The 143671-nt window shown below is 46.9% G+C and overlaps 1 protein-coding gene and 1 long non-coding RNA gene across 7 annotated transcripts; one reads left to right on the top strand and one right to left on the bottom strand.

Annotated features, from left to right (window-relative positions):
• Positions 1-30929: 30929 nt before the first annotated feature.
• Positions 30930-39598, bottom strand: LOC113881355. Its single transcript, XR_003508006.1, has 3 exons — positions 39306-39598; positions 32461-32547; positions 30930-32356 (listed from the first exon to the last, which is right to left on the bottom strand). It is a non-coding gene; the product is annotated as an uncharacterized LOC113881355 (long non-coding RNA).
• A 141-nt stretch (positions 39599-39739) lies between these two features.
• Positions 39740-120191, top strand: ZBTB40 (zinc finger and BTB domain containing 40). 6 transcript variants are annotated; one of them, XM_027520998.1, is made up of 20 exons: positions 39740-39900; positions 66319-66410; positions 69378-69428; positions 80624-81384; positions 81834-81967; positions 90857-91046; positions 91643-91800; positions 95804-95996; positions 98303-98439; positions 98846-99047; positions 99404-99537; positions 101125-101293; positions 101602-102060; positions 103129-103335; positions 106842-107006; positions 110388-110602; positions 111905-112067; positions 112776-112862; positions 113931-114148; positions 115900-116122. In XM_027520998.1, exons 4-20 carry the CDS (start codon positions 80697-80699, stop codon positions 116092-116094), a joined length of 3714 nt encoding a protein of 1237 aa, XP_027376799.1. In that variant the 5' UTR covers positions 39740-39900; positions 66319-66410; positions 69378-69428; positions 80624-80696; the 3' UTR covers positions 116095-116122. The 6 variants fall into 6 exon arrangements, with proteins under 6 accessions (XP_027376799.1, XP_027376842.1, XP_027376836.1 ...); XM_027521017.1 differs by lacking the exon at positions 39740-39900 and adding an exon at positions 44922-44944; XM_027521007.1 differs by lacking the exon at positions 39740-39900 and adding an exon at positions 60362-60469.
• Positions 120192-143671: the final 23480 nt, after the last annotated feature.

The raw sequence follows: 143671 nt of genomic DNA, 5'->3' as shown, positions 1-143671 counted from the left end.
CCCCCCATTGTATGTATCTAGAGAGTGACACTCATAAACTAGTAAAGTGACACCTAAGGTCATCCAGCAGACCAGGGGCAGAGAGTGGTGTGGAATCCAGGCCAACTAGAAGCCCAGCATTCTTTCCCCCGTACCTGGCATGCCCTAGTCCCTGATCTCAGCGGGGACATCTCATACAAACCAGACAAGACGTTCCATGCCTTGGAGTTTGTGTTCTCGTACTTGTGACAAGGAGGTCACTGAAGTGACCACATGTCTATTTGGTGTTTGTTTAAGAGCGGTAGTGTGCGCAGACTCAAGAATGCAAAGGCAAATACCTCTTGTCAGGAGCTTCCATCTTCCCGTTGTCCAGCTGCAGCACGTCAGGTGTATGGGGCTCTCGAGATAAGCTGGCTTTGACACATCACAGATGCCTTCCCACCTCACAGGGAGGTTGTGACGGCCCCTTGTGACAGGGACACTGACATTCAGCATCTGGGTAGCATCTTATGTGAGCCAGTGACTCCGCCGGGCACAGAGTAAGTGCTTAACGAATGGTGGCTGCCTTCATTAAATAATAACACTCCCTGGGGCCCAGCCTTCCTTATCAGGCTTCACAGTTTTCAGCAGCATTGGACTGGGAGTCAGGAGGTCTGGTTCTAACCCCAGCCCTGCTACACACTCTCAGTGTGACCATGGCTGTCTAACCTCCCTGGGTCTCAGTTTTTCCGTCTGCAGCATGGAGATAATCATACCCTCCTCTCAGGGCTGCTAGGGAAACAGCAGGAGAGACAGCCTATGAGGGTCCTTTGCATGTGGTATACTAAGCTGCTGCTGCTGCTGCTAAGTCGCTTCAGTCGTGTCCGACTCTGTGCGACGCCATAGACGGCAGCCCACCAGGCTCCCCCATCCTTGGGATTCTCCAGGCAAGAACACTGGAGTGGGTAGCAAAACACCAAGAGTCAAATCTGGCCCACCACCTGCTTTGGTAAATAAAGTTTTACAGGAACACAGTCACACTCCTTCACATGTGTATTGTCTGTGGCTTCTTTTATGCTACAACAGCAGAGTTGAGTAGTTACAACAGAGACTGTAAGGCCTGCAAGGTCTAAGACATTTATCATCTATCCATTTACCAAAAAAAGGTGGCCAGCTCCTGCCACTGAGCAGGGATTCCCAGGTCTCAGCTGCACAGATTTCTCCCCCATTCTTGGGAACTTGTTAGAAGCATACTCTCAGGCCCGCCTCAAGGCTGCCATTCAGTAGCTCTCGGGCTCGGCCTGCGTAACTCCTTTTTGACAAGTGTTTCTAGTGATTCTGATAAAGGGAGGTTCCCAGTCCAGATTTTGAAACAGACTGGGGTAGACAGAGCTGAGATCAAAACCCTACTTCTCTGCGTCCTGTCTGTATGACGGGGCACAAGTTATTTAAGTTCTCTGAGTCGGCATTCTCATCTACAAAATGGGGATGACAATGCCTGTCCCTTAGGGCCCCTGGGAAAGTTAAACACAAATCTCTATGAAGTGCTCAGTTGGGTCCGGGTCCTCAGTAATTGACAGTGTTCTTTTTCTTTGATGGGGACAACTTTTAAAGTGTTTGTTGAATTTGTTACAACCTTGCTTCGGTTTTATGTTTTGCTCTTTTGGCCCCAAGGCTTGTGGGATCTTAGCTCTCCCAACAGGGATCGAACCTGTAGCCTCTGCATTGGAAGCGGAAGTCTTAACCCCTGGACTGCCGGGGAGGTCCCGACAGTTTTCTTTCCTTCCTGCATCCCGATACCTTCTCTTTTAACCCCTGGGCAAGCTTCTTCTCAGTTCTCCCAGAACTCTCCTAGGGCCCGCCCCCCAGCCCTGCTGCAGCTTCGCTGAGGGATCCTACTCCCCCAGCATTTTGTAAGAGGCAGCATCAGGGGGCTGGTCTGCTAGAGCCTGGAGCTCTCAGCCTGTTTCTGACACTGAAACTGCTGCCAGCTGTGTGTTTACACATTTACTCTCATAATATTTGCTTTCCGTGGCCATTATTTGCCTGACGTCAGATGAAAATGATCAACTCCCCACGAGGGCTTTCAAAAAGCAAGGTCAGCACCTCCCTATCCCCCCTTCACCGTCCCATCCCTTCTCTCCGTTTCCTAAACTAACCACCCTCCAGGCAACGAGTAACTTAGCAAAATGTGTTGACACGAGACCAAGAGAACAGGTACATTCTGATCCCTGCCTATCACTGACTTTGGCAATCTTGGGCAAGTCTGGTTCTTTCCCTTAGCTTCGGTGCGTCATCTCTGCCCTGAGAGGTCTGGCTTATCTGGTCTCTCAGGAGCCTCCCCGCACCACGGTTCTGTGACTCAGGGACCCTAAGATCCTTCTAGGTGGGAAGATTTCAGAGTTTACCTGGCTCTTCCCTCCCAAGCTGATGGAAGGATAGGAAGAAAAGAGAACAGCGATTGTGAAAACAAAGCCACACTTCTCTTTATCTTCAACCTTGCAAACAGCACAATCTTTCTCTCATCAAGATAGAAAAGAAAAACAGAAAAACTACAAGCTCTCCTATTAGATCATCTCCTGGAGGCATGTTCCTCCATTACAGCAAATACTCCGCACCCCCAAATATCTTGGGGAGACTGGGGAGGGACCATAAGTTGAGCTTCTCCCACCCATCTGCCACTTACTCATGCTTGCTTAAGTCACAGGTGAAGCCAACTACTCCCCAGGGCCAGCTCTGTTTCCCAGGGAGGAGGAAGGGTTACACACAGGTTCAAGAGAAGAGAAAATTGCCGAAGTCAAGTCAGGGAGTCCCTGATCCCAATGACACGTCCGTCTGTATCAAGTACGCAGTGAGAGTGCAGTGAGGAGGGGACCCACACCTCCAGAGGACTAAACAAATCTTCACCTGAAACCTCAGCCTGAAACACTGTAGAAAGACGCGGGGAACCCCACGTGGCCGGGCACAAGGCAGGCAGGATCGGGCAGTGGTCAAAGGAGCTCCGTGAAGTCAGACAGACCCCGTGCAAGCTGCGTCATCCTGCCGGCATGGGCTCTGCCAACTGTGAAATGGAAATTGCTTAGGAGTTATCCCTCGTGGGGCCATTGGAATTTCAGGAAGGTAGTCAGGGGAAAGGCCCAAGCCAGTTCTAAGTTCACCTAGGGCTTTATCAAACGTTCTTCTCCTGCCTTAAGAAGTGTTGCTGAATGATGTTCTGAGGGTATTGTGTGTGTGTGTGTGTGTGTTAGTCGCTCAGTAGTGTCTGACGCTCTGTGACCCCATGGACTGCAGCCCGCCAGGCTCCTCTGTCCATGGAATTCTCCAGGCAAGAAGACTGGAGTGGGTTGCCATTTCTTTCTCCAATGTGAGTTTTAGTAGTAGTAGTTTAGTTGCTAAGTTGTGTCCAGCTCTTGCAACCCCACAGACTAGCCTGCCATGTTTCTCTGCCCATGGGATTCTCCAGGCAAGAATACTGGAGTGGGTTGCCATTTCCTTCTCCACTGAGGGTAATGATACCTTATTCAGGCATACAGAACGTCCGAGTTCAGAGAAGCACTCACAAAGCGCTCTCATTACAGCGTCGCTTACCACCGGCCCACAAAGCAGACACCATTGTTCCCATTTTACAGCTGCTGAAGCGGAGGTTCAAAGAGGCGGAGGCTCAAAGAGGCGAAGCCGTGTCAGAGCTCACCGTGATTTAGCAGCAGGCTGAGGGCCGCGGCCTGGCCTCCGGTCAGGGCTCTGGCACGTCCTCTCACAGGGCAGGGCCTGTGTGGCCTGAGCGGGTCTAGCTGTGCTCAGGGGCCCACCCCCAGGCACTAGCCCCCGGCCTCCCAGATCCTCTCCGGCCTCAAGTGGACGTTCTGGGCCGTCGGCGGGAGGCTCATGGAGAACTGTGAGGACACAGCGCCCTCAAGTGGCTGCTGTGCAGCAGTGCGAGAAGCTGAGGTCGCAAGTGCGTGCCTGCGCACTCAGGAGTCTGACGCTTTCAGAAAAACCTCAGTTTCAAAGGGCTGCAGCCCAGATCAGGCGCACAGCCCCATGACTGCCTGCACCTGTCCCAGCTGAGTCCCTGGGTCACTGGCTCCTTGACACCCAGTAGTCCCTCTATCCCAAGGCTCTTAGAATTTCATTATTTTAACCTGGGAAGAAACTTAATCACCACCTAAACTAACGATTTCTTTGCACAAAGGAAATTCTTTTTTTTTTTTTTTTTATGTATTTCATTTTTAAAATTTTATTTTGTTTTTTGGGCCTTGCCAGGAGGCACGCGGGATCTTGGTTTCCTGTTGTTGTTGTTCAGTCGCCTAATCGTGTCTGACTCTTTGCGACCCCATGGACTGCAGCATGCCAGGCCTCCCTGTCCCTCACCATCTCCCAGAGTTTGCCCAAGTTCATGTTCACTGCATCAGCGATGCCGTCCAGCTGTCTCATCCTCTGACGCCCTCTTCTCCTTCTGCCCTCACTCTTTCCCAGCACCATGGTCTTTTCCAATGAGTAGGCGGTTCGCATCAAATGACCAGAATACTAGAATACTTGAGCGTCAGCTTCCGCATCAGTCCTTCCAGTGAATATTCAGGGTTGTCCTCCCTTAAGATTGACTGGTTTGATCTCTTTGCTGTCCAAGGGACTTTCAGGAGTCTCCTCCAGCACCACAGTTCGAAGGCATCAATTCTTTGGTGTTCTGCTTTCTTTATGGTCCAGCTCTCACAACCGTGCGTGACCACTGGGAAGACCATAGCCTTGACTTAGTTCCCTGGCCAGGGGTCAAACCAGCGCCCCCTGGGTTAGGAGCATGGAGTTTTAACCCCTGGACCTTCAGGGAAGATGCCAACACAGAGGAAATTATTGAATGCAGAGTGGAGATGGCACATCCAAGGTCACATAGGAAGTGAGTGGAGACCAGAGCCCAGATTGCCCGTCTTTTCATTCAGACCCAGCCGGAAGTTCAGAGAAGCTGGGCTCACCAACCCTGCACCTGCCTCCCACCTGCTTCCTTTCTCCCCTCTGCCCCCAGGGTTGCCAGACACACCAGGCAGAGTGGGGCAGGTCGAAGAGGCAAAGCGCCAGCAACAGGCACTCACACTCTTGATGACTGTGTGACCTTGTGCAGGTTACTTGACCTCTCTGCGCCCCAGTTTCCTCCTTGGTGAAATGAATAATAAAATAATAGCGCCCACGTCAGGGTCGCTGTGAAGACCAAAAAGATGCCAAGCAGAAAAGACCAGCGGCACATTCCTGGTGGGTAGTGGCCAGCCCCCAAACATGTAACCCCTGCCACAATTTTTATTTTATATCGTTGGTGCCCTTAATTCACTGGCTTACTTCTAGGGGGCTAAAAGGTCTCCCAAGTACATCTCTCCTCCTCCCTTCTCTTGCTCATTTCTTCTCCTCAAACCTTAAAGTGGCAAAGGAGTCCCCAGCCCCTGAATTTCACATCTCTCCCATGTGGGGTGCTGCAGACGAGGTGGCCTGGGTGGGAACTGAAGCGTGCACACTGCTCCCTTGTGGGTCATCAGGCCACGGTGAGCTGGGCTGAATTTCAGAGATGGGCTGAAACCCCTCAGGGTTCCTCTGGGGCCAAGAAGACACGAGCACGAGCAATACCTTCCAGGGCTTCTGGAATGATTCGAAAGGGCCCAGCTCTATCAGTCAGATGTCACCAGGCTCCTCTTTCATGATGGAGCCTTGAAAATCCCTCCTTGTTTGTTTGTTTGTTTGTTTGTTTTTGCTTCCCAACAGGCTTGGAGGCAGGCAGATGTAGGGTCAAATCCTGGCCCTACTGGTCACAGAGCTGTGTGATGTTGGGAAAGACTTGACACCTCTAAGCCTCAGTTTCCTCATCTGTAAAGTGGGGTGATGACAGGATTGCACAGAGCTGTTGGATCTGGAAGAAGGTGGACAGTGCAGTACACAAAGTGTGGCCCTTCGACTCGCTTTTGAACAGCAACTCAGGATAAAGTCAGCATTTTGCCCCCAAAGTCTCATCTTTCTCTTGGAGTCCCTGTCCTGGTAGGTGGCAGCATCTACCCAGTGACCCAAGGACACGAGACTCATGTCCTCCTACCTCGCGTCAGCTCGGTGAGTGAGGAGGTCAGTTCATCACGCCTTCCTTGCCGGCCGACCCTGTTCAGCCTCTTCAGCCACTGCTCTTGATCCAGAATTAGATTCTGACGGTTCCTCCTTCCACATAGCATGAACAGTAGCTACTCAACAGATGGAAGTGATTCTTTTTATTCCCATGCCCCGCCCCCTGCACAAGATGCAAATTCTCCGAAGGCAAGATAGATCTTATTTGGGCTTCTCAGGTGGCGCTGGTGGTACAGAGCCTGCGTGCCCATGCAGGAGACATAACAGACATGGGTTCGACCCCTGGGTCGGGAAGATCCCCTGGAGGAGGGCATGGCAACCCACCCCAGTTTTCTTGCCCAGAGAATCCCATGGACAGAGCAGCCTGAAAGGCTATGATCCATAGGGTCTCAAAGAGTCAGACACGACTGAAGCAACTTAATACGTACATATCTTATTTATCTTTGTATCCCCAGAAAATATCATGGGCCCTGGCCATAGCAGAAGTTAGTAGACTTTTTTAACAGAAGGATGAATGGATGTGACTGAAAGAAGAGAAAAAATATGTAAGAACTGCCATTTATCTGATAATGAGGCAGTGACAGAAACATGCAGGGCACTTTACAGAGTGATGTCTTTGAATTCTCACCCCAACCATGGAAACAATTTCTTTCTCCCTAGTTTACAGGAGAGGAACCTGGCTCAGAGAGGTGAAGACACCTGCCAGAAACCATGGTGATGATGTTGGTGACACAGCCCAGATCCAGGGTCACTCCTCTCTGGCTGTAAACCCCATGTGATATCCACTTCTCCACACTTCTTCCTAAGAGGGGGGCAAGTCAGAATAGCAGCCAGCACCTGAAGGAAATAATAACTGCATTTATTTAGAGCTTGTTAAAGTTGTCAGGGGACTTCCCTGGCCATCAGGTATACTCCACCCTTCCAATGTAGGGAGCACGGGTTTTATCCCTGGTCAGGGAAGTTCCATGGGGTGTGGCCAAAATATGAATTAATTTTTAAAAGATTAATGAAAAAGAAAGCTTGTAGGTGCTTCACTTACTATCTCATTTAATCCTCACAAGAAGGGAGGCTGCTATTTATCACCCCCATTATACAGATGAGAAAACTGAGGCAGAGAGAGCTTGGGTAACTGCCAGCAGATGCCTGACTCTTTACTGCTACATAAGCCATTCTGTCCCCCAGATGCTCGGGGTACCTGTTGCAGCACAGAAGGACAGACCTGGAAGGGGAGTCTTGGGTCTGAAAGTCAGAAGCAGTATAGACAAGGACGCACAAATGTCTCCAGGCGTTCAGGACCAGGGTATTAGGACGCCCAGGAGATGCTGCTGTTATTACTGGTATTAGTAACATACTCTGTTATTACAGATGCTATGTAGGAATATACTATCAAATTACTTACACTGTCCTGGCAGGTTACAGTCTTCACAGCCCTTTCGCATGCACAAGCAATTTTTCCTCACCAAAGTCCTTCAAGATATACAAGGCAGGGGATAGTATCACAATCTTACAAAGCAAATAGCTTCTGGTAAAGAGTCCGCCCGCAATGTGGGAGACCTGGGTTCAATCCCTGGGTTGGGAAGATCCCCTGGAGAAGGGAAAAGCTACTCACTCCAGTATTTCGGCCTGGAGAATTCCATGGACTGTATAGTCCATGGGGTCACAAAGACTCAGACACGACTGAGTGACTTTCACTTTCAGAGGAGTAAGGCGAACACCTTAAGGTCATGCAGCGAGGAGGTAGTCATATGGATCCGGACCTACGGTGTTCTAACTCATCTGTGTGGTTTCTCACGTACCTGCAGCCTCTCTGAGACCCTACATGGTATGGCACAGGTCTTGTTTAGAAAGTTGATGGCATGTCAGCAGAGGAGGATGGGAGGAGAAAAAGCAGGACCGTTAGGGATCTCAGGAGGGCAGCTCTGCCCTGCACTGCGGCAACTGGACAAGACAGAACAGGAAAAGACAATCCGGGCCTCCCGGGGCCCCCTCCCGGGGTCTTAACCTCTGCTCTGCGCTGCACGCCATCCTGGCAACCCAGAGGCTGACGCAAGGTGGCGCCCTTGGCCAGGGAGCTGACTGGAGTGAGCCGAGGCCCGCAGACAAGGCAGCCGGTGTTTCCGCCCAGCGTCTGATGAGCCAGCTTTCCATTCGAAAGGCTCTTCCAAGCCTCCTCTCCTGAAATCCTAGGTCAGTCCTCTCGAATCCACAGATAACCGAGCCACATGCTTAATCAGGGGTGGTGCACGGTTACGGCTAGCCCGGTGCATCCAAACAAGGGCGGATGCAGATTTTAAGGACCGTCCAGCGGGTTTCAGCAGATAAATCTTTCTAACGTTTATTGTGCACTTCCAATGGGACAGGCATGATGCTTCCTCTGCATGTAAGGTTGTCAGATAAAATTCAGGGCCCCCACTTAAATTTGAATTCCAGATAAACAAGGAATCATTTATTAGGATAAGTATTTCCCATTTACTGCACAGGGCATATTTGTACTAAAAAAAAAAAAAAAAATCCCTTCTTATCTGGAATTCAGATTTCACTGAGCATCCTGTATTTCTCTTTGCCAAATCTGACAACCCTATCTGTATTATTTCATCCTTACAGCCACTGAGGAGGAAGATTCTGGAACCATCTTCACCTCAACCTGCATCGTAACCAAGGTTCCAAGTCACTTCTAACTTGCCCAGATTGCTGTGCAGCAGGTGAAGTGTGGGGCTGTGGTTCCAGCTCTGCCTGATGTCCAAATCTGCACCAGTTTCCTCTCTGATCAACACAAGGGGCAGAGGGGGAAAAAAGACTGCATTCCTCTGTTCTGTCCAGGAAGTGACCAGTTAACATGGTCTTTGAAGGCGCCAAATGGAAATGTTCTCCATGTGATAATAATAGAGGTTCCATTGTAAAACGAGAAAGGGTCTTAGAAATCATCCAGCTGAGTAGGCAGTTGAGATTTGGGGCTAAAACGTGGGCTCTGGAAACAGACTGGTAAAAGCCAAGCTCTATTCGTCATCAGCTGGGAGACTTTGAGCAAATGACCTTGCTTTGCTTTGCTTTCACTGTTAAGAATATGAGGAAATGCTATCATGGTAGGGTTGTTTAAGGATTAAATGAGCTAATACATATACAGCACTTATTTTCTGTTTTCATTTTTTAAAATTGGAGAATAATTGCTTTACAATGGGGTGTTAGTTTCTGCTGCGAAACAAGGCAAATCAGGCATATGTGTACATATACCTGCTCCCTCCCGAGCCTCCCACCCTACTCCCATCCCCCCAGGTCATCACAGAGCACCGGGCTGTGCTCCCTGTGCTGCACAGCAGCCTCCCACCAGCTGGATATCTGCACTTAGAACAGTGCCTTGTGCTTGTGAAAGTCGCTCAGTCACGTCCAGCCTTTTGTGACCCCATGGACTATACAGTCCATGGGATTCTCCAGGTCAGGAGACTGGAATGGGTTAGCCTTTCCCTCCTCCAAGGGATCTTTTCAACCCAAGGATCGAACCCAGGTCTCCCGCATTGCAGGGGGATTCTTTACCAGCTGAGCCACCAGGGAAGCCCAGCCAGGCACTTGCAAACACCCTTATATATATATATATACACACTTACATAAATATAAGCTCTGTATATATGTAGCCCACCCACTTTACTTCACAAAGGGGATCACTGGAGCCCAGAGAGGGGGCAGTCTTGCTGGGGCCACACAGCAGGTAAGTGGCGAAGCCAACCCTCAGTCCCAGGTCTCCACACGGAAGGTGAGGATGTCCGTCTCAAAGGAAGGAGAGGAATCAACATCGTGCAGCAGGGAAGAGTCCATTTCTCGACCTTCCAACCCTGGTTTCTCCCATGACAGCTGGTACAATGGGATCATTGACACATCTGAGATCATTGACACAGCTGAAATCTTCTGGTTCTTTTTCTCCAATACAGTAGCGTAAATTCACTTTATTCCCTCCACGAACATTTACTGGAGAGGGGGCGTTGGGGTGGGGGGGGGGTGGGGCTGCCACATGCCAGACACTGGGTTAGGCACACAGGACAGAAAAGCGAGTATATACTAAGAGACCCTGGTGTGATTAGTAGCAGGAGTGGGGACCCCAAGGCCTGTGGAAGCCAGAGGAGGGCCATGTGGCCAGCAGATGAGAGTGATGGAGAGGCAAGTGAGAGCTGATCTGAGCCCCTCAGGACAAAGGTGGCTGGCCAGGTAAAGAAGGGGCAGGAAAGACCTTCTAGGTTGAAGGGACAGCACAGGTGAAAACCTAGTGAAGTGAAAGTGAAATTCGCCCAGTCGTGTCTGACTCTTGGCCATCCCATGCAGTATACAGTCCACGGAATTCTCCAGGCCGGAATACTGGAGTGGGTTGCCATTCCCTTCTCCAGGGGATCTTCTCAATCCAGCGATCGAACCCAGGTCTCTCATGTTGCAGGCAGATTCTTTACCAGCTGAGCCACAAGGGAAGCCCAAGACTACTGGAGTGGGTAGCTTATCCCTTCTTCAGCGGATTTTCCCGACCCAGGAATTGAACCGGGGTCTCCTGCATTGCAGGAGGATTCTTTACCAACTGAGCTATCAGGGAAGCCCTGGTGAAACCCTAGAGGCAAACCCCAAAACATGCCATCCTCTGCCGGGCCCATGACAAAGAGACTGGGGTTATATGCAAGTGAACCAAATGCTCCCCACAGTGCCCTGAGCGGGCAGGGTAGCAAGCTCCCTCCAGTGGGATGGCTGCCCCATGGTTAAGAAAAAAAAAAGGCCAAAAAAGCTTTCATGTCATAAGGAAACCACTGTTCGCCCAAACTGCCAAGCAGGACCCAAATCAATACACTTAAGGAGGGACTCTGCCTTGGAGACAGGCTTGGGTTTGCCCTTGGTGCTGTTTTGAATATAAATTCATCCACCATGGAATGGAGGCCAGGTATCACAGCACATCCTGAGAGTCACCAGAATCAAAGCTGGGTGAGGGCGGAAGGCAGAGCTTCGGCAAATCTCCATCTGTCTCATCCTGACTTGTTCGACTGACACAGAAGCACAGTTCTGATTGCTACCAGGTCGGAGAAGCAGGCAGCTTTGCCCTTTGCAGTTGGTGTGGCTACAGCCCCTGGGTTCCGGACTTTCCCCCCAGATGGCCTTGTGCTCACTTGGACCTTCCTCTGAATGTCATCGACACCAGGGTCATTGGCAGCACTGCATCTCTGAGGGGCCAGGGGTATTTGCTGGTTATTGGATGATATTTCTTCCTGGGTCCTAAGGGAGCCTCCATTGTGTGAATGCCAGGAAGTCTGAAATCCTGCATTGCTAAAACCATTGACATCATCTATGCCCAGCAGCTCCCTCTCCTGCAGGTGCTCGCCGTTCTGCTACTGGGCACGAGTCTTTAGTCAGCGTCTCCTGGCCTCACCAGGGCGACCCCAACATCATTCTCACAGGCTTGAGGTTTCGTCTCTGGCTGAAGGCAGGTTACAGCCACAAGCCGTAAATGGCCACAACCCACCAGCTGTCCGAGTCAAAATGATGGGGGACCATCTCTGACTCTTGCCTGTCCCTCAGCACCCCCTTGGCCATCAAGTCCTGCAGCTCCTTCCCTCCCAAGCCTCTCCCTGCCCACTTTCTCCACCACCCCTCATGACCACTCTGGTCAAAGCCACGATGATCGCAAGCCTGGGCACTCTTAGCCACCTAGTAGCCTGTCCAGCAGCCTATGGTCCTAGGTGATCTATTTGCTGTTCTGCTGCTAGAGTGACAATTCTAAAATTAGAATTGGATCTTCCTGCTTAAAACCCTTCCAGTCACTCATTCATTCAGTCAGCCAGTTATTCATCTCTTCAATAAATATTTTGGTCTACCGCATGCCAAACATTATTTATTATATGGTTAGGAATACGTCAAGACGGACGAAACCCCTGCCTTCATAGATTTACCATCTAGTGCCTGTGTATTGAGAAATATACATGGAAACGGGTGAAAGTTGTCAAGCAGTGGTAAGCGCTGGGAATAAAAATAAACCAGAAAAGGAGATTTATTGATGGAGGAAAACGCCACGCTCTCTAGGGTGGTCAGGAAGGCCCCTCTGAGGATTGTTTGAATAGAAACCTGAACGCAGTAGGGGCCCAGAGCTACATGAGATGTGTCCTGGGCAATAACAGGATACTTCATTCCATAAAAAACAATATCCCATAGCAAACAGTATAATATTTTCTGAGTGCATAAAACTTAGCCAAAGAGAACTGGTTGGTCATCTTTGCAAAAACCTAGGAGATGTTTAGAAAAGCTTTCATTAGCTATATAACCTTCAATAACTGACTTACCAGGCTTCTCTGGTGGCTCAGATGGTTAAAAAATCAGCCTGCAATGTGCAAGACCTGGGTTCAATTACTGGGTTGGGAAGATCCCCTGGAGAAGGAACAGCTCAGTATTCTGGCCTGAAGAATTCCATGGACAGAAGAGCCTGGCAGGCTACAGTCCATGGGGTCGCAAAGAGTCAGACATGACTGAACGACTTTCACACAACTGACTTTCCATGCCATTTCTGTTTTTCATCTATAAAATGGAGATTCTATCATTAATACCCACTCATCAGGTTGTTCTAAAGATGAAATGAGTTAATGCATATGATGTGCTTTAGCATGGCTCCTGGTACTTGTCAGCTATGATTCGGATCGTCATGTCATCACTTGTTAATGGGGATCAGGATCCCTTTGAGATTATGAAAATGCACACGTATACACACACAATTCAACCTACCATTTTGGATGTTTACAGATTCCCTGAGGTCCATCCACAACTCTTCCCAGTGGTGGGGGAGGACCACATGTCCAGAACTCCAACTCCAGATTCAACCAGAGAAGCTCCGTGTTAACACGTTTTACATATTTGCATATTGTGTTTCTACATGTGATTTCATTGGAAGGAAAATATGAAAAGGGCTCTTTTCCATCTCATTTTGCAGATGAGGAAACTGAAGGCCAGTGATGGGTAGAAACACAACCCAAAGTCACAGAGTAAATTAGAGGCAGAGTCAGAAGGGAATCTTGATCTCTTGTCTTCCAAGTTAGTGGGGAATATGAAAGGGAAATTGACAGAGGCGTCACTGGGTAAAAATGGTCCCGCTGGACTGGGCATAGCTTAGTGGACGAGAGCATGGGTTTGGAAGACAGGCCTGGGTAATGAATCCTGAACTGGCCACTTATTCACCTTGAGTAAGGTTCTTAACCTCTCTGACCATCAGTTTGTCCTAAAATGATATAAAAAAATACTCAAAAGTCTTTATATTGTGAAGGGGTAGTGCTGAATGTGGGATGGAAAAGCAGTTTATGTAAACATGTTTGACATCAGGTTCAGATATGTCTCAAAGTCCTTCTGACCACGCATGCCTGCATTTATTCTGGATGAAAGTGGTAAGATAGTCACTAAAAGAATCTGTGAGGTGGAAGGGAACGAGCCTTTGCCGTGCAGAGAGCATCAGGCCTGGGTGTGGGTCAGGGAACTGGAGAGGCTCTCCGCGGGGCTCGGCACCTGTTCCAAGTGCAGTCCTCAGTGGTGGCCAACTCTGTGACCCCGTGGACGGTAGCCCGCCAGGCTCCTCTGTCTATGAAAGTCTCCAGGCAAGGATACTGGAGTGGGTTACCGTTTCATTCTCCAGGCGATCTTCCCCACCCAGGGATCAAACCCAGGTCTCCGGCATTGCAGGCAGATTCTTTACTGTCTGAGCTACAACATGTAGCTGTGCCCTGTATGCTACTCTCTGGAAAATTCTACCTGGGACAAGATGGTTCTGTTGTTGCATTTACTGCTCCTCAACTGCATGCTTAGGGGAAAGAAATTTTGAGACACACTAATAATACCCACGTCATAGAACTGTTGTGACATTTGGAAAAGACAATGGATGTAACAAGTTTCACTCTGTGCTTGGCATGGAGTAAACTTCTGATGAGCGTGTGCTGATTTTAGAAACGTGAGGTCACTGTCACTGTTGAAAGCAAGAACAAAAAATGATGGGGTGTGGTCCGTGTCATTTATCACAGAATCCCTCAGACTTGGCACAGTGCCTGGAACACAGTAGGTGCTCAATAAATTTGGGAAGAATGACTATAGACTGGGTGGAAGGATGAACAGCAAAATGGAAAAATGCTTGTTGGATTCATTATAAAAAATATAGAAGCATAATGGAGAAGCCTTTACAAAACTCTTGAGAAAATTCCTTCCACGCAGTCAGTGCACATTTAGCGAGCACGTTCTCTGTTCCAGGCACTGTTGCCCGTGTGGGGACTGAACCATGAACAAAGCGGGCTGTTTTGTTCCTTTGGGGTCTCTGTTCTCATGGAGCTCACATTTAAGTGTGTGGAGATAGCTAATAAATGAATAAACGTGATTTAATAATTGGGGCCATGAAGAAAAATAAAGCGAAAGAAAGGATCTAGGGAGTAATGGAGATGCTGTTATAAATAGTGAAAATCTCTCCAAGAAATGACATTTGAGCAGACACATGAGTGAAGCCATGTGGATATCTGAGGGAAGAGCTTTCCACACTTGAAAACAGTTGAAAAGAGAACACATGCGTTTTATCCAGTACCTAGGCCTCATTCTCAATCGACTTAAACAAAATAAAGACTCTTTGTAGTGCACTGCCTAAAAGTTGAACAGAAATCTACTCCACATGAAAGGCAAACCTTTAGTTAATCTGTTTTTGTTGTTATTGAAATCTTAAGTACCTCCTTTATCGCAGATGGCTCAAAACCTGCAGGGAAAGAGATGCTTTAGAAACACAATTCCAAATGAAAAACAAAAGAACCCAGCAATGATAATGGCCTCACAAGAAATAACTTCAAATTGTGAGTGCGCTGCTTGATGAGATTAAACAGTTGGAGGCAAATGATGCAAGCCCCAAAAAGGAAAATATTCCTATGAATCACTTCACAAATCCCGTGCTGGAGCACATCAAACTCAGCAATTTTCTGTTTGGGGAATAGTCATCCACTTACTCAAGAAACATTATAGAACATCCAATTATTGTGCTTCATGACTTGAAAGATTACTTGAACCCAGATTTAGTTTATAGAGCTTTCATCTTGCCCCAGGTTGGCACATATTTATTATTTTTATTTTATTTACTATTATTTTATTTTTCAATTTAATTTTTGCTTTTATTTCCAGTCCATTCACCTTTCCCCCGTAGGCCCTGTTCTCAGGTTCTCGGTCCATTTTATTTATATGTATAAATTCATTCACATAAACAAGATGTGATGTTGCTATGTGTGCATATTAATGTACGTAAGTGATATGTTGCTACATATCTGACTCTGCTTCTTTGAGATCTATTCATGTTGATTAACGTAGAGCTAGTCTTCTTTTTGATGGTAGCCTTATATTCCATCATTGACACGTGTTTTATTTAGTTATCCCTTACCAGGGCTTCCCTGGTGGCTCAGAAGGCAAAGAGTCTGCCTGCAGTGCAGGAGACCTGCGTTCAGTCCCTGGGTCGAGAAGATCCCCTGGAGAAGGGAATGGCTACCCATTCCAGTATTCTTGCCTGGACAACTCCATGAACATAGGAGCCTGGCAGGCTACAGTCCATGAGGTTGCCAAGAGTTGGACACGACTGAGTGACGAACACATACTTGGGAGTTTAACACATACACACTGCCATATTTAAAATAGATAACCATCAAGGACCTACTGCATAGGCAGGTTTTAACAGAGATTTAACAGAGAACTCTGCTAAAATTCTGCAATAACCTAAATGGGAAAAGAATTTGAAAAAGAAGAGATACATGTATATGTATAACTGAATCACTTTGCCGTACACTTGAAACCACCACAACTTTGTTATTCAATGATACGCCAACATAATACAACATTTTTAAAAGACAAAAAAGAACATTTAAGTTATTTCTAATTCTGTTAGTATAAACTAGTGCTGCAATAAACATCCTTGAATATTTATATCTCGTAATGTACTTAATCAAGAATTTCTCTGGTGTTTACACTCAAGACAGGATTTTCAGTGTACAGTGATATGCATTGTGTCCATATCACTAAATATCCCCCAAATTTCTCTCCTAAAGACTGTACCAATGTTCACTCCCTGAACAGTGCCTAAAAGTTGCATTTTCCCCACATCTTTGGCACTTTGATATTATCCCATATTTTCCCTTTGGCTGTAAAGTGGCATCCATTTCTTTTTGGCTTTCTTTGATCATTAATAAGGTTAAACATCTGTATCTGTATATTAGCCATTCTAGTCTCTGGTTTCCTTTTCTATGAATTGCTTACCCATACTTTCTTCTTTTCACATTTTTATATAAAATTCTCCTCCTCCTTTTTTTTTTTCCTATGTTGTACATTTAGGATATTAAAGTCAGTCATATATGTTGAAAACATATTCTCCCAGTCTGTTAATTGCCAGTTAACTCTGTCTCTGGTGCTCAGTTTTTTCCGTTCTTAATTCAAAAAACAAACTCTGATTTTAATTGGACACCAGGCCTCCTGGCATAAAGACTACACTTTCCAGCATACCTCGATGTAAGAGAAGGTATTATGGGAAATATGCAGGAAATATTCTTAAAGAAGAAGAGCTCCATTCTGTCCTTTTCTCCTTCTCACCAGTTGGAGTACCGGGTCATGAGTTGGGAGCCACCTGCTAAGGATGGAAAAACTGTGATGGAAGGACCAGATTCATGATGCCAGGCCCTGGACTGCTTACACATCTCAGAGCTAAACCTAAATCTAACAGATACAAGCAAAGTCTCCTTCGTCAAATCCATCTGTTTCCTCCTTCAAGATATTCTTGCTGATTTCAAAGTCATGGTGATATTTGCCTACACTTTTCTTCTAATAGTTTTTGTAGCGTTCTTTTTCACACGGTTCTTAATCCATCTGGAAATATTCTGATTTGTTTCAGGAGGCTACCTTCATTTTCTTTACAATATGAGCCAATTCTCCCCCCACCACTTATTCAACAGTAATTGTTTCCTCACTGAGCTGTGATACCATCTCCACCATTTACCAAGACAGGATTTTCAGTGTACGGTGATACGCATTATCACTGGTTCTCAGCTCTACTTTGAACAATAGTGATATTGGGAAGTATATGTCGCATACATGTGGTATACAGAAGTAAATGTGTGGTTTCCATGTTAAGTGGATATCTATTTTTTTTTTTTTAATATAGTGTCTGCTGGCTCAGTGGTAAAGAATTTGCCTTCCAATGTAGGAGATGTGGATTCAATCCCTAGGTTGGGAAGATCCCCTTGAGAAGGAAATGGCAACCCAATTCAGTATTCTTGCCTGGGAAATCCCACAGACAGAGGAGCCTGGTTGGCTACAGTCCATGGGGTTGCAAAGACTCAGACAGAACTTAGTGACAGAACAACATCTTTAACATTAGATCTTAGTTTCTCTTGTCATGTCATCTTTATCCCATGGATTATTTAGAGAGATGATTTTTAATTTTCAGACACACGTTCATTTTGTTAGTGATTTCTGCTTCTATTGCATTTGATTTAGATAGTTGTTCAATATGATGTCACTTCTTAAAATTTATTAATCATTCCTTTGTAGCTTAATATATGATCCCTTTTTACACATTTCATGTGATTTTGAGAATAATTTGTATTCTGGCTGTGTGGGTATATATAAAAGCTTAAACTCATAATTGTTCAAAAATCCTTTGAACTTTTTAACAAACTCTGCCCTCCTTATCAGTTTCTGAAAAGTATATGTTAAAATCACCAGCTACTGTTGGAAATTCACCTACTTTGCCTTGTAAGTCTATCAGATAAAAATATTTCTAAGTTATATTATTAGGCGCATATATGGTTATACTTGTTATGTTTCCTCAGTGTAAAGTTCTTTTTACTGATATTTGTGGCCCCTTTTAGTCCGTATAGATGCCTTGTGGGTCTAGCTTTCTTCTAACTTGTATTTGCTTGGTATATACTTCTGATCATCTAGGTTTTAACTTGCTGAGTAAGGAGCATGTTTACATGAAATGATGTTTAAAGGCATACAGTGAATAGTTTTGCTCGTACCCAGTTTCCATCCACCGTATGCCAGTCATCAATCCATTGTCTCTCAGCTCTAAATGCATTCTTTTTTGTGTTGCTTTGTGATACTAGAAGTAGACCCTGTAAACATTTCTCCTTTGGCAGATGGTATCACGCTACACCTTGTCAAGCAGAGAGGGCTGAGGGAAACTGCAAGAGGAAAGGGCTTATCTTCTGATTCTGATGCTTTTCTTTCTGGCTTTTATAGCGTGGCTGCCAGCAGATGGCTTCCTTGCTAGCCAGTGGCTTCTCTGTCAGAGATGTGCAGGAAACAGTGGTGCACACGCTCCAGCATCCCATGGCCCTTAGAGGCAGCAGCTTACTCTCTACATCTGTGTCCTATATGGTAGCCAGTGTCCAAATGTGGGAACTTAGAGTCAAATATAATTAAACTAAAATCGATTTTAAAATTCAGTTCTGCAGCCTCCCTAGCTACATTTCAAGTCTTTCACAGCTGCACGTGGCTGGTTGACTACTGCACTGGACAGTGCAGATGTGGAACATGTCCATCGTCGCAGAATGTTCACCTGGTTGGTGATGCTTTAGCAGCTTCTCTATTTCTCTTAGGAGTTAGTTTCCTTTATTAGCTAGTAATTCTTTACATTGTTCAAATTAATTTTATCCTAGTTACATTGCTGTGCTGTGCTTAGTCACTCGGTCGTCTGAGTGACTCTTTGCAACCCCATGGACTGTAGCCGGCCAGGCTCCTCTGTCCATGGGGATTCTCCAGGCAAGAATACTGGAGTGGGTTGTCATGCCCTCCTCCAGGGGATCTTCCCAACCCAGGGATTGAACCCAGGTCTCCCGCATTGCAGGCCAACTTTTCACCATCTGAGCCACCAACAAAGCCCAAGAATACTGGAGTGGTAGCCTATCCCTTCTCCAGGGGATCTTCCTGACCTAGGAATTAAACTGGTATCTCCTGCATTGCAGGCAGATTCATACTAGCTGAGCCACCAGGGAAGTCCACTAGTTGCATTACCAACTAATAATACTTTTTATTATTTCCTGTTCTGATTTCCCTGGTTTCTGGCTGCTGGTTGGCCCATGAATGATACACATTCTATGTTTCATATGTAACTTACCAATATGTTTATGCAAATATGAGCAAATACAAATATATATTCCTTTTTTAAGCTTTTTATTTTGTATTGGGGTATAGCCAATTATGGGTTTCCCTGATGGCTCAGAGGGTAAAGAATCTGCCTGCAATGCAGGAGACCTGGTTTTGGTCCCTGTGGTGGGAAGATCCCCTGGAGAAGGGAATGGCTACCCACTCCAGTATTCTTGCCTGGAGAACTCCAGGGACAGAGGAGCCTGGTGGGTTACGGTCCATGGGGTCGCAAAGAGTCAGACACAACTGAGCAACTAATACATACACATAGCCGATTAACATTGTGATAGTTTCAAGTGAACAGCAAAGGGATTCAGCCATACAAATATATATATCCTTTCTTTCCCAAACTCCCCTGCCATCCAGGGCGTTACATAACATTGAGCAGAGTTCCATGTGCTATACCGTAGGTCCTTGTTGGTTATCCATTTTAAATATACTAGTGTGTACATGTCCACCCCAAAGTCCCTAAGTAATGCTTCCCCTCATCCTTCCCCCAACCCCGCAACCATAAGTCCATTCTCTAAGACTGTGAGTCTTTTTCTGTTTTGTAAGTTCATCTGTATTAACAAATATATGTTCCTATCTCTATCCACTCCAACACATACACTTATTTACACAAAGACAGCAAACTACGTATATAGAGCAGAAGTCTGACAAACGACTGCCAGCAGGCCAAATCTAGCTAAATCTGTCCACACCCATATGTATTATCTGATTGCTTCCAGGCTACAAATGGCAAGTTGAAAGTCAAGCAGCTGCAACAGAGATTGCATGGCTCGCAAAGTCAAAAATATTTACTGTCTGGTCTTTTACCAAAAAAAAAAAAAGTTTGTTGATCTCTGTTCTTCGTCTTGCTTTTTAAATTTAGTAATATATATAGGAGTTCTTTCTCTGTGAGAATGTTAGTGCTTCCTCACTCTTTCTCTGTGAGAATGTTAGTGCTTCCTCACTCTTTTTGAAGCTGTATACTATTCAACTGAGTGGACACATCACAACATACTTAAGTTTGTTCCTTTGGTTTAAATCCCATCTTTTTTTCCTATTTCAAGGGTTATTTCAGTGAATAACTTTGTATATGCATCATTTTGTACATCTGTAGGTACATAGACAAAATAAGCACCTGGAAGTGAAATTATTGATCAAAGGGAAAATGCATTTGTAAAGTTTGATAAAATTTGTTAGTCTTGGGACTTGTCTGTTGGCCCAGGGATTGAGTCCACCTGCCAATGCAGGGGATGTGGATTTGCCCCCTGAGCCGGGAAGATTCCACATTAGCTACATAGTGACTAAGCCCATGTGCTAGAGCCCACAAGCCTCAGCTACTGAAACTCGCACGCCCTCGAGGGCTGTGATCCACCGCAGGAGAAGCCCCGCAGTGAGAAGTCTGCACAGGGCAACTAGAGAGCAGCCCCCACCTGCCACAGCTGGAGAAAGCCCGTGAGCAGCGACAAGGGCCCGGGGCAGCCCAGATAAGTAAAGAAATGAAAGTCTTAAGTCCACACAGGAATGGTACTAATCTACATTCCAATCAGCGATGGAGTGCCTGTTTCCCATCTCATTGTCAAATTTCCAGAATTTTTTGAAATTTGATAGGTTTAAAAAAAAAGATATTTCAGAGTAGTTTTACTTTGCATTGTTCATATCATGAGTGGGTTGAGCACATTTGTGTGTGTTTATAGGCCATCTTCATGTCTTTTTGTCTGAACTATCTCTTGATGTCTTTTTTTTTTTCCTTTGATTTTTAGAAGACTTTCAGTCTTATTCTTATTAATTTCTAGAAGCTCCTTTAGGGAAATTAGATCTTCATCTATACTATCTGTGGCAAATAAATCCTCCCAGGTTGCCATTTTTGTTTAAATTTTATTTATGAGCCTTTTAAAAACTCTGGCTAAATTGATCAATCTTTTCTTTTTCAGTTTTTAGATTTTGAATCAATTAGAAAGTCCTGCAGTACCTCAAGGTTATAAGGAAATTTGCTCATTTTTTCCTCTAGTACTTTAATGTCTACAATTACATAGCCTTAGTTCTTTGATCTATTTTTAGTTTATCCCAGCATAACATGTGAGGTATAGATAAAACTCTTTTTTCAAATGATTATCCAGTTATCCTCAAACCATTAATTATAAAGTTTAACTTTACTCTTATACCTTTAGAATATATTAAACTTCTGTATGAATTTTGGTCTAATCTTGGACTTTCTATTTTATTCCATTGGTCTGTCTGTTTATGTGCTAATTATTCACTGTTTTAATTGTTGAGGCTTTACAATGCAATTTAATATGATAGGTCTGGTTCTTCATATTCTTTGTTGTTTATTTTTTCCATAAGTAATTTAAAATCACCTTGTCCACTTGCAGAAAAAAAAATATGTTGTTGTGTTTGCTGAGAATTAACATTTTTATATTTAGTCTTCTTGATATTTAAGAAATGATGTATCTTTCCTCTCAAGTTTTCTGTTGTATTCTGCATCAATATTTGAAGTTTATACTTAAAATTAATTGATAATTTATTTTTTGTTACTATTGTATGTATGGTCTTTTCTTCTATTATCTCCTCTAAGTAGTTTCTGTATAAAGTTTATTCATCGGTATATCAGTCAGAGTTCTTCAGAGAAACAGAATCAAAAGGATACATATAGACATGAAAGAGTTTTATTTTAGGAATTCAGTTCAGCTCAGCTCAGTCGCTCAGTCATGTCCGACTCTTTGCGACCCCATGGACTGCAGCATGCCAGGCTTCCTGTTCATCACCAACTGCTGGAGCTTGCTCAAACTCATGTCCATTGAGTCAGCGATGCCATCCAACCATCTTATCCTCTGTAGTCCCCTTCTCCTCCTGCCTTCAATCTTTCCTAGCATCAGGGTCTTTTCTAATCAGTCAGCTTTCACATAGCTCACCTGGAATTCCATCACCTCCACTAGCTTTGTTCCCATAGTGATGCTTCCTAAGGCCCATTTGACTTCCATTCCAGGATGTCTGGCTGTAGATGAATGATCACACCACCATGGTTATCTGGGGCATGAAGATCTTTCTTGTATAGTTCTTTTGTGTATTCTTGCCACCTCTTCTTAATATCTTTTGCTTCTGATAGGTCCATACCATTTCTGCCCTTTATTGTGCCCATCTTTGCAAGAAATATTCCCTTGGTATCTCGAATTTTCTTGAGGAGATCTCTAATCTTTCCCATTCTATTGTTTCCCTCTATTTCTTTGCATTGATCACTGAGGAAGGCTTTCTTATCTCTCCTTGCTATTCTTTGGAACTCTGCATTCAAATGGGTATATCTTTCCTTTTCTCCTCTGCTTTTTGCTTCTCTTCTTTCCTCAGCTATTTGTAAGGCCTCCTCAAACAACCATTTTGTCTTTTTGCATTTCTTTTCTTGGGGATGGTCTTGATCACTGCCTCCTGTACAATGTCACAAACCTCCATCCATAGTTCATCAGGCACTCTATCAGATCTAATCCCTTAAATCTATTTGTCACTTCCACCCTATAATTGTAAGGGATTTGATTTAGGTCATAACTGAGTGGTCTAGTGGTTTTCCCTACTTTCTTCAATTTAAGTCTGAATTTGGCAATAAGGAGTTCATGATCTGAGCCACAGTCAGCTCCTGGTCTTGTTTTTGCTGACTGTATAGAGCTTCTCCATCTTTGGCTGCATAGAATATAATCAATCTGATTTCGGTGCTGGCCATCTGGTGATGTCCATGTGTAGAGTCTTCCCTTGTGTTGTTGAAAGAGGGTGTTTGCTATGACCAGTGCATTCTCTTGGCAAAACTCTATTAGCCTTTGCCCTGCTTCATTCTGTACTCCAAGGCCAAATTTGCCTGTTACTCCAAGTATCTCTTAACTTCCTACTTTTGCATTCCAGTCCCCTATGATGAAAAGGACATCATTTTGTTAGTTTTAGAAGGTCTTATAGGTCTTCATAGAAACATTCAACTTCAGCTTCTTCAGCATTACTGGTTGGGGCATAGACTTGGATTACTGTGATATTTGGTTTGCCTTGGAAGCAAACAGAGATCATTCTGTCATTTTTGAGATTGCCCCCAAGTACTGTATTTTGGACTCTTTATTGACTATGAAGGCTATTACATTTCTTCTAAGGTATTCTTGCCCACAGTAGTAGATACAATTGTCATCTGAATTAAATTTGCCAATTCCAGTCTATTTTAGTTTTCTGATTCCTAAAATGTCAATGTTCACTCTTGCCATCTCTTGCTTGACCACTTCCAATTTACCTTGATTCACGGACCTAACATTCCATGTTTCTATGTAATATTGTTCTTTACAGCATCGGACTTTACTTCCATCACCAGTCATATCCACAAATGGGTGTTGTTTTCACTTTGGCTCTTTCTCTTGATTCTTTCTGGAGTTATTTCTCCACTCTTCTCCAGTAGCATAATTGGGCACCTACCGACCTAGGGCATTCATCTTTCAGTGTTCTATCTTTCTGCCTTTTTATACTGTTCATGGGGTTCTCAAGGCGAGAACACTGAAGTGGTTTGCTATTCCCTTCTCCAGTGGACCATGTTTTGTCATAACTCTTCACCAGGACCTGTTCATCTTTGGTGGCCCTGCACGGCATGGTTCATAGTTTCATTCAGTTAGACAAGGCTGTGGTCCATGTGATCAGTTTGATTAGTTTTCTGTGATTGTGGTTTTCATTCTGTCTGCCCTCGGACTGATAAGGATAAGAAGTTTATGGAAGCTTCCTGATGGGAGAGACTGACTGTAGGACAAACTGGGTTTTGTTCTGCTGGGTGGGGCCATGCTCAGTAAATCTTTAACTCAGTTTTCAGTTGATGGGAGGGGCTGTGTTCCCTCCCTGTTGTTTGACCTGAGGCCAAACTATGGTGAAGTTAATGAAGATAATGGTGACCTCCTTCAAAAGGTCCTGTGCATGCACTGCTGTACTCAGTGCCCCAGACCCTGCAGCAGGCCACCGCCTCTGCACCCTGTACCCACACTTCTGCTGGAGACTCCTGGACACTCACAGGCAAGTCTGGGTCAGTTTCTTGTGGGATCACTGCTTCTTTCTCCTGGGTCCTGGTGCACATGAAGTTTTCTTTGTGCCCTCCAAGAGTCTGTTTCCCCAGTCCTGTGTAAGTTCTGTAATCAAATCCCACTGGCCTCCAAAGTCAAATTCTCTGGGGGTTCTCAATCCCTTTGTCAGATCCCTAGGTTGGAAAATCTGTTGTGGGTCACAGAACTTTCTTACCAGTGCGAGAATTTATTTGGTGTAATTGTTCTGCAGTTTGTGGAAACAGTGAGAGATTCTATTTGGGGGCGGGGGGTGGGCTCCAAAATCACTGCAGGTGGTGACTGCAGCCATGAAATTAAAAGACGCTTACTCCTTGGAAGAAAAGTTATGACCAACCTAGATAGCATATTCAAAAGCAGAGACATTACTTTGCTAACAAAGGTTCGTCTAGTCAAGGCTATGGTTTTTCCTGTGATCATGTATGGATGTGAGAGTTGGACTGTGAAGAAGGCTGAGCACTGAAGAATTGATGCTTTTGAACTGTGGTGTTGGAGAAGACTCTTGAGAATCCCTTGGACTGCAAGGAGATCCAACCAGTCCATTCTGAAGGAGATCAGTCCTGGGATTTCTTTGGAAGGAATGATGCTAAAGCTGAAACTCCAGTACTTTGGCCACCTCATGCGAAGAGTTGACTCATTGGAAAAGACTCTGATGCTGGGAGGGATTGGGGGCAGGAGGAGAAGGGGACGACAGAGGATGAGATGGCTGGATGGCATCGCTGACTCGATGGACGTGAGTCTGGGTGAACTCTGGGAGTTGGTGATGGACAGGGAGGGCTGGCGTGCTGTGATTCATGGGGTCGCAAAGAGTCGGACATGACTGAGCGACTGAACTGAACTGAACTGAACTGAAGTGTGGTGAAGTCGCTCAGTCATGTTCTGACTCTTTGCGACCCCATGGACTGTAGGCTACAAGGCTCCTCCATCCATGAGATTTTCCAGGCAAGAGTACTGGAGTGGGTTGCCATTTCCTTGTCCAGTGGATCTTCCCAACCCTGGGATCGAACCCAGGTCTCCCGCATTGTAGGCACCTGCTTTTACCATCTGAGCCACCAGGGAAGTCACACGATACACTAATTAAAAGAGATCATAATAACATACAAAAATCAGTATGCTTCTAAACACTAACAAGAAACTATTAAAAAAGATAATTAAGAAAACAATCTTATTTACAATGGCATCAAAAAAATAAAATGTGTAGGAATAACTTTAACCAAGAAGATGAAAAGCTTATACACTGAAAACTAAAACATTGATGAAAGAAAATAGACACAAATAAAGAAACACATCTTGTGTACATGGATTGGAAGAATTCATGTTTTTAAAATGTCCATATTATTCAAGATAATCTACAGGTTCAGTGCAAACTTTTTCAAAATTTCAATGGCATTTTTTTTTTTCAGGAATATAGAAACAATCCTAAAGTTCATATAGAGCCACAAAAGTCCTCAAAGACCCAAAGCAATTTTGAGCAAGAAGAACAAAACTGGAGGCCTTCCACTTCTTGATTTCAAAATTTCAATGTATTACAAAGCTACAGTAATCAAGCAGTATGGTAGTGGCATTAAGAAAGACATATAGACAAATGAAACAGAATTGAGAGTCCAGAAATGATAACCTCTTCTAATAAGTGATGTTGGACAAACTGGATATTCACATGCAAAAGAATGAAACTGAATCCTGTCTTATACCATATACAAAATCCAACTAAAAATAAATTCAAGACTTAAATACAAGACCCCAAACCATGAAACTCCTAGAAGAAAAGAAAAACATAGGAAAATTCTTTTCTTGAAATTGATCTTAGTGATGATTTCTTGGGTATGACAACAAAAGTGAAAGTACACATGTGGGATTATGCCAAACTAAGAAGCTCTGAAGAGCACAAGAAATACTAACAGTGAAAGACAACCAATTCTACAGAATGGGAGAAAACACTTGCAAACTATATATATAATAAAGGGTTAATAACTGAGCTATCGGGGAAGCCCATACAACTTAATAGCAAAATAATAATAACAACTACGTGATGTTAAAATGAGATGCGAGAATTTTGTCAAAGAAAGAGATACTACTGCTGCTGCTGCTAAGTCGCTTCAGTCACGTCCAGCTCTGTGCGACCCCATAGACGGCAGCCCACCAGGCTCCTCCGTCCCTGGGATTCTCCAAGCAAGAACACTGGAGTGGGTTGCCATTACCTTCTCCAGTGCATGAAAGTGAAAAGTGAAAGTGAAGTCGCTCAGTCGTGTCCGACTCTTAGCGACCCCATGGACTGCAGCCCACCAGGCTCCTCCGTCCATGGGATTTGCCAGGCAAGAGTACTGGAGTGGGGTGCCATTGCCTTCTCTGGAGAAACTCTGAAAGTATAAACCAATAAAAACTTCCTAGAACTAATAATTATATTAAGGTTGCAGGATACAAAGTTAACATTAAAATGTCAATACTTTACAACATGCCGTCAATGAAAAGTAAATTTTGAAATTAAAAATACAATACTACTTAACAGCCCACAAGATTAAATACTTAAGTATAGACCAAACAGAATATGTTTGAGATCTTTATGAAGAAAACTACAAGATTCTGGTAAAACATAAAAGTAAATAAATGGAGGACTATGGGGCTTCCTGGATGGCTCAGACGGTAAAGAATCTGCCTGCAATGCAGGAGACCCAGGTTCGATCCCTGGGTTGTGAAGAAACCCTAGAGAAGGGAATGGCAATCCACCCCAGTATCCTTGCTTGGAGAATTCCAAGAACAGAGGAACCTGGTGGGCTACAGTCCACGGGGTGGCAAAGAGTAGGACATGACTGAGCGACCAACACTTTCACTTTCATTCCATGTTCATGGATATGAAGACCAAACACTGTCAAGATATCAGTTCTTTCAAACTAGATCTATGTACCCTATGCAATCTCAAGGAAAATCTCAGTAAATAATTTTGTGGATTTTGACAAACTGATTCTAAAGTTTTTATGGAGAGACAAGAGACCCAATGGCCAACACAATATTGAAGGAGAAGGACAAAGTTGGACACTACCCAACTTCAATACTTACTATAAAACCATGGAAAACAAGACTGTGGTATAAGCAAAAGAATAAATCAGTAGAACAGAATAAAGAGCCCAGAAATAAACCCATATAAAGTCAACTAATACTTGACAAAAGTAGCAAAGGTAATACAACGGAGTGAAGATGGTTTCAACAAATGACACTGGAGCAACTGGACATCCACATGCAAATAAATGAAGCTGGACACAGACTTTACTTTTCACAAAATCAATTCAAAATAGATCACAGACAGAAATGTAAAATGCAAAGCTCCTAGACAATAACATAGGAGAAAATCTAGATAATCTTGGCTATAGTGATGACTTTTTTGGATACAAACCAAAGGCAGAATCCATGAAAGAAAGAATCAAGCTGGGCTCATTATAATTAAACTTTCTGGCTCTGCAAAACACTATGTTAAGAGAATAAGAAGACAAGCCACAGACTGGGAGAAAATATTTGCAGAAGACATACCTGAAAAGAACTATTATTCAAATTATACAAAGAACTCTTAACACTCAACAATAAGAAAACAAACAACCTGATTTTAAAATAGACCAAAGACCTTAATAGATCCCTCTCCAAAGAGGATAAACAGATGGCAAGTAAGCATATCAAAAGATACTCCACAACATGTATCATCAGGGAAATGCACATTAAAACAACGGGATACTGCTCTATACCTCCTAGAATGGCCAAAATTCAGAACACTGACAACACTAAATGCTGGTAAGACTGTGGAGCTGTGGGAACTCGCACGCCCTGCTGGTGGAATTCAAAATGGTACCGCTACTTCGGAAAATAATTTGGCAGTTTCTTACAAAACTAAACAGATTTTTCTTATATGATCCAATACTTGTGCTCCTTGGTATTAACCCAAACAAACTGAAAAGCTATGGCCACACAAGAACCTGCACACAGATGTGTATAATACCTCTATTCATAATTGTCAAAACTTGGAAGCAACCAAGACGTCTTTCAATGGGTGAATGGATGAGTAAACTGTGGTACGTTCAGAAGATGGAATATTACTCAGTGCTAAAAGATAATAAGATACCGAGCCATGAAAAGACATAAAAGAAACTTAAATGTATATTACCAAGTGAAAGAAAGTAAAAGTGAAAGTTGCTCAGTCGTGTCTGCCTTTTTGCGACCCCTTGGACTATACGGTCCATGGAATTCTCCAGGGCAGAATACTGGAGTGGGTAGCCTTTCCCTTCTTCTCCAGGGGATCTTCCCAACCCAGGGATTGAACCCAAGGCTCCTGCATTGTGGGTAGATTCTTTACCAGCTGAGCCACAAAGGAAGCCCTAAGTGAAAGAAGCCAATCTTAAGAGGTTATATATTGCATGATTCCAGCTATGCAACATTCTGGAGAAGGAGCAACTATGGAGACTGTAAAGGCCAGTGACCTTCAGGGGTCTGGGGGCAGGGAGGATGAATAGGGAGAACACAGAGGACTTATTTATTTTTCAAGTTTTTTTTTAGCTTTATTTTTTATTTTTTAATTTTTATTTTATTTTTTAACTTTACAATATTGTATTGGTTTTGCCATATATCAAAATGAATCCACCACAGGTATACATGTGTTCCCCATCCCGAACCCTTCTCCCTCCTCCCTCCCCGTACCATCCCTCTGGGTCGTCCCAGTGTACCAGCCCCAAGCATCCAGTATCGTGCATCGAACCTGGACTGGCGACTCGTTTCATATATGATATTATATATGTTTCAATGCCATTGTCCCAAGTCATCCCACCCTGTCCCTCTCCCACAGAGTCCAAAAGACTGTTCTATACATCAGTGTCTCTTTTGCTGTCTTGTATACAGGGTTATTGTTACCATCTTTCTAAATTCCATATATATGTGTTAGTATACTGTATTGGTGTTTTTCTTTCTGGCTTACTTCACTCTGTATAATAGGCTCCAGTTTCATCCACCTCATTAGAACTGATTCAAATGTATTCTTTTTAATGGCTGATAATACTCCATTGTGTATATGTACCATAGCTAGATGAATATAATTTTTAAATTATAAACATAGCATATGAACACATTTATTAGAAAAACTCAATCATTACCAAATACATAGCAGAAAAGTGAAAAGCCATCTGCAAATCTCAGGCTCTGCCTTATATACAGATGTCAAGCAGTTAGGTGGGTTTACAAATTTTTATTTTTACAATAATTTTTGAATAGGAAATATATGCTAATAGTTCAAAATTCAAAAGTTACCAAGTAGTTTATAGGAAAAATTGTCTCTTTCCCTGTTTTCAGCAATTAAATTCCCTCCCTTGAAGAAAATCCTATTAACAGTATATATATTTGTGGGCTTTTTTAAAACTTTTTATTTTATAATGGGGTATAGTGATCTCTGGAGAAGGCAATGGCACCCCACTCTAGTACTCTTGCCTGGAAAATCCCACGGACGGGGGAGCCTGGTGGGCTGCCATCTGTGGGGTTGCACAGAGTCGGACACTACTGAGCGACTTCACTTTTGCTTTTCACTTCACGTATTAGAGAAGGCAATGGCAACCCACTCCAGTATTCTTGCCTGGAGAATCCCAGGGACGGGGGAGCCTGGTGGGCTGCCATCTATGGGGTCGCACAGAGTCGGACACGACTGAAGTGATGCAGCAGCAGCATAGTGATCCCCGGTGGCTCCGTGGTAAAGAACCTGCCTGCCTGCCAATGTAGGAGACCCAGATTCAATCCCTGGGTCACTGAAATCCAGTGGAGGAGGAAAGATCCCCTGGAGGAGGGAATGGCAACCCACTCCAGTATTCTTGCCCGGGAAATCCCACGGACAGAGGAGACTGGCTGGTTACAGTCCATGGGGTCTCAAAAGAGTCGGGTACGACTTAGCGACTAAGCAACATTTGTGTTTTTTTAACACTTTTTATTTTATATTGAAGTATAGGTAATTAACAATACTGTGTTAGTTTCAAGAGTACAGCAAAGGGGTTTTAGAGCAGTGAAACTACTCTGCATAATGCTGCAGTGGTGAATACATGTTATGTTGTTGTCGTTCAGTCCCTAAGTCGTGTCTGACTCTTTGGGACCTCACGGATTATAGCTTGCCAGGCTCCTCTGTTCATGGGATTTTCTAGGCAAGAGTACTGGGGTAGTCAACCCCTGGGTCAGGAAGATCCCCTGGAGTAGGATACATATTATGCATTTGACCAAACCCAGAGAATGTACACCACCATGAGTGAACCCTAATATAAACTTTGGGTGATAAGGGATAGAGGAACACCAGAAATTTATATATTTTCCTCTCAATTTTGCTGTGAACCTAAAACTGCTCTTAAAAATAAAAATATTCTATATCTTGATATAGTGATGGTTACATGAGTGTATGTACTTGCCAAAATGCCACTTTAAATGTGGAGAAGGAAATAGCAACCCACTCCAGTATTCTTGCCTGGAGAATCTCATGCAGGGTATAGTCCATGGGGTCACAAAGAGTTGGACGCAACTGAACAGGCACACATACAGGCACTTTAAGTGAGTACACTTTTTCTTTTATGTAAATTATATTTAATAAAGTCCATTCTCGATGAGATGACAGATTACACTGGCCTCAGTCTGCAGAACAAAGTAAAGGATAATTTTATTTTAATAAAACTGCAGGAGGAGGATAGGTGAGAGATATAATTCATTCAAACTTTGGCCATGGAAACAGAGTATATTTAGAGGTAAAATCAACAAGACTTGGTGACTAGTTGAGGGTGAATGACAAACGTGTCAAGGACAATTCCCAGCTGTCTAACCCAAGCGATCAGGTAGAGAGTGATGGGTGGGCTGTTCTCGCTGAGCTCAGGAGCTGCAGGGGAGAAGCAGACTGGGCTGGAAAATTACAGCTTCTGTTTTGGATTAGATGGATACGATGGGCCTGTGAGCCATCTCCAAAGATGTTGATTCCGTGAGGCTGAATGCAATACAGCCTCTTGTCTCAGGAGAAATTGAGATTCACGATATAAGACATAAGCAGACCAGACCCCACAGAAGTACCCTCGACTCTTACTGGCTGGGAGCCCCTTTGGAGCGAGGTAGTCTCTCCCTTCTCTTGTTTTTTTTGTCATCTCGGATGGATGAGCAAGCTGACCTTTCTGAGTCATTTGGAAAATTCCAACAGCATCCTCATCTGAGACTCTCTGGCCTCCACTGGGCAAGATCTGAAGACAAGCTTCGTTTGGATTGAAGAAAAGGGTAGTGGAATTCTAACACTTAAAAAGCCAGGGAAAAGAAGGCTAAGGCCCAGATACCTACTCTAGCAGATAAAAAGCATATGCTGAGCCTCTAGCAAACTTCACTTCTACAAATAACACCACCGCCTTGGGGAACAGCAGAGACATTTGACCAGGCGGCAGCTGTGCAGAGAGTGCTATTTAAAGACACAGCTTTTGCAGCCCAAGGACTCTGGGCTTAAGATTTGATTGGAAGGTGGAGAGAAGACTGAGGAAAGAACCAGATTTGGGGAAAAACATCACCAGGTGGTTGGCTGCTGATATGAACTCTGAATATGTTAAATGAGCTCATTTTAATAAAATTATGTCTATCCATCTCTTTCTGAGTAAATTAAATGTGTTAATTCACAGAAAGCAGTCGGAACAGTGTCCAGCTCATGGTGCTTATTGAAAAGAAACTGTCCTTATTACCGTCATTATCTCCCCATCTACGTACCTACATATATTTGTTCAGAGATGGAGAAATACTCATCTATAATGATATGTTACTGCTAAGTGGTAGGATTTAGACTGATTCTGTTTCTAACTCTCTTCTTTATATGTTTCTCTAATCCTTGAACTCTTTATAACAAACACATATATTTTGTAAAACCCACATGTCATTATTCTGGGGGCTGAGGGAAGTGAAGGCTCTGGAGTCAGACTTCCTAGGTTTTAACCTCAACTCCACTGATTAATCGCTGTGTAACCCTGAGCAAATTATTTACCTCCTCTGAGTCTGGTTTCTCCTCTTTAAAGGAGGTAACGATATTACTTACCTCGTTTGGTGGCTATGGGAATGAAATGAGATAATCTAGGTAGAACGTGGCATGGCACCTGGCAGCAAATAAGAGGGAGATAAATAGTGACTGTATTATTAGTGGTAGCAGTGGTCCTGGCTGTGTTATCTCCTACCGGGGCAAGGCTGATGTTCTACTTACCTCAGTGTTCTTGGCCTGAAGTAGTCATTCTGGAGACAGTTGGCAGTTTAACTGGGGCAACCTCAGGCATCGGCCTGGGAACATTTTCTGTTAAGGTAGAAAAGAGAGTGAAGAAACCTCAAGCACCTTCCCCCTGATGGTCAAGAGCTAGGTCCTTTTTGGTGATTGAGAAGTACAATTTCTCAAAGTTATTTCTCCAAAACTCTTGAGACTCTCCCAAGAGAGGAGGTCCTTAGAGAATCCACCTTTGGCTTCTTATTCTCCCATATGATGGCTGGCCAGAAGCCAGGAACAATGCTCTCCATCCCTTTATGCTATTCTTCATGGGCTGTAGGCAAGTCATTTTCATGAGAATTTCTAATAATACAAAACATCAAAGGAACAATTATGGGGGAACTGCTGCCGTTTTCCATTGACCATGTGTGAGTATGTTGGGGAATTGCATTCATTGTTATGTCTAAAGCAATCCTTCAATATACAGATGACCAATGGGCACATGAATTCCAGCTGATCTATTTAAAATCCTAGATGATGATGCTGTTGAAGTGCTGCACTCAATATGTCAGCAAATTTGGAAAACTCAGCAATGGCCACAGGACTAAAAAGGTCAGTTTCCATTTCAATCCCAAAGAAAGGCAGTTCCAAACAATGTTCAAACTGTCATACAATTGTGTTCATTACAAATGCTAGCAGGGTCATGCTCAAAATCCTTCAAGCCAGGCTTCAACAATATGTGAACTGAGAACTTCCAGATGTACAAACTGGATTTAAAAAAGGTAGAAGAACCAGAGAGCAAATTGCCAGGATCTATTGGATCATAGCAAAAGCAATGGAATTCCAGAAAAACATCTACTTTTGCTTCATTGAATACTCAAAAGCCTTTAAATTGGTGGATCATGGCAAACTGTGGAAAATTCTTAAAGAGATGGGAACACCAGACCACCTCACCTGCCTCCTGAGAAACCTGTATGCAGGACAAGAACCATCAGTTAGAACTGGACATGGAACAACAGAGTGGTTCAAAATTGGGAAAAGAGTCTGTCAAGGCTGTATATTGTCACCTCCCTTATTTAACATATATGCAGAGTACATTATGCAAAATGCTGGGCTGGATGAATCACAAGCTGGAATCAAGATTGCTGGGAGAAATATCAACAACCCCAGATATGCAGATAATACCACTCCAATGACAGAAAGTGAAGAGGAACTAAAGAGCCTCTTGATGAAAGTGAAAGAGGAGAGTGAAACAGCTGGCTTAAAACTCAACATTGAAAAACCATGATCATGGCTTCTGGTCCCATCACTTCATGGCAAACAGACAATAAAAAAGTGGAAACAGTGACAGATTTTACTTTCTTGGGCTCCAAAATCACTGTGGATGGTGACTGCAGCCACAAAATTAAAAGGCACTTACTTCTTGGAAGAAAAGCCATGACCAACCTAGACGGCATTTTAAAAAGCAGAGACATCACTTAGCAGACAAAGGTCCATATCATCAAAACTTTTTTTTCCCCATTTTTTCACACTTTTCCTGTGGTCATCCCTTGTAGCTCAGCTGGTAAAGAATTTGCCTGCAATACGGGAGACCTGAGTTTGATTCCTGGGTTGGGAAGATCCCTTGGAGAAGGGAAAGGCTACCCACTCCAGTAGTGGGGTCACAAAGAGTCAGACACAACTGAGTGACTTTCACTTTCACACTTTTCCTGTAGTCATGTACAGATGTGAGAGTTGGACCATAAAGAAGGCTGAGTACTGAATAATTGATGCTTTTGAACTATGGTGCTGGAGAAAACTCTTGAGGGTCCCTTGGACTGAAAAGAGATCAAACCAGCAATTACTAAAGGAAATCAACCCTGAATATTCATTGGAAGGACTGATGTTGAAGCTCCAATACTCTGGCCACCTGATGTAAAGTGCTGACTCATTGGAAAAGATCCTGATGCCAGGAAAAATGGAAGGCAGGAGGAGAAGGGGGCAACAGAGGATAAGATGGTTGGATGGCATTAGTATCAGTTATCAGTTCAGTCGATCAGTTTAGTTCAGTTCAGTTCAGTCGCTCAGTTGTGTCCAATTCTTTGTGACCCCATGAATTGCAGCACGCCAGGCCTCCCTGTCCATCACCAACTCCCAGAGTTCACTCAGACTCACGTCCATTGAGTCAGTGATGTCATCCAGCCATCTCATCCTCTGTCATCCCCTTCTCCTCCTGCCCCCAATCCCTCCCAGCATCAAAGTCTTTTCCAATGAGTCAACTCTTCGAATGAGGTGGCCAAAGTACTGGAGTTTCAGCTTTAGCATCATTCCTTCCAAAGAAATCCCAGGACTGATCTCCTTCAGAATGGACTGGTTGGATCTCCTTGCAGTCCAAGGGACTCTCAAGAGTCTTCTCCAACACCACAGTTCAAAAGCATCAATTCTTTGGTGCTCAGCCTTCTTCACAGTCCAACTCTCAATCCATACATGACCATTGGAAAAACCATAGCCCTGACTAGATAGACCTTTGTTGGCAAAGTAATGTCTCTGCTTTTGAATATGCTATCTAGGTTGGTCATAACTTTTCCTCCAAGGAGTAAGCGTCTTTTAATTTCATGGCTGCAGTCACCATCTGCAGTGATTTTGGAGCCCCCAAAAATAAAGTCTGTCACTGTTTCCCCATCTATTTGTATTGAAGTGATGGGACCAGATGCCATGATCTTCGTTTTCTGAATGTTGAGCTTTAAGCCAACTTTTTCACTCTCCTCTTTCACCTTCATCAAGAGGCTTTTTAGTTCCTCTTCACTCTCTGCCATAAGGGTGGTGTCATCTGCATATCTGAGGTTATTGATATTTCTCCTGGCAGTCTTGATTCCAGCTTGTGCTTCTTTCAGCCCAGTGTTTCTCATGATGTCCTCTGCATATAAGTTAAATAAGCAGGGTGACAATATACAGCCTTGATGTACTCCCTTTCCTATTTGGAACCAGTCTGTTGTTCCATGTCCAGTTCTAACTGTTGCTTCCTGACCTGCATACAAATTTCTCAAGAGGCAGGTCAGGTGGTCTGGTATTCCCATCTCTTGAAGAATTTTCCACAGTTTATTGTGATCCACCCAGTCAAAGGCTTTGGCATAGTCAATAAAGCAGAAATAGATGTTTTTCTGGAACTCTCTTGCTTTTTGCATGATCCAGCAGACGTTGGCGATTTGGTCTCTGGTTCCTCTGCCTTTTCTAAAACCAGCTTGAACATCTGGAAGTTCACAGTTCACGTATTGCTGAACTATGGACTGAGGTTCATGACATTGTACAGGCGACAGGGATCAAGACCATCCCCATGGAAAAGAAATGCAAAAAACCAAAATGGCTGTCTGGGGAGGCCTTACAAATAGCTGTGAAAAGAAGAGAAGCGAAGAGCAAAGGAGAAAAGGAAAGACATAAGCATCTGAATGCAGAGTTCCAAATAGCAAGAAGAGATAAGAAAGACTTCCTCAGCGATCAATGCAAACAAATAGAGGAAAACAATAGAATGGGAAAGACTAGAGATCTCTTCAAGAAAATTAGAGATACCAAGGGAACATTTCATGCAAAGATGGGCTCGATAAAGGACAGAAATGGCGTGGACCTAACAGAAGCAGAAGATATTAAGAGGTGGCAAGAAGAACTGTACAAAAAAGATCTTCACAACCCAGATAATCACTATGGTGTGATCACTCACCTAGAGCCAGACATCCTGGAATGTGAAGTCAAGTGGGCCTTAGAAAGCATCACTACGAACAAAGCTAGTGGAGGTGATGGAATTCTAGCTGAGCTATTTCAAATCCTGAAAGATGATGCTGTGAAAGTGCTGCACTCAATATGCCAGCAAATTTGGAAAACTCAGCAGTGGCCACAGGACTGGAAAATGTCAGTTTTCATTCCAATCCTAAAGAAAGGCAATGCCAAAGAATGCTTAGTCGCTCAGTCGTGTCTAACTCTTTGTGACCCCATGGACTGCATCATGCCAGGCTTCCCTGTCCATCACCAACTCCTGGAGCTTACTCAAATTCATGTCCATCAAGTTGGTGATGCCACCCAGCCATCTCATCCTCTGATGGGGTCACAAAGAATCAGACATGACTGAGCAACTAAGCACACATACATGCACTTCTATGTTCACAGGAGCAGCATTTACAATAACCAAACATGGAAACAATCTAAATGTCCATTGACAGATGAATGGATAAAGATGTGGTGTATGTGTGTATACACACCACACACACACACGTACCAATGGAATACTGAAAGAAAGTGAAAGTGTTATTCACTCAGTCGTGTCCAGCTCTTTGCCGCTCCATGGACTGTAGCCTACCACGCTCCTCTATCCATAGAATTCTCCAGGCAAGAATACTGGAGCGGGTTCCCATGTCCTTCTATATCCAACTGAATACTTGTTTGTTTGCTAAGTCACTTCAGTCATGTCCGACTCTGTGTGACCCCATAGACGGCAGCCCACCAGGCTCCCCCGTCCCTGGGATTTTCCAGGCAAGAACACTGGACTGGGTTGCCATTTCCTTCTCCAATACATGAAAGTGGAAAGTGAAAGTGAAGTTGCTCAGTCGTGTCTGACTCTTAGCAACCCCATGGACTGTAGCCCACCAGGCTCCTCCGTCCATGGGATTTTCCAGGCAAGAGTACTGGAGTCGGTTGCCATCGCCTTCTCCAAATTGAATACTACTTCACTATAAATAAGAATGAAATAATGCCTTTTGCAGCAACATGGATGGATCTAGAGATTATCATACTAAGCAGAGTAAGTCAGAAAGAGAAAGACAAATACTATATGCTATCAGTTGCATGTGAAATCTAAAATATGACACGGATGAACTTTCTATGAAACAGAAGCAGAAAGAGACTCACAGACTCATGGACATAGAGAACAGACTCGTGGTTGCCAAGCAGTGGAGTCGGGGTAGGGGTAGGCATTGGGAGTTTGGGATTAGCAGATGCAAACTATTACATATAGAGTGGATAAACAACAAGGTCCTACTGTAACGCATGGGAAACTGTACTCATTATCCTATAATAAACCATAATGGAAAAGAACATGAAAAAGAATATACATCAGTATTTATAACTGAATCTCTCTGCTGTACAGCAGAAATTAAGACCACATTGTAAATCAACTATTCTTCAATAAAATTTTAAAAAATAAACAAACCTTTAGGTGGAAAGAATTCTTTCTGTATTTTCTATACTTTACAACAAACGTATAGTCCTTAAAATAAGAAAAAAAAACTTATTTAAAATCTCATCCTATTCTGTATAACCATAATCCCAGGAATTCAACATATCCACATTTCTCTTGCTTTCTCCTTCTTGTCTCTGCAGGATTCAATCTTAAATAGGGAGCATAGATTGTGTCTGCACTTATTTCTGTTGCTTGAGAATAATAAACCTCAAGCCATCCACATTTCCATACAGTAACTCGGGAATAACACTGCTCTTTAACAATTTGACTGATTGGATAAATATTTTGACAGCACCTACTATGTGCCAAGCAGCACTCTACGTGTTTGTTAAATCTGACAATGTGGTATTGAGTGCTCCCACCAAAGGAGAATGCAGAGATCGTGAAAATAAGCGATCAGGAGACACAATAGCTATAGGTGTGAGTCTAGTGACTACAAAAGTGACTGTCATCTCCATTAAATTTGACTCTTAATGTGACAGTGCCACATGACTATACTAGTGAAAGTGACTAAGTGGGCAGGAACGAGGACCCTGCACACCCAGTTGTGTGTGTTGGTCTCTCCGTCGGGTCCAACACTTAGCAACCCCACGGACTGTAGCCACCCAGGTTCCTCTGTCTATGGAGTTCTCCAGGAAGAATACTGGAATGGGTAGCCATTCCCTTCTCCAGGGGGGATCTTCCCGACCCAGGGATCTAACCGGGGTCTCCTGCACTGCAAGCAGATTCCTTACTGTCTGAGCCACCAGGGAAGCCCACCTATCCAGTTGGGGACTGTAATTGTTGACTGTGTGGCAGTGAAAGTAGCTGAGTGATAATGATGCTGAAAACAACTGAAAGGGTGACAGCTGAGCACACATTCCAATTGCTGCACTGCACAGGAACTGTTACAAGTTTGTGGTCACAGAGAGGGGAGGCCGCATACTGGACAGTGACTGTACAAGATGATGAACTGGGTGGTAGCAACAATGCAAATGACAGTTTTGCCCAGCAGATTGAATTTATGATTAAAAAGGTGACGGGAGTGGGTCCAACAATGACATCCTTCAGAACGACTGAATTTTGACACTGGGGATGGAACAGCTGTAACCGAAGAGGGAACTCGGCCTTGTACTGAGACAACTAGATTCGAGCAGCATGACTGGCAGAAAGAAAAATCTGCTGCCTGTCAGTGACAGAATGACATTGTGGGGTTCAGTGGGCCGGCATCGATGTGACTTAATTTATCTGACACTGTTTGGATATGATTTCATCTGTCCAGCTGGCACCCCACTCCAGTACTCTCGCCTGGAGAATCCCATGGACCGAGGAGCCTGTTGAGCTGCAGTCCATGGGGTCGCTAAGAGTCGAACACGACTGAGCGACTTCACTTTCACTTTTCACTTTCATGCATTGGAGAAGGAAATGGCAACCCACTCCAGTGTTCTTGCCTGGAGAATCCCAGGGACTGGGGGAGCCTGGTGGGCTGCCGTCTATGGGGTCGCACAGAGTCGGACACGACTGAAGCGACTTAGCAGCAGCGGTTTGGATATGATTTCATCTGTCCAGCTGTGTGAAGGTGGCAAGAGGAGCCCCCAACTGGAATGCATAGGGTGCGACAGCATGTTAACAGAAAAACAGAGCAAAAGCAAAGTTATCATTTCACCTCCAAACCCATGGATCCTAAAATGGCCTCTTAACGTCCGAGCCAAGCTTCTCCACCAACAACGAGGCGTCTGGGGACTCGGCTTGGGTCACGTCTCTGTCTTGCAAGTGAACTTGTTGTCTTTGGAAAAGTGGAAAGAAACCTTTGGTGCCTAATTCTCTCCGTGGTTTGAAATGAGAGAACCTTAGCGCGGCCTCACCCAGGCTGGTGGAAACCCGTTAGAATTTCCTCAGAGAGTGTGGGGAGGGGGGCGAGGGGTCAAGGGTCAGAGGTCGGAGAAGGAGTTAGCAACCGGCGGGTCCGAGCGAGTTTGTATTGGTAGAGTGCACGCGCGCGCGCGCGCGCGCGCGCGACGCAGGCCACGCCCCCCGTAAGGCCCGCCCCTCCCCCAGCACGTGACTGTGGCGCGCGAGGCAGGCCGGGCCGCCCCTTCCCCCTCTTCATACGCCTTCAGCGCCGGCCTCAAGATGGCCGCCCTCTGGCGTCTCTGGCGCTGTTGAATGGAGAAAGCTTTATTGTTCCCTTCGGGTAGGAGTGTTCGTGTCCTCTATGGCGCTGTCAATAAAGAACGGCAGTTTGAATCGGTCCTGAACAGGTAACCATAGAAACGGGGCCGGGACTCCGCGTTGGAGACCCCTTTTGCCGCTGAGGGCCGGGAGGCTCCCCAAACGAGGGGCGCGCAGAGACCCTTCGGCCTGGCGAAGCCCGCTGCGCCCTGCCGAGTTTCCCAGCCGCCTGTTCCCGCCCCGGGGGGAACTTGGAACTCCCCTACCGCACCCCCGGAGCGGCCCACACTCCTGAGCGCAGGCCCCGCTCTTGTCTCAGGCCGAGGGGTTTGCCCCGGGGTCCCGGCCGGAATGCTCGGCCGGGCCTAGGCCCCGCTTGGGGCCCGCCCTCCGCCGGGGACTTGCCCTCGCCCCGCATCGCCGACTGCTCGGCGTGATCCGAGGCCTCCTCGCAGCTGCTCCTCGCACTTTTTCCCCCCGCCCCCCTAAATCCCTACCCTTCTCCAGGCCTCGGCAAACTGTGCCCTTGGCCCAAAGCCGCCGCTCCCCTCCCTTCCCCCTTTTTTTTTTTTGTCTGCCGGGACCTAACAAGGTTTTACTTTTTTCTTTTTTACTGGTTGAAGGAGAAAGTATTTCGCATAACTTGTGACAGTTAACAGGAAATCAAATTCCGGTGTCCATCAGTGAAGTTTTCTTGGAACACAGCCGTGTTCGTGGTTTCTATATTTGTCCATGGCCGCTTTCCTCGTGCAAGAGCGAATTTGAGTAGTTGCAAGACTTAAATCTGATGCCTTGATCCCCAAAGCCGACGCTGTCTTTGGCCTTTTCGCAGCAGTGTGGCAGGACCAGCTGTAGACACAAGTAGGCTGGGTTAGTGTTGTCCTTCAGGCTTCAGGGACTCCTCAGGCCCCTTCCCACCCGAGTGGGAAACTCGAGTTACAACTGCCCTGTGCACCCCAGAGCTCTGTAGTTAACCACACACTCTGGCTCCCATTACTTCTGGTTTTATTGGTTTATTATTCAAAATGGAATTGTTTCCCCTCCTTTGAATAACAGTATCATCTACTGAGCACCTGCAGCAAGCCAGATACTTATTTATATTAATGCACAGCGCTTTTGTGCCAGCAACTTTTGTCCGTCCATGTGTCCGTTTTGCTTGGGTTGAAAGCCCAGGTTCTGAGAGGTTAAGCTGTTTTAGAGCCTCATAGATTACGGGTCTGGCAAGTTGCTCCTGGGTGCCACTTGCCTGGGGACCCATCTCATTCTGTTCAGATTTTATTCTTTTAGATCTGTCAACCTGGCACTATTGATTCTTCCTTGGAATGGAAGCCAAATCTTTGTATGGTTTGTGGATTTTAATTACAACCTCAAAATGAAAATTTCCTCTTACTTGGCTAAATCATCAAACTTCTGCTGCACCCCCACTTTCTAATTTAGACTTTGTTCTTTTATAGGAGTTGTTCCCAAACCCAACTATTCATCACTAGTTTAACTAACAAGTAGACTCAGAGTACCCAATGCTTGTATGCATGCATTAGTTAAGCATTCAGTATTTGTGGAGTGCCTACAAAATACTAGCAATGATTCAGACTCCTGGAAATAGAAATACAATGGTGAACAAGATCAATGTCATCTCTGCCCTTCCGTGGAACTAAATTCTGTAGAGGCTTGGACAGATGGCATACAGGTAATCAAAGATAATTTCATATACAGCTGTCATAGTGTCTTTATAGTCAAATTAATAGTTAATTTTTATTGACTGATTCCTGTGTGCCAAGGACTGCATTATGTGCTTTATTTCCATAGCCTGTCATTTACTCCTCACACCAACACTATGGCATAGGTTGTATTGATAGTCCTATTTTAAAGATGAGGAAGCAGTTGGAAGAGATGCCCAAGGTTCCATAGCTAATGCCTAAGGGAGCTGGGGTCTGAACCTAAACTGATCACACTAACCACCCTGCATTACCCATCTGTTTACTAAATCTTTCCTACTGCTTGGGAGGTCTTCAAGGGCAGGTGCACACCTTGCTTGTTTTTACATCAGCTGCTAGCCAGTGCCCACAACCTGGCATTTGGTAAATATTAAATAAACGCAGGTCATTCATTGAGCAAATATTTGCGTGGCTGCTGTTTACCAGACAGCAGTGTGCCTGGGATTACCAGGATGAAACATGGACTTAAAACCAGTGTCTTAACACATTAAAAGAATAGCCAAGTCATTCCAGGTTGTGGCAGCTGCTGTAAAGGAAGCGAAGCAGTGCTGACTTGGGAGACCGCCTGTCCCCAAAGGCCTCACTTCTGGGTAGTTTAGGCTGAAACTTGTGCAGTGACTAGGATCCAGTTCAGAAGAAGGGAAAGGGGAAGGAGTTGAGGAGGAAGAACTTTTCAGCAGTTCAAGCACTGTGAGACGGCACCAACTTGGAGAGCACAGGGCTGAAAGAAGCTGGTGACTGTGCTGGGTCTCACAGTCCTGTGCTCTGAGTCCTGGCCCTGTTCCCAGCGTTATTGCTGAAAAAGGGGCATCTCTTGGGCCAGTTACAAGTCATCATCTTATCTGATACATGTGGATAATGGATAATGGTACCAGAGGACTCTTGTGTGTGTTTTGTTACATATGTTGCTGAATTCCAGTTAGAACAGCCAAGTTTGGCCCCAAATGGAAACTTACTTAAAATGCTGGAAAGTGAAAGTGTTAGTGGCTCAGTCCTGTCCAACTCTGTAACCCCATGGGCTGTACTCCACTGGCCCTTCTATCCATGGAATTCTCCAGGCAAGAATACTGGAGTGGTTAGCCATTCCCTTCTCCAGGGGATCTTCCCGACCCAGGGATCAAAGCTGGGTCTCCCGCATTGCAGGCAGATTCTTTACAGTCTGAGCCACCAGAGAAGCTCACTCAAAGTGCTAAAATAATAACAAAAATTCAGAAGTGCGTTACAGTTGAATTTGAGGGTGTGTTTGTGCATGGGTATATGTGTGTATGTTTTTATCTTTGCGGGAGGGGACAGGTCTCATTTTTTTCTTTATGTTAAGAGGGGAACATTTCCAAATGGGGTTTAATTTTTTTAATAAAATTGCACAAGTGTCTGTAGAGTGTATTTCATCGTTTTGGTGTTTTAAGCTTGAAAATATTTGCATTCCTTCATTCTAAGCAAATGATAGGCTTATTCTAGTTGGTAGTAATTTTAGAATTTGTTTGCAAATGATTTGGGGTTTCCTCTAAAAGTTTTCAAAATAATGTTGCATACTATAAGCAGAATGTTGAATGCTTTGAAGCAGGTAGATTTTTTGCACAGGTAAAGACACATGATGATGTTTGGGCTCATAAACAGGAAAATTCACAGAGGCAGTAATATACCAAGCAGAGTATATAGGAAGGTCAGCAGTGTCAAGTTTTACTTTTACTTTCACTCTCTCCAGTAAGCGTACTGCGTAAGTCACCAGAAGATGGGATCCAGCCCAGCAAATGGAGCAGGGAACCCAACAGAGAGTGGCGTGTTAATGCAGTGTTAACCAGCAAGCCCTGAATTAAATTGCTATTTTAGGTTTGGGTGGGACCTTCGCATTTAAACTCTTGCAGTTTTACTCTGTGAGTTGGGTCTGTTGGGTTTCAGTAAAGAGTAGGTGGTAACACTATTTGAAGGATAATATAAAACTGCAGGAAAAGCCAGGGTATACCAATTTGTTTTTCAATCTATTTTATTTCAGTTCAAAGCATCATTGCAGACAGGCAGTGCAGGGAACCACGCCACACTTGGGCAGTCCTCACCTGCTTTTGGAGATTGAGGAAGAGTGAGTATAACCAAAGTGTGGCTTGTTTTCTTGGACTATCTGTCTGCAAAGATGCTTTGAACTGAAATAAAATAGATTGAAAAACAAATTGGTGTGCCCTCTTGCCTCGTACTGAGTATTTACATTACCCTTCTGGAGTACTGCCTGTGCCAGCACCCTGGGGGGAGGCGGTGACCCTTCAGCCTCTTTCAACTCTTCAAGAGCGTGAGCTCTTTGATTTTCACGAGGAAATTGAATTGGGATATGTGGTTTTTCTGGATCTCCAATAGCCTGCCTTCTAAAGCCATCATCCTAATAACGTGGAGAAAGCAAGCTATAACCACAGAGAGGAAAGAATTAAATATTAAGGGCATTTAAATTCAGAGATGAGGTTGTCACTTGCTTTAAGTTGTGCAGTGGGTGTGGTATTTCATTCACACAGAGTGCAGTTTTAAGACTCCTACAGCTCTCAAGGGAGAGAAGGGTAGGGAAAGAAAACTATCTTTCCTAACATTGCCCTAATAGTGTTATGTAACTGCATATCCTCAAAATCATGACATCAAGTATTTCATTTCCATAGGTAAAGTAAATATGTTACTGCTGATCCGCATCAACTTGTTAATCTGGGGTATCTGGTCAGGTTGTAGGGGACCTATGAAGCCTTTGAATTTGCCTGCAGACTTGTGTAAATGCCATTTTTAATTCTGGGAAAAGAGCCCATTACAGGCATAGCGTGGAGATACGGCAGGTTCAGTTCTAGACCATTGCAATAAAGTGAGTCACATATATTGTTTGATTTCTCAGTTTCTCAATTTTGATTTCTTAATTTCTCAAACATGACATGTAAAAGCTATGTTCACACTATACTAGTCTGTTAAGTGTGTAATAGCATTATGTCTAAAAAAAACAATGTACATACCTTAATTTTTTAAAAAACTTAGTAAAAAAATGCTAACCATCATCTGACAATGCGTGATTACCACAAACCTTCAATTTGTAAAAAATGCACTGTCTTTGAACCACAATAAAATGAGGTATGCTTGTACTTTAGTCAGATCTCAGAGGGGTGGGTCCTAGACCCCTCCAACGGTACAGAGCCGACAATGAACATACAACACACCACTGAACTGAAACAGCGAGGAGAGTCCCCCTAAAACCAGTACTTTCTGTTTTTCTTTGCCCTTGACCTCAAAGATGGAAAAGTATCTTTTCTGGCTTTGTTTCCTGTCTAAACCGGTTGAGCATAGTTGAATGTTTGTGCAGAAGCCTTTACCCAGTGAAGTGCTTCAGAGATGCTTTAGAGATCCTTGCTGTTGTTTCACGCGAGGCTGGTGAGTGGGGACATGTTGTCTCGGCTGCCTGGTAAGCAGATAAAACAGTCATTTCTTCCGACAGGTAAAGGGAAGAGCATAGAAGCCCAGTACTTTGGCTCTAGGCATCAACTTTCTGAAGATAGAGTCAGTTTCTCAGGATTAGAAAGCAGGGATAAAGGGGAGAGAGGAGGAGAAGGGTAGATTCAGAGGGGCAGCACAGGGGGAGAGGGCACTGCCCTGCATTTGTCTTGGGGCCCCCCTGTGACAGCAGAGCTGCTCTCTGAAACCAGACTCATCTCAGACTTTGTGGCTCAGACGGTAAAGCGTCTGCCTGCAATATGGGAGACCCAGGTTCGATTCCTGGGTCGGGAAGATCCCCTGGAGAAGGAAATGGCAATCCACTCCAGCACTCTTGCCTGGAAAATCCCATGGATGGAGGAGCCTGATAGGCTACAGTCCATGGGGTCGCAAAGAGTCGGACACGACTGAGCGACTTCAGTTTCATCTTTTACTTTTCATCTCAGACTTTAGCTAGTGTTAGGACCTCTGAAAAAGCCAATTTGTGGACATGTTTTCTGGTTTTATTAGTACCCAAAGCGGGGTGGGGAACAGGGAAGAAGGAAATATCTTTTACATCTTTATGTTCTGTGTGTGCATGCTCAGTCGTGATGACTCTTTTCGACCCCATGGACTGCAGCCGGCCAGGCTCCTCTGTCCGTGGGATTCTCCAGGCCTGAATGCTGGAGTGGGTTGCCATTTCCTCCTCCAGGGGATCTTCCCGACCCGGAGATCAAACCCGCATCTCCTGCATTGGCAGGTGGAATCTTTTACCACTGAGCCTCCTGGGAAAGCCCATCTGTATGTTAGGATATATATTTATTTAATGGGACCTTAGTAGAAAACAGTTTAAGCCAGAGTTTGGCCCATGTAGCATTTACCAATTAGTTGCTTACTTTTAAACATCAGAGATTTTACGTCTGTGACCCCTGAAGGTGTTTGCATGGGTGACCTCTGCTGTAACTAGAATCTGATTCTGGGACATACCATAGAGTATGTTTTGTGAAGGAAAAGACCCAGGAATGTTGAGGGAGATGAGAAACAAAGGATCACAAGGCTAAATAGCTTTTTAGGCTCCAAATACTGGTTGGTTGACTTTTTAAAAAATATAAAATCATAAGTGAACAGTATATGGTTCTGTTTCTGACTTTGAGAAAATTTTACTACAGGTAATCTAACTCTCCAGTTCCACCTGTTTCCCATCTTTCTAGGACTGTGGCCTGACAGTTGGGTCTTTCTTCTTGACTTCCTTAGCTCCCTGCCCCCACAAGGGGCTCCATTCTCCTTGCCATTCTTTCATCTGCCACTTCTCTTGGGCTCCTCGTCTCCGTGGATGGCGCCACAGTGTTGCCAGAGGTAGAAACCCGGGAGTTGTCCAGTGTTCTTCCCCTTCTCTTCAACTCTCCTTCCCCTTCTACTCCCCATCTACAAATGGCACCCACTTATTTAGACTACAAGCCCATTGAAATCCCCTTTCTCTTTTGGCCAAAGCTGCTGTACTCTCTTGTCTTGAATTACTGCCACAACAGTCTTCTAGCTGGCTGGCCAACTTCCCAGCTTTGTTTCTCTCCAGTCTATTTGTACATTGTTGCTTGTGATCTTTATAAAGCACAGATCTGAACATGTTACTCTCCAGGCTAATCCTCTGCACGGTTCCTTGGCATGGCTTGGGCTGCCCTCAAACCCTGGCTGTGCCTGTCTCAAGCCTCAACTCTTAGCACTGTCTCCACTCACCTCTCACCCTTCTACTTGAGCATTAGTCATTAACACTCAGTGGGCCATGCTCTGGGGCTTTGGGGCTGTTCGTTCACTCTGGATTTCTCTGGTCACGTTATTAACCAGGCAAGTAGCAATGCTGTTATCTGTACTGACCATTAGATTGCTGAATGTTTTAGTTTTTTATATGGTTTCTTTTGTCCTTCAAATATACACTATTTGAGAAGGCAATGGCACCCCACTCCAGTACTCTTGCCGGGAAAATCCCATGGACGGAGGAGCCTGGTAGGCTGCAGTCCATGGGGTCACTGAGGGTTAGACACGACTGAGCGACTTCACTTTCACTTTGCACTTTAATGCATTGGAGAAGGAAATGGCAACCCACTCCAGTGTTCTTGCCTGGAGAATCCCAGGGATGGGGGAGCCTGGTGGGCTGCTGTCTATGGGGTCACACAGAGTCGGACACGACTGAAGTGACTTAGCAGCAGTAGCATCAAACACTGTCCCAAAGTCTCTTGATATAATTATTTTCTCTACGTGGTTATGCCACCAACTTGATAATCAGACTGATTTTTGTTTTAAAATTTAAGAATTGCCTTGTAAAATTTAATTTTGTCTTTTTAACTATGAAAACCATGTACATGGTTCCAAAATCAGAACTGTGTAATAGGGGACATTCACTGAAGTTTTTATTTCCTGCCTGACCCTTCTTTTCTTTTTCTCTTAAGTCTTGCTGCCAGAGTTTTTGGGGTTCTGTCAATCTGATAGGTAAGAAATAATATTTCAGTGTACTTTTAATTTGTTTTCTCCTTTTATGAGTTCAGAATATCCGCCCAATGTCTGTGGTATAAGTTACAAAGGTATTTTTTCCGGTTTGTCACGTGCCTGACTTTTACATATGTTGTGTTATTGCTGTGAAGTTTTACATCTTTATATAGTGCTAATTATCAGCCCTACAGCGTATTACTTTAGATTTTGAGTCAGAGTTAGGAAGTTTGCACCATTCTCAATTTATGAGGAATTCATTAATGTTTTCTTCTAGAAGAATATATGGTTTCACCTTTTTTAAAAAAAATCTGAGTCTGATCCATTTGGAATTTATCTTGGCATTTGGTTTGAGGAAGGATCGAGTCCTATATTCTTTCCAGTGGCCAGCCATTTATTGTAACACTACTTATTAAAGGCTCTTATCCTTTCTTCACTGGTTTGAGATGCTGTCTTTAGCAGATACTACTAAACTCTTATGTGCGTTTGGGTTTCCTACCGGATTTCCAGTTTTGTTCCATTGGTTTGATTGTCAATTAATACGCCATTACAAAACTATCTCAATTTTAGTGGCTTGTAATTTGTTTTGCTATCTGGAGGGATTAGTTTTTCCTTGTCAGAGTTTTCCTGGCTGTTTTGCTTGTTTATTCTGCCATATGAGCTTCATAATAAGTTTGTCTAATTTCCAGATGAAACACTCGGTGGTATTTTTATTGAGATTATGTTTTAATTTATAAAGTAGCTTAGGGAGTACTGCCATCTTTATGAGGTTGAAATTTTCTATCCAAGGATCATGGTCCATATTTCTGTTTCCTCAAGACTAATTTTGTGATTTTTCAAGAGTATTTTATGTTTTTGCTTATATAAATTTTGTTTGCTTCTTGCTCAGTTTATTATACTTTTCATTCTTTAAAAAAAAAAAATTCATTTTAGAATCCCTCCAGAACTTCTCAGAGAAGTTGTATACACCCACATACTCAAAAAATTTTGCATATCATTTCTGATGGTTCATAGATACCCTCCTCCAAAAGCCCATCTGATTATATTGTCCCCTCAGAATCCCTCCTCTTCTCTCTCTTTCCCATTCTCAGTACTTAGCTCTGTGTCCTACATACTGTAGGCAGTCAGTGCATGTTTGTTGAATGGAATGAATAAAGCAGTAAGGGGAAAGGAAAGAGAATAAAAGAGTGGGAAGGAAGCCTGTAAGACCTACTCTAGGGAGGTTTTCCTTCTACAGATGCTAGATGTCCCTAACATTCAAAAAACAAAGATCATGGCATCCGCTCCCATCTCTTCATGGCAAACAGATGAGAAAATAATGGATACAGTGACAGACTTTGTTTTCTTGGGCTCCAGAATCACTGCAGGTGGTGACTGCAGCCATGAAATTAAAAGGTGCTTGCTCCTTGGAAGAAAAGCTATGACCATCCTAGACAGCATATTAAAAAGCAGAGACATAACTTTGCCGACAAAGGTCCACCTAGTCAAAGCTATGGTTTTTCCACTAGTCATGTATGGATGTGAGAATTGGACCATAAAGAAGGCTGAGTGCCAAAGAATTGATGCTTTTGAACTTATGGTGTTGGAGAAGACTCTTGAGAGTCCCTTGGACTGCAAGAAGATCCAACCAGTCTATCCTAAAGGAAATCAACCCTGAATATTTATTGGAAGGACTGATGCTGAATCTGAAGCTTCAGTATTTTGGCCACCTGATGCGAAGAACTGACTCATTAGAAAAGACTCTGATGCTAGGAAAGATAGAAGGCAGGAGGAGAAGGGGACGACAGAGGATGAGATGGCTGGATGGCATCACTGACTCAATGGACATGAGTCTGAGTAAATTCCGGGAGTTGGTGATGGACAGGGAGGCCTGGCGTGCTGCAGTCCATAGGGTCGCTGTGAGTTGGACATGACTGGGCAACTGAACTGAAGTCCAGTCTTAATTCACTGGTTCTCATTTTGTTCTCCTCTAATCCCCATCCCAGAACTTAAAAAGTACAACAGAATACCATGTTGGTGACGAGAGCTTCCGCTCACTGAACAGCTAGAAAGCGCCAGGCACCGCGTGAGGTGCTTCACCCAATCACTTCCTGTGATCCTCGCAGGGACTGAGCAATAGATGCCGCTATCCCAATTTAAAAATTATGATGGAACTTTCAACCTTAAAAGTCAGCTCCCATATACATGTTCACTCATTTTGCACTTGAGAAAACAGATTGTGAACGGTTAAGTAACTCATGGTTTCAGAGCTAAGGTCAGGCTTAGAACCCAACTCATTTATTTCCTTATTAAGATTGTTTTTTATATTTTCAACTGCAACCAGCCAGGGAAAAGCAGAAGCGAGGGAGACGGTCAAGAGCCACGCTTCTAAACGCCTGCTGGTTGTCGTCTGGTCCCTAAATCATGTCCGACTCTTAATACCTGAGGGACTGTAGCCCACCAGGCTCCTCTGTTTATGGGATTTCCCAGGCAAGAGGTTGGAGTGGGTTGCCATCTTCTTCTCCAGGGGATCTTCCCAACCCACAGATTGAAGCCCTGTCTCCTGCACTGGCAGGTAGATTCTTTCCCACTGAGAGCTGATACTGAGGTGGGTTCTGTACCACTTTACATTCTAATTCACATCACAATATTTCAATCAATCCACTGTTTGCCAACGGTAAGCCCCCCTCTCTCTCCCTCTTTACCGCTTCTCTTATGTTCTCTGCTTTTGCCCTGCCTTCTCTTTATCTGGTCTTATTAGTGCAGTCGATACTAGTTGATTTTTAAAGACCTGTCACTGTTTTGAGTACCTAGCTGCTAGCATGATGTTGGGAACATAGTAAAAACTTATAAATTTAAATAACAGTGAAACTTGCTGTTCTTACTCATTTAGCCCATACCCATAAGTTTGGTGCGGTGCTATAACTTTTGAGTGATGCTCCGAAGCCCTGGTAGTCATTAAATCTGACCACCTAGACTCAAGTTGCTCTTCTAGCTGGTACTTATAGCTGCTGTCAGCTGCCCTCAGTTCCAGTCAGATTTAAACCAGAGGGAGATTTTCTAAGGTCAGAGTCCAAGACAGCAGAATAATTGGCCCCTAGAGTTCTGGGTTTTGTTTTTTTTTATCCTGGGCAGCAAAATGTTGAGGATGAAATTTTCCATGTATTTCTTTGAACATTTTTGAGAAAATATTATGGAATCCCATAGGCTCTTTACAAAAGTTAAAGGCAAGAGAGAAGTTACCTTTTTTTTTTTTTTTGAGTTAGCTCCTTAAGTTAACCCTCTTGTCATAATCCTTGGTGATGAGTGAGAGAAAGATTGAGACGAAAATAATCGCCACTTCTTAAAAGACAAGAGAAAAGGCTTCCAGCACTGAGAGGAGAGGCAAATGGAGTTCATCTATGAAATAGACACAGGGGTGTCAGGTCACAGGGTGGCCTGAGTAGCGGAATAGGACAGTCTTGCAGGAAGTTAGGGCTCCACAGTCTGCCGGGGTCCAGCCTCAGCAGAGTCCAGGGATACCCTCAGGATGAACGGTGTCGGCGAAAGATGACACGGGGAGACCAAGCTTAGGTGAAGCGGTGTCTGCAGCTTTATTTTCAAAAGGAGCTTTTATACCCTGAGTTACACATTTCCAGAAGTGAAAGATGCAGAGTCAGCTCAACATTCCATCAGTTTTGACCTTTATCGAAACCAGGATGTTTTCTGCATACCTTTCCATTTACAAGGGTCTTATGTTATGTACATTATCTTCTGACCTGGAGGCCTATTGACATTTTATGACCCTTTTCTGATAAAGGTTCGTCAACCAGAAAACTTGTTTTCCCTTAAAGTGTTTTTTCTTTATTTTTCCAATCTGTGTCACCCTCAGAAAGTACTAAAGTTACATTCTTCTGGAGCAAAGGTGCAGTGGGTTACAACAAAGAAAGAACTTATTAAGGCAAAGGTTCAATGTTGCTAATGCCAAGGCTACTACTTGTTTTTCCTGCATTCCAACTATATTAACTAATGCACTCCCATGCACACAATGGATAAGGGATATGGAGACTTGGCAGCAAGCGTTGGCTCAACAATGAAACCCTTCACCAGTACTATTCTAATAATTTTTCACCCCTCGAAGGGCTCTATGCCCGTTAGGACTTTTAGAATGCTTAGGCTTCCTGTGCCTTTCATGGTTGGGAAGTTGTGAACAATCATGTGGGTTAGTTGCAAGAGTATGAATAAACCTGCCAAGCAAGCTAGAATGCCAACAGAGGGGTTAGAATTGAAATACTCCTTTCATGCCCAGGAGACTTATTCACTAGAGCCCTAAGTTGATTTTCTTCAGAGAAAGGTGGTCGGGGATAGCCCCCTGTTAATGTCAGAAGAGTTGGTGAAAGGCATAATATAGTAAACAGTAGACAGACTGACTGGTTTCAGGGTCGATGCTGAGCAGGTCCAGGGAGCCCCTCGAGTCCTAATCCGCCTTGCCTGTCAGGTCTCCTCCGCATGACCTTGTCATGGGTGGGATCTCCTGTGCTGGCTCCCAGCACATAGTCTCTTCAGTGTTTCTGCTGCTTAACTACAAAGTAGAAGAAAAGAAGGATCTTAAGCCGAAAGTGGTGTCTCCTTCCCAGCTTTGCCATAAACTCCTTGAGAGCAGGGAGTGTGCTGAACTTCTTACTCTGTGTAGTTCCAAGCCAGTTAAGGGCCTTTGGCTGAGCTCAGTGAAGATCTCCTGGACAGACAAGCACACACTGTCCACTGACGAGTCCAGGAAATGGGTCTTGGAGCTTCGCTGGGGCGGCATGAGGTTCGCATCCTCCAGTGGCACTTTTACCAGCTATGTGGCCTTGAACAAGTCAGGGGACTAGAGTGATGTGTGTATGGCGCTTCTTCAAATAACAGGGAATAAGGGCTTCCCTCATGGTTCAGCTGGTAAAGAATCTGCCTGCAATGCAGGAGACCTGGGTTCAATCCCTGGGTTTGGAAGATCCCCTAGAGAAGGGAACAGCTACCCATTCCAGTATTATGGCCTGGAGAATACCATGGACGCTATAGACCATGGGATCACAAAGAGTTGGACACGACTGAGCGACTTTTACTTCACGTAGGCTCTAAATCAAGGTCATCTGTTCTTCCTTAAAAAACCACTTCATTTGCTGTCTGTCTCTGCACTGCCTCTGAACAGAGAAGTTACTAAAAAAAAAGTAGGAGAAGGACTCAAGGATCAAGAGCTTCCATGCTTTTTAAATTCTCAAGCTTGGGCAATATCCAGTGGAAAAGGTTCTGGCTCCAGAGTCAGACAGCATGGGTTCATTTACTGACTCTCCCTCTCACTGGCTTTGTGATTTGGGGCCAGTCATTTTATCTCTCTAGGCCTCCACTTTCTCAGTTAAAAGGGGAGTTAATAATAGTAACTACCTCGCAGGTTTTGCAAAAATTACATAAGGCCACCCATGCAAAATGCTTGTCACAGTGCCTGGGCTATAATCCTCATAAAACGTTAGCTCCCGTTGTTAGGTTGCTGCCTTAACCCTTCCAAACTACATCAGTCTTTTCCCTTTTCCATCATGTCTTCCTTGTTGCTTTCCACTTAAAAAACACGTATCTGAGTCAGAGGAAACACAAGTGTCTGATTTCTAACATTAGTGAACTGGAAGATCTTGAAACACTTCTCAGGGCCTCAGTTTCTTCATCTGCAGATGAGAGAATTGGAGCAGGTGGTTTCAGTTCTTTGTATCTGCTATTAATTTTCAGTGAATTAAGGGCTTTCTGTGAAATCTCTAGGATTACAGTCCAGCATGCTGTTATGAGAGGCCCAACTCTCTCCCTTTCTTAGCTGATTCAGCTGTGAAACTAGCAATGTGATTGTCTAGAAATTCTTTTTTAGAAATTATGTAATATTTGACATATAGCATATAGAAGATACTGATAACATGTGATTTATGTAAGTGATGAGGCAAAGTGATTAAAAACAAGTAAATCTGTGAACTGACCACACAACCAAAAACTGTAAAAAGAATATTTGGCAGGTATATTTTTATGCTTCCTTTTAACATTTACTAAATGTTTACAATGTTACGGGAAAGGCTTTCATGTCTGTTGACTCATTAACAGTGACTTATTAATGCTTGGGCTTCCCTGGTGGCTCAGATGGTAAAGAATCTGCCTGTAGTCAAGGAGACCTGGGTTCTGTTCCTGGGTTGGGAAGATCCCCTGGAGAAGGGCATAGCTACCCACTCCAGTATTCTTGCCTGGAGGATTCCATGAAATGAGGAGCCTGGCAGTGTATAGTCCATGCTTACAGCTACCCCATGAGATATGACTAATATTATCCCCATTTTACATATGAGGAAACTGAGGCCCAGAGGGTTAGGCAACTGGCCTAAATTTGTATAGCTGGTAAGAGAGACTGGGCTGTGATGAATGCCCTGGGCAAGCTGTCTGTCTGTACAGCCTGTGCGCCAAACCTTTGCTGGTAAACACACAGCCTCTGGAGTCACATGGCCTGTTTTGGTGTTCTTTAGCTGCCTGAGCTCTCTTACATTAGATGGGTATCTTTGAATTTGAAATTTGTTCCTGAGTGGTCCGGACTTACTCCCTACTGCAGAAAAGTGTATTCTCATAATCAGATTGACAAAAAACTCAGAACTCATCCACATTTTCAGATCAAGGTAGAAGCACAGTGACAAAGCCGAGGGTCCTCTGTAACACCTAAGAGGTTGGCTGTGAAAGCACTGAAGTGGTGATTGCTTGTTGAGACTCTGCAGGCTGGGAGGGTCGGCATTAGATGTAATGCAGTCACAATCCCCAGTCACTCATTCGATGGCCATGTTGCTCGGGAGATTTTGCAGTTTGGCCTGTGAAGAGTCATCTTGGGTGAACGACTGGATCAGAGCAGCATGGCCCAGAAAGGCAGGGGAAAGGCAGATAAGCCTCTCAAAGCTGCCTTCCATTACAATAGCCTTGAAAAAAATCACTTGTTTCTATGAATTAGACAAAAGATAAGAGGACACAAGCAGTTTGTTATGCCGAACAGTTGGATGTTGTATTTTACAGAACATCTCAAAAATAGAGTTTCATTAGAGATTGAGAGAATCTGGAAAAAGAAATTAGTTGAATGTAATAGTTACTATAGGCTTTAAGAAGCAGATGCTAGCCGCCAGTTTGAGATGTAGAAAACAGCCTTTCCAGTGGTCCTTAGTCTTCTGTGTCTCTGCCTCCTTGAGAGTATGCTGGTGAGGTGGTGGTAGTGATGCTGACAGGGAGGCTGATGCTGGCAGCTAATTTATTGAGCACCTACTATGTCCCGAGCGTATAATGCTGGTGCTTTAGCTGTGTTAATTCTTTTGATCTTCCAACAGCCCAGTGAGAGAGGTACTGTTATCACCGCTATTTTGTAGATGAGGAAACTATGCTGCATGGAGTTTAGGTGATTTTCCCAAGATCACACAGCTTGTAACTGGGTGTTCAGGCTTCATACCTAGGTAGTCTGGCTCTGCTTCCAGCCTGTAAGCAGTGAGCTACGCTGCTGCTCGTGACTGTCTCCCAGAAAGTGTGCAGCTGAGCGGTGTCGTGTGTCCGGTGATGTAAAGACCCTATGGATGCCTCTTCGCCTTCCTTGTCCCTGGACTTGGGCTCAAACCCCACACTAGACATACGTCCCTTCCTGTGGGCCCTGACGTCATCTCATTTAACTTGCCTGGTACACGGTGGTGGTGGTTGCAGTTGTTTAGTCGCTCAGTCATGTCTGACTCTTGGCAGCCCCATAGACTATAGCCTGCCGGGCTCCTCTGTCCATGGGATTTCCCAGGCAAGAATACTGGCATGGGTTGCCATTTCCTTCTCCAGGGGGATCTTCCCAACCCAGGGATTGAACCCATGTCTCCTGCATTGACATGGGAACTCTTTACCACTGAGCCACCAGGAAAGTCCTGGTGCCTGGTAGGAGATAAATAAATATCTAATGAGTGTATAGTGTGTCAGAAGTGACACTAGCTTTGAAGCCAGGCAAATATACCTGGGTTTTTTTATTTGCAGATTATAAAAATAATTCATGTTTTTTGTAGAAAAATTTGAACTATGTGAAGAAGAAAATAAGTCCCCCATAGTGACACTACCTAGGGACAACCACTGTTAGCATTTTAATGTATTTTCTGTCTTTTTTAATGCATATGTATATATGCATTTACATATATTTTAAAACCACATTGCAATTATATATACAGTTGCATGCTGCTTTTTTTCCTTTTAGTATGTTGAAAGCATTTCACCATGTTATTAAAAATCTTCAAGAGCCTAATTTAAAAAATTTATTTAGATATAATTCACATACCATACAATTTACTGTTTTAAAGTATACAATTCAAAGCCTGTGTAAGTATCACCACTTTCTAATTCTAGATCATTTTCATCACTCCAAAAGAACCCCCACACCCATTAGCATTCCCTTCCCAATCCTTCCTCCTCCCAGCCTCCAGCAATCTCTGATCTACTTTCTGTCTCTGTGGATTTGCCTATTCTAGACATTATATAGAAAAGGGATCATGCTCTGGCCTCTTGTGTCTGGCTTCTTCAACTTAGCATAATGTTTTCAAGGTTTTCCCCTGTTTGTAGCACTATGAGTATTCCATTCCTTTTAATGACTGAATAATATTCCACTGTATAACTATACACCATTTTATTTGGTTATCAGTTGGTGGACGTTTGAGTTGTCTCCACTTTTTGGCTGTTTTACATTCTGCTACAGTGAAAATTAGTGTGTGAGTTTTTGTATAGACATATATTTTCGTTTCTCTTGGGTATATACCTAGGAGTGGGATTGCTAGGTCATTTGGGAACTCTGTCTTTAACTTTTTGAGGAGCTGTCAAACTATCCTTCACAGTGGCAGCACCGCCGGACGTTCCTGCCAGCAGCGTGCAAGGTTTGCAGTTGCTTCATGTCCTCAGCGATGCTTAGCTTTTCTGTCTGTTTTATCACAGCATCCCAGCAGGTGTGCAGTGATGTCTCGTTGTGGTTTGATTGGCATTTCCTCTGTGACTACTGATGTGGGGCATCTTGTCATGTGCTTCTTTGCCATTTTGTATGTCTTCTTTGGAGAGATATCTATGCAAATCCTTTGCCCATTTAAAAATTGGCTTATTTGTCCTCTTATTGTTGAGTTGTTATGACTTCTGGATACTTTGTTCTGATATGCTATGTTTATATATTCTGGGTACTAGACCCTTATCAGATATATGATTTGAGAATATTTGTGCCTATTTTGTGGGTTGTCTTTACTTTCATGATCATGCCCTTTGATCCACAGAAGTTTTTAAATTTGATGAAGTCCAATTTACTTTTCCTTTGATTACTTATGCTATCTATAGGTATCATATACTGAGCCTGATTTTTAATGGCTGCATACTATTCCATAGTATGCCTGTATACCATATTTACTTTAAAAATCTCATACATCTAAGTTTCTAGTTTCTTTACCATTAAATCTATTGCTCTGCATAAATATTTTATTATATCTCCAATTGTTAAGTATGTCGTTATAGATAGATTCCTAGAAGTAGGTCTAAAGGAATAAACATTAAAAAAAAAAAACCTTTTTTCTTCTAATATCATGGGACTCATTCTTTTTTTTAATCTGTAATTATATAGCTGATTTATATTACAGATATATTCTGTAATATATCCTGGTAAAACATTCCCAGTAAAACATTCAAACAATGCATGTAAAGTATATTCTCCCCAGTCTACCCAGATTCTCATGGCTCTCTCCAAGGACATTTTTTATAGCTTTAGATGAGCAGATTACTTACTAGATTACATCCCTAAAAGATTTTTACCAGTTTAAACTTCCATCAGCACTGTATGGGTACCTGCCTCATTGCTCCTTCCCTCTGTTACACGTGCAAATATTATTTTTATCATAATAGGTAACACATATTGAGCGTTTACTGTTGACAGGCACTTTGTTAAAACATTTCAGATGCATTGTCTCATTTCGTCTTCACACCAAAACTGTAGGGATGTTGAGGCTCACAGTGATTGAAGTGAGTTGCCCAGGATCACTGATTGAGTGTCCAAGTTAGGCTTCAAACTGAAGTCTAAATCAGTCCATGGTCTAAAACCACTGCTTCACACTGAAATACTATCATCGCAAAACTTTTCCAAATTGATTGCCCCTAAATAGTATTAATGTTTTAATTTGCATTTCTTTGTTCATCAGGGTGAACTTTTCTGTTGGGTTGTTAACTGTTTATTTCTTTAGTGAATTATCTGTTTTTCTTTGTCCATTAAGAAATATAAATGTTGAGATTTTTCTTATTTTTGTATCATCTTTCTATTCTAATATTAACTGCTTAGTTTTCACTTCATGTGATATGAAGTGTTTATTTATGTTTTAATTTTGCTAGTGCTGATTTTCTTGGAAGTTTTCATTTATATGTAGTCAAACCTATTGATCATTTTTTATTGTTTCTTGTATGCATAGAAAGGCCTTCTCCACCCTGACCTTAGTTAAGTATTCATTAATATATCTTTTAAATATCTTAGTCACTTAAAATTTTTTTGTTTTTTGTTTTTTCTTGTTTTTGTTAAGTCACAAATCCACCCTACTACAGCTCTCCCTTGGGCAGTAGATTGGGAAATTTGCAGTTATGTATCCCCTGAGATACTTTTGGACAGTTCTGTGGCTTGAGAATAATTATTTTCTCATTGTTAGAGCTGTCAATGATTGATATTTAAATCAACATTCGAAGAAAAAAAACAGTAAACCAAATAACGTACCTACTACTAGCAGCTGCCAGTCTGTCAGATACACAGAAAGCCCCCCCGCCACCCCGCCCAATGAGGGCCTGTCTGTATACACTTAGGAGTCTGGTACTTGGTTCATGTGCTAGCTTGAAAACCCAGAAACCTAGATCCTGGCTCTAACCCTACCATTGCCTGGATAACATGACTTGGCAGGTCACTGAATTTCTATCCATTTCTTCACCTGGAACATGAGAGGGCTGAATTACATAGTCTCTACAGATAATTCTCATTGTAAAATTCTCTGATTTTTTATTATCCTTCTGATCAGGAATCATTCGTGTTTGTTATATATATATATATATATTTTTTTTTTTTTTAAGTTTTAGTGGTTTGTGGCAGAGTGGTCTGAAAGAATGCAGAATAATAGGTGAACGAAGTGCATGGGAGGAAGGAGGAGGTGAGTGGACCAAGGGAAAGGGAGTAAGGACTGAATCTGGTTCAGCGGTGTAAGGCAGATGACCCAGATAGAAGTTAGAAGGTGGGTGAGTTCGAAGTTGAGCACTTCCTTGGGAATAGCCTCCTTGAAGGAGGAGTAGTTCTGATCTGCTACGGATAGAGGTTTGGAGCATCAGAAGAGAAGCCTGTGGGTGGGAGCAACCAGAGGGCACTCCCTATGTTCTACAAGACTGAAAAATTAGCCAATGGTCAGTGCTATTAGATACCTGCACAGGGTCACCTCAAAGGCAAAGCTGAGCTCAACTGTATCGGAACAGAGGCTAGAGCCACAGTAGAAACCAGGAACTTGATAGTGGAAGGGACAAGCCAGAATGTCAGTGGCCATGCAGTGGACTCTGACCCCCAGACTCTACCTGCCTGGTCTGGGGGCCACACATTTACTTCATCGCAAAGACAGATAGGCCAGGCCACCACTGGATGTTGAGAGATACAGTGTCTTCTGGGATTTCTCATTGTACTTGACCTTACTGCTGTAATTCTTTCACAGATGACTGCAAAGAGTAGGCATATTTCACTAATAAGTGAACTAATAAATTGACTTTCTGATTTATATTTCTTCTCTTGTAAGTTTAGACAGTGCTATCCAAATTCTCAGATGCCTTTGAACTGTGGTATTGGAGAAGACTCTTGAGAGTTCCTTGGACTGCAAGGAGATCCAACCAGTCCATCCTAAAGGAAATCAGTCCTGAATATTCATTGGAAGGACTGATGCTGAAGCTGAAACTCCATTACTTTGGCCACCTGATGCGAAGAACTGACTCATTGGAAAAGACCCTGATGCTGGGAAGGACTGAAGGCAGGAGGAGAAGGGGACGATAGAGGATGAGAAGGCAGGAGGAGAAGGGGACGATAGAGGATGAGAGTAAACTCTCAGAGTTTACTCAAACTCACGTCCACTGAGTTGGTGATAGACAGGGAAGCCTGGCGTGCTGCAGTCCATGGGGTTGCAAAGAGTCAGACATGACAGAGCGATTGAACTGAACTAAACTGAACTGATCCAAACTCCCCAAGTCTGATTAACTTTGAGACCTAGGGTGTTTGTATCTGTGCGGTTGATAGTCAGACTAGACCTTTGGTAAATGAAATTCAAACCATCGAGGGGAAGTCCCTTGTCAGTCTCTTCCTGGCAAGCCAGCTGGTCTGTTCCAACCTCACTTTTTCCCAGATACGAATTTCCATCCATCTTTTAGCAGAGATCACCAAAAGACAAGACGTCTCAAATTCAGGTGATCCTGTTGGACCTTCCAGCCTGTGGGAGGGGTTGAGGAACAGTGTCATTGAGCCCAGAAATCCTCTCAAGACTAAGGTAGTAATTAAGAACAGGTGGGTCTGCGTTTGAGCTCTGCTCGGACCTGTATGGTCTTGGACAAGGTCTTGCATAACCTTGTTGGGTAGTTTAGTTTCCTCTGTGTGTTAGGAATAATAATGAGATCTACCTCATCGGGATGTTAGGGGGATTAAGTGGGAAAGCCTGTGGACAGAGCTTAGAACAAATGCTGGGTGTCCTTATCGTCATAGAGCAGTTGATGACCTTGCCAATTAAGAGGTTCAGGGGTAGAGAAAAGGGCAAAGACCAGTGGATTGGGTAAAAAATAAATAAATACATAAAATGGTTTAATCATTTCCTCTTCACCCTGTTGAGGAGGGAGGGATTCCTACCCTAGGGTTGTGTGGATGGCTGAGCACACAGCAGTGGACACTGGCAGATGAGACTGACGGCATGTAGAAGTCACTTATACTAACAGCCCAGGGAGGACACAGTGGGTATACTCAGGAGCAGAGTGAGCAACCAAGGCTGTGGGAGGCAGGCTTGTAAGTATCAAAAAAAAAAAAAAAAAATTGATTGCTTTTCGGTTATGCCAGAGGATGTGATTGGCTTGTTTGAGTAATTTTGGGGGCTGGCAGGGAACTGAAACCCACTGCCCAGGAATAAACAGAAACAGTACCTGCCCTCTTTGATAAGGAAGATTGTTTGGCTAGAGGACTGTGTCCACGGGAGCAAAGTGGGTATTGGAATTTATGGTTAGGACATTTGAGGCCCTCCTGATTTTACCAGATGTCAAGGCAGCACAGATTTTTAAGCCTTGATCTTTAGACTTGATACCATAAAAGAGAATATAGGCCTTGAAATGTTGTTTGATACAGCTTTCAGGGGATTTGAGTAGAAGGCTGTGGAAGACAAGCACAGTTGTCTGGTTCAGTGGGGAAGACAGATGGGCAAAGTAGTCAGAATGGAAATGTCACAGTAGGTCACACATGGTGTCATGAGCCCAGAATTGTTCACTCTGTCCCGTTCAGCCTGCATTTATGGATTGGCTGTACCATCCCAGGACATGACAAGGCTTAGCCAGGTTCAGTTAATCACTTCACTCTAGATCAGGAGCAATTTGACTTCCATTTACTTTGGCAGCAGCCAAGGAAGCTTGTCTATCCCTGAAAGTCCAGGTCACTAGAATGCATTCTAAAGGAGTTTGGGTTGGTTCCAGGCCACAGAGCTGTTCTCCTAAGGTTATTAGAATCCTCCATGTTTTGCAGGTTTTATTCTTAGAGCTGTCCTGACTGGAGAAAAGGGCAGGTGCAGAAGGGAAGGTTTTGAGGATGACTTAGAACTCTTTAGGGATGAAGGGTTGCATTAACATATTTGATAATTAGATGTGAAAAAATGTGATGTGAGAAAAATGTAGTATAGTGTTTTGCTAGTCAGAAAAGATTCCTTGGGCAAACAACATCTGAATCAATTCAGAGCTTATGAGAAATTCAGAATTCAGATCCCATCCTAGGCCTTCTGGATCAGAATCTTTTTTTTTCTTTGCAAGATCCCAGCTGATTCTTACGTACATTGAAGTTTGAGAGACTGTTCTAATGGGTAGAAGGGCACGAGCTTTAAAAGGCTCAGGCAGACTGGATTAAAATGTCAGTTCTTCCACTGACTTGGCCCTGTTGCTTGACCTCTCAGCTCTTGCAACTGAATTGTAAATTGGCTTTAGCTATCTTGCTGGGTTATTAGTTATTAAAGAGGGTAACATGTAAAACATGCTTAGAAGCATAGTAAGGTACTTTATTAGCAGCTCTTATTTGTGGTTATTTGATAAATAATATCCTTGTGAAATTTGGTAAAATATGAAAAGAGAGAGCAGGTACCATCAGAGCTAACTCTGTTCATGAGACATGCATTGGCAGTTTAGAGAACACGGTCTCCTGAGCTGACGGGCCAGTGGCTGTGGTGGGCTCACTAACCAGTTCCCCTCAGGGCGCTACAAGTGTCCTTGTTAAGTAACCAAGAGTTGATAGCTATACTTCTTAATGGCCACTGAGCTCTTAGAAGGGAGAATAATCTGCAGAAGTGGTAGCTAAGTCTTGGCCTCCAGAGAGGCCTTCACATTATAGAGAAAAGAGCTATGTCTTGAGAATAGTTTTTCTGAAGAGACCTGGGCTCATTTATGCCCCTTGTTAGCTGTGTGGCCTTCAACAAGCCATTTGACACCCCTGAGCCTTAGTCTGCATCTGTAAAACAAAGATAAATGGAGTGTCGAGGTTCCCAGTAGACAGCAAGATCCTATCCCTGCTTGGTATGTACCATAGAGCTCACTCGACAGCCTCCCAAATCCCCGAAGGTGAATCTTAGGCCTGATTCAGCTGCTTTAGAATCTTCCATACAGTAAATCCCCTACACGCAAACCTTCAAGGTGCAAACTTTCAAAGATGCAAACGTATGCCCCTGTATGCCAGCTGTTGTACAGTACTACTGCACTTTTCAAGATACTGTACTGTATGATTAAAATGTTTTATTTTTTGTGTTTGTTGTGTATTATTTGTATGAGAAGTATTATAAACCTGTTAGAGTACAGTTCTATTATAGCCAATTGTGTTAGTTGGGTACCTGGGCTAACTTTGTTGGACTTAAAAATTGGACTTGTGAACATGCTCTTGGAATGGAACTCATTCAACTGTAGGGGACTTGCTGTACTGCAGTTCTTCAGAGCTGTTCCAAATCCACACCCGGATCTCCCAGTAACCAGATTGTGCCTTAGGAAAGCACACAGGCCATTCAGGCATTGCCACAAAGCTGAAAGGTTGAAATAGTAGTAGACTAGCATTTGGGATGGATTGATGATGGTAGTGATGATAATATTAGAAACAGCAATGACAATATGTATAAAAAGATACTGTCATGAACCCAGGAGTGTCAAATATAAAATCTCCATCCTTTACACTATATATTGCTGCCTTTCAGGCCCTCAGTGTAAGAAGAGACCAAATGACAGCTGCTTTTGAACTCGAGAAATGTGGGCCCGCTAAAAGCTACAGTCACCCTTCTGTAACCTCACCAATCCTACTTGCGTTCTCAGAAATAATTGCTAGTGGTTTTCTTTTAACTTAGCTGATTCCTTAGATACCTTACATTTTAAATCGTCTTTTTGTGTGTAGCAAATGCCCCATTTCTTGTCTCTGAATGTGTGATCTTTGCTCTAATTATGTTGAGAGTGCCTGTTATTTCACCTGACTCTGGTTGTTTGTGAGATACTAAATAGCCATGGGGTTCAAGCTGACTTGGATCAAAGAGCAGCTCAGCCTCCCAGGACCTCAGTTTCCTCCGTTAGAAAGGGGAGGGATTGAACTAAGGTCATTTGGGCGTGCAACAAGAGTACGTGAAAGATAAAGTAATGAACTTGTGTTTGCTGAAAGCAATAAATAGGGCTCTCCAAGGTCCCTTTCCAGCTCTCTGGTTCCAGCAGAGCCCAGAAATCGAGACAGAAATAAAGATTTTATTCTGGAGATGGGATTATCAATAGCAACAGTAAAAGCAGAACTTTAGGCAGATAAGGTTGCTTTGAGCCAGACCAGAGAGAGAGATCTCAGACCGTGAGAAAGGTGTTCCCCAAAGAGAGTGCAGAATGGTTAGGAGAACCAGAATATAGGACCTTGACCAAGTCTTAGAATGGCTTTTCTTTCTTGGGTATTGGGGATACAGAAATCCAGGCAGAGATGGGTCCAACTTGTGTTCCATGGAACTTTCTTTACTGTTAGACAATATATATAGCATCCGTGTTCTTCCTTCCCGTTGCTAGTCACTTTTCCCTCTTAGACCGTGCCGTCTGTCGCTGGAAAAGCTCTGCTTTAGTTGTGCTGTTTCTCTTTCAGAAGCTTCTCCCTCAGTGCAGGTTAAGTTCGCCTGCTCCTTTTCTGGCCTCCCTAGCCTAGGCAGTCTGGTGCTCCACATTTCCTCTTACATACGGAGACCCACCGCAGCTTGTGTCCTAATGACGACGACTCCCTGGAGGCCTTTCCTGGGGGTGCAGTACCAGTTGCCTGTACGCACACATGATCCCAGAATATTCTCCGTCCCTTCTCACCCTTGCCTGGTGAAATTGTACTTAACTTGCATTTACCAACTCCAGGCCTTCCCTTTTCCTTTTCATTCACTGAGATCAATCTGTTTTTTTCCCCCTCTTCTCTCTTTCCCTCTTCTGTGTCTGGTGGATTGAGTCTTTTTAAGGCTTCCGTTTTCAGTCATTCCAGTTGAAATAAGCTGTCAACTTTATTATAAACTCCCTGTGGACAAGGACCTTGTTTTATATTTCACTTGGCTTCCACATGGCACCTAACAGTGGCCTGAGTAAATGGTAGGCAGTTGACCCATAAATAGTTGTTGGTTGACACGTGTATTGCTGGCTGAAGACCTACTGAGAAATAAGTGCAGTGAATTGGGAAATGGCGTGTCCAGTTCCTGAGGCCGCAGAAGAGTCTTCCCCTCCAGCAGTGGCAGCGGAGGCCTTGGTTTGAGCCTCACGAAGGACGTTGCCATCAGTTGTGGATTTCAGAACATCTACTTTAATTAAATGATGTGTATCGAGACTATAAGTCTTTAGTGTTATATTCTTCTTCTTTTTTTTTTTTTTTAGTGTTTGTTTAGTTGGCTGCACTGGGTCTTAGTTGCGGCATATGGGCTCTAATTTCCTGACCAGGGATTGAACCCATGGGCCCCTGCACTGAGAGACTGGAGTCTTAGCCGCAGGACCACCAGGAACTCCCTTTAGTGTTGTATTCCTTCTTGTTCACTGAAGGGGTTCCATGTTTCTTACCAGCTCTAACTTGGCTCTCACTTGTGTTTTTTCAGTTGTCATTTTTTTTTTTTTTCTCCCTGTGTGTGTGACTGTTGTTTCTTTGTAACTTGAAGAATTCTCAAACTTTGAAATCCTTTTTTTGGAAGTAGACAGAATAAAAATTGAAATAAATAAATAAATATTCTTTGTGCTTCTTTTAGAAAGCTGGCCTAGTTTCTACTTTGTGTTGAATTCCCATTTGTGTTTTGGGTCATTATGCAGCACTTGGTTCAGCCAATTAAGTGTTTTCTTTCCAAGTATCTTCTATATCAGGAGTCTTTTCTTGAGGCTTTAGTATTGTTCCTTTGAGTAACATCCATCTCTCTGGTGCTTTTTTGTTGCTTAAGTGTTCTTCCCTTGGGACCTCTGACAATTTTCCAAAGCCCAGCAATTTCAGTAAGTACTTAATAACATACCCGAGGTTGCCTCTATACAGGGATCTATAAGACTTCACTCACACAGTTCAGCGTTCTGTGTTCCACTGTAGTTTCTTAACTCCGAAAAGCACACTTTGATGGCATTATATTTAGTGCTGTATTCTCTCCCCTCCATTTGACTTCCTTGCAAGCGGAGTCAGGAGGAAACAGTGAAATACATGTTAAAGGCTTTTACATTTTACTTGTGAGGTTGGCAGTATAGTTCAGCCTCTCCCTATATACACGTCAGTAGCCCCTAGTGTATCCCTGATGACTATATATTACATTATTTAATAACAGTATTCTGTACTTGAAAGTGATCTACAAAGATTATATAGTTTAATTGTTTATGTACAGATATGTACTTTAGCTGTCATGTCAGATGGGTAGTTTCAAAACTATTTAATGAGGAAAGTTCAGTCTGTCTTGCTAGTAATAACGCAGCTAACACATGTAGTCTTTACTGTGTGCTAGGCACTGTTTTAAGTGTAAACACACCCACACATTAATTCTCTGATAAGCAACGTATGCCTGTGTTTTTTTTTAAAGACTCCAATCAGAGAGTTTCTGCCTTAAGAAGGAAGTTTAATCTGCTTCTTCACTGTGATCACTAATACATTTGGGCTTATTTCTGCCATCGTAAGTTGCTGTCTGTTTACCACACTTGCTTTGCCATTCTTTCCCCCTTCTCTACTCGCCGTTGTGTCTAATCAGTCGTTTCGGTCATGTCTGACTCTTCAAGACCCCATGGACTGTAGCCCACTGGGCTCCTCTGTCCATGGGATTCTCCAGGCAAGAATAATGGAGTGGGATGCCATTCCCTCCTCCAGGGGAATCTTCCCAACCCGGGGATCAAAACTGGGTCTCCTGCATTGCAGGCGGATACTCTACCACTGAGCCACCAAGGAAGCCCACTTACTATTGTAGTAATCACATTTTCTTAATTCATTTTTACGTCTCTTATTTGCAAATATTTGTTCAGGTTTTATTCCCTTATTTCCTTACCTATTAACATCCATCCTTCACTTAAGCCTAGGGCTAAAGTTAATCATTGTTTTTGTCATCCCCTTGGCCCTTAGAGAGTTCTAACTCTCATTCTTCTTCTCTGATCTTCCATGTTCTTACTGATTTTTCATTTCAGAGAGACTGTGGATTTTTGTGAATGTAGACCTTGGAGCCAGACTGCCTGAGTTTGGAGCCCAGATCTGCCACATGCTAGTTGTGTGACCTTAGGTAAGTTATATAACCTCCCTGGGCTACAGTTTCTTACATATAAAATGAGGATGATAAAGAGTACCAACTTTACAGAGTTGTTGAAAAGACTAAATGAATTAACAGATGCAAAGCATTCAGAACAGCACCTGGCACATGAGAAGCATGTAGAAAGTGGTGGCTCCTGTGGTTGTCATTATTCTACTTCATTTTTAACCTCCCCTTCCCTATCTGTTTTTAAATAGCTGGTGTATTTTAGGTATGCCAACACATTTCTTAATTTCTTTGTTATTGAGATAGAATTAACACACAGTATCATGAATTCTACTTGAAGAGTTTTTGACCAATACCTACTCTTTAACCACCACCCAAAATAAGACATAGAACATTTCCATTCCCTGGGAAAGTTTCCTCGTGTCTCTTTCTGTTTAATTCCCTTCCCCCACACCAGCCCCACAACCTCTGCAGCTGCTCTCTGGTTTCTGTCACTGTCGATCAGTTTTGCCTCTATGTCTGTTTCCTATAGCTTGGGTCACATATATGTACCCTTTTATGCCTGGCTTCTTTGATTTAACTTACTATTTTTAGGGTTTATCCATGTCATTACTTTTATCAGTGGTTAATCCTTTATTATAAGAAACCTCCACACAGTTCTTCAACGCAGTTGTAACATTTTTTACCTTCACCTGTAATGTATACGAGTTCTAGGCATTCCACATCCTCGCATATTCGGTGTTATCAGTCTTTCTGGTTTTAACTTTTAGCAGCTAAAGAATTGGAGAAGGAACCGGCAACCCACTCCAGTGTTCTTGCCTGGAGAATCCCAGGGATGGGGGAGCCTGGTGGGCTGCCGTCTATGGGGTCGCACAGAGTCGGACACGACTGGAGTGACTTAGCAGCTAAAGAATATGTTGAGCAGTTTCTTTGCTTCTTGGTGTTTTGTCTTAAATTCAGTACCTCCTTTCCCGTGCAGTATCCTTCTTACTGTAATTCTTTCTCTGAGCCTCTTACCTTTGAAGGTGATTTTAGTTCGATCTGTATATAGATACATGGTTAATTTTATTTTCCGTAATATTTGAAACTGTTAACTCCATTTTATTCTGATATCTGTTGTTATTAATGAGAAGTCTGTATCAGCCAACTTGTCACTCTCCTGTTAATAATCTTTTCTTTTGGTTTGCTTACAATTTCTTTTTCTCCATGTTGTTGATATTTTCAAGTTTTTATTCTAAAGACTCACATCTGACTTTAATTCTTGAACAGTCTCAGGAATTACACATTCAGATCGCTTCTCCCACACGTTCCTCAGTATTCCTGCCAGGAACTTCTGTTTAGATGCATGTGACGCCTTCCTATTCACTTTCCATGTCCTTTAACCTCTTTCGTATTTCTGTTTTTTGGTTGTTGGATTTTTTTTTTAACTTTGCTACCTTCTGAGTCATTTTCTCACACTTCTTTTCCTAATCAGTAATTTTCTCTTTCAGTTCAGTTCAGTCGCTCAGTCGTGTCTGATGCTTTGCGACCCCATGAATAGCAGCATGCCAGGCCTCCCTGTCCATCACCAACTCCCGGAGTTCACCCAAACTCACGTCCATGGAGTCAGTGATGCCATCCAGCCATCTCATCCTCTGTCGTCCCCTTCTCCTCCTGCCCCCAACCCCCCCCAGCATCAGGGTCTTTTCCAATGAGTCAACTCTTCGCATGAGGTGGCCAAAATACTGGAGTTTCAGCTTCAACATCAGTCCTTCCAAAAAACACCCAGGACTGATCTCCTTTAGGATGGACTGGTTGGATCTCCTTGCAGTCCAAGGGATTCTCAAGAGTCTTCTCCAACACCACAGTTCATAAGCATCAGTTCTTCAGTGCTAGGCTTTCTTCACAGTCCACCTTTCACATCCATACATGACTACTGGAAAAACCATAGCCTTGACTAGATGGACCTTTGTTGGCAAAGTAATGTCTCTGCTTTTGAATATGCTATCTAGGTTGGTCATAACTTTCCTTCCAAGGAGTAAGCGTCTTTTAATTTCATGGCTGCAGTCACCATCTGCAGTGATTTTGGAGCCCCCAAAAATAAAGTCTGACACTGTTTCCACTGTTTCCGCATCTATTTGCCATGAAGTGATGGGACCAGATGCCATGATCTTCGTTTTCTGAATGTTGAGCTTTAAGCCAACTTTTTCACTCTCCTCTTTCACTTTCATCAAGAGGCTTTTTAGTTCCTCTTCACTTTCTGCCATAACAGTGGTGTCATCTGCATAGCTGAGGTTATTGATATTTCTAGTAATCTTGATTCCAGCTTGTGCTTCTTCCAGTCCAGCGTTTCTCATGATGTACTCTGCATATAAGTTAAATAAGCAGGGTGACAATATACAGCCTTGATGTACTCCTTTTTCTATTTGGAACCAGTCTGTTGTTCCATGTCTAGTTCTAACCGTTGCTTCCAGACCTGCATATAGGTTTCTCAAGAGGCAGGTCAGGTGGTCTGGTATTTCCGTCTCTTTCAGAATTTTCCACAGTTGATTGTGATCCACACAGTCAAAGGCTTTGGCGTAGTCAATAAAGCAGAAATACACAGTCAAAGGCTTTGGCATAGTCAATAAAGCAGAAATAGATGTTTTTCTGGAACTCTCTTGCTTTTTCCATGATCTAGCAGATGTTGGCAATTTTCTGTTTAGCTTTATCTAATCTGTTTAATTCATTGATGGGTGAATTTCAGTGACTTAACTTCCGTTCCTAGAAGTTCTTTTGGTTCTTTTTCACATCTGCCTTTTCTTTTTCCATATTATCTTTTTCTTTCTTTATGACTTCCCTTCATTTTGCCTGTTTATTAAAACTAAACAGTTGATGGTGTTTCCATAGTGTTGTGTAGTTTTTAGGGTTTTCCGTTCTTGGGGTGCCGTTTGGGCTCTTTCCCGCATCTCACGTCTTTCCATATGGCAGTTCATTTCCTCATGTGACTTGTTGTTTTTACTGTTTGCCTTTTAGGGGTGTACAGAAATCCTCCTCATCTGTGACACTCTACATCTGTTTGTCTTGGTAAGGCTCTTCGTGTTTGATTTTTTTTTCCCTCCCTAACCTCCAACCCCTACTCCCATTTCCCTCCCGTTTTCAGCAGCCCCTCTAATGTATTTGAAATAATGTCTTTGGCTGCAGTGCAACTTTATCTCATTTATTGTTTTGATTATGTGTTTTTGACTCACATACATGGTATTACGCTCTAGGTCTTGTTCTGTTTGTAATTTTTTCCACTCACCTGGGTATTTATTCTGTCTAATAGCTAGTTGTTTGCTTCTTTCTAATGCTGTCTATTGCGTAGTATATATTCTGCATGTGTGTGCATGCTCAGTCAGTCATGTCCGACTCTTTGTGGCCCATGGACTGTAGCCTGCCAGGCTCCTCTCTCTCCATGGAATTTTCCAGCCAAGCATACTGGAATGGATTGCCATTTCAGGGATCAAATTCAGGGATCCCAATTCAAGGATCCAATCTACATCTCTTATGTCTCCTGTGTTGGCAGGCAGGTTTTTTAGCACTAGCACCACCTGGAAATCCCATATATTCTACATATCTATCTGCATATCACTAAATTCTTTTAATGATGGACGTCTAAATTACCTCCTGTTTCCCTGCTACCAAAAACAATGGCTCAGTGGTCTTTCTGGCAATGTTTTCTTATGGACTTGTGTGAGAATTTTTGAAGAAAATGTATCCAGGGATATGATTCTTAGGGCACAGGGCATACATGCACAGTAAATTTCACTAAATATTAGCAGCAGTTTTTTCCAGAAGAGCTATATGAATTTATATACCACCAGTTTTACCCTGGGTTCAATTCTGTGTTCTCCTATTTGTTACTGTAAGACCTTAGAGAAATTACTTACTGTCTCTGGGCCTTAGTCTCCTCATTAGTAAGAGGGAATAATAATAGCATCTGCATCATTAGGTTGTTAAGAGGATAAAATGAGTTAATATATGTAAAGCATATTCCTGAATACAATAAGTACTCCCTGAATGTATAATAAATATTACTGCCTTTACTGCTATTACAGCAACTACTATTACTTGTTAGCCAGTTAAGTAAGCTTCTCTTCTGAATTGCTCAGTTACATCATTTGGCCATCTTTCTCCCCATTGAATTTTTTTTACTCAAGGTTTCCAGGAATTTCTTGTATATTGTAGTAATTAATTCCTTGTTGTCTTTAAGCTTTGCGAACATCTCCTGGTTCTACCATTTGTCTCTTGTCTGTTCATCATGTCTATAGACGAGAGTTCTTTGACAACAACCTTTAATATCAATATAGTCAAATTCATTTTTTTTTTAAAGCTTTTGGGGCAGTGTTTAAGAAGTTTCCCTACTCCTGCTTCAAAGATACCGTTTGATATCTTTTACTGTAGCTTTTATAAATCTACCTTTCACATTCAGGTCTTCCTCATATGGTTTGTCATCGTGAGCTCTTTTCTATCTGTTTTTCTTTTTCCCTGTGTATCTCTGTGCTCTGGGTTATGAAAGTATTCTGGTTTTTTTCTCCCACATGTCAAAGACCAGATTTTGTGTAAATTTCTCAGCTCAAGACTCTTGTGTGATACAGAATGTAAATTTGGATCCTTCACCCTTTCTGTCATAGGCCTACATTTTAGATTTCTTGTGAGTGCCTTTTCCACTATTCAAGACCAGATAATTAGCAACTTTTATTGCCGTTTCCCTGAGCCAGTGAGACTTTTCAGACTGCAAATCAAGGAGGAATAGGTATTTGAGGCTCTGGGCTTTGTGCAAGGGTCTCAGTTCCGACTCCCCTAAATTCCACCTGCCTGAAGCTGCATTTCCGACCTCCACGTGAGCGTTAGTGCTTTCTCCTCCAAGCCTTTAGTGCTTTCTCCTCCAAGCCTGAGTTCTGATTTGGAGTTTAAAACCCTACGGGCCACCATGGTCTCAAATCCCCATTACTGTTCCAGCTTTGATTTTGATGTTACTTTCATTTCAGGTGCCTGGGGATTTCCTTTTTTTTTTTTTTTAAGTTTGACTATATATGTTAAAAGCATTTTTGTTATGTTTTATCTAGCGTTTCTGTGTGTGAAGTGGGAGGAAAAGGTCCATTTACATCAGCTCAGTGTGCCATTTGGCCAAAAGTCTTTCCTTAATTAGTATTCCTATTAATCTCAGTAAACTTTCAACTTTACCAACTCATATTCATTAAGTAACCTTTGATCACCCTTGAATTCATTCTGCCTTAACTATCACCATTCTCCTTTTCTTGCTCAAGTTTATAACCATGTTTTTAGTGTCTACTGAAATAGACATAAATTGGTTCAATTTTTTAAACCCTGCTCAGTTCCTTTTTCTATTACAGTTATTTTATTATTTTCTTATCTAATTCAGTGGTTTACAAAAATATGAAATAACTGACCACAAAAATCCTGTAGTTCATGCTCGAAATACCTCCCTCTGGATCATTGGTGGCTCTCTGTATTTTTTAATCTAATGAAAGACTGACCAAAAATGACCAGAAGAATGACTTCCAAAGCAACATTTTAAATAAGTTTTAGTTTATCCTAAAAATATAATCCTAGTAACTTGTTCTTTATTAATATGTTTGTTTAAACAGATTTATGTCTGTATTACTTTCGACATATTATAATCCATAGAGCCTATTTCTTGCCTTAGGAAGAAAATCACATTCTCTTAATATCATTTGTTCTTTAGAAAAACCACATCATGTTTGGTAGTTTTTACTTTGTTTTATTTGCAAATCAAATTCTGTTTTGACTTTTTTTCTCAGATATTAAAATAATTTAAAGATTTTCAGAATTAGCTCCCTTTTTTTTTCTCTAAAGATAGCTCCTACTTTTGCCTGTTCTAAGTCTTACAAATTTTTTTTTTTTTTTCTGTTTTCCTCAAGAATCAGGAGATATTCCGGACCTATTCCTGCTGCTACTACTATTTCAGCAAGTCAGTTAGCTCCTATGCCACAGTTTATCTGTCTTTACAAAGTATGTGTTCCTATAATACAGATGTTCAGACACGCTGTACACAAGCAGTATGGCTAGATGTTCTCAAGATGCTCTTTGAATAAACTTTTTAAAAAAATTATATGAATTCATGAATGTTCTACAGTGTTAGATACAACATAAAGTTTGGGGTGATTAATACTGAAAAATTTACATTCCTAACTGGAAATTATTTTTTAAATAAAAGAGCTTTATTTTTTAGAGCAGTTTTTGGTTCACAGCAAAATTGAGAGTAAAGTACAGAGAGTTCCCAAATAACCCTGTCCCCACACAACTTCTCCCACTATCCTGAAACAGGGTGATGCATTTGTTACAATCAGTGAACCTACATGGATGCATGATTATTACCAGAAGTCCTTAGTTTGCATTCAGTTCAGTTGCTCAGTCGTGTCCGACTCTTTACAACCCCATGAATCACAGCACGCCAGGCCTCCCTGTCCATCACCAACTCCCAGAGTTCACTTAAGCTCACATCCATCGAGTCGGTGATGCCATCCAGCCATCTCATCCTCTGTTGTCCCCTTCTCCTCCTGCCCCCAATCCCTCCCAGCATCAGGGTCTTTTCCAATGAGTCAACTCTTCGCATGAGGTGGCCAGAGTACTGGAGTTTCAGCCTCAGCATCATTCCTTCCAAAGAACACCCAGGACTGATCTCCTTTAGAATGGACTGGTTGGATCTCCTTGCAGTCCAAGGGACTCTCAAGAGTCTTCTCCAACACCACAGTTCAAAAGCATCAATTCTTCAGCGTTCCGCTTTCTTCATAGTCCAACTCTCACATCCATACATGACCACTGGAAAAACCATCGCCTTGACTAGACGGACCTTTGTTGGCAAAGTAATGTCTCTGCTTTTGAATATGCTTTCTGGGTTGGTCATAACTTTCCTTTCAAGGAGTAAGCGTCTTTTAATTTCATGGCTGCAGTCACCATCTGCAGTGATTTTGGAGCCCCCCAAAATAAAGTCTGACACTGTTTCCACTGTTTCCCCATCTATTTGCCATGAAGTGATGGGACCAGATGCCATGATTTTCGTTTTCTGAATGTTGAGCTTTAAGCCAACTTTTTCACTCTCCTCTTTCACTTTCATCAAGAGGCTTTTTAGTTCCTCTTCACTTTCTGCCATAACAGTGGTGTCATCTGCATAGCTGAGGTTATTGATATTTCTCCTGGCAATCTTGATTCCAGCTTGTGCTTCTTCCAGCCCAGCGTTTCTCATGATGTACTCTGCATATAAGTTAAATAAGCAGGGTGACAATATACAGCCTTGACGTACTCCTTTTCCTATTTGGAACCAGTCTGTTGTTCCATATCCAGTTCTAACTGTTGCTTCCAGACCTGCATATAGGTTTTTCAAGAGGCAGGTCAGGTTGTCTGGTATTCCCGTCTCTTTCAGAATTTTCCACAGTTGATTGTGATCCACACAGTCAAAGGCTTTGGCATAGTCAATAAAGCAGAAATAGGTGTTTTTTTGGAACTCTCTTGCTTTTTCCATGATCCAGCAGATGTTGGCAATTTGATCTCTGGTTAGTCTGCCTTTTCTAAAACCAGTTTGAACATCTGGAAGTTCATGGTTCACGTATTGCTGAAGCCTGGCTTGGAGAATTTTGAGCATTACTTTACTAGTGTGTTAGATGAGTGCAATTGTGTGGTAGTTTGAGCATTCTTTGGCATTGCCTTTGTTTGGGATTGGAATGAAAACTGACCTTTTCCAGTCCTGTGGCCACTGCTGAGTTTTCCAAATTTGCTGGCATATTGAGTGCAGCACTTTCACAGCATCATCTTTCAGGATTTGAAATAGCTCAGCTGGAATTCCATCACCCCCACTAGCTTTGTTCGTAGTGATGCTTTCTAAGGCCCACTTGACTTCACATTCCAGGATGTTGGCTCTAGGTGAGTGATCACACCATGGTGATTATCTTGGTCATGAAGATCTTTTTGTACAGTTCTTCTGTGTATTCTTGCCACCTCTTCTTAATATCTTCTGCTTCTGTTAGGTCCATACCATTTCTGTCCTTTATCGAGCCCATCTTTGCATGAAATGTTCCTTGGTATCTCTAATTTTCTTGAAGAGATCTCTAGTCTTTCTCATTCTGTTGTTTTCCTCTATTTCTTTGCATTGATCGCTGAGGAAGGGTTTCTTATCTCTCCTTGCTATTCTTTGGAAGTCTGCATTCAGATGCTTATCTTTCCTCCTTTGCTTTTTGCTTCTCTTCTGTTTTTTTTATTTTTTTTATTTTTAAACTTTACATAATTGTATTAGTTTTGCCAATTATCAAAATGAATCCTCCACAGGTATACATGTGTTCCCCATACTGAACCCTCCTCCCTCCCTCCCTCCCCATACCATCCCTCTGGGTCGTCCCAGTGCACTAGTCCCAAGCATCGAACCTGGACTGGCATCTCATTTCATACATGATATTTTACATGTTTCAATGCCATTCTCCCAAATCTTCCCACCCTCTCCCTCTCCCATAGAGTCCATAAGACTGTTCTATACATCAGTGTCTCTTTTGCTGTCTCGTACACAGGGTTATTGTTACCATCTTTCTAAATTCCATATATATGCGTTATTATACTGTATTGGTGTTTTTTCTTCTGGCTTACTTCACTCTGTATAATAGGCTCCAGTTTCATCCACCTCATTAGAACTGATTCAAATGTTTTCTTTTTAATGGCTGAGTAATACTCCATTGTGTATATGTACCATAGCTTTCTTATCCATTCATCTGCTGATGGACATCTAGATTGCTTCCATGTCCTGGCTATTATAAACAGTGCTGTGATGAACATTGGGGTACACGTGCTTCTCTTCTTTTGACAGCTATTTGTAAGGCCTCACCAGACAGCCATTTTGGTTTTTTGCATTTCTTTTCCATGGGGATGGTCTTGATCCCTGTCTCCTGTGCATTAGGGTACAGTTTTGGTTTCATGCATTCTATGGATTTTGGCATGTGTCTGATACTTGAAGTCACCACAGTTCCATAGAGGATAGTTTCTCTGCCCTAAAGACCCTCCGTACTTCCCCCGTTTATCCCTCCCTGCTCCTAACCACTGGCAACCACTGATCTTCCGCGATCTCCATCATTTTACATTTTCCAGAGTATCGTATGGTTGTATACATATAGTAGCCTTTTTCTGTTGGATTCTTTCACTTATGCATTTTAAGTTTCCTCCACGTCTTTCCATTGCTTGATAGCTCATTTCTCTTTGCACGGAATCATATTCCATTGTTGCGATGTACCACCGTTTATCCATTTACCTGATAAAAGATGTTTTGATTGCTTCCAAGTTTTGGCAATTACGGATAAAGCTGCTGTAAACATATGCACGCAGGTGTTTGTGTGGACGTAAGTTTTCAGTTTGTTAAATACCAAGGAGCACAACTGTAGGATCGTATGATAAGAGTATGTTTAATTTTATAAGAAACTCCTAAAGCGTTTTACAAAGTGCTGTACCATTTTGTATTCTTGCCAGCAGTGAATAGCGCTTCCTGTTGCCGTCCATCCTCACCTGCATTTGGTGTTGTCAGTGATCTGGGTTTTGGTGTTTCTAATAGGTTTTCTTTGCAATTCCCTTATAACATATGAAGTTAGACACCTTTTTATAGTCTTCGTTGCTATGTAGCTCTTTCTTGGTGGGATGTCTGTTAAGGTCTTTGATCTATTTTTTAATCAGGTTGGGTTTTGTTATTGTTGAGTTTTAAGAATTCTTTGTATGTTTTGGATAACAGCCTTTTAACAGATGTGTCTTTTGCAGATATTTTTTCCTAGACTGTTGCTCTGTGGCTTGTCTTCTCTTTCTCTTAACATAATCATTCACAGAGCAGAAGTGCTTTAAGTTTAATGAAATCCATCCTATCTGTTATTTCTTTCAGGGATCATGGCTTAGGAGGTATATCTAAAAAGTCATTGCCATACTTGAGTTCGTCTAGGTTTTCTGCTGTGCTAGTTTCTGGGGGTTTTATAGTATCGTGTTTTTGCTTTTAAGTCTGTGATCCATTTTGAGTTAAATTTGTGAAGGCTATGAGGTCTGTGTCTATTTAATAGATTCTTCTTCTTTTTTTTTTTCACATATGGATGTCCAGTTGTTCCCGCCACATTTGTTGCAAACGCTGTGTGTTTTCCATCACACTGTCTTTGCTCCATTGTCACAGAGCAGCTGGCTGTACTTTCGTGGGTCTCTTTGTTCTTGCGCTGGTCACACACCGTTTAGGTTGCTGTGGCTGAGGATTGAAGTTGGTACTGAGGGGTGTTAGTCCTCCTACTTTGTCCTTCTACCCTGACGTTGAGCTGGCTATTCTCGATCTTTTGCCTCTCCATATAAACTTTAGAATCCGTTTGTCAGTATCCACAAGATAACTTGATGAGATTTTGATTAGGATTGTTTTGAATTTATAGATCAAGTTAAGAAGCACTGAAATCTTGACACTGAGTCTTCCTGTCTGTGAACATGGAATATCTCTCCATTTACTCAGTTTTTCTCTGATATCTTTCCTCAGAGTTTTGTAGTTTTTCTCATATACATGTTATATATATTTTGTTAGACTTATTCTTAAGTATTTCACTTTTTAAATTTTGCTTTTTGGGGGTGCAACTGAAATGGGAATGTTTTAGCTTCCAATTCCACTTATTCATTGCTGATGAGGAAAGCAATTAACTTTTATATTTATCTTGTATCCTGCAGTCTTGCTATTATTAGTATTTTTTGTCAGTTCCTTCAGATTTTCTATATATCCTCTAATCAGACAGTCGTATCATCTGTGAACAGGCTGTTTTGTGCCTTCCTTCCCGTATGTATACCTTTACTCTCTCCAGAATGATATTGAAAAGCGATGGTGAAATGAGACATCCCTGCCTTGTGACCATTCTTGGGTAGAAAGCTTTGACTGTAATCTATGTGCATCTTTAAGTGGGTTTCTTGTAGACAACGTGAGATGGGTCTTGTCTTTTGGTCCACTCTGACAGTCTGTTTTTAATTGGTGTATTTAGAGCATTGAGGTGGTGAGGCGTGAGGAGGAGGAAGTGTGTTTTACAGACAGTCGGTCTCCGTCTTTTGGCGCCTGCGCCCCCGGCCTGTGAGCCTCCCCAGCGCTTTTACCCGCCCCTGCCACACCTTTGAGTGGTTCAGGATGACTGGAGTGGGCTGAAGTTGAAATTGGGTATTTCCCCTCCTCCAATTAGGTTAGACTCTGGTGAAATATTTTCTGATTCTACACCTTGTTGAGAAGAACAGAATGCTTTGTCATATTTTAGAATGGTTACTTTCTCCTTCCTCCTGCCAGAACAGAAGGGAATTTTTCTCCAGGATATGCTATTAGAACTCAGTAGAACTCTTGGAGTTAACACTCACAAAATTATGACTCCACCCCTCTGGGGTTTTTAACTCTCAGGCTTGTCCACCCTGAGCCTCTAGCAGTTTGTCAACTTAAGCTCAATTTTCCTGTTCTGGTGCTGTTTCCCATGGACTTGTGTTGGTGGCTTTCTCTCTGAGAAGCTGTGAGTCTCTGCCTGTCTCTCCAATTTTGGGGGCAGTGCTTTTGCCCCGTGACTTCACTTCTCTGACAGAGCTCAGAAGCGTTCTTGATTTTTCCATTTACCTTTTCACTTGTTGTCAGGGTAGAATGGTGACTTTTAATCTCCTTACATGCCAGACGAGAAACCTGGAAACCAGAAGTTGGAAATATTTTCATTTCTATTTGTCAATTTTAAATGTGGGAAAATATGGAAATAGTTGTAGAGTGATAAAGTAGTCATAATCCTTCTAACAAAGGCAACCGTTGTTATTTTGATAAATGTCTTTCCATCCTTTTTGTAGCTTTTAAAAAATTTATACAAGTGAGATTATATAGTTTTGCTATCATCATAACATCCTCAGACCCAAAACAGAAGTAGATGTCTCGTTCCCTAAACTCTTTCGTGTTATCTGGATCATTTCGCATAACTCACTCACCAAACCAGGAACCTGGGAATTGTCTCTGACTTCCCTCACATCTCTTCAGATACTAAGTCATGACGTTACACTTTCTAAATTATTTTTTGCTACCTCTCTCTCTCCCTTCTGTTACCACTTCTCCTGGTCAAAGCCCTCAATGACTTACCCCTGAACTTCTGCAGTAATAGAGCCCGACTCTAGCATTATCCCCTTCATATTCTGCACAAGTGTCGCTTGGATGGTACATTCCCAAATGCATATCTGACATGCGACTGTCCTAGTTAAAGTCCCTCAAAGCTGTCATTGACTCCACTGCTGTTAGGCTAAATCCAAGCCCCTGAGCGTGGTCTGTGTGCCTCTCTGCGGGCGGAGCCTTGGCCTGCCTCTCCAGATTCGTGTCCGGGCGCTCCCTGTCCCCTTCTTTATGTCCCACTATCACTGATCTCCTGTGCTCCCCCCTCCTAAACTCCTTCCTGCCACCGTGTAACGTGTTCTTATCTGTGCGTTTCCCGCGGGCTTCCCTGCTTGGAATGCCTTTTTCCCCTCATCAGTGCCTACTCATTTCTTAAGGCAGGTTAGCTGTTAGCTCCTCTGCAGAAACCTCACTCTGACTTTTGGATATCCCTGTTCCCCAAGCTGGGCTTCCAGGTACAAATCTCTATCATTACATTTCCTCCCATTCATTTATTCATTCCACCAACTAACCAGCAGTGTTCGTGTTGGGCAGAATTTTAAGCACTGGGATACAGCAGACAATGAGGGGAACAAAGCTCGTCTTCTAACGGAGTTTATGTCCTAGTGAAGAGAGGTACATAATAAGTAAGTAATAAAAACGTGTCAGTAGCTATGATGAAAAATAGAATAAGAGGGACGGAATGTTCTGAGGTTGGAGAGGAGGCTACTGTTTAAAGAACATGGTCAGGGAAGGCCTCGTTGATCATGTGGCTTTGAGCAGAGCCCTGATGGGGGCGGGAGTGAGCCACACACACATGTGAAGAAACCTGTGCACAAGTGTGCTTCATGTGTTCCATGAGCAGCCCATAAGGCCTGGGGCTTTCAGCACATGGGTGAGGGGGAACAGGGGGAAGATGAGTTCTAGAGCTAATGACAGCCAGAGTCAAATTCTGGCATTTGGCTTTTACTCTGAGATCAGGAACCACGGATTCTTTTGTACAAAGGGACGGTACCTGTCTTTGTGCTAAAAGATGATGCTGACTCCTGGGTTGAAGACAGAGAGAGTAGGGTAGAGAGAGGTAGGGCTCAGAAGGGGCGGAGGCATGGAGACCAGTTAGGACGTCGTTGCAGTAACCCGGATAAAAGGTGATGGTGGCGTGGGCTGACCGAAGTAGAGCCAGGGGAAGTGGTGATTAGTGATTAGAGTTGGGATGTATTTTGAAGATAGAGCCAACAGGATTTATAAAGCCTTGGATAAGGGACATGAGAAAAGCAGGAGTCCAGAATGATTTCCAGGTTTTGTATCTGAGCAACAAGAAGGGACAGAGTTGCTGTGAAGTGGGGGGAAGGTGGCAGGGGAGTTCGGATTTAAGTTTAAGAAGCTGATTGGGCCTCCAGTTGGAGGTGTTCAGTAGGTAGTTCCAAGTGTGCGTCTGGAGTTCAGAGGAAGGGTCTGAGCAAAAGATATAAATCTGAAAGCTCTGAGCATTTAGATGTTTCAAAGGTGTGGAATCAGATGAGAGAGAAGATAAGATGTGAGATGACAGTCCTGGAGCAAAGAAAACTTTGGAGGCCAAAGTGGTGCAGAGGACCCTGCAGAGGAACCAGAGAGTGCAGGCGCAAGCGAGAAATGCATCTTGGAGGGCGGGGAATGGTGACCTGTGTCCAGTGCTCCAGGCAGGTCAGGGTTGTATTGTAGACCTGTTCATATGTGTTTGTCTCCTTCAGTTGGCTGAGAACTCGGGAGCAGACACATTTAGCAGTGTTGTTACTTACAGCTTTGAAATAGTGAGACATGGGCATGCCATTTAATGGCTATTTTTCCTTAGGCTGGTTCTCTCAGTCTCTTTGAGCTTCAGTCTCATCTGTGAAATGGGAAGGTTAGAGTATCTCGTAAGGATCAAATGAGATCGTCCAGATGGCACACAAGCAGACTCCCTTTCATGCAGTCAGACCCATGCCAGTTATCTTCATGATTAATTCAGTGCACCCACCCCTTGCTATTCAGCAGCATTTGCTGAATGAACCAGTGAATTGCATGTGCATTTTAATATTTCATTCAGGGCATTTCCCTGTGTGCTTGTGAAGCGTTAACGTGGCATTTCTGGGGGTTCCTCTAGGATCGTGTGCTGACCCTCACCAAGCGTTTCTGGAAGAAGAGAGGAAGGGGAGTCCTCGGACAGAGCTGAAGTGATGGAGCTCCCCAACTACAGCCGGCAGCTGCTGCAGCAGCTCTACACGCTGTGCAAGGAGCAGCAGTTCTGTGACTGCACCATCTCCATCGGGACCATTTACTTCAGGGCCCACAAGCTGGTCCTGGCTGCTGCCAGCCTCCTGTTCAAAACCCTGCTGGACAACACAGACACCATCTCCATCGACGCATCCGTCGTGAGCCCCGAGGAGTTTGCCCTCTTGTTGGAAATGATGTACACAGGCAAACTGCCTGTGGGCAAGCACAACTTCTCCAAAATCATCTCCTTAGCCGACAGCCTACAGATGTTCGACGTGGCCGTTAGTTGTAAAAACCTTCTGGCCAGCCTCGTAAACTGCTCTGTCCAGGGTCAGGTGGTGAGGGACGTCTCCACACCATCAGAGCCGTCCAGGAAGGAGTCGGAGAAGCCTGAAACGGAAATCCTTTCCTCTGAGGGTGCTGGAGAGCATCACACTTCCCCGGAGGTCTCCACTCCTCCAGGGGGCCCCGTGAAAGTGGAGGTGAAGCACGGGGTCCATACGGCAGTGCAAGAGATGAGAGTGGATCCTCCTGCTGCCCAGGAGGTTCAGGGGCACACAGACACCCCGGGGTCTCATTCAGCTGAAGTTTGTCCCTCCGCCCCTGTTGTACAAACCTTTAGGGAGGCCAAGGAAGCAAGCACAGAACAAGGTAATACTCACTTAATCGTTGTTTTGTAACCTGTCCTTCTATTACTGGACTCAGTGACCTTTATGAGTTTTTTTGTTTCATTGATAAACTTGTCAAAGACCACTGTTAGATTGGAAACCAAGATCCAATAACCGTACTAGGGCATTCGTCTTTTAAGCACGTCTGTGGTTTTAAGCGTTGGAAGCCTGAAGGTGAACCACAAAGCAGAAAGCAGTATTGTATTGGAATAACCGTGTACTGGTTTTATTTTTACCCGTTATCTTAACTAGGATGAAGATGACACAGAGGAGGAAGCTGTGAGACATGGTGTTTCTGCTGCTCATAATTGATATGTTAGACACCATTTATAAATGCAGTGCATGACCTAAAAGTTCTCAGCTTACACTTGTAAAAATCATTTCAAGTAATCAGCCACTGATTTTTTAAATTTTGTTTTGTTTTACATTCAGAGTATGAGGGGAAACATTACCAGCTGAATTTTCTTCTAGAAAATGAAAAAATCTTTTCAGACGCACTCTTGATTACCCAGGATGTTTTAAAAAGACTGGAAGAGTGTTCAGAAATTAAAGATGTGCAGAAGCAGGTAGGTACCATGAGTTTTATTTGTTTGCTGGTTTCATATTCTCAGGATAGATCAGGTATCAGGGTCTCAATTTTTTTCAAACCTTAAGCTTTTTTTGGGTGGGGGGACATTTACCCCCTAAAAGGACAATCTTGCAAAAGTGCTAGGCAAGGTATTTTCAAAGCAAAAACACGTTTTGATCACTAGGTGAATCCCCAGTTTTGAACCAGGATACTTAACTGAGGTTACCATTTCCTCCTGATTAATCAGGAATAAAATGAGGCAGAAGGCAGTCACAGATAACCCCAAATCATAGATCAAATAATAGAAACAAAAAACAAAATAACCATAAATACTGAAAACATGATACAAAAAGGATTTAATATAAACTTACATAGTAAATTGCATCCAGTTTTTAGGAATACAGTTGCTATTTTCAGACAATAATGGGGAACTTGTATTAAATACTTTACCTGTGCTATGCTTGGTACATATGTTAGTTATCTCATTTAATCCTCACAAAAATCATTGAAGTGGATACTATTTTATTATTTTATATCCCTGTTTTACGGATGAGAAGTATCTCAAAGAAGTGATATAGCTTGGCCAAGGTTGCGGAGGTCATGAAACTAAACTCTGAGCAAGAAGTCAAACCTGAGCGTTCTGATGTTAGAGCTCTTCTCTTGCACTGAGTTATTGCCTCCCAACGGGGTAGAAATGATACGTGTATGTCAGGGTGTATAACTGTTCAGTGTTGTCTACAGAAAACTGGCAAATGCTTATCATCTCTGTTACTTGGTTGATGTTTTCTGTTTTTCTGTCATCTCAATGACATGCGTCCCCACCAGTGGGCTCCCTCACTACCCAGCTCCTCACGCCTGACGGTGCAGGGCTGACCACACGGCCACTCTAGGACTCCCTCGCTTCCCCTTTCTCGTGGCCTCGCCTCTTATTCTGAGGGCTGCTGGCAGAGTGAGCGGGCGCTGCCCTGTAGGCTTGCTCATCTGACTGGCAGGTCCGGGGGGAGGCCTCTGGTGCTGTAGGCAGTTTAATGGCTGTTAGTTACTACTGGTGACTGAGTTGGTAAAGAATCCGCCTGCAGTGCAGGAGACCCCGCTTCGATCCCTGGATCGGGAAGATCCCCTGGAGAAGGAAATGGCAACCCACCCCAGTATTCTTGCCTGGAAAATCCCATGGACAGAGGAACTTGGTGGGCTACCGTCCATGAGGTCGCAAGAGTCGAACATGACTTAGCAACTAAATCACCAGTTACTATTAATCCAAGCAATGCATGCCTTCTACTATTTAAATAGTTCCCTAATTCATAGCAAGTTACTTTTTATTTTATTGTTTAATTTTTAATTGGAGGATAGTTGCTTTACAGTGTTGTGTTGATTTCTACTGAAGAACCCAAATCGGCCGTAAGTGTGTATGTATGTGTGTATCCCCTTCATCTTGAGCCTCTCTCGCTCTGCCCCACAACAAGTTACTTTTTTGAAAAAATAAATTCAAGGTCAAGTGTTTACCGCAACCATAGTTTACTGACAATTGCTGTAAGTTGTTTTCTTGAGAGAGAAACTGTTTACAAGACGGCGTGGACCCTGATGGCTCTCTTAGGGGAGGTTTCAGACTGTAAATCCTGGCACTCTTGGCGCTGATTATGCAGAAGGACATGATGGTTTTATATTTTTGCACTTGGATGTTCTCTTAACGGTCCAGTCCATCATGTCTGTCACTAGGTTGTTACCTCGATAGCTTACAGACACCCCTCTTCGTTTTCTCTCTTACGACTTCCTGCCCACTTAACTTGGGCTGCAGAGGGGCATCGTCACTCCTTAGACCGGCAGTCCTCGGATTACCAGTGTCACGTGTGTACTCACCCACACTGTGTCTGACGCGTTTTCTTCTCTTAACACTGGTACCTAAAAGTGTCTGGCACATAACAGGTGCTCAAAAAATATTTGCTGTATAAGGATTCATTCAGCATTTCCCCCCTTCTCCTTGCCCTAATCCTTTGATGGCAACAACAGTAATAGTACTTTGCAACAACACTGATTCTCCGTGGGTGATCTTTATAGGATTATGTTATTTCTTCCTCGGTTTTAGAGGTCAGAGTAAGAGCTCTACAAAATACTTGGTGGCTACATTTAACACTGATTCTGTTTTATTCTATAATAAATTGTTCAGCTACAGAAAGAAAAAGGCAAGAATACTGTAAGAACATAAGATTAAATTAAACATAGAGTTGGAGGAGGAATTCCTTGGTGGACTTGCCGCTTCCACTGCAGGGGTCCCAGGTTCAGTCCTTGGTTGGGGAGCTAAGATCTGGCAAACTGTTTGGCAGGGCCAAAAAAATATGTGTGTATATGTAGAGCGAGCAAGCAGGAGAGAGTTAGGAGTCCCTGCCTTGTGCATAGGCCCTGTATACTTCTTTCTCTCACTTTCCCTCACGCTCTCACTTTCTTTTAGACAGCTTGAGGTATGATTGACATATAGCAAACTGCACATATTTAAAGGTTGCAGTTTGCTAAGTTTCAAAACCTGAAATCATCATCACAGTCAAGATAGTGACCATGTCCATCCCCCCCTAAAAATATTTTCACATCCCTTGGCAATCCATCCATCCTCCCCCTTTCCACTCGCCCTTCCCCAGGTGACGCTGGTCTGCTTTCTGTCTTGATGAATGTGCATCTTCTCGAGTATTACATAAATGGAGTCCTACAGTCTGTGTTCCTTTTGGTTTGGCTTCTTGCATTCAGCATAACTATTTTGAGGTTCACCCAGATTGTTGCATATTCACTCCTTTTTATTGCTGAGCGGCATTCCATTGTATGTATATACCATTTATTTATCCAGCTCTACTATTTACTAGCTCTGGAGTAGAAAATGGGACCCCACTCCAGTATTCTTGGCTGGAAATTTCCGTGGGCAGAGGAGCCTGGTGGACTATAGTCCGTGGGGCCGCAAAGAATTAGACAGGACTGAGTGACTGAGCATGCGCACACACACCCCCCATTTACTAGCCTTGTGACCTTCATCGGCTTAATTTCTATAAGTCTTAATTTCCTAATTTGTAAAATTTGGGAGAGTTATCACCTACATCATAGGGTCATTGTGAATTAATTAAGATTTATGTAAAACTCATACTAAGATGCCAGGCACATAGAAGGAGCCCAACAGGGGATGACTGCTGCTGTTTGCTGATACATTAACTCGGTGTTTTTGGACTCAGTCAGCCTTGAAACTCCTTTTTCACTTAATGCCTTATAATATCCTAGTACTGTGGTCACTTCCTTTGACACGAGATGGTTTACTGTTGATGTTTAAGCTTAATTTGCAAGTCATGCTTTCAAATGGGTGCCATTACCCTTGAAAGTAGTTTTCTGAACTGCCAGTGTAGTGTCTCACACGAAGCCATCAGTCTCTAGAGTAACAATTCAGTGTATATAAAAATGATCTTGTTAAAATGTACGCCTCCAGACCACATTTCCGGAGTCTGAATCTTACATTCTGGTAGAGCTTGGGAATCTCCATCTTGAACGAGTTCCCCGTGGATGGCTTTTTTGGTACCTCTAGACTACATTTTGAGAAGCATTGCTGGAGAAGTTAACGGCCTACAAAATTCTTAATGTGTGATGGCAGATGTCACAGCATCTATGCTGACAGCTCTCAGTGTTTTGAGGAGTTGCTGAATGCCCATTTTCCCAAGTGTTATTCTTTGCTTTCCTCTTGATTCAGCAAATATTTACTGAGCAACTGGTATGTGCCAGGCATTGAGCTGGTTGCTAGGGGAAAAAAAAAAAAAAAAAACATAAATAAGGCTGGATCCCTATCCTTATAGAATGTCTTGACAGCAAAGAAACCCTGGCACATAGGCACTCTACATTTCAGCTACAGTTTTAAAGGTTGTTTGGGGAGTTTGTTTGGTGGTGTTGTTTTATTTATACATTTCTAGCTCCCAGATAGCTTTGACTGTTTTTGGTAGTAGTGGTGGTTGATTTTGGTTAATCATCATCACATTAAAAAAAAAAAAAAAAATTAGCTTGGGCTTCCCTGGTGGCTCAGTGGTAAAGAATCCGCCTGCCAGTTCGGGGGACACAGGTTCGATCCTTGGTCCGGGAAGATCCCACATGCTGCAGAGCGTGTAACCCTGTACGCCGCACACTCGGTAGTGTGTGCTCCAGAGCCCAGGAGTTGCAACTCCTGAAGCCTGTGCACCCTAGAGCCCATGTTCCACAAGAGAAGTCACTGTAATGAAAAGCCCACACACCACAGCTGGAGAGTGGCCCCTGCTCGTCACAACTAGAGAAAAGCCCACTCAGCAACAAAGAGCCAACACAGCCAAAAATAAATTAATAAAATTATATAAAAAGAGATAGCTCAATGTTAAAAATAATTTACACTTAGATGTGTAATTTTGAGGCCTCTTAAGGCTTATAGTGATATTCTGATTGAGATGGACTAGTCGGTTCCTTTTTTTTTCCCCTAAAAAACGGATATGAGATAGGCAGTTGGCCTGGATTGAGTTAAGGAGGACACATGAGCCAGTGTCCTGACTGTTTTATTTCCTGAGATGAGTGATGAAAGGTGGCAAAGCCAATGCCTGAGCAGCGATTGCAGCAACATGAGAAGAGGCTGGGCGGCTTGAATTGTGTGAAACCAAAGCCAAAACTGATTACGGAGAAATCTCTGGGGTGTTGGGATGGAACAGTGTCTTCCGCTTGTCTTCATCTCAGTGTAGTATCTCTGACCCATTAGAAAAAGCAGGTACTGACCTAAAGGGCTTTCTGGCTGAGCTGAGTAAAAGAAAAGTGTGAAAGTGTTAGTTGCTCAGTTGTGTCTGACGCTTTGCGACCTCAGGGACTGTAGCCCCCCAGGCTCCTCTGTCTATGGGATTTCCCAGGCAAGAATACTGGAGTGGTAGCTATTTCCTTCTCCAGGGGATCTTCCCAAACAAGGGATCAAACCTCCGTCTCCTGCAAGGCAGGCAGATTCTTTACCACCTGGAACCACCAGAAACTTATACTTTTTTTCAGCTTTTGTGCTAAAACTTTTAATTTATTCCTAGCCATGGCCCTGCTTTTTAAATCATTGTGTATATAGCAAAGTGAGTCTGACTAGAATAAGGAGATATCTCTTTCCACTATTGATTTCCTTGCTGTTTGATCTACTTTTCACCTAAAGTTCTAGAAAGACTTCCCAAACCAAAGGCCTGGTAGCATCCTTTTTTCCTTCACCTTTGTTTCAAAGGCAAATAACATTGAAGGCTCTTATGTGAACCTGATGTTTTCAACTGTGTCATGACCTCAAGGGTTTGTTAAGAAGTGCAGGTCTGTGTTTTGTGGGCTGTGCTCACTGACAAAGTAGGGTAACTTTCTTGAGAAGTGAAGGGGTAGGATTCACTTTACAGATCTATGAGAGATAAACAAGTTGGTTTTTCAAGTCTCTTCTAATTATCAAGTCTAAGATATGCAGCTATAGCTCAAAGGGCTGGTGGTCTTATGGGAAGGGAATTTCATTCAGTTGAACAAACATTTATTAAGCACCTATTGTATACTGGTCTCCGCACTAATCATTGAGACCAGGAGGAATGGTATAGATTGTCTGGAGGCTAACCAGTGTTCCATCTGATGTTGATTCTAAGAAGTCCAGTAAAATCCAGTGAAATGGATTTGGTTACACTCAAAGTCTGGAAGATGAACCTCGCAAAAGAGGCGCCAGGAGCCGGCGTTTCATCCTGGTATTCTGCTCACCAGCCATGCAACCTTGGGCCAGTTACTGTGCCTCTCTGACTCTCCTTTAGGTGGTCGTGGTAGCGCCTGCAGGGTCTGGCGTGGGGGGTGAAGTAGACGGCACGTATGCACAGCGTCTGGGGTGGCGCTGAGCTGTCGTGGTCCGTCTCGTTGTCACCCTTGTCTGGCCCTCAGCGTTCAGGGAAGGTATGAGCAAACAAGAGCGTGGTGTGACCCAGACAAGTCCAAAGGCCGTAGGCGGGCAGTTGGGAAAATAAGTAAATGCCATTAAAAGATCTGAGTGTAAAGGAAAGATGGAGTCATTTTTTTCACAGACAACAGAGGGAAAGAAAACTGTTCCGTCTTGAAATATATTGACCCATATTTCACTCATGGATAAAAGTACTTTGAGTATTTGTGTGACCATGAATTGGTACGAATTTATTGAAGTACTTTTAACTCTAAGAATCAAAGGGGTTCTAAATGTCTGGTTGAAGAATAAAAGTCTGTTTTGGTTCATTTCCCTAAAGTTCTGTTCCGTGATAGCAATCAGTGAGTTCCAGCCTGTTGCAATATGTGACACCCTTCTGTTTAGGCAGATTCCCTATTTCCAGAAAAGGGCTTACTCCGCTGTGGAGCCCCAGGCAGCCTAGGGCGCTGATGGAGCTAACAGTTAACTGCGCTGGCTCTGATGCAGGTCCGCAGTAGGTTCTGGAAGAAAGAGCAGGGCGCAGGGCCGTCCCGGCAGCTGATTGCTCACTCCTGGCCCTTTCATCAGCCCAGCCCCGCTTCTCTTCCCAGATGGCCACCCTGGTGTCACTGCTGAGCAATGAAGTTAACAAATGTTTTAATTTCACTGCTGAGCAGTTCGGCAGAGGAGGAGACGGCGGTGAGGATAATGAGCAGCACATCAGATCCCACCGTTGATGAAAGCTCCCCTCCCCACCGGCTCAAATGATAATGCAGACAAATTGGATACTGAGAGTGGCGGACCTGGGATATCCGGAGAGCTTCGGTGAACGAAAAGTGGCCTAGGATACAATGAGATAGCTGTAGACTGTTATCTACTAAGTGCACAAGACGGTCGGAGGGAAGGAGGGAGGGAGGAAATGGAAAATAAAGAGGAAGAAGCAAGTTTAAAACTAAGGGTATGAGCAATCATGGGTCTTTAGGAGATACCTATTCCCATGGTCCTACGTTGAACGGATTTCTCTTAAATTTTAGCAGCTTTAAAGAACAGGCATCTATGCTCTCACGGTTTTTGGGGGTCAGAAATCCAGGCACAGTTCAGCTGAGTCCCTGGCTCAGTGTCCCTCACGGAGCTGCACTCAGGGTGTGAGCCTGGGCTGCAGACACGCCAAGGCTCAGCTGGGGACGTCTCTTCCTAAGCTCACTCATCTGTTTGTTGGCCAGGGACTGACTTCCTTGCCACGAGGGCCTCTCTCTTGGGCCCCTCCTAGCATGGCAGCTTGCATCCTCTAGAGCAAAGACGCTGAGAGAGTCCACACAGGGGTGAGATGGCAGCCACGGTGACTCAGCCTCACACTTGCCGGCCCGCTACCTGTCCCCTATTCTTTTTCTTAGAAGCGAGTCACGAGGCTCAGCCCAAGGGCGTGAAAACCTGGAGGCGGGCATGCTAGGAGCTGTTTCAGAGGCTGCCTGCCGCAGGTCCCTACTGCTGTCAAAGAAGAGGCATTCTAAGGAGACTATAGGCCAACTGCTGAAAGCCAGAAAGCCCGAATAAATGAGACCAAAGAGAATTAGGCGTTCAACTGATATCTTTATCTTATTTATTATTTTTAAAATAGAGACAAAACGATTTATCTTTTGTTCATGAAAGTTACTTATTCCAGTAAAAGCTTAGTGTGGATTATGTATTTTATCTCTGTTTACTTTTGGAGATGGCCGAAAAACATAGGAACCTTTTTTTTTTTTTTTTTAAGTTAGCTTTATACAGTCCTTTCTGATCAGGAAACAAGCTCGAGCAAACTCAAGAAACACAGAGTCTGACTCATTTATAATCCTGTTTATTTGGGAGGCAAGGAGATCAAGTCTCTCTAAACAATAATTTTAAACATGTAATTACTGTCAGAATATGTAATAACTGGGTGAACTTTGCCAGTGTACATATTCATGAGATCCTTTTGTGTTGTGTATATTGCTGTGAGTGTGTGTGTGTCTAGAAAACCTTAGATTTTTGTTCTCTAAAGACTCTCCTTAGAAAACTATTTTCTTTTGTAGTATCAATACTAAAAAGCATCAGAGGTAGGTTGTAGTTTTGCCAAGTAGGAATATAAAGATTATATATAATGCTATCCACATGAAGTTAAGTTTTGATTACCAGATTTTTCATTACTGCTGAGATAGAAATATTAATTCTGCCTTCCAGTTGGCCTTCCTCCCATCTGCATGAGACACTCAGTTGAATGCTAACATTGTTTATCTTCCCCCTGGAGTTGTTGGCATTTTAGTGCTCTAGGTTTAAACAGTCATGGAGGTGAGTTGGGTGTTAGGCATGTGGTGCTGAGACCCCTGGAGGATCAGGTACATCCCACAGACACTGTGACTCTTGATTGAAACAGAGTTCAGGATGAGCATGCTGGTTTTCAGGGCTGTCTTCATAAAGCGACGTGTGTGAGAGCTTTTCAAAAGGAGAGTGTATAAGGGAGAAAAAACAGAGTTGAGACCAGTCTCAGGGACTGCTTTTGGTTACCGATTTGAAAGAAGAGCCATCGAGGAAGGCAGAGAAAGAGTGGCCAGAAAGGCACTGGACTTTGGACTTCCCTGGTGGCCCAGGCGGTAAAGCGTCTGCCTGCAATGAGGGAGACCCGGGTTCGATCCCTGGGTTGGGAAGATCCTCTGGAGAAGGATATGGCAACCCACTTCAGTATTCTTGCCTGGAAAACCCCATGGACAGAGGAACCTGGTAGGCTACAGTCCACGGGGTCGCAAAGAGTCGGACACAACTGAGAGACTTCACTTCAGTTCAGAAAGGCAAGTTCTTACCAAAACACTTCCGTATCAGGAAGTCAGAGAATTGTGTTGCAGAAGCGATAATACCATCAAGTGTCATAGAAAGGTCATGTCAGCAGGGACCATACTGTTGAGGGCCTGCTTGTCCAATCCAGGGAGCATGGGATCCCTGACTCGTCTCTTTCTGGGCACTTGTGTTCCGCAGACCATAATGGGATGCCTTGAGGGTGAAGGACAATCAGCATTTCAGAGAATCCTGGATAAAGTAAGAAGTGAGAGCCTGGGTGTTCAGACCGTTGTGTCCCTGTTGCGGCTGTACCAGGATTCCAATCCTGCAGTCAAGACAGCACTGTCAGACAGAAAGCTGGAGGCTGTAGAAGCAGTGCAGCCAAAAGGTAGGAGAAACCCCATCCACCTGAGTGACTGCGTTTTGTTCTGGGAAGATGCTACAAAGCTTGCTCGAGTGATCCCATTTTTTTCAGTGGTTTAGTTATTATTAAGTGATTTGCACATAAATTTCTACCTATAGTTCCAGAGGCTGCGTGTTAACATATACAAACTGAATTTGAGTCTTCATTTCTGCCCCCTAGTTAGCTAAATCTGACACCTTGAAGTTGCAGAATATCATCCGTGTTCTGCCCTTCAGAAGCCACACGTCCAGATCAGTGTTTGGCGTGCCCAGGGTGGACTGGTTGCTGACAGCACGTAAGGGCTGAGCTTTTTCTCGTTTGGGCACAAAGCGGTGGCCTTGCCACGCAGACGCTAACCTCTGCTGGCTCGACTGCTTTGTGTTTCGACAGATAAATGAAGCACTTTCCCTTTCATAGAAGAGTTTAAACGGAATGATAAAGTATTTTCCTCTCCAAAAAGAGATTCTGCGTTCGGGTGCTCAGAATAGGCTGAGAATCACTTTACTATTCTGTTAGATCTCTCTTGACAAACCACACTGTCATTTTCTTCAAATTGACTAGCTTCTCTTGTCCGTCTCCAGCTCTTTCTCCCCCAGGGAGCACAGAGGAGGGAAAGACCTTGTCTGTTCTGTTACTGGAACACAAAGAGGACCTGATCCGGTGTGTAACACAGCTGAGACCCATTTTGGAGTTCCTGGAAACAGTGGAGGAGGAATTCCTGCCTGGCTCTGAGAAAAGGGTAACTGTCCAGTGTCTCTTGCTCCCTCCTGAACTCATGTGACACTTATTTTTAAGCCTCTCTTGTGGCACAGAGCACCTTTCCCCTTGCAGTATTTCTTCACATGCTACACGGAAAGCGCCTTGAAGCTCGGGTTCTTACTTCATGCCTCCTGTATCCCCTGCATCCTTAGATGCACAGACGGATGGCTCTCCCTGCTCTGACTCTGTAAGATTCTGACTCTGTAACTCTTGCCCCCAAAAAAGTTAGATGTGTGTGTGTTTAGGCGCATTTCTAATTATTATGACACTTTTTACAGAAATGATAACACTGTTCATCTTTAGTGATGAAGTCACTAAAGTAAGTAGTCACTTCCTAATAAAGTAAGTAAGTACTAAAGTAAAGAAGTCACAATTGGGAAAGTAAGCAGAGAGGAAAAAACCTAAACCTCCCAGCATCTCGGCACTCAGAGATCGTCACTGCTAACATTTTGGAGCCTGTGCTCCCACTTTCCTCGTCTAAATCACCCTGGGACGGGAGTATCACATAGTTTTGTGAGTTTATTTTTTAATTGGATATATTGTGCATGTATTTCCATACCTGCAGTATGGATTATGGTAGCTGTATTCTGTTCTAATGGCTGTACCATGATTCTTTAATGCTTTCCTGTTGGGCATTCTTTTCTTATTTTTTGCTTATTCCAGTATTTTGCTATCATAAATGATGCTGCAGGGATCATTTTGCACATAGATCTTTGCATACATCTCAGGTTATTTTCTCAGAGGAATTTCTAAGAAGTGAGAATTTGGAAGAGAGAGTGTCAAGTTTTCCAAGTGTTTGATATATATTGCCAAATTGCCCTTCAGGAAGGTTGTACCAATTTACTCTCCCTCCAGCCAGCTGCTAAAGTCCTCATAAAACTGCTAGCATGACTTCTCAAGCCAACTAGATAACTGTATTTGTTGGTGTTATCGATTTCAACTTTGTGCTAAAAATATTTTGATATTGGGAAGGAAGAAATAGGGAGATAGAACTTTCGTGCCATCAAACTGTGGGAAGTGGTTTAACTGTTCAGGAGAGAAAATGTTTACGAACCATGGGTGTGATGGCTGAGTATTGGACTCACAGTGAGGGAATGGATCCTAGATTTTCTTATTCTTGATGATATTGCGTTGCCATTTTTTTTCATATAAAATGGGAAAACTTTTCATCTCAAAATTGTATTTTTAAAATTATATTTTTAAAAATTTAACTCCTTTGAACTTCTTGAGAAAGATGATATACTCACAGGATAAGATTAAACCCCTATTTTCTCCTTAGACTTGAGATTAAGTGTAATTTTAGGCATTCAGTTTAAGTGAGCTGCTTCTAGCTCTAGAGGTACCCCGTCCTTGTTTAGTGATTTCATTCAGTTACTCATTCAGACCTTTTCCTTATTAGCTAGATTGAATGTGTCCTCTGAACTGCTTCATTATCTTGGTGAAATAGCCCTTATAGGAAGAGCCCAGACTCAGCCTCGTTCCCCGCAGCCCGGCAGACCCCACCGTCATTTTCCTCTGTCACTTTCGGTTTGCTTGACAGAAAGGGCTGAAGCAGAAGAACTTAAATTAGTTGTAAATCACAAAAGCACTTCTTAGGACTGGGGTTCCACCAGAGCTTCATTAAGCTACTCTTTCTCACGAAAATTGGAGGAGCATAATAAGGCAGGAGTGCAGAGAGGGATGTCGAGCGCATAGGCACGGTGTTTTCATACCATCTGGAGCGTGCCGTCTCGGGCCTTTGGAACTTTCTCTCCTCTGGCATGATGCTAATCACAAGTACCACAGTCTGTAAACATACCTTGGGTGCTGTAAGAAGTGGTAAATAGGCATTTCTTTACTTCAGGATTGGAAACAGATACAGAAATAGTAATTACTATAGCTGCCACTTATTTATTGCTTTCTGTGTGCCAAGCAGTGTGCTGAGGACCTTTTAAGCCTTACTAAATTCTACCCTTGTAGTAACTTTATGGGGGGAAAAAAGTGAAAGTGAAGTTGCTCAGTTGTGTCCGACTCTTTGCGACCCCATGGACTATAGCCTACCAGGCTCCTCCACCCGTAGGATTTTCCAGGCGAGAGAACTGGAGTGGGTTGCCATTTCCTCTATTACCCTAATTTAAAGATGGAGAAACAGAAGCTTTAGAAGTGTGAGCAGTGCACCCAAAGGCACGGTTGCCTGGGCCAGCACTGGAACCCAGACTTCTGAACACAGCACATCTGGGACTTCCCTGGTGGTCCAGGGGTTAGCATTTCACCTTCCAGTGAAGGGGTGCTGGTTCGATACCTGCTTGGGGAGCTAAGATCCTACATGCCCCGTGGCCAAGAAACCAAAGCATAAAACAGAAACAAGATTGTAGCAAATTCAATAAAGACTTTAAAAATGGTCCACATTTTTAAAAAAAAGATCTTTTAATGAATAAGTGAACAAAGCACATGTCTTAACCCCTGTGCATCTTGGTTCCTATTAATATTGGTAACCAGTGTCATTTACTAGCAATCACTTGTCCTAGGAGTTAGGCTTAGCTCTACAAATGGGAACTTCATTTTAGAGAATCCGCATAACAACTGTGCAAGAGTTGGTATTGTTATTTTCCTTTGCAGATGAGGAGATTAAGGTTTAAAGACTTAAATAACTTGCCCAAGGTCACAGAGGCCATACATTTTAGAACTTGGTTTCAAACTAGGCCTGTCTGGCTTAGCAGTTCCTTCTCACTCTTAACAGTATCCACCTGCTTCATTTTGGATCAGGTTATCGCTTAGGATCTGAGAGGTAACGTGGAAATCAGAATAGCTTTTAGGTATAAGTCCTTATTTTAAATTATGTCTCATTTAGTTGATAGAAATCTGATATGTATGAGACATGCATATTTTAAGGAAATATACATACTTTAAGGAAAGAGAATGACTGTGTTCTGTATGGACAAGAAATATGACAACTTAATTTATTAATATATATACATGCCTTTAATAGATATAATACTCCTTTTACATATATAAAACCAATTTGGTTTTATACCTGATTTTATTATTTTTTAAATGGGAGTAATTTGAGAGTGGCATCCTCTGACATGCAACAATGACTGATCTGCCTAACTCTTTCCCCTGAGAGCTGGCTTTTTCCCAAGGGAAGCCTCAGGATTCAGTTACTGTGAACCTATAGACTACATGTACTGAAATAATCCCCAGAGTTATCCACAAGAACCAAGTTATATAGAGTGAGTTGCAGCCCATGAAGAATTAGTTCTACTATAATAGGAAAATAGCTATAAAGTAACTAACTGTCAGGGATTTGACTTTTCAACCTTTGGAGTCCTGTGCCCTGTTGACTCAGAGAACCCTCTAGCATGCCAGGGAAGAACCAGTGGGTAGAACTGTGGGCTGACAGCTGGAACTGGTATCTGTGGCCACTGGGGAGGAGAGGGGTAATGAGGAACGCACAGGGAAAATAATCTGAAAGTGCACTTTGAATCTGGTTGTTTTGGAGACCACAGACAAACGGAGTATCTGGATATTCAAATTGCTGTATCAATAAAGGAAGGAAAATAATAGCGTTGCCCTGAACTCGCAACTTCTGGCCACTTTTTGGATAAAATGGGAAAACACTGTAACCGTATTTATTAATTGCTGGTCGATTTCTCAATCTTAGTGTCTGAACAGACTCAATCTAAAGCTTTGATGTAAACTGCTCGCTCTGTCACATAGGCCTAGCGTAAGAATATTTTCGCAAAATGCAGTGAGGTAAAGAATATGCACAGACCTGAAGTTGAAAGAGAAAGATTTTCATAGAACTGTTTGTTTGGAGAATGCTTTGGATTTTATTGAAACAGAATAAGGAAGAGACTGTGACAGCTAGCTCTAGAGATGAGCAGGAAAAGACTTGGAGACGGGGCAGTTGGTAATGCAGTCTTGCTGGGCTTTCCAGTGGTGTGTCAGATACTCTCAGAATTGCCAGTAACTGGTGTCGGGTTGATTGCTCGCCACTGCAGGTGATTCTGAATTGCTGTGAGGGCAGCACGCCCAAGGAGACGATAGAAAAGTTGTTGCACAGGATGTCTGAAGAGAAGACCCTGAGTGCTGAGAGTCTGGTAAAACTGCTGCAGGCTGTGAAGATGACGTTCCCAGACTTGGGCCTTCTGCTGGAGAATTTGCAGAAATTAGCCGCTTTGCCGAGCACCACAGGTATAAGTTAATTATTGACTCTCTGGACTGGGATCACTGTTACAGAAAGTGATAACTAAAAACTCCCCATCTGGCTTCTCACTGGGGAGATAAGACAGTGTTAGGAAAGGCCATTGTGAAAGAGAAACTTGCTGTCTCCCATCAGTGATTCTCAGCGTTTCTGGAGTTAGGATTGGAAATCCGAGAATTTCTCCTCCATTAAACTCCCCTGTGATGTGCCCCTGGTTCAGGGTTTACGAAAGTACAGCTTTCCTGGGGCTGAACGCCTGTGGAGCAGAGGGGCTCACAAACATGAGCAGCAGGAACTCACTTCCTGATGCCCTCACGCCCACTGGAGTGCCGTCTGCTTCCAGCAGTGCCCAGAGTGGACCACCCCTCGTGTCCAGCCAGTTTGGGTTAATGGGTCCACATCACATCCCTTAGAAAAACAACCCAGCTCTAGCCAATCCCACTCCCACCCCACTCCCCCCACCCACCCCATCCCAGAGCATTTGAAACTGAGGTGGGTTTCAGAAAAAGGTATTTGGGAAGTGAGACAACATTTTTACTAGCTGATAGAAATAACATATCCTTCTACAAACCTGAACTGTTCAAAAAATAAAGAAGGAAAGAACCTCAAATCCCACTTGGTTATGTCAGTGTTAGCACATTCTGTCACATTAGTTTTACAGTGTTGAGATACTCTACTACATTTTATCATTTCCCCCACTTAACAGTGTAACCTAAACATTCTCCAGATTTCAGAACACTCCCTAGAGTTCTGGATTTGTTTTTTTAAGGCTGTATAGTTTCCACCATCAGGATACATAGGCTGTTTTACTTGTGCCCGTATCCGGGGGCACGTGTAACCTATCAGTGAAGTCTATCAAGATTCCCAGGGTTTGCATCCTGCCTTCTTTGGTAGCTGTGTGACCCTGAGTAAGTGACGTAACCCTTCTGAACCTCATTCTTTCCTCCATGAGACAGGGGTAAGAATGGTACCTGCTCCTTCGTTTTCATGGCCACTATGCGATAGGATGTAAACACTGAGCACAGAGCTCAGCACAGATTTTGTCCTTGTCTAGTCGCCAAGTCGTGTCAGACTCTTTGCAACCCCGTGGACTGCAGCTTGCCAGGCTTCCCTGTCCCTCACCATGTCCCGGAGTTTGCCCAAGTTCATGTCCATCGAGTCGGTGATGCCATCCAACCATCTCATCCTCTGTTGCCCTCTTCTCCTTCTGCCAGCGTCAGGGTCTTTTCCAATGAGTTAGCTGTTTGCTATCAGGTGGCCAAAGTATTGGAGCTTCAGCTTCAGCATCAGTCCTTCCAAAGAGTATTCAGGGTTGATTTCCTTTAAGGTTGACTGATTGGATCTCCTTGCTTTCCAAAGGACTCTCAAGAGTCTTCTCCAACACCACAGTCTGAACACGTCAGTTCATCAGCGCTCCACCTTCTTTATGGTCCAGTTCTCACACCCGTACATGGCTATTGGAAAAACCATAGGCTTCACTATACACAGGATAGGCACTCAGTAAATGTTAGTTATCTTCTTCATCGTCGTCATCTCAAGCTTCTTAGTGGCAAGTATCTGTCTTTAATTGGAGGGTAATTGCTTCCCAGCGTTGTCCTGGTTTTGCCAACACGGGCCAGCCATAGGTATACGTAGTGGCAGAAATCTGTGTACGCAGATTTTTTTTTTTTTTTGCCTTCAGATCATTTCTTAAGGCTAGATTCCCAGAAGTGGAGTTACTGGGCCAGAGAGGAGACTAAATTTTTAAATATCTGCAGAGCTAAAGGGAATGCCTGATAGTTTTGATTTTTCTTTGCTTTCAAATAAATATGACCTCTTGAAAGAGAGCCGCTAACAGATTGGCTCCGAGGGCATCTAAACAGAAGGATGGGTCAGCTTCGCTACTGCACTCGCGACTCGTGCCTGCCTGTACTTGGGATCACCACGTGGATGCTTTACCTCGGGCTTGATGGATAATATCCCTTGAATCTGTACATCTGAATCTCTTACAAGTGCAGCCTTCTAATTACCCCCCTGTTGAGCAATCACTAGCTTCTCCCACTGGGCGCTAACTTTCAAAGTGCTGGTGGGTTTCGTGGCCCTGCAGCAGTGAGTGATTAAGTGTAGCCCAGAGGAGACGTGAGCACATGTGTGTGAGGCCCCATGCCAGGAGCTGCAGTTGTGCTCCAGAGGAGGCCAGGCTCCCACACCGATCTGCTCCCCACCCGCATTTGTAACTCCCCTCACGTCACCTGGAAGAAGCCCTTAAGGAGGCTTTGTCGCATCAAACGTTGTTGTTTTGCTAATATCCTTACAGCCCAAGCAAACCCTGATGATTATGGGATTGAACTGTTGAGACGGTATCATGAGAACCTCTCTGAGATTTTCACAGACAACCAGGTGTTACTAAGAATGATCCCACACGTGAAGAGTATAGTCCCTGGAGAAAAAGAGGTAAGAGAGAAGGAGGAAGGGTGGGCATAATGAGACAGAAGGGAAAAGATGAACATATATATTTTTTTTTTGTTTAATATATATTCTATATAAGCACCACAGCCATGTTGAGAAATGATAGGCTAGGAAGTCAGCAGAGAAGGAGAAATAGAAGGCGATTCCATTGCTAAGGCAGAGTGACAAGTAGGGTAGTTGTAATGTCTGCAATGATGTGAGGAAGGGCTTTCCAAAGAAGGAATGGAAACCCTTCTCATGCATCAACATCTCTCAGGTTGAAGGAGGTGAAGGATGTTTAAAAACTCCCCAGAAATATGTTCACTGTGACTCAACGCCCAGACTTGCAGTTCTGTAGCTGGACCGCCAGCTAGAAAGTGCCTTACGTGTGTGTTTGTGCTTCGTCCTGAAGGTCATGGAGAAGCTCGTGAGACGTGCTGCTGGTTCTCGTGGTGTCCATGCTCTGATGTCAGCAGTTCTAGAGAAGCACACGGTGTCTGCAGCGGCCATCTGGCAACTTCTTCTGGTGGCTCAGGAGACGAAGCCCTGCCCATTGAGTCTGCTCATGGAGGAGATACGAAGGGAGCCCGGTGCTAACGCTTTCTTCCGGGCAGGTAGGGTGCCAGGGACCCTGTGCTCGCTTTGCCCCTCCAGAGGTTATTGTCAGTCTTGCCAGAAAATAGAGCTCTCTTTCAGTCTTCCACATCCCAACCCATAGAAGTAAGGACTGGCAGTTTTGTTCAAGGAAATGGGAGTTTGTAAACCTTTTAAAGTAAAATATGGGCAGTTATTCTACAGTTCTATTAATAATATCATTTCTCCAGTGCTGTTTGGCATTTCCCCCGGCCCCTGCCAAGGTGGGAGCCAGATAAAATAGATTCTCATGCTGAAGAATTGAGTTGAGAAAAGGTGAAAGGGAAAAATGGAGCTCAGAGTTCTGCTCATGAGTTTTCAATCCTTCTCTGTTCAGTGATGACCCCAGAAAGTGCTGCCTTCGAGACCATCCTGAGGCATCACCGGTCGATCCTAGAGGCCATCCAGCAAACGGCTCAGCTCAAATGCCTGGCCTCAGAGGAGGAGCGGCTGGCGGAGACTGCGAAGGAGGTGCGCTGGGGATGACAACGCAGCTTCCAGGGGAGTCTCCTAGGGGAGGAGCCAGCTCCGGTTCAGCGACTGTTGTGGGCGGCCCCGGGGCCAAACGGCATCTGGCATGCTTTCGCTCTTTTAATCCTCCCCACTCTGCGTGGCGGGTGGTGTCACCCACATCTTACAGATAAGGGACCTGGAGCTCCGAGGGGTCAGTGGCAGATCAAGGATGTGCCAGCCGGTCAGAGAAGCAGCCGGGATTGGAACGCGGGTTCAAGTGACTCAGATGCAGAGTCTGTTCGTCTGAACCTAGGAAAACTCAGAGGGAACCATGATACTCTCCTGTCACACGTTCTAAGAAGCAACTTTTTTCAGAGGAAGAAAAGTAAAATTGGTCTTATTACACGCTCTATTCTGGCTTCTAGAAAGAGCCAAAATAAACATAGAAAGAACAAAGCTTTTGCCCATATGGGGTAGCAAATAGTGCCAACTCATTTTCTGTAAGGCTTCTCGCAATGTGGCCAGCGTCCCAGAAAAACCAGGTGGGGATGGCGGGGGGAATTCACGGATGTTCATCCCAGGATCATGTGCATCTCAAGTGCGAAAGCATCATAAAGGAACATGAAATTTAGCTACAGATTCACCTGTGGTGCTTTTTGCTCCAGATGGGCGTGGCTGTGGTGTGTAGAAGGGCAGTTTCTAACCCTCTACACAGGTGACAGCCCCACCTTGGTCTGGCTCTCAGATGGGCAGAAGATGGCACACGTTTCTGTGGGGCTTCAGAGGAGAGATGCATCTGCTAGACTCTCCAGCATGCCTCGCACTTCAGAGATGGGGCTTCTGCCGTTGATCAGTTTTAGCCTCACTAATTGGTCTCATGCCTGCCTCCAGGGACATCAGGTTTATTTAGATAGACTTGAAAAGAGCAGAAATAAAATATCCCCCAAAATGAAAATTCCATTTGGCCATCTGCGGATGGTTTAGTTTTATTTCTCAGCATACCGATTCTTTCTGCTGATAGCTCTAACATTCTGAGAGGGTGGCTTTGAAATAATATTCTTGGCCTCTTTAAAGCCCCTATTTGAACCTTCTTTAAAAAGCTGAGTTTCTTTATGAAAGAAAATGATGTTTAAAAGGGTACATCTAAGTATCTAAAAATGTGAAGCCTGCACTGATCATGCAGAATTGCTTCCCGACACTGAGACCGTTATATACAATGAAAAATTATCTCAGTCTTCGAGACAGAAATGCCAGCAGCCATGTCCTATAGCTCTCCCCAAGCATTTGATACTGAGATCTAGAAAAGTTCTTTATGAGACTCCTGCTTTCTGAGAAGGTTTCTCGTAGAAAATCCTCAACGGTTCCTTGCTTGCCCCTTTGTATTTGCACAGTGGTCTTCACATGTGTCTCCTTGTTTAAATTTTGTGAATTTCCCTGCGCTTGGAGAAAAGGGGGGGCCCTCCGCTATATGTATAGCGAGAAACGTGTTATTTATTATAGATGGGGCAATGCCTCTCTGAAATTAGCTTTGTTTTCTCAGTTGAAAACCATAGAAAAAATCTGCTGATGTTAACCACAAACCTTGGTCTCGTGGTATTCATTTAGATTCTGAGCAGCTCCTCTGAGACAGCCAGCCCCGAAGCTTCCCTGGGAGCACTGCTGAGCAGAGCTGCGGAAAAATCCATCTCAGCCACTGAAATATGTCAGCTTCTGTGCAGCATCCACAGATCCTCCCCAGGCCTGCAGCCCGTCATGCGGGAGTTAGCGTGCGCTGGTAAGAAACGGCTGGTGGGGTCCTGTTAGGCCCCAGCTTGTCTCCTTGTTGGAGAGAAGAGGCAGCAGTTCATAGAAGAGTTCATCCATCACTACCTTATTTATTTTGTGTGCTCGTGAATACTTAGAGATATCATAGACCACAGATGTGATTTGTGTTTGTCAGAGAGAAGAGATGACGATGATATTTCATTAGAGTTTGATGAGGGTCCTAAGTAGTTTCCAGTCTCCCCCAAAGAAGGAAAGTTAGAAAGCAAAGTAGAAGCCAGGAGAATTCCCAGAGCCATGCGATCTCTCTCTCCTGCACAGGTTTCCTTACTCAGGAAAAGGGAGAGAAGGAAAGGTGGACAGTGAGTGGTAAATTTTACTCTGAAGGCAAGGACAAAGCAGGTGAAAAGCCAGCTGGAGAAGACTGCCAGCCTGGAAACCAGGACAGTCAAGGCGAGACGGCTGCCTTGCCCGAACAACAGGAGAAAGATGCGTCCGCCTCCCCAGACTCTGCCAAGAAGAGCTTCGTCTGTAAGGCCTGCGACAAGAGCTTCCACTTCTACTGCCGCCTCAAGGTGCACACGAAGCGCTGCCGGGTGGCCAGGAGCAGGCAGGTGCAGTGTACAGAGTGTAACGAGACCAAGGACTCCAAGAAGGAGCTGGAGAAGCATCAGCTGGAGGCCCACGGCGCGGGTGGAGAGCCCAGCGTCCCCAAGAAGAAGAAGAAGAGGCTCCCAGTGACGTGTGACCTCTGCGGACGGGAATTTGCTCATGCCTCAGGTATGTTCAGGAAGGCGTGGTCACGGAGGATGATAATTCAAACACAGTGAGTCCCCTACATACGAACGACTCCTGTTCTGAGAGCGCGTGCATTAAGTCCAGCACAGTTAGCCTAGGTGCCCCGCTAACAGGATCAGCTGTGTAGTACTGTATTATAATGGGTTTATAATACTTTTCACACAAACAGTACATAAAAAACAAACACAGAAAACCTTTTAAATCTTACAGTACAGTACCTTGAAAAATACAGTGGTCCAGTTCAGCAGCTGGCATACAGGGGCACGTTCGCATCTTTGAAAGTTCGCAACCCGAAGATTCATACGTAAGGCACTTACTGTGTTGTAGTTTGGATTCCAGGCCTTGCCTCCAGGATACAGGAAGGACTATGTAAGTGCTTAGAAAATAAAGCAGAGGCAGGGGACTGTTTTGAGAAGAGCAGGAGCTTGGGAATCGGCATCCTGAGCTTTCATTTCCCCCTCTGTCAAATAGGTACCTTGATTAACACCCACTGTTTTGGACGTTATGACGATTTAGGGCTTCCCTGGTGGCTCAGCTGGTAAAGAATCTGCCTGCAGTGCGGGAGACCTGGGTTTATTCCCTGCATTGGGAAGATCCCCTGGAAAAGGGAAAGGCTCCCAACTCCAGTATTCTGGCCTGGAGAATCCCATGGACTGTACAGTCCCATGGGGTCGCAAAGAGTCAGACGTGACTGAGCGACATTTCGCTTTCATGAAGATTTGAGACAGTGTAGCTGAGACATCTGGTGCAGTGCCTTCAGCAGAGTTAGTGCTCAGTAAACTGTGGCTGTTGTTATTCATAACGATAGCCAGCTCTTTCTCACCTGATACTCTGGTTTCCAAGTATCGCTGGTTTCTGGAGAGTAAACAAGCGTCCTAGAAACCAGCAGAAGTAGATTGTTTTCCCTTGCCTAAGACCTAATGAAACAGAAAAGTGAGTTCATGCCGTGCTCTCTCTTGAGGCCTGGCCTGGCAGTGCTCAGGTGTGTCTTCCTGCTGGATTCATAGCTCTGATCACTCGTATCTCCGGTCCCTGGCACGGCTTCCCTAGGCATGCAGTACCACAAACTGACGGAGCATTTTGACGAGAAGCCATTCTCCTGTGAAGAGTGTGGGGCAAAGTTTGCGGCCAATTCCACCCTGAAGAACCACCTTCGCCTTCACACGGGGGACCGGCCGTTCATGTGCAAGCACTGCCTGATGACCTTCACCCAGGCCTCTGCCCTGGCCTACCACACCAAGAAGAAGCACTCAGAAGGTAAGGCGTGGAGGACGTCTTCATTCTTCCTGCAAGCATTAAGTGTGAGCTGCCTAGAAACCCACTGGAAATTAGGCATGATAAAAAGTCTCAGGTAGATCAAAAGCAGACAGAATCTCCAGGCCCACAGACGATGGGAAAACCTTTGTGCACAGACATGTAAGATGCTTATGGTGAGAGTCTAAAGAGTGGCCAGCTGACATAATATGGTGACTTACGGTTACAGAATTTACATAAAGCCAGGAATCCCATGGGCTTCGAGGTGGAGGTCAAGCATAAGAAAACTGTGGTTGAGCACACGCTGTGGATCAGGCAGTGGTGGGTGCTAAGTGTCTTACCTGGAATCCCTGTGAGCACGGAGCTGATGGTCTCGAGTGTCTCTAGCGACAGAGACCTCAGTGGTGTGAGGTGGAATAAAACCATTACAGGGACACACGGAAGGCGGGTGTAAGGGCTTCTAGTCCAGTGGGAGGGGAGGAGGTGTGTGGTCAGGAAAGGCTTCCCAGAGGAGGCTGCGCATCTTTTGGAGCAGATACACATGAGCACAGATGCCGCCATCATCTCCCCTGGATCACTGTTGTCGCGTCCTAACTGGTCTCCGCCTCTCGCCCCCTTTCTCTGGGCAGCTTTCTCTGTGCTCAACGCGCAGGCCCAAGTGAGCCTCTGAAGGCTAAACCGTAGCAGGTCACTTCTCTGCTCAAAGCCCCACAAAGGTATATCACCTCAGTTAGTGTGAACTCTGAAGGTAGCCTGCTAGTCTCCTGATCAAGCCCCCTGATGCCCCTCCGACCTTATCCCTCACTGCTCGCCCTGGCTCGCCCTGTTCCACCTGTTGCAGTCTCCCTGCGAGGCCTCTGACCGGCGGGGCACCTCCTGCTGACCTGTGCTCTGGCTGTTCCTCTGCTTGGAAGGCCTTGCCTTCAGACGCCTCCAGGCTTCACTTCGTCCCCACCTGCAGGTCCTCGCGCATGCCTCACCTTTCCCGTGAGGCCTCTCCTGCCCTCCCTGTGTGAAGTCTCAGCACTCCAGCCCCCCTGCGCTGGTCTTCTCCATCGAGCTTACCATAGGGTCAGTCTGTCATCTCCCGTCTTAATTTATTTTGTTTATAGTTGATTTTCCCCCTGTTAGAATGCAAGCTGCACGAGGGTAGAGCACTCAGTCTTTTTTTCCCCTCCTTCCGCTGTATCTGTGGAACTTAGAATAGTGCTCAGCGAGAGGAGGCCCTCAATAAACATTTACAGAGTGAATGAGTTTCTTGAGCATCATTCCAGGCACTAGAGATAGTGCAACTATACACACCCTCGTGGAACTTACCTTCCAGTGGGTAAAACTGACCGTATATCAATGCCTAATATAAAGTCAGATAGTAGCCATTTCAGTGAGGGAAAATAAAGCCAAGCAAGCAGTAGCGGTGGGGGTCGGGCCTGTGTGCTTGTGTCAACAGTGAGGGCAGATGAGATCTGAGTAGAAACCTGAACGCAGTGAAGAGGGAACCAGTGGAAGATCTGGGAGAAGAACATCACGATGCGGACCACACCCCCCACATCCCACATGGGTGTGAAAGAGGGGCCCGAGAGAACTAGAAGGGGCTGAAGCACAGTCCACAAGGGTCCAGTGTTGAGAAATAAGGTCAGAGAGGTCACCAAAGGCCGGCTCTTACAGGATCTTAGGAGCCAAGGTGAGGACTTGACTTTTAATGTGAGGAGTGTTAGTTTCTATTGCTGCTGTAAAAAATTTCCAGAAACAGTGGCTTGAAACAGCATCAGTGTATTATCTTTTACCATTTTGAAGGATAAAAATCCAAAACGGGCCTTTCTCGCAGCTGCCGGAGGGGGTTCCGTAGCTGCAGTCTCTGCCTCGTCATCGTGCCCCGCCTTGCCTGTCCTCCCTGCCTCTTCGAAGGACCTTTGAGATTCCAGCGGGGCCTACTGGGGTAACCCAGGGTGCCGTCATCTCAAGATCCTTAGTCGCATCTACCAAGTCCCTTTTGCCATGTAGGGTGACACGCACCAGCCTTAGGGCCGAGGGTGTGGACCTCTTTGGGACCTTTGTTCTGTCCACCACAAGGAGGGATAGGATCTGACGCACAGTTTTTCAGGTTAACTCTGACCACTCTGGACAATAAGGTTTAACAAGGCAGGCGTATAGTGTAAACAAAGAGACAGTTAATCCGTCGTGGAGGTGCTGGGCTTTAAAGAGATGGTTAGTCCATTGTGGAGGTGATGGGCTTTTTGATGAGAGCTGTGTTGGGAGAGGTGTAAAAAAACGTTCAAGTTGGGGGCTGTATTGTTGAAAGTGAAAGGGACAGGATGGAGAATGGATTAGATGTGGGATGTGAGGGAATGAGAGGCATTAAGGATGGCTTAGGGGTTTGGACAGGAGCAACCAGGCAAGTGATGCTGCCCTTTAAGGAAATGGGGGAAACTGGAGGGAGAAGGAGAGAGAGAGAGAGTGTGTGTGTGTGTGTGTGTGTGTGTGTGTGTGTGTGTGTGTGGTAGAGAATCTGGAGCTCTGTCTTGGTACATGATAATTTGAGATAACCTCTTAGACTTCCAAGTGGAGAAGGAGACTGGTAGGCAGTGACTGGAAGTCTGGAGCTGATGCTCTAAATGTGGGAGCTGTGAGTGTACAGATGGAATGCAAGGCTCTGAGACGAGATCATCCAGAAGGTGGAGGTGGAGAAGAAGGCCAAAGGCTGAGTCCTGGGCTTCTCAGTAATTTCAGTTCTCGGTTCTAGAAACCCTTTTCTTTCCTAACAAAATTTTATTCCAAAGGGTAAACATACAAAAAATGAGAATGAGGTTGATCCCCCTAGTTAAGGTCGACCCTGCGATCTGGGGGATCTGGACCGTAACCTTACAGGTTTTCCCCCTTTGGTGTTGGCCCCTGAGGGAGATTGGAGGTACACTTGTTTTTTAGCTTTTTTTTTTTTTTTTTTAACAAGTACCAGGTTTCCTGACATGCTCTTTACCAGTGTTTTCTAATACTCTTTGGCAGTCTAGTCTGGTCATTGTATTTTCATCCCATGCGTGAGAAAATAGAGAAGGCAGGAGAATCTTTAGAGCAAGTTGCTGGCAGAAAACTTTGATTCTTCTCTGAAGCCGCGTCTGTCATTTCTATATGCGTTTCTCCCCTACATGTTTGCGAAGGGCTCCAGACTCAGGTGTTCCTGGGCTCAAGAATATATCCGTTTCCTGGGAATGGAATAAGCTCTTCCACACTTGCAGTGGCCCGATTAACAGACGGCTAGTTGTGTGGGGAGAACTCTGTCCTTCCCCTCAGGGCAGGGGGACCACACTGCTGCCCTCTCTGCGGTCAGCTGCGTTGGTGAGGTGCCATCTGACCGGATGGCCCAGACCTCGCACCCAGTGCCTTGCACATTCCTGGTGTTTCCCTGTCACCTCCCAGGTTCTCTTTCCCTGCCGTGTGCCTTAGAATGTGAGCGTGTTTTTATGAATGCCCTACGTGTGTACTGCTGGCTCTGATAGACTCACGTGTATCTCCAGGGAAGATGTACGCCTGTCAGTACTGCGATGCTGTGTTTGCCCAGTCCATCGAGCTGTCCCGCCACGTGAGGACCCACACCGGCGACAAGCCGTATGTCTGCAGAGACTGTGGCAAGGGCTTCCGGCAGGCCAACGGCCTTTCCATCCACCTGCACACCTTTCACAGTATGTACTGAGGCTGCGGACGTCAGGCCCTGGGAAGGCACGCAGCAGTCCTCACAGCGCCTGTCTCTCCACCCTCCTGGGCCCCTGCTCAGCGCCTTCCCCTCCCCTGTCCTCCTGCAAAAAGCTGGAGTCCCTGTTTGCTATTTCCAGAAGAATCCCATTTTAACGTGTCTCTGTGTGATGCCTCATTTCCCCGTCTGGGCTATTTCCTTGTCTCCTGGTTTAGCCCACCTGGCTCTGCTTGGCTGACAGAGGCCAATTATGTTTGAAGGAAAGAGCCTCTGTGACAGACCGGCTCACAGGGCCTCAGAATATTTCCCATTTGTCCACTGAGCTGCTTTCTTCTCCTCCCACCCCGCCTCTCCCCACTCTCCTCCTGTTCATAACCTGCCTTTCCCCCAGGAGCAGCCCAGACACTGTGAATTAATGTGTAATGTGTGGCCCCTCGCCCTGCTCCTTAAAAGCCTGCTGCCAGCATCCTCTTCACTCAGTTAGTGGGATCTGCCCCGTCTTTGTCCCCTTTGACTAGAACTGCTACAGGTAGAGACACACGTCCGTTCTACACACGCGGCAGGGAGGGAGAGGAGATTTTATGATCCCCGATCATCAAGAAAGGGTTTCTTCCCCTGTGCTCAGTGGGTAAAGAATCCGCCTGCAATGCAGGAGACACAGGAGATGCAGGTTCAGTACCCAGGTTGGGAAGATCCCCTGCAGACGGGCAGGGCAATCCACTCCAGTATTCTTGCCTGGAGAATCCCATGGACAGAGGAGCCTGGTGGGCTACAGCCCATGGGGTCACCAAGAGTCGGACGTAACTGAAGCAACTGAGCACGCACGCACTCATTGTCAAGAGACCATCAAGGAGACATCCGCGGTCACCCTGTCTCCAGCTGCTCTAGTTGTAGCAGGCGCGTGATCAGCACAGTCCGGCAGGGGCTTAAGAGCCCAGGTCTGAAATCACACGGGCCTGAGTTTGAATCTTGACTACTCTGCCATTTACTTCCTCGAGGCCTTAAACAGATTTCCTTATCTCGCTAAGCTCCGCCCCGTCTGTAAGCTGGAGGAAGTGGTCATGCTGCCACACTGGGCTGCTGTGAGAGCAGCAGCGATCTCACACCCAGAGCGTGACGCCCCACGCCTGATGCACAGAAGCGCAGTGAGCGCCACACTGGGCTGCTGTGAGAGCAGAAGCGGTCTCACATGCAGAGCGTGACGCCCCACGCCTGACGCACAGGAAGTGCAGTGAACACCACACTGGGCTGCTGTGAGAGCAGCAGCGATCTCACACCCAGAGCGTGACGCCCCACACCTGACGCACAGGAAGTGCAGTGAACGCCACACTGGGCTGCTGTGAGAGCAGCAGCGATCTCACACCCAGAGCGTGACGCCCCACGCCTGACGCACAGGAGTGCAGTGAACGCCAGGTCGCGTTGGTGACGAGCAGCCGTCTCCGGCGCCATCTGTCAGACCGTCAGAGCCCGTCTCCTTTCTCACGCCCTGCACCTTGCACTCCCTTCTTCCCTTTTCCCTCCCTGCCTGTGTTCCCCACTCACCAGTTTCTAGCTGTTGGCAAATACAGTATCTCACAAACATGTGCTTTCTGTCAACACATTCAGGCCTGTTGTCAGCTGGCCAGCAAGGCACTTGGCCAGAGCCTGCATGTACCCAGCATGTGGCTGGACACTGGGCAGTGCAGGAAAACGTAAAGTGCCTCCCACCCCGACCCCCCGTTCCCCGCAAGGAGTTTACAAGGTTGCCCAGCAGATCTAGTTGCCGTAGACTTGCAGATGGGTGAGATCTGGCTTGGAGCCAGTGCCACAACTTGGAAGTCCTCTCAGCCTCTCTCAGTGGCATTCTGCTCCAGTCACAGTGTCCCAGTAGCGTTACGTGGGGTCAGGAGAGGGGCAGACTTCATTGATTTCCAGAATAGAGTAGACCCTGAACACTCTGCCATGACTTGGCGCGCGTCACCTGCAGCCGGTCCAGCATCCAGGCCCCTCTCTCGTCGACTGTTCTTGCCTGTTTCATGGTCTCCTCGCTGCTTCTGGAGAATTCCGTCAGGTGTCTTAGAAGACAGTGTGAATCTGAGATCTCACGAGCTCATATCCGCAGGGAAACTAGTTAATGATCCCGAGTGCTGCTGCATGTCGGAATTCCCAAGCTAATCTGAATCAGCAGAGCACACAGGAGATTGGCTTGTGGGCTGGGCCTTTCTTGTGGGCAAAGGATTTTATTATTAAAATATCTTACTTTCTGTTCAGAGAATGGACTGAAGTCTCCTGCCACAGGGCTGGCAAATGTAGCCTTCGTCAGTGCCAGTTCTCATTCTTGAGGTTCCCCCGAGGAGTTGCCTTGTCCAGTTAAGCACGCAGTGCAGAGGGTGGCCTTGTTACCCAGCTCCGAGGCATCCTACTCATGCCATTCTCTAAAGCTCGATTTTCCTAATCAGTAAAGTAGGACTGGTCATAGCATCTGCACATAGGGTTACTGGAAGGGTTGAGTGAATGAGGGCATGGAGGGCACTTAAAACTCACCCGTCATTTGGCACTTAGCAGACACGGCTCAGGAAAATGTTTCTGTCGTTGAATCTAAAGTGGGGATCAAGGACGCATTCCTCCTCTTGAGTCATCCTACTGACCGCAAAGGAAGTAGTGATGCTTCAGGAGTGACGTGCAGGTAGTCTCTGTAGAGAGATGCTTCAGGAGTGATGTGCAGGTAGTCTCTGTAGAGAGATGCTTCAGGAGTGACCTGCAAGTAGTCTCTGTAGAGAATTAGAAAACTTCACAACGCCCACCACCATCTGGGGAAGGGAAGAGCCATGCTTTCTGGAAAATAGTAAAATGAAGTTCGACTTGTAAGATTCGAAGTGAGGAATCAAGGTTAAACTGCTTAATGCTCCGTTCAGTTCAGTTGCTCAGTTGTGTCCAACTCTTTGCGACCCCGTGGACTGCAGCACGCCAGGCCTCCCTGTCCATCACCAACTCCCGGAGTTTGCTCAAACTCATGTGCACTGGGCAGTGATGCCATCCAACCATCTCATCCTCTGTCATCCCCTTCTCCTCCTGCCTTCAATCTTTCCCAGCATCAGGGTCTTTTCAGATGAGTCAGTTCTTTGCATCAGGTGGCCAGAGTATTGGAGCTTCAGCTTCAGCATCAGTCCTTAAATGCTCAGTCTTTAAATGGTGCTTAATCCAGAAGCCTCAGAAGAGCCTCCCCACCGACCCAGGACGAAGGTGGAAGGCGCTTGGGTGGTGGATGCAGTGGCTCCCGGCCCTTGGATCCGTGGCCCCGCGTGACCTCTGAGCAGACTTGCCTCTGGAACTGCACACAGCCAGCCGCTTCTCACTGACTGTTGCCTGTGGTGTCTCCCCCGCCCACCAGACATCGAAGACCCATACGACTGCAAGAAGTGCAGGATGAGCTTCCCCACCCTGCAGGACCACCGCAAGCACATCCACGAGGTGCACTCCAAGGAGTACCACCCCTGCCCGACGTGCGGCAAGATCTTCAGCGCCCCGTCCATGCTGGAGCGACACATGGTGACCCACGTCGGGGGGAAGCCCTTCAGCTGCGGGATCTGCAACAAGGCCTACCAGGTGAGCCTGGCCCCTGCGGGAGCCTGCCCAGCCCACCCCCCCACCTCCGCCCTCCCTCTGGTCTCCCTCGGCCCCCCGGGGCTGGCGGCTTGTGGGACATTCCTCGTCTCCAGGATATGACCGGGCGGCTGGTTCTCACGAAGCATGCAGCTCATGGCTTATTCGCTCCTCTGCCGTGACTGGGCAGAGTGGGGTTGCGGGGAGCTTAATTGGAGCCAAGACTCCTTGCCCTCCTTCTCTTAGAGTTCAGCCTTGTCCTGAACTGAATGCTGCTTTTCCCCTGGATACTCAACATTCTTTGGAACCTATTGATCCGTGTGTCAAGGGATGTGAGGATGACAATAGCTGGAATTATCTTGTTTAGCGGAATTACTGGTGTTTTGTGGGTTTCTTTTTTTTTCCCTTAACTCCTAGGGAAGAGCTCTGTCTCTGTTTTTGTTTTTTTACCTTAGAGTTCGCTGTGTAATTAAGTGAAACCCCATATGGATCTAAAAAGAAACCACATCTATGAAAAGCTCTCTGAGACCACAGAGCAGAGGATGGCCCTTGCTGGCGTCTGTAACATTTGGGTACAGAGAAATGCCCAGCAGCTCATTTCAGCTCAACTGAAATGGACAGCTAGCTTTGTTCTGAGCCTTGTGCTGAGACGTTGGATTTGCAGAGCCGGGTGAGACCTGGGCTGAGTCTCTAGGAAACCCTGGAACTGTGGGAAGAGTGTCACAGCGCCGCTCTGGCACCCGAGAAGAAGGGACACTGGCTTTCGGAGCTGGCACAGCAGCCTCTCTCCAGGTTTCCCTGCTGCACCCTGGGCCTCTGAGAGACAGCTGGATGGTGAAAGACAGTTTCTCCAGTCGGCAGGCCAGGGTGTGACTCCTGGTGTTTCTGTTTGCTAATCGTGTGACCTTGGGCACTGCAGAGAGCCTAGCGCCTCCCTCCTAGGCTTACTGTGAGGCTGCGTTTCTGAAGGGCCCAGCCCTCCCCTGTAGTGGCCTCAGTAAGTACACGGGCGCCTTGTTCCCATGAACAAGCCTTCCCTTGCCTGTCAGCTTTCACGGTGATGGGTAAGAGTGAGACTCCGGTTGACTAAATGGGCTCCCCACTCCTCAGAGCTCCTTTCTGTCTGCTAAGATTGGCTGCTGCCTTATTCAAATCAATTTTTGCTCAGGTAGACTCCTTAAAAAAAAAAGAGAGTGGGACTCCAGATCGTAAGCTTCCCTGGAAGCGCTTGTCTCTCCTGAGTCTTTGTGAACTCTCTGGCTTGCCAGAACATTTAAGACCTGACGCTTGCCACATTCCTTTCAGCAACTGTCGGGCTTGTGGTACCACAATCGGACCCACCACCCGGATGTGTTTGCTGCTCAGAACCATCGATCTTCCAAGTTCTCGTCCCTCCAGTGCAGCTCCTGTGACAAAACCTTCTCCAACACGCTCGAACACAAGAAGCACATCAAAACGGAGCATGCAGGTGGAGCTGGGGTGCCCGGACGGGGAGTGGGGGCTGGCGAGTGGGAGGGACTTGTGGCTTAGCGCCCTGGGCTCCAGCCCCGAATCGCTCCTCCCCGTGCTGGAGCGCGGGGTGCTTCGGTGGCTCCCCGTCGTGCCCCGGCACGCCCGTGGGTGCCACGTCAGTCAATCTACCCATGACACTGGCTTGAGTGGCAGAGGTTGTGGAACCTCGAGCAGCGTGAGTCCCACCGTCCCTGGGTGGCACGCAGGCCGGGGTGGGAATCCTGACTCTGCTGTGTGACCTTGGAAAGTGACCCCTCGCTCTGAACCCGTTACCTGCTCTTCAGAAGGTCGATTATTCACACCTGTGTGGCCGGTAAATGGGGCCAGAATGACAGCAGCTCGCACTCAGGGAGGGTTTCCTGAGCACGTGGCATGTTGCTAAGCACCAGTGTTTCCTCCTCTGATTCTGCAGTAATCCCCTTTACATCCAGGCATTCTGGCGCTCTTTACCACACATTTCGCTGGTGTTTTGGGTTGGCCAGCAGCCAACATTGGGCAGAAAAACCGAACGAACTTTTGGGCCAGCCCCTAGCGTACGTGTCGGGCTCCTAGCAGTTGGCAGATGCCCGCCACTGTGCGCCCTCGCCCCAGCCCCGTTACTCCCCAGACTGCGAGCGTCTTCCTTTCGCTCTCTCCGCCATGCCTCTGCTCGTGCGCCACGCAGACGTGAAGTTCCATGAGTGTGACCAGTGCAAGGAGCTCTTCCCCACGCCCGCGCTGCTGCAGGTCCACGTCAAGTGCCAGCATTCAGGTCGGTGCCCGCGAGGCGCCCCAGGGCAGGGCGGCCCGGGCTGTGCCCCTCCCCGTCGCCTTACAGCTGCGCAGCCCAGGCCAAGCGACAGCCGAGTTGTCCTCATCCACAACACGGGGCCGACGGTACTGCCTACCTCACAGGGTAACTGTGAGCCGAACACGCTAGTGCAGGCCCCGCGCAGGGAGGCATCTCAGCATCACCTGTGATTAGCCTTGTTCCTGCTGTGTCCCATCAAACCTAAATGCCAGTTATTTAAGAGGCACCATTTTTAATGAACCATTAGAAAAACTGGTTATCCTGAGTCCTGCTCTGAGCTCACTTTGACGTAGATTTGTATGCACTCTCATCTGCCGTTAAGTAAGTTGATTAACATAAGAACTCGGCTTCCCAGAGCAGCACTCAGGTGAGATTGTTGCCATGCGTGTTATTCCGCACGGGGTTGTCCTCTGCCGTCAAGGGCGCCAGTCGGGGGGCGCATGGTGACGCCTGCGGTTTTGGTCTCCTGAGCATTAGTAGAGCTAGTCTCTTCTGATTCCTCTTCGGGAATGCAGCTGACCGTCCAACCCTGACCTCTCATTTAGCACACATTTGGTTCCTGTGAGTTAGAATCACGCGCCGCTCCCGTCTCGGGGCTTTTCTTCGAGGCAGTGGACAGGCGTCCTGCGGGCCTCCATGCTGCCCCTTAGGCGTGCGCTCGCAGCGCCGGTTGACACTTACACCCGACCTCCACGGCTTGCAGCAGCGCAGCTGTCATTGATCCCGTTTCAGAGATGTTAAAAGTGACAAAACAGCGTCATTACCACTGAATCGATGAATAATGGGCTTTGGCAGACGCAGGTTTAGCTTGAATCGGATGCTAAGGAAGCTGGACTTGGGGCCTCTCTCTGGCGGGACTTTTCTAAAGCTCTGCCCCCAGTCCTGTGTGTGTAAATTTGTACTCGTTTTCCTAAAGAGGGCTCCCCAAGTTGCTCAAGCTCCAGGCCCCACACAAGCTGAAGAGTTGCCTCTGGACGCCCTGCCCCTGCCCGGCCCCACCCCAGCCATGCCTCCGTCCCCCTCCCGCAGGGTCGCAGCCCTTCCGCTGCCTGTACTGTGCGGCCACCTTCCGCTTCCCGGGGGCCCTTCAGCACCACGTCACCACCGAGCACTTCAAGCAGTCGGAGAGCACCTTCCCCTGTGAGCTCTGCGGGGAGCTCTTCACCTCCCAGGCCCAGCTGGACTGTCACCTGGAGTCTGAACACCCGAAGGTGCTGGGCGCGGAAACCCAGTCGCAGATGGTGCAGGTGACTGTGGGGCCTTGGGTGCGGGGTTTCGGGCCCAGGGGTCTTGAGGCTTCTCCGGAGGCAGCCCCTTCAGACAACTAGCCTTTCTCCCTGGGACTCTCAAGGGGCCCCGTGAGTGATGACTTCATGGCCAGGAGGATCTTGCAGAAATCTCTGTGGACCACCTGGTGGCTACCTGTGAAACGGCCCCTGGGTCTAGAGAGGCTGGAAAAAGAATTCTAAAAGCAGAATGACCTGGGCCTCTCCTTCCCATTCACATCCTCGCTCACCCTCTGCGACCACCATGGGGTGTGGTCAGGGTTGCAGGAACCCTCGGAGGAGGTGGGTGAGCTCTTTGTTGGGATCACCTTCGGTTGAAAGCCCTAAGCTTGATAGCCCCTGTGGGCTGGGCTCGGAGCATGTTTGAATGTCTGGGCTTTTCTGGGGGAAGCCCCACCTCTTCTCAGGTCTCAAGGCTGTGTTTGCTCCCGCCCCTCTGTGTGTCTCTGGGACTCTTAACCGCTCGTCCCATCTTTTCCAGAGAGGGTGGGCAGAAGAGGAAATGAAGCTCCATTCTGTTGATTGACAGTAAATTGCAGATGGACCAGAGAGGGACTGAGCTGGCCGGGCTGCGCCCCGTCCTGTCCCATTGAGCAGTCCCTTTGGCCGAGTTCCTGCAGGCCCCTGTGCAGAGCAGAGGGCAGGGCAGGTGCCAGGCCTCCGGGTGCTGCTCCTGCTGCCATTTCAAGAACGGCTCTGCTTTTATTTATTTTTTAATATATATATGTATATATATATGTATTAGGATTCTTGGTAAGATGTCCTTTGCAGGGGAAAACAGAAAAGAGTCCGTTGCTAAAAGAAAACGGCAGTTTGAAAGCTGCTGTCCTAGATGATTTTTTATTGAACGTCACAGTCAGCCTCTCCCCTCTCACAGCAGAGACGTGGCGGAGCTTGGCGTCCCTGTCTCTCCACTCCTGTCTAGAGGAGGACACTCTCCGCTCTCGGCCGCCCCTCAGGAATCAGGGTGGCTGAGCCATCTGTGGGCGCTCCGCATTGATGGCGTCAGCTATTCCGAGCTCCGTGGCTCAGAAGGTTGAGGTTCAGGCAGGAAGCAGGTGTTCTTAAGCAGACTGGTTCTCCCGGTGATGGGGGCGTCATCTCTAAGAGCTGGTGCACATTTGAAAGGGGTGCGTGTGGCCTGTAGACGCCTGTGCCTCAGCCGGGTGAGCTGTGCGGGGGAGCTGACAGAAGCCACATTTTGCCCGCCTGTTCTTCCTCCTGTAGCCACCCAGCCTCCCAAGTGAGGCCTCCTGCCTGATCAAGGCCCAGACACGCCACCTACGGCAAGCCGAGGCTTCTGGCCAGCCATCCCCGTTTCCCTGGTCCAAGCACGGCATGAACCACCTTCATTCAGTAGCATCTTTCACATGGCACTTAGCTCTGTGGTGTAACCCTTGAGACAGGAAAACCAGTGTGAGAAACTGAGCCCACGTTCACTGGTGTGTAATCATAGAGTCCGGGCGCCCTGAGATGGCGTACTGAGCTAAATTATAGCAATTTAGCACACAGAGTTATTTAAATTGTTTGCCTGCCTTCTCTTTTGCATCACGGGTGTGTTAGACTTGCCTCTTCCCATTAGGCACATGTAATTGCTCTCCTCAGGTGAAAACATAAATACCATCATTACAGTGTGAGAGAAAGACCATGTAAATTCTGGGGAGCCAGCTGTGGACACTGCCCAGCCCTGCCTCACGGTCTTTCCCTTGCAGGTGATCCAGACCCCAGAGCCAGTGGCCCCGACGGAGCAGGTGGTCACGCTGGAGGAGACCCAGCTTGCCGGCTCACAGGTGTTCGTGACGTTGCCGGATTCACAGACAGCCCAGACCAGCTCTGAGCTCGTGGCCGTGACCGTGGAGGACTTGCTGGACGGGACCGTGACCCTGATCTGTGGGGAGGCCAAATGAGTGGCTGCTCATGGCTGGGGGAGGGGGGTCCTGCGTGTGCGGTGGAGGAAAAGCTCCACACTTGCCTGTTGCCCCTCCTCCCTGGCACAGTATTGAGCATCTTAGCTTCACACCAACCTAAGCGGTCTCCCTTGGGAAGGGGCAGAAGCATGGCTGTTCTCATAAAACCAGCTTCTGAGTCATCGGTAGCCATCACAACCGCCCCCTGTGGCTGGCAGGCCTGTTCCCCACAGGCCTCCTGCGGCGGCCTCTGTGACTCTGTCCACCCACAAGCGGAGTGTGGCTTCTGAAACAGAGGCTGAAGGAGCAGTGGGGCAAGGGCCGGTGATCAGAGGGACAGGTGTGATGCGCCGGCAGCCCTCAGTATGCGGAGGGGCAGTTCCAGGCGGGACTGTGGCCCGCGGAGTGGGCCAGCACACGCTGCAGGGCCTTCTGGCCATTGAAAAGCAAGAGAACCGCACCGTCAGGCCGTGCAGGATCCCTTTCCTCGCGTCTGGCATCCTCCCAGCCCCTGCACGGCAGCGGTAGGCCTGGTAGCAGCGTGCCCATCAGGAAGCCCTCGTTTCCAGGCCAAGGCCCACCCTGTCGGCTCCATCGGCCCTTCCCATAGCCGTGCGGGTGTCCAGTGTGAGGCCACGTGGCTGCAAACCACGCCTGCCCTCCCGGAAACTCCTCATGGTGTTCTGCACTGGAGGCTGGTTCCCACAGTGTTTCCGTGGTGCCCTTATCCCCTGTCCTTAATCAAAGCCTCACGCTTCCACCCAGCCTGGAAGCCTCGGCCCCTCCCCTGGTGCCCAAGGCCCCCGACTCCTCCTGCTGCCCCGGGCTCCGCTGCCCTGTGTGTAGCCCCACTGGCAGCGCCCTCCCCGGCCGCCACGGGGAGTGCTGGCCAGCGGGCCTCTGGAGTCTGAATTTCACAGAGCTTTTTTTTGTCTTCAGTTCCCAAAATATAATCTGATAATTAATGGTTTATGGAATCCATTATGAAGTGCAATTAGATGGATATAGGTTCCTGCCGTTCAGAGGGAATAGCTAGCATTTATCTTCCTTTCCTTGATGCCAGAAGGTTGATGTCTGTGAGGGTAGCGTGTCCACGCCCAGCACGGCTCCCTGCCAGCTTGTGCCGCTGACCCCCTGTCTGATCCCTCACCCTCACGATACAGGCTGCCCAGAGACAAGGCCACCCCTTCTCTCTAAGCGCATTTCACATCACCAGGCACCAGCAGGGGAGGGGGTCGATTCGGGTCGTGGTCAGTCCGTTTATCGCCATCACACTTTGCCGGAAGGGCCACGGTATGGCCCTTGCCACCGGCCCACTCTCTGCAGGCAGCTCAGCAGCTCCCTCCCACCTCCAGCCTCGTGCTCGTTTTCTGTGCTCGTTTTCTGTGCAAATCGCTTGAGCTTGTCAATTCAGGGATCTTCCCGTTAGGAAGTAAATGAAGTTTTCAAAGGCCAATGACTGACCAGAAGATGGTGCTCAAACCTTTAAGACTTGGCCTCCCTGTGAGGCCCTCACTGCTTCTGCCAGGGCTGTCTCTGTCTTCTTAAGGTTGCTCAGCCCCGTGAGCTGTCAGACCAGGACTGCTCTTGATCAGCAAGTGACGAGATGACACCGAACCTCCGCTTGGCACCAGATAAAACCCCACTGAGATTACGGAGCTGCCCAACCCGCAGGGCGTGGAGGCCGAGCCTAGCAGATAAGAAGGCACGGGTACTTGGGAATCGCAGCATCATCAAAACTTCTTCCAGCCAAAAAAAGAAAAAATTTAAAAATTAATGACTGCGGACCTGTAGGGGAAAGTGATTTTTTTCTTCTTAAAAAAGTTCTCTGAATAAAGAAAGCTGTAAACTTTCAACCCAACTTTCCGATCCTTTTCGAGTACCGAGACAGCCTTTTCTCAGGTTTCAGACGGAGACCCGGGTGGAGGCAGGACACTGCTTCGCCTCAGAATCACTGGACCTGCAGCTCGCTGTGCCGAGAGCAGGCAGGGAAGCAGGCCTTGCTGCCAGCTGCACTCTGAGCCCTGGCACGGCCGGCCAGTGGGAGCACCAGGCCTATGCTGGTTCTGGTCAGCGCGAGGGGAAGGTCCAGCCGGAGTCTCGTTTCTGCTCCGAGCGGACCTCTGCAAGATGCTGCATCAACAGTGATTTTTACATCATTGCTCCCTGGAGACCCCCAAGCATGGATTACATTGTAGGAAGACTTTCCTAGTTCTGTCTGCGCAAGAGACTCTCTGGATTGCCACCAGGGAGGATGCTGTTACCCAGGTCCCTTTGTCCACGTCACTGGCTCTCATGTGGCCTTTGCTGCTGGGTTGCTGCCCGGACAGTCTGGGGGCTGAACCTTGGGGCACTGGCCATGGTACCCAGGAGTCTGTGGGCTTTCTTGGAACCCTTGGATTTATTCATGAGACCCCCACCCCCCTTCTCTAATCCAATCCCAGAGCTCGTGAAACACCTGGTGAGGAAGAAGGCAGGCAGATTCCAGGCTGGAGTCTGACTCCATGGGAACAGTGGGGGATCCGTGATGGAAAGGCATTTGCTCATCACAGGTGAGTGAGGCAGACAGCAAATAGATGCTGAGGAGCGAGGCCCACCCTGGGAAGATGGGCCCAGGCAAGTGTGTGAACAGAGCCTGAAAGGGAGTGAAGCACAGACAATGGTCTGTACTTGTTTATTTGATAAAACCTGTCTCTTCCGTCTCAGAATGTTTGTATGTTTGGGAAACTCTGAGCCCAGAAAGTACCACAATGTACAGTGTGAAAGCAGGTTCCCCTGGGGGTTCAAGTCCTCTCTGAGGAAGCTGTCTGATTCTCCCTGCCCACCCCCCCCCGCCCAACCACGGTGTGTTCTTCAGCTTCATCACCTGCGGAAGAGCCCTGAGGGCCGCGGGCCGAGGGCGAAGGAGACCCAGTCAAACAAGGGCACACAGGGAGACCGGGAGCCCGTTCTCTGCCCATGGTATAACTAGCACCAAGGAGAAAGGACGGGCCCAGAGTTTCTCTATCCCAGGCGACGTTGCAGCCACCATACCATAGGCTAACTATATATTAGTATGGGTGGGAGGGGTGTTTTATTTCTCATTCCTGAGATCTACAAATGGACCAAGGGTTGGAGGAACTGCCAGCCTTACACAGAACGGTTCCAGGGGACGAGTGGTATCTCTGTGAAGTTGGGGTAGATAGCTGGGCAGCAGCGGAGAAAATCCGGGGGTGCTCTCATCACAGGAGGGCTTGAGCAGCCTCTGCCCAGCTCCACTGCGCCCAGCGTGTTCCAGGGTTCTGAGGAGTCAGGGAGAAAGTGGGCATGAAAGAAGGAGATCTAGGGTCGAAGGGAGTGTCTTGTGGCCATGGAAAACATGGGGGCTGGTAGGACTTGGGCCCAAAGCTCAGCAGCACAGCCAGAAAGAAGTCGGAAAGTTGCTCCCCTCTGACTAGGCCTGGGAGGAAAGGAGAAGACGTTGTGCTTTGGAGATGACATTGTTGGAAAAAAGAAAAAAAAAAAATTATCCCCGGGCTAATTTAGATTTCTTCCCAATCGGGGAAATGTTTAATCACATCCCTTACGAAGGCCAGCCACACCGGCCAACACCCGTGGTGAGGGCAGCTAGCCAGCACAGGATGCTGTTGAAACTGGATTACAGACCGTTAATTCGCATTCAACTTGCACTACTCTATATAAATAAAATACGTACTTTGGAAAGAATTATGCTGTGTGAGTTTCAAATGGACTGTGATAATAGACCCGTGTTCTCTGTGGTTGTGGGCAGCTGTCAGATGGGACCAGGCTGGACAGGCCTGCTTTCCTAGGGGCTCTTGAACCCGCGGACGTGTGAGCGCGTCCTGGGGGCGGCTAGGAGCTCGCCTGTTGGGTGGAGCCTGCTTTTCCTGAGCCCTCGCTCCCAGAGAGCAGGCGTGGTGTCGCTTTCAGAGACCAGCCTCGGCGCATCCTGGTGCTGTCACTGTGACTCTGTGACCTTGGCGAGATCCTTATCCTCTTCTAAGCTCCCTCCTCCCAGTGCTCATTCACAAATAGAGGAAATTATTGTATTCACCCCACAGAATTGTAGTTCTAATTAAAAGCCTGGATTTAATGAATTTGGTGTTGGAAATTGTAGTTGTTATTAATAAGTCCTTCACATACAGGTCAGCCCTTCCCTACATTTTCCAGCACTGGGGAGAGCATTCATTCCTGCCGTCTCACCTCTCCCTCTCTCTGTCTGCACCCTTGGGGATCTTGAGAACACCCACCACTTTCCATTTATCTCTTGAACCTCAACTGCCCCCAAAGCGCAAAGTGCTGAGCAGATAACTGTGAAATAAGCAGAAACCTTTTGTGGTGAACAGCTGAAAATGTCACGTTGCTGGCAGCCAACATGGGAACGAGAGGTAGACACGCGGACAGGATGTTCATAATTTCTGCAGTGAGAGTCCTGCGGGGAAGGTGGGGGCATTGTACCCTGTACCCACCAAAGCTCAGGTCTGCCCCGAGGCAGGGGTGGGGGTGGCTGTGCTCAAGTCTGGGGCAGTCCTGACCTTGGCCCAGAGCCCATGAGGCCTCTAGGACGTAGGCCCTTCTGCCTGAGCAGTGTGTTTGGGGAGAGGGGCTGGAGCCGTCAGTCGTATCTGGAGCTGAGATCCTGGGGTGTCCCCGGGAGCTGGGCTCTGGCTGTGGAGGTGAGTGTGTACAGAGATGAAGTGCTGCTCTGGATCAGGAGTGGCTGAGCAGAGGTAGGAGAGGGGCCCAGCGATTCCCCGGAGGTGGTGTTACCTTCAGTCTGGGCCAGGGGGTCGGCTGCTGGAGGCAGAGTCGTCGTGCAGCTTCCCATCCCCAGCTCCCAGCTGACCGTGACCTTGGGCGAGTCATTCCTGATGACGGCTGTGAGGGGGAGAGTCAACATCTGTAAAATGCCCAAATGGTACAGATGCTTCATAGATGACGTCTGTTCCTGATTCTAGTACTTGAACCTGAGGGAAGAAGGCAGAGAAGGGCAGGAAATGCCCTAAGATGGAGGGCCTGGAGCAGAGGGCAGGAGAGACCCAGAACCAGATCCCAGACCCCAGACCCGGACCCAGACCCAGAAGGCCCCGTGGAGCTCCCCAGGCCACACTATATACAACAATCCAGAGCCTCTGTCTCAGGCCGGGGTGGACAGCGATAAGAGGGGGACAGGAGCTCCCAGGAAGGAGCCGGGATTCTCGGAGCTCCTTGGCACCGCAGCCTAAGGGTCCCGTCCGAGGAAGGGCACAGATTGGAGCTCTGGTGGTCACGCGTCCAGTGAGAGGGCGGGAAGCGGAAACACCGAGGATGCGATGGTGTCCGGCCATCCCGCCTTGCCTCTGGAGCTCTCAGATTCATTGTTCATCTTCCCTTGCACGAGCTGGTACTCAGGCACGTGTTTGGGTAAAACAGAAAGAACTTACAGCTCCACGTGCCTTGTCCTAGACCCTTGTTGGGAAGCACTCCAGGACTCACGGTTTTACCGAGAAGAGAGGATCTAGGACACGGCTGGGGGGGTTGGTGCGGGGGGCGAGCCCAGCTTCCTGTGAATGCTCGCCAGGCCTTTCTCGTGCGTCTGTCCTGCCTTCTGCTCTGCCACCCGGTGCTACCAGAGCGTTGGTCCCACGTCCACTGGACACTTGTATTTCCCACACGCCTGGCACCAGACATCGAGCTTTGGGAGTTTGGCGGGTGCCCCTCCTGCCCAGCCAGGGACCCACAGAGCTCCTCCAGTTAGCCTCACACCCTCAGGCAGGACCCACCTTCCACCTCTCCCCACCGCCAGCGACTGGGTCCCCCGCCTCACTTACCTATGGGCGGGTCCATCAGGACATCCTCCTCTCTCTGTCCTCCGAGAAGAACCGGGCAGAAGGCTGACAGCAGCTCGCCCAGCCCGGAGCTCCCCAGCTGCTCTGATCAAACACCACTCCTGCCGGCTCTGCGTGCACCGGTTCCCCCAGCGCAGGCCAGAAACAGCTGATCAAACACATCAGGACAAGGTCAGTCCAGGGACCCACAGTCCCTCTCCAGGAGAGATTTCACAGACCTGCCATCAGGAGGGTCTGATAAAAACGGACGGGGTGGGGAAGCGGACCCACGGGGCCGGCCCAGGACCAAAGAGCTTCTCACTCTATTTTGAAACCTCTGTGCTCCACGCAGAGTTCAGGCCAAAGCCCACATTTCCAGACAGGCCAGGGCCAGAGCTGCCTGTGAGCCCAGGGAGCCAAGGGGACGTGTGTGTGCACACAGGACTGTGGGGGTGAGAGAGATGTCAGGTAGGAACGCGTGGGCTTGGGAGCGTGGGACTGTTAGATTGTCACAGGATGACTTGAGATCCTCCCTTGCTAAACTGTGACCCTTTCAAGGGCAAGAACTGCATTATCCTTTTTGTTCACACACACAGTGTTAGGCTGGCAGAGCAGGTGTCCTTTCGAGCTGAAGTTCTGGAGCCCGTGGGGTCCTACTGTGTACACGGCCCCATGCCCGACGCTGTGGAGGTTGAGGATGGATCAGGCTAATACAGCAAGGAGATCAAACCAGTCCATCCTAAAGGAAATTAACCCTGAATATTCATTGGAAGGACTGATGCTGAAGCTGAAGCTCCAATACTTTGGCCACCTGATGGGAAGAACCAGGACCCAGACCTCGATGCTGGGAAAGATTGAGGGCAGGAGGAGAAGGGGGGTGGCAGAGGATGAGATGGTTAAATAACATCACTGACTCAGTGGACCGTGAGTTTGAGCAAACTCCGGGGGTAGTGAAGGACAGGGGAGCCTGGTGAGCTGCAGCCCTTGGGGTCGCAAAGAGTCAGGCATGACTTAGTTAACACGACTGGACAACAGCAACAACAGGCTAAGACAGTGTGCGATGCCTGCTCCAATGGGACTGCTAACCTGGTCAGCAAGGGTTGCGTATGAGAAACAGGTATGAAGAACAGCAAGCCAGTGCAGATGGGCAACCTGCTGCTGCTAAGTTGCTTCAGTCGTGTCCGACTCTGTGCAACCCCATAGACGGCAGCCCACCAGGCTCCCCCGTCCCTGGGATTCTCCAGGCAAGAACACTGGAGTGGGTTGCCATTTCCTTCTCCAATGCATGAAAGTGAAAAGTGAAAGGGAAGTCGCTCAGTCGTGTCCGACTCTTCTCGACCCCATGGACTGTAGCCCACCAGGCTCCTCCGTCCATGGGATTCTCCAGGCAAGAACACTGGAGTGGGTTGCCGTTTCCTTCTCCAGTGCATGAAAGTGAAAAGTGAAAGGGAAGTCGCTCAGTCGTGTCTGACTCTTCTCGACCCCATGGACTGCAGCCTACCAGGCTCCTCTGTCCATAGGATTTTCCAAGCAAGAGTACTGGAGTGGGGTGCCATTGCCTTCTCCGGATGAGCAACCTAAATGCCTATAAATGCTATGGTCCTTTGTCTCCTTTTTTTTTTAGTTTTGTCTTTTTCACTGGTGGCAGGGGGGATTAATATTTTCCAGAAATGCTCTCATAATTAATAATTGGTGTTAGTAAGTGCTTAGCACATGATGGACACTGGATGGAGAGCTTTATGTAATTTTTACTTCCCCAGCACCATGATGTAGGGGCTGTTGTTGCCCCACATTTCAGGCAAGGACACCTACACCAGGAAAGCCACCTGACGGGTACATGGCCATCGAGCAGCTCGGCTGGGATGTGATCCAGGCCACCTGACTCCAGAGCTCAATCCTCCTTTTAACTTTTTATCTTGTATTGGGCTTTAGCCGATTAACCACGTTGTGACAGCTCAGGTGAACAACCAACGGACTCAGCCACACATATACGTGTGTCCATTCTCCCCCAAACCCGCTCCCATCCAGGCCGCCCAGAGTTCACTCTTAAACACCAGGCTACATCCGAGCATTTCTTGCTTGATACCCAGTTAGCAGAAGATACCTGGGCCACCAACTTCTCAGTCCTTGGGCCACTGGTCAGGGCCACCTGGACGGTCATAGACCTACCACATCCCCTGACCTGCTTTCTCCTTGACCTCCCCCTCCGTCTCTCCTGCCTGAGACAGCCAACCAGGCCGGAAACTCTGCTTTTATCAGCTGGAAACGTGTCCAGTAGCAACAGGAGTCATGCCCTTTGCCTTGTTTGGGGACTAGATCGTTTGTGGTCTAGGAGCTGTCACTTTGAGGGGCCCCTGCTGCCTCTCACAGAGTCACCAGTCCTCAGTGGACCCTTGATGGCTCAGCCGGGGCTCTTCCTTCAAATCAGAGGACCATTCAGGCCCTGTGTGAGCTCCCGCTGAGCCCAGCCTGGGGTCAGCACCAATGTGTGAGGGTGCTTCCCCCCCAGACAGCTCAGGGAAGCATCACAGCCTCACTGCCTTCCCCATCTCTCCTCTTATCCTGGGATCCTGAAGGAAGCAGTGTTTCCTAGAACAGCAATCATTTTTTTGGAGAACTCAGGATCAGGAGACAATAGAGAATGTAGTGGTTCAGAGCCCGTTGTAGAGTTACTCAAATCTGAGTTCAGATTCCTGCTGTGTCCCTTGATAGGTGTGTGCTTTGGGCATGTTTGCATGTCTTTTCCTGATTGTTTTTCTTCTCTGTAAACTGGAGGTAATGAAAATCTCAAGGTAATCGTGGAGATTAAAAGGAACACCTTTGAGATTCTGGTATAGGTCATCCGGGTGTCACTAGTGGTAAAGAACCTGCCTGCCAATGCAGGAGACCTAAGAGACACCGGTTCGATCCCTGCGTTTGATAAGATCCCCTGGAGGAGGGCGTGGCAATCCACTCCAGTATTCTTGCCTGGAGAATCCCATGGACAGAGGAGCCTGGTGGGCTCCATTCCACATGGTCGAGAAGAGGCAGATATGACTGGAGCAGCTTTGCATGCACACATAGGTCATGGTATGTAGGAAGAGCTCCATAAAAATGGTACCATTCATCAAGGGACCCAAAGCCTCGGGCAGTCCTTGTCCCAGTGCAGAGAGCCCACGGGGTGCTTCCAAAGCTCAAGTAGGGTAGACTTCTGTAGGGGAGTGGAAGGTGAAAAAGAGGGCCAGCCGGACAGAGTCCCTGGAGGTCAGGGCCCGGCCTTGGCATCTCTCTGTCCCCCGTTTCCTTGATGTCTGGCATCCAGGGAGCACCTTATGTAAGACTGGAGAGCGGCAAGCCCAGGGCTGGGGTCTGCATGCCTGGAACCATGCTCCTGATGCTCCTCCTTGCTGTACCTCGGGGCCACCTGGAGCGAGATCCTACAGCCCAAGGGATGGGTCACAGGGGCAAGCAGACTTCCTGGGTAGAACCTGGCCCTGAGGCCCCAGTGGGCTCGCTGTCTTGTCCTGGCATCAGCAGAATAGGTCATCTCGACCCATTTCTGTGCCAACCTGGTCTCTCGGCTTGGAGCAGGAGAGCCCTGGGGTCGGGGGTGGGTAGAGGGGAGGGGGCGTGGAGCACAGAAAGGAGAGGAGGTGGCAGGTGCTTGGCCCAGAGACTGGGTCGCCCTCGTGTTGTGCAGGAGCAGCGGATCCGTAACGCCTTACACTTGAGGAGCACTCTGCTGCTCTCAGATCACTTCCATTTGCGTCACCCATCCTCAGGGTAACGTCAAAGTGTAGAGTCAGTATCTTCACGGTTACCCTTTTCCAGTGAAGGAGTTCAGATGCAGCCTCCTCTGAGGACCTAAGGGTCCTCAGCTAGTGAGATGGTTTGGATACCAGATGGAGTCTTTCCCCACCTCGCCTTGCTGCCCTGTGACGCTCTGGTCCCCCCAGTGACATCATGACTTGGAGTCATTTGCTTGCTTGACTCTGGGCAGCATCGCCCTGAGGCTGGAAGGGCTTGAATGATTATTTTGCAGATGAAGAAATTGAGGTTCCAGGAGGTGACGTCACTCGGTCCCGTGGGAAGTCAGTAGCAGAGGTGCAGTCAGAGCAGCTGGACCCGGCATTACCTTCACTTTGCCAGGAAGAGCACACCTGAGCCCAGGTGAGGGCGGGGACTCGGGGCTCAGCCGGAGGCCCCCAGGAGGGACAGGCTGAGCGTCAGTTACCGCCCTCTGCCCTGGCCCGGCCAGGCGTGCGCCCCCCACCCGGTGCCGGTCACAGGGAGCCCCCTCCAACAGGACTCTCTCTGATGACAGAGGCGGTCTATCCTGCACCACCCCATGTGGGGCCACCGTCAGATGTGGCTTTGAGCACTTGAAACGTGGCCAGCGTGGCCGAGAAGCCGGATTTTAAATTTTAAATGGTCGTGTGTGGCTAGTGGCTGTCGTCTAGATGGCAGAGAAAGGGGTGGAGGCTCAGAGGTGATCACTGCACAGGAACTGGCTGAGTCTGTATTCAAACCCAGGTCCGTCAGGCTCCAAAACCCACCACCTTTCCCCTCCTGTCAGGAGGGAAGTGCAGTCAGCGAGTGGTGAGCATTGGCCTCGAGGTTCGGAACACCTCGCTCCCTGAAACCTTCATGCTTACACGCTCGGTGTCTCCCCTGCTCTGGGCCCGCCCCGTCTTCATCCTCATCCTAGTCGGCACCCTTTGTACCAGGGGCTCTACCCCTCTGCGGACTGACCCTGATACGTTCTCTACAGTGACAGTCCTGCCATCCCATTTTACCTACGTGTAAGTACGTGGATGGAGAAGGCAATGGCACCCCACTCCAGTCCTCTTGCCTGGAAAATCCCACGGACAGAGGAGCCTGGTGGGCTGCAGTCCATGGGGTCGCTAGGAGTCGGACACGACTGAGCGACTTCACTTTCACTTTTCACTTTCATGCATTGGAGAAGGAAATGGCAACCCACTCCAGTGTTCTTGCCTGGAGAATCCCAGGGACGAGGGAGCCTGGTGGGCTGCTGTCTATGGGGTCGCACAGAGTCGGACATGACTGAAGCGACTTAGCAGCAGCAGCAGCAAGTACGTGGATGCTCCAAAGGGTGGAGAAACTCGTCCAAGCTGGGTGATCTCTTGCTGGAAGAGTTACGCTGGTATGAATACACAATGCCCAATTCTTGCTCCTGTTTCTTTCCAGCTCCACACCAGAGCTGAACTGAACTTAGAGGGTGCCACGGAGGCAGCCAAGAAGCCCCCTGCCCTTTCCATCTTGAAACCATGGCACTGAGCTCGCCGCCTGGGCACCAGCCACTGTGCCCCGGAGGGGGCGGCAGGGGCTTCAGTGTGCATACCCTTTGCATGTCTCCTATTGCAGTAGAAGCCACTTGCCTCAAACACGTGTTTTTTTTTTTTTTTTTTTTTTAAGCCTACCACATCTCAAATGCGAGTTTTGTTTATCTTGGAACTAGCAGGATTTGCGGCAGCAGGCCAGCACATTTATAATGAGAGTTGTGGGAAAACTAAACTCATTGTCACTCACGAGCCGCGTGACCTTGGACAGGTCTCCTCCGCCCCACCCCAGCGAGCGGGTTAAATGACCGCTAAGGGCCCTTCTCCAATATTCTGTGACTCCTCACAGAGCACAGGTGGTGGAGAAATCAGGATTCAGGGCCCGACTCTGCTACTTCCACATCGTGTGACTTGTCTCTGAGCCTCCGGCTCCTCACCTGGGCTGGTGCTGCCCCTGCAGAGCGGAGGCCTGGGTCAGGCACGGGGCTGCCACGTGGCCAGGGGGCTGGGGTGCTGCTGGTGGGCTTCGGGGGGCTCACACAAAGCCCAACAGTACCTCATCGCCCCACTCTCCAGGAAGAGACAATGGAGGAACTCCCGGTCCTCAGAGGGGAGGGGAATGGGTCCCCTTCTGGCCAAGATGCTGCCACAGGTGCTCAGAGCTGTGCCAAAGAGAGGCTCCCAAGGCGCCCTCCATCCGGTCCAGCCCCGTCTACTCCCTCCCCAGTGGGGCCGCACCTGCCGCCTGCACAGCTGGGAGGAGCTGGCCGGACAGGTGACAACAGGCTCCAGGCCTTCCTGGAGCTTGTGGGGAGGAGCTGCCCTGGAGAGGAGGGGATTTTAGCACAGCAGCCCTGCAAGCCAGGGTCTGAAGCAAACCCCGGGCCGGGGGTCGCCCCAGGGCTGAGTGGTCAGGGCTATGGGGTCACGTGGTCAAAGATCAGCCCTGCCACTGCCCAGTTCTCTGGCTCTGGGCAAACCACATAATCTCTCGGGCCTTATTCTCCTCATCTATGAAATGGGGGCTTCCCTGATAGCTCAGTTGGTAAAGAATCCACCTGCAAAGCAAGAGACCCTGGTTTGATTCCTGGGTCGGGAAGATCCGCTGGAGAAGGGATAGGCTACCCACTCCAGTATACTTGGGCTTCCCTTGCGGCTCAGCTGGTAAAGAATCTGTCTGCACTGTGGGAGACCTGTGTTCAATCCCTGGATTGGGAAGATTCCCTGGAGAAGGGAAGGCTACCCATTCCAATATTGTGGCCTAGAGTATTCCAGGGACTGTATAGTCCATGGGGTCTCAAAGAGTCGGACATGACTGAGCGACTTTTTCACTTCACTTCACTTCAGTTCACATGAAATGGGGAGGATAATAGTCCTTGCCTGCCTCTTAGGATTATAAAATAACCCCCGTGAAGGCCCTGACCTACCCTGCAGAGCAGGGACTCAGTGAGTGGTTATTAGCTTCCCTGGCCCCTGACCGCAGAAAGGTCAGCTGTTGCAGGACGAGGCTGTGATTCACAGCCGGGACTCTGAGGCCCACGGAGTAAGAGCAGAGGAAGTGCCTGCTAGGAGTTCCACCCCCGACCTCGGTTAGTCTGCGGCTTCTGCAGTGACAGGGAGAGGCCTGAGGGGCTGGGCAGTGGAGACCAGAACCCCAGGTTTATGACGGGCTTCCTTACACCAGCCATCAGGCAGCCTGAGGAGAGGATCCCTGGCTCCCACAGACTGCCCCCATCTCCTGGTCAGAGGCTTCCCCACAGGCCTTCTTGGGGGCTGACGCCCAGGCCCTGAGAGGGGACAGGGATTCAAGGCTCCCAGCATGGGGCCCATGGACCCCAGCCAAGCAGATACTCTGGGCCAAACTCACCTCCGGCCCAAGCTGGCCCCATGGTCCACCCAAGCCCTCTGCCAGCCTTTTCCACCCGGCTTCTCCCCATCCTTCAAGGGTCAGCCCAAGTGACCCCACTCTAGAAAGCCTCCACCAGTCACCCCAGCCAGAAGGGTCCTCTGGACTTCTCTGATCCCTTATATGACCCACAATATTAAAGCACTTGATAATATGTGTTCACACCTTCTCTTTTCACTTTTTCTTTTTTTTTGGTGGCGAAATAAATATAACATTTACCCTTGTGGCCGTTTGTGAAACTTCAGTGGCAATAACTGCTATACTCACATTGCTGCATAGCCATCACCGCTGTCCGTCTCCAGAACTTTCTTGCCTCTTCATACTGAAACTCTGTTCCCACTGAATGTTTCCATCACCGTTGAAGGCGGCCCATTCCTGTGAGCACCAGCCCTTGGCCCCCTGCTCCTGGACACTGCCGTCCACTCCCTGTCTCTGACTGTGAGCACCAGCCCTTGGCCCCCTCCTCCTGGACACTGCCGTCCACTCCCTGTCTCTGACTGTGAGCACCAGCCCTTGGCCCCTGCTCCTGGACACCGCCATCCACTCCGTCTCTGACTGTGAGCACCAGCCCTTGGCCCCTCCTCCTGGACACCACCGTCCACTCCCTGTCTCTGACTGGCTAGTCTAGGGTTATCATCAGTTCAGTCGCTCTGTCATGTCCAACTCTTGGCGACCCCACGGACTGCAGCACGCCAGGCTTCCCTCTCCATCACCAACTGGAAGTGGAATTAGTGAAATTATGTAGTATCTGTGTTCATGGCTTAACCCTCCATGGAGCCCTGTGCCTCTGCTGAGTGACTGGGGAAGAGGGGCAAGTGAAGGAGCAAAAGAACAAGGTGATGATGCCTAAGGCTTCCAAGACAGGCCTGGGCCCCTGCCACGCCCCCTCATACCACGTACCTAGAATCCATTCATTCAACGATGGGCATCTATTAAACTCAGTGTGGCCAAGGCAGGGTTCTCGGTGCTACAGACACCACAGTGAACAGAACAGAACAAAATCCCTGCTCTCACGGAGCTCATATTTTAGTAGGAGAGACTATACATGAGTCAATAGTCTGCTGGATAATGTTGAGTGTCCAAGAGAACAATTAACAAAATAAAATTTTTTTAAAAAGAGAGAACGATTATATCGATAGGGGACAGAGGGGCCTGGCAGAGGTGTGGATAGGAGGCTGGGAAAAGCCTCACTTATTAAGTGACTCCAGCAAAGACCTGATGACTTCCACGGCCTGGCTATGTGAATGTCAGTGTCTACAGAAGAGCTTCCCCAGCAGTGGGAACAGCTTGTGCAAGAACCCTGAGGCGTGGGCCTGTGGCTGGTGCGAGGAGTATGGAGAAGGCCAGTGTGGCTGGAGCAGGGTGAGCCAGGGAGAGCCTAGGAGGAGATGCAGTTAGAGAAGTAGTCAGGGGGACCTCCCTGGTGGCACAGTGTCTGAGACTCCACACTCCCAGTGCAGGGGGCCCTGGCTCAATCCCCAGTCAGGGAACTAGATCCCACGTGCCCCAGTGAAGATCGAAGATCCCGTGTGCCACAGCTAAGACCCTCGCAGCCTGATAAAAAATAAAAATAACTAGTCAAAGAAAGAAAAGTAGCCAGGCCAGATTACCTAAGACCTTCCACGGCCTTGTAAGGGTTTGGCCAGTGGCGGGTTTTGAGTGAGTGCTGCGGTTGCTGTGTAGAGAATAAATATAGGGAGAGAGAGTGGGTGCTGGGAGATTACTTAGGGGTTATTGCAGTATCTCATCACAGAAGAATTTCATAAAGATTAAAAATTAAAATGAGGCTGCAACCTAAATAAGTTTCTGAGTGGCTCATTTGTTAGCTGAGCAGGGAAATGATGAGGGCCTGGACCAGGGCACTGGTGAGGGGTGGTCAGATGCTGACAGCAGGGCAGACAGGGTTTGCTGATGGATTAGACGTGGGTTGTGAGAAAAAAGAGAAGACTCAAGAATGATTCCCAAGCTTGGTCTGAAAGTGGGAGCATGAAGTCGCCACAGGCTGGGGAAGGGAGCAGAGCGAGGGCAGGTTTTGGAGGAAAGAAAAGGAACACAACTGGGGGCATGTTAAGCTTGACGTTTCAGTTAAACACCCAAGGAGGCACCTGAAACATGAGTCTGGAGTCAGGGACCTTATGATCACCCTGCCCAGCGTTCCTATTTTGTTTTCTGAGGCCCAACTGGCACCTGGCATCAAGAGAGCTTTCTAGAAACCCAGGTGTCACAATCTGCCATCCTTTGCACATCTGTCCATCTGCCCGTCCATCTATCCATCTATTTATCCACCCACTCATCCATCCATCCATCCACTCATTCATCCACCCATTCATCCACCCACTCATCCATCCATCCATTCATCCACCCATCAATTCATCCACCCACTCATCCATCCATTCATCCACCCACTCATCCATCCATCCATTCATCCACCCACTCATCCATCCACCCATCCATTCATCCACCCACTCATCCATCCATTCATTCATCCATCCATCCACTCACTCATCCATCCATCCATCCATTCACCCATCCATTCATCCACCCACTCATCCATCCATTCATCCATCCATTCATCCACCCACTCATCCATCCATCCATCCACTCATCCATCCATTCATCCACCCACTCATCCATCCATCCATTCATCCACCCATCAATTCATCCACCCACTCATCCATCCATTCATCCACCCACTCATCCATCCATCCATCCACCCACTCATCCATCCATCCATTCATCCACCCACTCACCCATCCATCCATCCACTCATCCATCCATTCATCCACTTACTCATCCATCCATCCATCCATTCACCCATCCATTCATCCACCCACTCATCTATCCATTCATCCATCCATTCATCCACCCACTCATCCATCCATCCATTCATCCACCCACTCATCCATCCATCCATTCATCCACCCACTCATCCATCCACCCATCCATTCATCCACCCACTCATCCATCCACTCATCCATCCATTCATCCACTCACTCATCCATCCATCCATCCATTCACCCACCCACTCATCCATCCATTCATCCATCCACTCATCCAACCATTCATCCACCCATTCATCCATCCATCCATTCATCCACCCACTCATCCATCCATCCATTCATCCACCCACTCAGCTATCCATTTATCCATCCATTCATCCATCCATTCATCCACCCACTCATCCATCCATTCATCCATCCATTCATCCATCCATTCATCCACCCACTCACTCATCCATCCATCCATTCATCCATCCACTCATCCATCCATTCATCCACTCACTCATCCATCCATCCATCCATTCACCCACCCACTCATCCATCCATTCATCCATCCACTCATCCATCCATTCATCCACCCACTCATCCATCCATCCATTCATCCATCCACTCATTCATCCATCCATTCATCCACCCACTCATCCATCCATTCATTCATCCATCCATCCACTCACTCATCCATCCATCCATCCATTCACCCATCCATTCATCTACCCACTCATCCATCCATTCATCCATCCATTCATCCACCCACTCATCCATCCACCCACCCATTCATCCACCACTCATCCATCCATTCATTCATCCATCCATCCACTCACTCATCCATCCATCCATCCATTCACCCATCCATTCATCTACCCACTCATCCATCCATTCATCCACCCACTCATCCATCCATCCATTCATTCACCCACTCATCCATCCATCCATTTATCCATCCATTCATCCACCCACTCATCCATCCACCCACCCATTCATCCACCACTCATCCATCCATTCATTCATCTATCCATTCATCCATCCACCCATCCATTCATCCACTCACTCATCCATCCATCCATTCATCCATCCACTCACTCATCCATCCATCCATCCATTCACCCATCCATTCATCCACCCACTCATCCATCCATCCATTCATCCATCCACTCACTCATCCATCCATCCATTCATCCATCCATCCACTCACTCATCCATCCATCCATTCATCCATCCACTCACTCATCCATCCATCCATTCATCCACCCACTCATCCATCCATTCATCCATTCATTCATTCATCCATTCATCCACCCACTCATCCACCCATCTGCCCATCTGCCCATCTGTCTGTCCATCCACTCATCCACCCATCCATCTATTCATCTGTTGATCCACCATGCCCTGTACATCTAACCTGTGTCAGACATGGTGTCAGGTGCTGGGAATACAGGAATTAGGAAGACACGTCTTCCCCTCAACAGGCTCACAGTCTTGTTACAAATTCTCTAGGCCTTCCACTCTTCCCTTGGCCTCAATCTCTCCATTAGTAAAATGAGTTTGGGCCAGACAATCTTGAAGGGCTCTGCCAACTCAGATCTCCCATAACCACACGAGGCCAACTTGCCCTCGCCCTCCTCTGAGCTGGGCCCCCCAGCTGGGGTGGATGGATCTAGGCCAGGGTCCATGTTGCCTTCCTGCTCCCATTACACCCACCTGACCTAGCAAAATTGCCCTAACCTCGGTTTTGCCATGTTCATCTTCCACCGAGAAGTGATTAACTCTTGGTGAAGCAATTAAGTCAATCGAGCAAGTGTGGTTTACAGGCCACGGGACTCACAAGTGACGTGGGTTAAGGTTAAGGGGGATGTGCTCAGTCACTAAGTCATGTCTGACTCTTTGTGACCCCATGGACTGTAGCCTGCTAAGTTCCTCCTTCCTTAGGATTTTCCCAGCAATAACACCGGAGTGGGTTGCCATTTCCTTCTCCAAGGGATCTTCCCAACCCAGGGATCAAACCCACATCTCCTGCATCTCCTATATTGCAGGCAGATTTTTTTTACTGCTGAGACAACAGAAAAGCCCAATTAAGGGGGATGATATTTGGCAATTGGAGGGTGAAAAAATCTTACTCTTGTTATGTATAAAGTGCATAGATAGAGCACATACACAAACATACAGTGTATCTGTAGTATGAAAATTTCATGAGCATGGAGAGTTAGGGGAGAAGATGTCTTAAAAGGCTCCTTGGGGAGCAATCCTGGAAGAAGGAGTGAGAAGCACCAGGTTAAGAGAGGGAGGGAGGGTCAGAGTTTGGAGCAGACAATAATAGGGCTCAGTCCTCATGCTGGGGACAGAGGTGACCAAGCTCAGAGACTCTTCCCTGCAGCTACAATCTAGTGAGGGACAGGCGGGAAACTAGACAATCGTTATACACGATGACAAGAGCTGTGCGGGGCCGGGGTAGGGCTGGGGGTGGGGCTAGCACCAGGAAGGCTCCAGGGATGTTGCCGAGCAGGCAGGGCTGGATGGGAGACCAGGCAGCTCTGGGCAAGGGCAGCCTACTGACCCCAGCTCCCAGTCCCGGAGGGCGGAGAGAGCAGATGCCCACATAGACTGATTCCTCTGGGGAAATGGAGGTGCAGGCTGAGAATTTCCTGCTTTCAGAGCCTCTGCTCAAACATAACATCATTGGGAGACGCCCGGATTCCTCCCATTAGAGCTCCATCAGGGCAACTTGAAATATTACTCTTGATGGTACTGGAAAGCATTCCAGACCAGATACCAAAATACCTGACTCCTGGTCCCAGCAGTGCCCCTGCTGTACACGGAGTCAGTGTCCTTGGACAGGCCATCTCCCTCTCGGTCTCAGCTTCCTTGTCTCTAACACAGGAGCTAAGTACAGTCTCTCCCCGCACCTACTTCACGGGGTGTTAGATGAGGGAGGCACGCAGGAGCCATGAGTCACACTCCCCAGACACATGAACTCTTCTACTCACACGCACCCACTGCTCTGAGGAGGAGATTCCTCCCCATTGTACAGATGAGAAGACCGAGGCACAGAGGAGCTAGTCACCTGCCCAAGGCCACACGGAGAGTAAGTGAGGGAGCCAGGATTTGAACCCACTGGCTGAAAGCAGGCACGCATGTGGTGAGAAGACACAGACAGGGATAGGTTTAGGGAGCCAGACGCACCGGGTGTTCTGAGCTGTCAGTCTAAGAGCCACACTCCCTCACTCCCCTGGGCCCCGTTTGCAAGCAGGGCACATGCTGAAGAGATGGCCTCGGACGCAGCTGGAGATCCCAGGCTAGAAAAAGGAAGGCCCCAGGGGCCCTAGAGCTGTCTTCCCAGCCCTTCAACCGTCAGCAGTATCTGCTTACGACGGGGATGGGGTCACACTGTGCCCTGGCTCCAGACCCGCAGAGTGGCCGAGATGAAGTCCTGGCGGCTCAGCCGACAGACAGGGCGCTCCACGACTCATCACTCACAAGTCCCGGCCTCCAACCTCCCTCACCAGGCTACCAGACTGCCAGCAGCCCTCTAAATGCTGTGCCTGTCCTGCTCCTGCGGCAAGAAGGAAGCATGGCTCCCTGCGCCTCTGCTCGTGGTCCCAAAGGCCAGGGTGCCTGGCCTTCCCTTCTTCCTGGCCGACTCCTGCTTCTGCTGGAAGGCATCCTGAGCTGTGACCAGGATGTCGGCTTTTTCAGGAAACCCTCCTTCATGCCTCCGTTGCACCCTTGTGTTGCCCTGACCCCAGGGGCCACTGTCTTGGGGTCAGCCTTGCTGGACAGGCCTGGGCCAGAGTCGTCATCTGCAGGTGGACCAAGCCCCGCACCGGCCATCCCGGGAGGCCAGCACAACCTTGTCCTGTGTTATCATCCTCATGGCAGAGAGGACAGAATAGGAACTCAGCCAATGTCACTTGGCTACTAGGAGGTGGAACTGGGATTGAAACCCGGAAGTCCAACGTCAAAGCTGTCGTCTCAGCCTTGCAGGAGGAGTGGGCCCCTGGGAGGCGGAGGGCCGGAGCTGTAGAGCCTTTGTAGAACTTTCCAGCACCAGGGCTCTCAGATTCTAATAATATCCACAGCAGCTGAGTATCACTGTGCCGCGAACCACCCGTCCACACGGCCTAAAACAATGTGCCCAGGTCACTCTCTGTCCCTTCACCCTCAGGTTAGCTGTTTTCACCGCACCTGTCACCATCTACATGTTTATGCAGCCTCTCCTCACTGGTCTGTCTCCTCACCTACACGGGAAGCACCGTAGCGGGGTGGGCCCCTGGCCTTCCCGGTTCACTGTTGGGTTCCCGGCGCCTAAGACAGGGCAGGTGCTGAACGAATGAATACTTCCCATGCCTGTGTGCCCACAGGGCCCGAGCCCTTCACATCTCTCACCCACCCACCCTCCCAGCCGTCCTTGGACGTAGGAGGTTTTTTCAAAGAGGAAGGGGGGCCCCAGAGTTGTCAAGTGATCTGCTCAGGGCCTCTGATAGGTGACAGAGCCAGCTAGGGGTCAGGCCCACTGGGTTCCAAAGCCTACCCTTTCGGACTTGCTATTGTCGTTCAGCTGCTAAGTCGTGTCCAACTCTGCGACCCCATGGACTGTAGCCCGCCAGGCTCCATGGGGTTCTCCAGGCAGGAATACTGTAGCGGGTTGCCATTTCCTTCTCCAGGAGATCATCCCAGACCAGGGATCAAATCACGCCTCCTGCACTGACAGGCAGGCTCTGTACCACTGACCCATTGGACACTAGGCCACTGACAGGGAAGCGGGCAGCAGAGGGACTGACGGACTGGCCTCACCCCCAGCCAGCTTCGCCTTTGTCCTCTGCACAGCCTGCTGGTGGGTCTCTGAGGTCCTGAGGCCCAGACCTGGGCCTGTTTGTAACACTTCTGCTCTGCCTTTTATGAATCGTGTAAGGCCTGTAGCCTTCACCACTGAAGGCTGAGTCCAGAGCTCAGCTTTGCCTTTTTCTCCTTTTTAAATGAGCGCATCCTTCCGCAGCTGTGGTGTCCTTAATTCACTGGCCTGCCCCCATCCTTGGTGAGTTCTGGATACTCCTTTTAGGCTGTGTGACCTGGAGTAAGCCCCAGCCCCGGCCCCCAACCTATACCACGAGAGCTAATGATTCTTCCAGCTCAGATGTTCTGAGACCAGGAGAAACAGAACACAAGCCACACGTGTCACCCTTATAAAAATATCTGCATTATTTATCTATTTCCGCACTGGTCTTAGTTCTGGCTCGCTGGATCTCTAGTCATGGCATGTGGGATCTAGCTCCCTGACCAGGGGTGGGACCCGAGCCCCCTGCTTTGGGAGTTTGGAGTCTTAGCCACCGGACCACCAGGGCAGTCCCCACAGGTGCCATTTTAAATTTTACAATAGCTGTGTTAAAAGAATAAGAAGAAACAGAAGAAATTACTTTAACTACATATATATTTTGGGGGGGGGGAGTGTGTGCTGGGTTTTCATTGCAGTGCATTGGCTCCTCTAGTTACGGCGACTGGGGGCTGCTCTCCAGTTGCGGCGTGCAGGGCTACCACTGCAGTGGCTTTTCTTCTTGCAGAGATGGGCTCCAGGCTCAAGATCCTCAGCAGCTGCAGGCACATGGGCTTAGTCACATGTGGAATCTTCCTGGGCCAGGGGTCAAACCCATGTTCCCTGCATTGGCAGGCAGATTCTTTACCACTGGACAACCAGGGAAATCTCAATTTAACCATATATTTTATTTCACCCAGAACATCGAAATTATTCTCATTTTAACGTGTAATCAATATAAAAATACTAATGAAATAGTTGACATTTTCTTCATGCTAAATCATCTCAATTCAAACTACTTGCTTTTCACGGGCTCTGTAGCCACACGGGGCTAGTGGCTGCCTGCGCGACCCATGCCGGGCTGGAGTTCTCATCTCATCCTGCCCCCAGCCTCTGCTCTCACTGACTCCCCAGAGCCCAGTTGGATGACAGCTATACAGGGCCTGTGACACCCAGAGCTCTGCTCTGAGGCTGGGGGATGGTCCTTGTGGCCTTGAAGGTCACACAGGGGAGAGGGGCACTGCCTTCCTCTCCCCCAGGAGGGGAGACATCACGAGGAAGACAGATCTCAGAACCCAGGGTCTCTTCCCAAGGGCATGGGTCCCCTTCAGCTCAGATCCAATTGAGCCAGGTGCTAAACCCGTTACACGACTCATCTCATTTACCCTGGCAAGAGCCCAGTGAGAGGTGGGAATTTGGATCCTGGTTTTTCCCAGAGGAGGAAACTGAGGCTCAGAGAGAAGAAGGGACTCTTTCCCTTGCACCTCGATTCCTCTTTCATTCTGCCTCTCCCTTTCTGGCTCCCTCTCACCCATCGTGCGTGTCTGTGTGTGGGTATGTGGGGCGGTGGGGAGGGTGGGTTGGCTACAATGCACTCGGGACCCACACACAGCCTTGGCACCAGGCGTTATCATCCTGCTCGCGAGCTGCCCCACGGCTGGGGGTCAGGACAGTGGAGAGAGGTTGGGTTCAGAGCTGGACTCTGGGACCCAGAGACACAGGACCTAAGACCCTCAGCTAAGGTGGGGGCGGGAGGGTGCTGGGGAAGGGAGGCTGGGAGACAGAACTTTCTTCTCCTGCCGCACCCAGCGCCCTGAGCCAAGTCTCACCCCCAACCCCCATTTCCCCTGTCTCGATCTCTGGGACCCCAGGGCCCCCGGGCCTGGCCCTGCGCACCCTCAGTGAAAGAGCGTCTGCCCATAATTCTCGTCCGTCTGTCCGTCCTCCCCGCTCCCTCTCCCACCCTCCTCCTGGCAGTTCTGTCTCCACCTCCCTGCTCTTTCTCTTGCTCACCCCCTGAGTCTGGCTCTTGGCTTGTCTCTCTGTTCCTTCCCGTCTCTCTCTGTCTCTTTCTCTCTCCCTCCGCTCACCTGTTTTCCTCTGGGCCTTCCCGTCTTTCCCCGCATGTCTGGGGTGTCCTCCGGGGTCCCTAACCTCGCCCTCAGCCCCTCCAGCCTCTCTGTCCCCTCTCTCTGTTCCTTGGTGTCTGCTCTCATCGCCCCCCCACAGCCCCCTCTCTCCCTCCAGCCTCTCCGTCGTCTCTCTCTGTTCCTTGGTGTCTGCTCTCATCGCCCCCCAGCCCCCTCTCTCCCTGTCTCTTGTTTATTCTCCTCCTCCCTGAGCTTCAGTGGAGCCCGGGCTGCCGGCTCCTCCTGTCCCTCCTCCCCGGGAAGGTGGGCGGCCAGCGAGAGGGCCCCAGCGGATGACAGCCGAGCCCCAGCCTCCCTCGGAGCTGTCACCAAGGAAATCACACACCAGCGCCTGAAATTCAAATTAGAGTTTTGCTGAAGCTGCTAAAACTCATCAAATACTATCTTTGAAGTCCCCGAGCAAGCTGGCCATTGCTCTTAAACGAATCTCTGTTGGAAACCGAGGGGCGGGCGGAGGGTTTGAGCCAGGCCACCCCAGACCTGCCCTGCCACATGGGTCCCCCCCCCCGACCCCCGGACACTCCCGGGGTCAGCCACCAGGCTCCGCTGGCTGAGATCCCACTGCCCCACAGGCTCCCCACCCCTCCCCAGGGGATCACCCATGCCACGGTGCAGGGAGGATGATGGAGAGCCGGAGGCAAGGGAATGGGGGGGCTTGACCTCGACTCTGCACAGACTCCACCTCCAGGTCCCTCATCTCCTCCCCAGCTCCCTGCTCCTCTGGCCCCCCAGGCGGGGTGAGAGTATTTACGCACACGGTGTGGCAAGGATTAAATGAGCCATCACATGACTAGGGCCAGCTCACGGCTCGATAAAGAACCACCATCACGATAACAGCAAGAGCAAAAGCGTGGGTAGCCAAGCAGCATCTCGATCACAGCAAACACGCACACGCCAGGCCTGCCTCTCAGACCTGGACCTCTGTGGCCTCAGAACTACCCTGGGAAGAGCTGCAGGGATCACCTCCACGTTCCAGAGGAGCACAGCAGCTCGCTCAGGCTCCTCCGCAGGGCTCTCCCCCACCCACCGCTGCTGGCCCCTCAGTGTCCCCGCTCGGTCTTGAGCCTGCCCTTCACCCACGGTCAGAGCTTAGTTTCCCAGCAGCCTTTGGCCCGCCCCTGTGACCAGATGTCTGCAGACGAGGGCGCGTCACCCTTCCCTCCTCCGGCCTGGCCTCCCCTCCCCGCTCCGGGTCTGCCCGCTTTCCCACCATTACTGTCCCCCCACCCATCTGACCTTTCCCACTGCAGATAATCCTTTGCATCTGGTCTTGTCACAAGCTAGGACAGGCAGTTTTCTGCTCAGGAACTTTCAAAGTCCTTGGACTCTGCTTCCGGTTATCACTGAAAGATGCCTCCTGGAAAGGGCAAAAGTTATGAGGCTGAGATGGGGAGACGGAGCCCTGAAGACCTTGGGAGCATGAGAGAGGGGGCCCATTGTGTTTGGAAAAGGCATACCCACGAGGGCATGGCTGGCTTTTGTGCACCAGCCCTGTGCCCGGTGCTGTAGGACAGCCCTCAGTTGAGCTTGCCTATGGCACAGGGTTGGAGCCCTCTGGGCAGGCAGCCCGGGGAGGGGCCTTGGCCCCAGAAATGGCCATGTTTGGCAGGCGCTGAAGAGCCAGGTGGACGCTCAAATCATGAGGTGGGAACCAGTGAGAGGGTGGGAGGGCAGCCAGAACCCACCAACCCTGAGTTTCCCTTGAAGGGGACACCAGCTGGCTCTCCCAAGTCCTAGGTGGCTGGAAAAGGCACCTTGAGTGGACTCGTCACCGTGACGAGTGATGGCAGAAGTTCAGGACACTATGAGTCTGAGGATGCACCCAACCCAGGTGCAGGGAGCCAAGGAAGGCTTTCTGGACGCCTGCAGTTGGAGTAGCTTGAAGTTGAGTTCACCAGGCAAAGGAGTGGGGCTAGGGGAAGAGGAGTGTACCCACTGAGGGACTGGCAGAGGGGAGCCGGGGAGACTGCGGCAGCCTGGGGACACTGAAGCTCAGAGTGGTTGTTGCTTAGCATGGGGAAGGAGGCGTGGTGAGACCCATGGCTGAAGAGGTAATCAAGAGCCAGGATGCAGAACTCTCTAGGTGGGGAATTGATACAGAAGAAGGGTTTTCCAAATGCTGCCTGAAAATTCACTCTTCCAGGATTTGATGGCTGAGTTCAGACTAGCCAGACTACCCTGAGTACCTACAATGTGCTCTAAATGCTATGTGAACAAAAATGACTGTCGACACAGGAACACCCCTAACAGAGCCTCCTTGGTCCTGCAGGCTCTGAGTGTCCACAGCGCCCAGGCCATCATCCCTGGTCAGGCTGCAGGGACCACAGGCCAACCAACATTCACCACATGATTCAGGCGACCATCACAGATGCTCTGGCGACCAGGGCAGCCCGAGGACCTTTCAGTTAATGAAGCTGACACTACAGAGGAGGATGCCTTGGTCACACAAGAAGCCAAGGTCACACCCAAGTTAGTGTCAAGGCCAGAACTCAGAGCCCAGAGCACTCATCCAGCACTTTCAATGTGATCGAGTGAGCCTCAAAGCATGAGGGTCTCGGTTAGGAATCTCTGATGCTGCTGAAACCTAACGCATTCAGCCTACACACATCTCCTCTGCCAGCTGTGTGCTGGGCACTGTGCTGCACGTTTGGAGGCTGTGCTGTGGACAGGGGAGGGGCAGGGATCAGACAGCGTCTGAGCCACACCAAGGCCCTTTCAGAAGCATACAGGAGACAAGTGAGTGCTGTGCAAAGATAAAGTGTGATCTGAGAGGGGAAGAGGCCACGAGGGATGCAGACTATGAAAGGATGCCTGGACCCCCCACCCTGGACCCTGAGGCCAGGGGGACTGCCGAAACCATCTGCCAGGGTTTCCTATTCTCCCCTTCTGTGCTGTTCGCTGCGCCTGTGTGCGTGCACGCGTGTGCTCGGTTCACATGTGCACGTGTGACGAGCAGGAGCTGCTGACAAGTGCCCCAGGTGTATTTCGGGGGCCGTTAAAGCTCCGTGTTTAATGGCTGGAGCCACTGTGGTCACGGCTGTCATCAGAGATTTCACGGGCTCGTTTACATCTTTAGCTTCCTCCTTCCGAGACGACTTCATCATCCCCAGCTCCCCCAGCCCCTCGGCGGTGGTGCGGAGAGGAGGTGGGGTTCAAAGCTCTGGTGGGGGAACAGGCTGGCAGAACAAGCCTGAAGCCCAGGATGAGGGCGGGGCAGGCCCTGGGGTGGGGTCCCAGGTCAGGCTTATCCCCAGCTGCCCCACACAGAGCCAGAGGGCTGGAGGGAGCGGGGGTTAGGGGCGGGGCCAAAGGCAGGATCTGCATATGGACATAGGGATGGGGGATGAGCAAGAGCCAGGATCTGGAAACCAGGAGGTCATAGCTGGGTGAGGTCAGGAACTCCGGAGTCAGTTAAGGGGCTGCCGAAATGGAGCTGAGAGTCCCAGGAGTAGGCTGAGAATTCCTGGCTGCACTGGGAAGAGTGCATGCCCTTCCCTGGAAGTAGCTCAGAACTACTTCTGTCGGGTCCCCAGAGGCTCAGGGCTGCCGGGAGGGATGGTCCTGGCTACAGTCAGACTGCCCAGGGCTGCTTCCAGCCAGAGCTCAGGACCCCTCAGAAGCCCCCAGAAGCCGAGATATCAAAGGTAAGATGTGCACTCGGTCTCCGGGGCAGAACTCCATGGAATTCTCCAGGCCAGAATACTGGAACGGGTTAGCCTTCCCCCTTCTCCAGGGTATCTTCTCAACCCAGGGATCAAACCCAGGTCTCCCATATTGCAGGAGGATTCTTTACCAGCTGAGCCATCAAGGAAGCCCAAGAATACTGGAGTGGGTAGGCTATCCCTTCTCCAGTGGATCTTCCCAACCAGGGATCAATCCCAGGTCTCCCACACTGCAGGCAGATTCTTTACCAGCTGAGCCACAAGAGAAGCCCAGGATGTGCGCTAGAAGTGGGTAATCAGGAGTTTTGAAGTCTTGATTCACATCAGCCACTTAGCCGCTGGTGCCTCTGAAGACATCATTCCCATCCGGAGCCCCCCATCCCCTCCTTTAAAAAGTGGGTGATCACAAGGCACTCAAGTATCATAAGGTGCATGCCACAGACGAACAGGCATTTCGCACACTCTAGGGGGTGCCAGGGTGGAACGAGGCGACGTGAACACAACACTGAGCACAGGCCCTGCACAACTTGAGACTCCTCCCCGTGAGCTGCTGTAGGAGGTGAGGATGAGCAAAGGGGTAAATGCCAGGATGCTGGGGGAGGGGGCACCCTACCTAGCCTTCCGGACTGCAGTTCAGGGAAGGCTTCAGGGAGGAGGTGACGTCCAAGCTTAGACCTGCGGGAGAAGTAGAATTGGGCCCCGTGGGGAAATGGCAAGATAAGGGGAGGGTGCACAGAGGCCCAGGGCAGACAGGAGAAGAGGGCAGGGAAGGAGCAGGCGCCAGACTTCGAAGGGCTTCGCTTCTCAGGCCAAGGAGCAGGGCTTTCTCCTGGGACCACGGGGTGCCTGCAGCGGTAAGCAGGGGAGAGTGGTGCTTGAGAAAGGTCACCCTGCCTGCGGTCAGAAGCGAGATTGGAGAGGGGAGAGGGGGCACCCAGGGCAGACACCCGCCCTGGCGTGATGGAGTTAAAGAGGGGGTAGATTCACTGGGTGGTCCCAAACCAGAAGAGGGCGATTCCTGGGGCTCCTGGGGGGGAGGCTTCAGAGAGGCTGAGAGCCCCTGCCCATCACTGTCTCCAGGCGAGGGGCCAGGCTGTCTCCCTGTCATCAGCACTGCCTCCACAGCCCTGGGCCTGTCACCAGCAGCCCCCAGAAACATCCCCTCGGAGAGGAGACGCGAGCCGAAGCG

Source organism: Bos indicus x Bos taurus, chromosome 2, assembly GCF_003369695.1.
Source record: "Bos indicus x Bos taurus breed Angus x Brahman F1 hybrid chromosome 2, Bos_hybrid_MaternalHap_v2.0, whole genome shotgun sequence".
Taxonomy (NCBI): domain Eukaryota; kingdom Metazoa; phylum Chordata; class Mammalia; order Artiodactyla; family Bovidae; genus Bos; species Bos indicus x Bos taurus.
Note: the sequence above shows the minus strand (reverse complement) of the source record. Positions and strands in the feature narration are given on the sequence as shown.

What these genes read in the sequence shown, in the direction of transcription:
- ZBTB40 (XM_027521027.1), top strand. Translation starts at nt 80,697, where the DNA reads ATGGAGCTCCCCAACTACAGCCGGCAGCTGCTGCAGCAGCTCTACACG. An exon ending in TCTGCAACAAGGCCTACCAG is followed by an intron (nt 110,603 to 111,904) that starts GTGAGCCTGGCC and finishes CATTCCTTTCAG; the next exon opens with CAACTGTCGGGCTTGTGGTA. An exon ending in CGTCAAGTGCCAGCATTCAG is followed by an intron (nt 112,863 to 113,930) that starts GTCGGTGCCCGC and finishes CCCCTCCCGCAG; the next exon opens with GGTCGCAGCCCTTCCGCTGC.